We start from the raw sequence: 144179 nt of genomic DNA on the forward strand, positions 1-144179 counted from the left end.
GTGGATGGAAAGGCGTGTAAACATGTCTCTCTTTCAACAGTTTGTGCTTTAGTAAGGTTGGTCTCTTAGCAGTCATTACTATGGTTATTAACTGTACTGTACAGATTTACTGCAGAAGAGCTACAGGATGTTGAATAATTTTTTTGTTTGTCCCAAATGTGTAATCCACACTTATTTATTTATTTGCACCAAAGATAACAAGTGATAGACAACGACACAGATAAAAAACATATTTTAAAAAACGGTGTGCTGGTGTGGTTGGAAGCCCAAGGGCTTGTATGAAAACCACACCAAAAAAACAATATACAATACAAAAATGAAAAAGATAACAAAACCTACTAATTATAAATGTATAAATGAATTTATCAGTAATCACGAGAAAAATATATATATATATTTGTTTTGTTTAAATGTGTGTCTGCATGTGAGTGTGTGTGAGAGTTAGGTTATATGGAGGAGATTACTGAGTAGTTTGGTTCATCAGGCTGACCCGCAGTCTTCGCTTGAAGTTATTAAGGGATGATGAGAATGAGAAGGCCGATTGTGGATGAGGTGGCATCGATGATAATAACGAGAAATGGGTTTTAGTCTTTTTGTGTTTCTATGAAACAGAAGGAGCGTGCTTTGCGCATCAAAATGTTGGATTGGAATGTGTCGTGTGTGGATCTTCAAAGCAGGGTGTTATTTCTGGGGTGGCGCTTGAAGTAAATTCAAAGGATATACGTGAAGAATTGGATCAAGTGGTTGGTGCACAACGACTAACTCGCATGGTGGATAGAGTGTAGAAGCCCAGTCCATCCATTCTATTGTTTTTTTTTAATGAAGAGTCTCTCCTTTCTCACGTGTATTTGGGTTGGATGCCCAAACCCATGCAGTGTGATAAATGTCAATTATTTGGTCATGTGTCAAGTGTATGTAGACGGGAGGAATATTACATGCCAGCTGAGCCTAAATGCTGCAATTGTGGTGGTGAACATGCATCTGAATTTCTGAAGTGTCCTGTTAGGGTGAAGGAGATGGAGGTGGCAAGAATAAGAGCTGTCCAGAATGTCTCCTATCTGGAGGCGAGAAGAGCGGAAGAAAGGAGTGAAGTTAAAGAAGTAATGGTAGTTCCTTGTCAACAGAGGGATCCTGACATGTTGCATGTTAAAAAGGTGGAGTTTTGTATTATCTCTGGTCCCTCCCCCCCAATGGAATATATATATATATATTTATTTATTTATTTTTGTTTTTGTTTCAATACCCTGTACAGTAGGTGGCGGCAATACAAAAATAGGTTTAGTCTGCCATAAAACTTTAAAGAAGAAGAAGAACTCTTTGTTTTCCAGAGGATCACAGGCACCCATTCTCCAAATGCCCTAATGGGTTGTTGATGTGTGTAGCAGAAGTGGGACAACGAGGAAGAATTTTCTGGAAAGCTGGCAGAAGCGGATAATGAAGTGGGTTCTGAATCTAATGGTGGTAGAATCAAGAAGAATTGGAATATTGTCCAAAATAAAGGAAAACAGCGAAGTAGATACAGTGATGAGAATGTGACTTTGTATCTTGTAGGAGTATGGTTTGTAAATCAGGAGCAGCTGATCGAATTACCAATCTTGAGGAATCCATTTGAGATATCCAAATTGGTGGCGAGAGTGCTGGGTAGAGTGAAGGTTGTGAGGATCACGAGAGACGGGCTTGTTTAGATTTTTTTGTGTCTCTGAGGATCAGAATAAACGTGTGTTGCGTCTCACCCGATTTTACAAGTTTGAAGTGTCGTGTGTGTCTCTTAGGAACAGGGCACCCCTCAAGGGGGTTATATCTGGAGTCTCATAGGAAGTAGATGTTTAAGAGATGAAAAATATTCCTGGAATGATTGATGCACGTCGGATGAATCGTGTGGTGAATGAAGAAAAAGTGAAGAGTCTATCTGTTCTTTTGTTTTTTTTAATATGGAGTCTCTCCCTACTCAAGTGCAGTTAGGGTATATTAACTACAGAGTCGGAGTATTTATCCCAAGACCAATGGGATAAATGCGATCATTGTAATGGTTTTGGTCATGTTTCAAAAGTGTTTGCAGAAGGGAGAAGCCGAAATGTCCAAGTTGTGGAAAATATCATATGTGTTATACAAGTGTTGCAATTGTGGTGGGAACCATGAGGCCACGTCTTTCGAATGCCCAAAGTCAGGGCTATCCAGAGCATATCATATGCAGCAGCTGTTAAAAGGTTTGAGGGTGTGAATGGTGCACTTGAAGAGTCCATAGTGGTGGATAGGCCTTCACTGCAGGCTGCAGGGGTTGCCTTTCACCAGCTGGATCCTGACATTTTAAAGGTTAAGAAGGTGGACTTTGTGGCCTTTATAGATATGGTGATAAATGGCACTACCAAGGTGGAGAGAAAGTCCAGGAAGATAGAAATCATTGTGGAAGTGGCCGAGCGGTTCCTGGGGCTGAAAGATTTCTCGGCGAAGGAGTTGTATGGAATATTATCACAAGCCGTAGCACCCTCTCAGGCCCTAGAGCCTGGGAAGGGACATATAGAGAATTGAAAGAATATAGAAGTGGGAGTTTAATTTTGTTTTGTCAATGTACTATTTTTTTTATTTAGGTGGATTAAGTTAGTTTCCCATTCATGTATGGGGGCTCCCGAGTGGCGCAGTGGTCAAAGGCACTGCATCTCAGTGTCACTACAGACCCTGGTTCGATTCCATGCTGTATCACATCAGCCTAATTGGGAGTCCCATAGGGCAGCGCACAATTGGCCTAGCGTCGTCGTGGTGAAGGGTTTGGGCGGGGTAGGCCGTCATTGTAAATAAGAATTTGTTCTTAGTTGACTTGCCTAGTTAAATAAAGACAAATAAAATGTATGGATTTTCGTTGTACCTTGTTTTTGTTTCAAGCCGTCCAGTTGGTGGCGGCAATACACCTTTTTGGGTTGTAGTCCGCCATAAAACCCACAGAAGATCTCTGTGCGTCTCTGCTAGGAGTTCCACTATTTGTGACCTATAAAGGTAGAACCACTTGACAAAATGTTTCGAAGAAAACTGACAGCGTTGGATTATCATAACCCCTCTGGATTTGACTGCAACGGTAGCTATAACAGAACCACGACGAACAAGCTATCTGCTAGTGAATGACGTGCACTTTCAGAGCCACCCATGGCCATGCTCAAAATATGTAGCTGTAGCATCTAGCTAGCTAACGTTAGTTGTTACCATACTGTCTTTGACGTTACTCTAAGTTTAAAACATTTCGATACAGCCATGTCTGTAATATGTATGCATGTTTTGTTTATATTAGCTGTGTTAATAATACAAAATTATGAACCTGTGAGTCTTGTTAGGTGGTCAGGTTGTGTGCTTTTGCCCAGCTAACTAGCTTTTTGGGAGCTAGCTAAGCCACATAGTTGGCTAACTAGCATAGCTAGTTTACTAACAACAGTGCCAGCGAGGCAGTTGAGACGGAGAACGCAACTAGGTAATGTTAGATAATTAGCTAACTTTAGCTAGGCTAGGGGTGGCATCAAAGTGATAATCTCTCTATACCTTGTTGGTATATTATGAGTGAATTGTATTAGGAATTTTACATAATTTTCTTATGCGAATTTCTGCCGGTTCAATATAAATGTGGTCAGTGCTTTATATCTGTCCCATTATATTATTCCCACTGGCTACCCAGTTATTATAACACAGACCATAATTTAACACAGGAAATCTATTATTACCACTATTTGTGCATCTAGTTATTGTGTCACTGTCTTCATGTTCTGCTTTGCACAGATGAGACAGAGTTCAGGAATTTCATTGTGTGGCTGGAAGACCAGAAAATCAGACACTACAAAATTGAAGACCGGGTCAACCTGAGAAATATCCCCAGCTCGGAATGGCCCAAGTCCTTTGAGCAGGTGAGCAGCAAGGCTAGCTACAGGGTCAGTCAAAGGTTTTATCTGAACCTTCCAAAACCGTTGTCCTGCTGAACGCGCCCCAGGATTAGTCTGTAGGCCTAATCATTCTAGAATGCTGAAAGCAATCCGATTTACCGGCCTAATCACTGGTCTCCATAGCTGTGACGCTCTCTTTTTCATTGGAGAACCTCCATTGGGGTTGTGAAGTTACTATCCCGTTTTCTGTCCAGGAAGCACCCTCTCCACGAATCCTCTCGCTATCAACTGCCATTTTTGAGAAAGTGGTGAGGGGATTTTTGAGAAAGTGGTGAGGGGAGAACGGGATGAGGAAAGACTCTTGAGACAAAGCACATGTCAGCGCTTGCACCAGAAACCTTTGTGTCTCCAGGCTTGAATAGTTCCCCAGTGTGATGAGTCTGGACAGTAAAGGTTCCTCTGGGTAAGGCATGCTGCTCAAGGAGAAACTACCACTTTTTTTCAATTGTTCAGCCATGTCTCACCTGTGGTGTATTCAATAGGAACCAAACGGAAGCCAACAGGGAGGGACCTACGTGCATTTGTCCAATAAATGCTTCTTTTAGTTTTATGGTGAGCGCTGATGAATACACAAGCTCTGAATCAAAGAGCTACCTGGTGAGAGCTAGTAATGACACCACTCTGATAGAGGTAAACCATTTTGAAGAAGATTGTATCACGGTTATGGTCTCAGGAACCTTGTATTCACAGTACCCTGGGTCATGTTCTGTAAGGCACACTGTGGCAAGTTTTCTCCCGACTGAACATGATCTTGATTTTCTGTTTCCTACGTAGTATCTTCAAGATGTAAACTGCCCATTCAGTGTCCAAGAGAGACAGGAGTCGGTGGACTGGTTGCTGGGTCTAGCAGTTCGGTTCGAGTATGGAGATAATGGTACTGTACCATCCATTTACTCCTTGTAGCTCTTGATTTATTGAAGGGACTAGTGTTATGATTCGGTGCCCATTGTGTGTACTTGGGCCATATTACTACTTTGAATGTATTGTTGTGGTGTTCAGCCACTAGATGGTAGCATTGTATTAAGTGGCAACTTTGACTGTTCCACCATAAGGGATCATTTATTTGACCTTTATTTAACTAGGCAAGTCGGTTAAGAACAAATTCTTATTTTCAATGACAGCCTAGGAACAGTGGGTGGTTAACTGTCTTGTTCAGGGGCAGAACAACAGATTTTTACCTTGTCAGCTCAGGGATTCGATCTTGCAACCTTTCGGTTACTAGTCCAACGCTCTAACCACTAGGCTGCCTGCCTTGTGGTTAGAGGGATAATCTAATTGTGGTTCCACCCTCTGTTGCCATACACTATTGTTAGTGTCCAGGAATGTTAAATGACTGAGTTTACACACTATTAAAGCAAGTATTTTGTTGTAAAAGCAGTTAAGTAGTATGTAATAAGTGGGGGGCATCGACTAAGTGGTCACTTTCTGGATGTTGTATGTCCCACTGGCTCCCCAGTTGAGAAGTACAAGAACTGTCCGCCAGCCACGGCCACCAAGGCGGAGAAACCCTCGGATCCACTCATCCATCTGGACAGTGAGCTTAACCACTCTTTCATCTCTTCCTCTAAATGCCTATCCTCCTCTCTCCCCTTACCCCTCTACTCATCTCCCTCATCCTCTATTCACTCCTCTTCCTCTGTCCCTGATGTTTTGTGATACAATCATCATTGCACACAGCAACCTACCACTGCTATGGGAATGTAGAGGCTGACAGTGGCAACTAGACATGTTGGATACCTCAGGCTCATGTGGTGCCTTTCACTAGCTACTCTTCTAGCGTAGGCACCGTTCTTTTGCTTTATGCTCATTATTACCTACCTGGCCTGTTTAGGCTTGACTTCCCTTGAAGATGGTTTATTCCCAGTGATTACATATGGTTATCTTTTGTTTGATTACCATGCAAAAAAAGATGAGAATCAAACCAACAGGGACAGTTGTGGCTCCAGCTGATATTATGAATGTCAACAGGCCCATGCTGTATTGAAAATAAGTGTTTCAAGTTTTGTCACTTGCACAAATACAGTGAAATGCCTTTCTTGAAAGCTCTTTCCCAACAATGCAGTAATCAATATCTGTAGTACTATAAAGTAGAACAAGAACACGAGAAAGTAAGCTACTGAATGTACAGGGTCAGTGCCAATACCATATTTACAATGTGCAGGGATACTGGAGTGGTAGGGGTAGATATGTATAGTGTTAAGGTGACTGGGTGTGTTCCCTTCTTGCTCCTCAAGGCAACAACCCAGACTTTAAGGCTGGCGTGATGGGCCTGGCTAACATGCTGAAGATCCAGCGTCACGACGACTACCTGGTCATGCTGAAGGTGAGAACCAGCAGCCATCAAGCACCATGTCTATGAAATGGGACAAATGTACTAAGGCCCTTTTCACACTACTGAGCCAAGCTGTGCCTAGCGGTAGTGCGATGGCCTAGTTACGCACCCACCATAGTTACTGGAACCTTGCTGGAAAGGACAATGTAAAATGAAAATATCAGAGCCAGTTCGGATTGGCGCTATACTGTGAAAAGGGTGTTACTCAGTTCTTATGACCATGTTGTAAATGATGACCCTGTGCAGATTTCAGACTTATGCAGATTTGGTAGCAATGGTGTGATTATTCCACTTGTCCAACAGGCTATAAGGATCCTCATCCAAGAGAGGCTGACCCCAGAAGCCATAGCCAAGGCCAGGCAGTCTAAAGAGGTGAGATACTGAGGCAGATCCACCCTCCCGCTTACACATTTAGTAGACCTCATCAAAATGACAAAGGTTTTAAAACGTGATCTGAAAGAAAGCCAACAATACTTCAGAACTGGGTCCAAACAGGACTGGTTTTGTATTTTTGGGACCATTTGCACAAGGCAAGCACACTCAAGTGCACTCTGAACTCTCTGTACAAAACATCTGAGTACTGGTTTAGGATCAGTTTAGCCTTTATAAAATTCTATGGACAGGGGTGGGGGGACTCTGAGACACTTGACACAGTGGCTTGCGAAAGTATTCACACCCCTTGGCATTTTTCCAATTTTGTTGCCTTACAACCTGAAATAAAATAGTTTTTTGGGGGTTTGTGTCATTTGATTTAAACAACATGCCTACCACCTTGAAGATGCAAAATAAAAAATTGTGAAACAAATAAGACAAACTGAACTTGAGCATGCAAAACTATTCACCCCCCAAAGTCAATACTTTGTAGAGCCATCTTTTGCAGGAATTACAGCTGCTAGTCTCTTGGGGTATGTCTCTTTAAGCTTGGCACATCTAGCCACTGGGATTTTTTTTGCCAAAACTGCTCCAGCTCCTTCAAGTTGGATGGGTTCCACTGGTGTACAGCAATCTTTAAGTCATACCACAGATTCTCAATTGGATTGAGGTCTGTGCTTTGACTAGGCCATTCCAAGACATTTAAATGTTTCCCCTTAAACCACTTGAGTGTTGCTTTATCAGTATGCTTAGGATCATTGTCCTGCTGGAATATGAACCTCTGTCCCAGTCTCAAATCTCTGGAAGACTGAAACAGGTTTCCCTCAAGAATTTCCCTGTATTTAGCGCCATCCTTCAATTCTGACCAGCTTCCCAGTCCCTGCCGATGGGGGAAACATACCCACAGCATGTGCTGCCACCACCATGCTAAACTGTGGGGATGACGATCTCGGGGTGATGAGGTGTTGGGTTTGCGCTTTCCTTGATGGCAAAAAAGAGTACCTTCCATATGTTTGGGGAGTCTCCCACATGCCTTTTGGCTAACACCAAATGTGTTTGCTTACTATTTTTCTTTAAGCAATGGCTTTTTTTCTGGCCACTCTTCCGTAAAGCCGAGCACTGTGGCGTGTACGGTTTAACCTCTCTTGGGTAGGGGGCAGTATTTTCACGGCCGGATGTAAAACGTACCCAAATTAAACGGCCTACTACTCGGGCTCAGGAACTAGAATATGCATATTATTAATAGATTTGGATAGAAAACACTCTGAAGTTTCTAAAACTGTTTGAATGGTGTTTGTGAGTATAACAGAACTCATATGGCAGGCAGAAACCTGAGACAAATCTAACCAGGAAGTGGGAAGTCTGGTGCTTGTAGTCCTTTCAAGTCATTGCCTATCGAACACACAGTGACTTAGGGTTCATTTTGCACTTCCTAAGGCTTCCACTAGATGTCAGTCTTTAGCAAGTTGTTTGAGGCGTCTATGATGAACAGAGGAAGTTGGAAGTTGTTGACTCAGGAAAGCAAACGAGTTCATTGGCGCGCATTCATGTTGGCTGTGTTCCAAAATGTTTTTCAAGACACTGGAATTGTCCGGTTGGAATATTATTGAAGTTCTAAGTTAAAAAGGCCCTAAAGATTGATGCTATACAACGTTTGACATGTTTGAACGAACGTAAATATAACTTTTTTTTGACTTTTCGTCGTGACATTTTGGCCGCGCTTCCTACACTTGGTGTAGCTTACTGAACGCGGAAACAACAAGGAGTTATTTGGACATAAATTATGGACTTTATCGAACAAAATAACATTTATTGTGGACCTGGGATTCCTGGAAGTGCCTTCTGATGATCATCAAAGTAAGTTTATATTTCTAATGCTATTTATGATTTTAGATGACTCCAAAATGGCGGGTATCTGTATTGCCTAGTGTATTTTTCTGAGCGCAGTACTCAGATTGCAAAGTGTGCTTTCCCCGTGAAGCTTTTTTGAAATCTGTCACAGCGGTTGCATAAAGGAGATGTTCATCTATAATTCTTTGAATAACAGTTTAAGATTTTATCAACGTTTATGATGAGTATTTTTCTAAATTGTTGTGCTGATTCACCGGTAGTATTGGAGGCAAAATATTTTCTGAACATCACGCGCCAATGTAAAAGGCTGTTTATGGATATAAATATCAACTTGATCGAACAAAAAATGCATGTATTGTGTAACATGATGTCCTAGGAGTGTCATCTGATGAAGATCGTCAAAGGTTAGTGCATAATTTTAGCTGAATTTCTGGTATTTGTGACGCCTGTCCTTGCTAGGAAAATGGCTGTGGTTTTTCGTGTTGGAACTGTCCTAACTTTATGCTTTCGCCGTAAAGCCTTTTTGAAATCGGACAACGTGGTTACATTAAGGAGATGTGTATCTTTAAAATGGTGTAAAATAGTCGTATGTTTGAGAACTTTGAATTATGACATTTTGTGGTTTTGAATTTGGCGCTCTGATTTTTCACTGGCTGTTGAATAGTGTGAACCGTGGGTTGGATGCTAGCGTCCCACCTGCCCAAGAGAGGTTAAAGTGGTCCTATGGACAGATACTCCCATCTCCGCAGCTCCTTCAGGGTTATCTTTGGTCACTTTGTTGCCTCTCTGATTTAATGCCCTCCTTGCCTGGTCTGTGAGTTTTGGTGGGCGGCCCTCTGTTGGCAGGTTTGTGGTGGCATATTCTTTACATTTTTTTTAAAAATAATGGATTTAACGGTGCTCTGTGGGATGTTCAAAGTTTTGTTTATAACCCAACCCGGATCTATACTTCTCCACAACTTTGTCCCTGACCTGTTTGGAGAGCTCCTTGGTCTTCATGGTGCAGCTTGCTTGGTGGTGCCCCTTTCTTAGTGGCGTTGCAGACTCTGGGGCCTTTCAGAACAGGTGTATGTATATGAGATTGTGGTAGATCATGTGACATTTAGATTGCACACAGGTGGACTTGAACTAATTATGTGACTTCTGAAGGTAATTGGTTGCACCAGGTCTTATTTAAGGGCTTCATAACAAAGGGGGTGGATACATATGCACGCACCACTTTTCAGTTTTTTAAACAAGTTACTTTTTTAATTTCACTTTACCAATTTGGACGTTTTTGTATGTCCATTATATGAAATCCAATGAATACTTTTGCAAGGCACTGTACATAGAGCCTCAGAGTGTATGTGCAGTGGTATGTAAGACATCTCTGTAGCTACGCTATTTTAAGAGGACGGCTGTATATTGGCACTTCCTGTGTCCCCTAATTGCTGTGATGTCTCTTCCTGTTTTTGCCTCAAGGGTCTCCCCGTGGCCTTGGACAAGCACATCCTCGGCTTTGATACTGGAGGTGAGTGCTCGCAGTCGAGTATTTTAAGTAATGCACACAGGACACATTCAAACGGCAGTGTATTATCCTCAAAAAGGGACTAGTCCCTAAATTACATTTAAGTGCTTCTGTAACTGCAAATGTTTACGCTGTCAATTCCCTGGTGTGTCCAAGATGATTATTATGATGTTAATGGTCTCCACACATTTTTATTTGACAATTAAATGTGACAAACAATGCATTTAAGTAAAAAAAATGTATTTCCATTGGTCCTCTTCAAACATGTTACACAATCACAGCTAAAAGCTGAATTGCAGTAAATATCACATGGCCCAAATAATTAAATACTGCAAAGACCAAAACATAACACATTTGAATAGTCCTCCAGATAAGTGGTTGCTCTCCTTGGGAATAGCAGAACTAGCCAGCCAGCTTTCTTCACTGTCCAAACCACGTTGGTTGCGACCACTTAGGAGTAGCCTGGCTCTGCCTTGCAAATCTTTCCACTGTTTAGCCACCCTCGCTGAGTTGAATCGCATCCCGTAGCTCCTCAGCCCGAGTAATCTCCAGTGGTGTTCTCCAGGCTGAATTGTCTCCCAGTCCCAATGTAGCAGGCTTCCATTACAGCGCCACGATTCAGCACAGAGTCCAGTCTGTCCAAGCTGCCCGACACCTCGAGAGGAAATCCCCGGCATGAGCTCCCCAAATCAAAACTGCATTAACAAAGCTAGCTGTAAAGCAAGCTAGCAGTGCAATCAATCTAATAATCGATTTATTGTAGTATTGAAAATACGATTTCAGATCATGAGATTTGTGATCTCTATCTTCCTAAAACAACAGTTTGCAGAAAAATATAACAAAATTAACAATACATTTGCAGGAGCTAACAGCTAGGCTGCCCCCTAGGGCACAATGGCAAACCCGTTCTGTCCTCTTGATATGATTGACAGAACAGTAATGGAATTTATCTTGACTACTGTCGATGTAATACTTAGTAGGATTGCTTGGGTGGCTAGGGCCATCACATAGTCGAGATCTGATCCAGATCTGTTGGAGATGCATCCGGGCAAAGGAAAAGACATGGAATGTGTCATTGTGGAAACGAGTGACATTTCCCTGTGAACCACTGTTTGAAGTGGCCTGTCATGTCAACATAATATCATATCCCCTGTGTCAGTGCAAGAGTTGTACGTACTTGCCGAGAGGTATGTATACTACCGTTCAAACGTTCTGGGTCACTTAGAAATGTCCTTGTTTTTGAAAGTTATGCGCTTTTATTTTTTGGGGGGCTCCATTTTAAAAGATCAAATTGATCAGAAATACAGTAGACATTGTAAATGACTATTGTAGCTGGAAACGGCAGATTTTTCAGGACCCTGTCTTTCAAAGATAATTCGTAAAAATCCAAGTATCTTCATTGTAAAGGGTTTACTGTTTCCTATGCTTGTTCAAGGAACCTTAAACAATTAATGAACATGCACCTGTGGAACGGTCGTTAAGACACTAACAGCTTACAGACGGTAGGCAATTAAGGTCACAGTTATGAAAACTAAAGAGACCTTTCTACAGACTCAGGGTCCCTGCTCATCTGTGTGAACATGCCTTTCGTCATGCTGCAAGGAGGCATGAGGACTGCAGATGTGGTCAGGGCAATAAATAAATTGCAATGTCCGTACTGTGAGACGCCTAAGACAGCGCTACAGGGAGACAGGACGGACAGCTGATCGTCCTCGCAGTGGCAGACCACGCGTAACAACAAGCCTCCACTATGCACTATACATTCCACGAGCATTGCCTTTTTTTTCTCACTTTTAGCTGTTTTTAACAGGATCGGTACATCCAAACATCACACCTGCGGGACAGGTACAGGATGGCAACAACTGCCCAGTTACACCAGGAACGCACAATCCCTCCATCAGTGCTGAGAGAGCCTGTTAAGGCAGGCCCTCACCAGACATAACTGGCAACAACGTTGCCGACAGGCACAAACCCACCGTCGCTGGACCAGACAGGACTGGCAAAAAGTGCTCTTCACTGACGAGTTGTGGTTTTGTCTCACCAGGAGTGATGGTCAGATTTGCGTTTATTGTCGAAGGAATGAGCGTTACACCGAGGCCTGCACTCTGGAGCGGGATCGATTTTGAGGTGGAGGTTCTGTCATGGTCTGGGGCGGTGTGTCACAGCCTCATCGGACTGTGCCTGCAATGACGACAAGCTATCTCAACGCTGTGCGTTACAGGGAAGACATCCTCCTCCCTCATGTGGTACCCTTCCTGCAGGCTCATCCTGACATGATCCTCCAGCATATGCCACCAGCCATACTGCTCGTTCTGTGTGTGATTTCCTGCAAGACCGGAATGTCGGTGTTCTGCCATGGCCAGTGAAGAGCCCAGATCTCAATCCCATAGGGTACGTCTGTGACCAGCTGGATCGGAGGGTGAGGGCTAAGGCCATCTCTCCCCCCCCGTGAACTTGCAGGTGCCTTGGTGGAAGAGTGGGGTAACATCTCACAGCAAGAACTGACAAATCTGGTGCCGTCCATGAGGAGATGCACTGCAGTACTTAATGCAGCTGGTAGCCACACCAGATACTGACTGTTACTTTTGATTTTGACCCCCCCCTCCTTTGTTCAGGGACACATTATTCAATTTCTGTTAGTCACATGTCTGTGGAACTTGTTCAGTTTCTGTTGTTGAATCTTATGTTCATACATGTTAAGTTTGCTGAAAATAAATGCTGTTGACAGTGGATGTTTTTGCTGAGTTTATTTATTTTTTATGGATTATCTACATAGGTGTACAGAGGCCCATTATCAGCAACCATCACTCCTTTGTTCCAATGGCAAATTGTGTTCGCTAATCCAAGTTGATCATTAGAAAACCCCTTTTCCTATTATGTTAGCAGAGCTGAACTGTGGTGACTAAAGAAGAAATAAAACTGACCGCCTTTAAACTAGTTGAGTATCTGGAGCATGAGCATTGGTGGGTTCGATTACAGGCTCAAAATGGCCAGAAACAAAACTTTAGTTAACACAACCTGCCATTGGAACACAGGAGTGATGGTTGCTGATAATGTGCCTCTGTACACCTATGTAGAATTTCCATTAAATCTGCTTTTTCCAGCTACAATAGTAATTCACAACATGAACCATGTCTACACTTTATTTCTGATCAATTTGATGTTCTTTTAATGGTTTTAAAGAAAAGCACAGGGACATTTCTAAGTGACTTCAAGCTTTTGAACGGTAGTGCATGTGTGGAATTTTTATTTTTCGGGTCACTACAAATATGGCTTTTTTAACACCGCATTTAGAACCTAGGGAAAACAAAAGCGTGATTGCATGCATCCTTAATCCTGTCAACATGTGTTCCTACATTCATACAAGAATTCAACTATGACCTTAGTCACTGAGCATAATCTCATGTCCTGGAACACGGCCTCTTAACGGTGTGCTGCTCCTTTCTCTGCAGACGCTACCCTGAACGAGGCGGCTCAGATCCTGCGTCTGCTTCACATTGAGGAGCTGCGAGACCTGCAGACCCGGATCAACGAGGCTATCGTAGCTGTCCAGGCCATCATCGCAGACCCCAAGACAGACCACCGCCTGGGCAAGGTCGGCAGATGACCTGGCCTGCCTGATCCATTGACCTCTGCCCTATAACTCCCAACACACGCAGTCTGGAAAAGCAGTACCAGTCACAAACTATACATGGTCCAGGACCCTGTTCTTATTCTATTTTCGCCTCCCCCTAACAACCATGAAGAAGCCCTTTTGATTTGGATGTTTTTGATAAGGAGCTGGGAGGATTGGAATTAAATCGACTTGTTTTGGAGGGGGGGGGGGGGGGGGGAAATGTATGAAATACATTTTTTTATATATATGTAAGAAATGGTAAGTTCTCAGATTCTTTGCTGAAATGATCCATTTCTGTTTAAGTCCTGAATCACATTTTATTGTTATAAATATCACATCTTACAAAAAATAAAAAAGGATTTAAAAAAAATGGTAACAGATATTTGTGAAGACAAAGTTCCATGTGGTGAAATACAAAATTCTTATTAGTGCACAGAATACTCATACTGCATTGCTGTGTGTTCATTCAATACACATTGACAGTTATAACAGGACTTGTGGCTCAAAGATCTTATTTTAAAGCTATTTTCTTTGGCTTTCTTTAAAAAGTCACATACAAAAATACAGTAGAAAGTAAGAAATGAGGTATAAAACAAATGTACAAAACTTTTTTTGCGGGGGGGGGGTTGTCGCAGTTGATGTTTTGTAAATTTGCTGTGGTTGGTGGAATACTTGCTCCATCGCGTCTTCTTTCGCCGCCTCTGTAGCAGTGTACGACGGAAGGGTTCTCACGGGCAAGCACGTCAAGACTGCCAAAATAGCACCATAAAAACAATTGTCTCTATCATTGTCTCCCTGCAACAGATGACAACCACATTAGGGCCACAGGAAGGATGGCTACCCCACACTCAGCTAAAAAAAAAAGTAACGTCTGTCACAGAACAAACATTACTTTCCAAACTTGTAATTTTTTAAATCTCCATAAATACCCCTCTTTTTACATTTCAAGAGTGCTCCCACCAAACACAAGACTGTCATCTCATAGGGTTCTTGCCGCTAGATTTCCATGGCTTTGAAGTCTAAGCGAGGACCGGTCACATTTCGTCACCTAGGTCTGAAGTACAGTGATTTGGCAGCAGGTGCCTTCTACCCCCCCCCCCCCCCCGGAGGAACTTCTGAGTTGACAGGTTCTGTTTCAAGGCTGTTTGTAATGCTTCTGTTGTTTGGCATTTTATGGTCTTTTTTTTCTTTTTGCAGGTGTCAGCTCTGATACCGTCACATGAGAAAGCAGGGAGCCTCAACACTGGGGACCATACTTAATCTGCCGAGTTGCAAAAAGATAAACATTTCAGGCTACACAGACTGCTTTTATCTTACTGACACCCAAAAAGGCATAAGTGGAACAGTTCATCTGATTTTATTTCCACCAGATGTGTAAAACCACTGACAACAGTGAATGCTATCACTTTAACATGAGGGTAACATTGTTGGTTTTGCAGGCGCTGCACAGATTATCAGATCTCAATGTCTAAGGAAGTGTCTTGTTACCAATTCATATGATATAGCAATCTGAGATGCACAGCATGACTGCAAAACAGACAACCTGGAACGTCACCAATAACATGAGTCAAGATTTGTGCGCGAGCCCACATAATTATGTTTCTGTAGCATGAGGCAGCTTGATGTAAAAGTTCCACCCCATGGACAGGACGCTATAAAGATGTACACTATTACCTTATAGACAGTGGGTGGTAGCTATGGTGACGCCATACAGGTGAGACCTCTGGTCAGGTAGGTACTCGTCTGTGAACTGGCTGCTGTCCCGACTCAGAGCAATGACTCCGTCCCTACAAACACCACAGAAAGAGAAGAAAAAAAATACATATTCAAGTTTGAACAAAGTGCCCTAATGAAGAGCTAGATTTCATCTGTGGTGCTGAAGTTCGGCATTACAGTATGATTGAAATTTAAAGACAATGTTCCAGCATTTGCGGGAGTACATTCACGGTAAATGCTGCTTATGTCGGCTCAATTTGAAATGACTTACATTTCAATCAAGCAATCTGGAACACTGAAGCAGTACAAATTGAATCGAGCCCTAACTGTTTCTCCCTGGCTTTAACATCAATGCCCTCTGCTCAAGACAACAGCTAATGATGAACATTACTAGATACTTTCATTCATTGCGCTTGCTTGGACCGTATTGGTCTTTTGGTACACTATTTTTTTTAAATGTAAATTGTATTCGCAATTCAGCTGGTTGCTGCCAGTTGTGCAATGTGTTGCTGAAGATCAGTAAAAAAAAATCTCTCATACCATTACACTGAACCTAAAAAATAACACTACTTTAAATATTATTTACAGGGTTTGCATGCAACCGTTGCACCCATCGACCTCCAAGCACAGCTTAAGTATTTGACATAACTACTACTATTTAAACCCAGATATGTTCCTCTCTTACCGCCTCCAGTCTGTGAAATAGAAGTGGTTGGCATAGAACACCATACTGAATGGGTAGTTCAGGTTGCTGTGGATCACCCTTCTACCCGTCCCATCAGACGCAACGCACTCCAGACGCTTGGTCCCTGTGAGAGGGAAAGAGGGGAGGACACAGAGAGAAAAGATAAGAGATCGGGGATGGTAAGGGAGAGATTTTATAGGTTTCATCAGGTTGATAACAGTATAAGCCCCTTTCATAGTATATAGAGTAGTATACAGTCTGTATGCATCGGAACTGTGTATCACCTCTGACTCTGCTCCAAAACAGCTTGGCCCCATCCCCACTAACATGCAAACTCGAGAGTTGCAAAAAAATGTACATTATTCAATCGCCTCCCGATTTTGTGACAATGCAGAGGGCTCTGTATAGCTCCGCACTGACAAGATTGCTTGAGGGTAGGTGGGCGTGGGACCGTGGGAGGTCCTGTATAAACACAAACTCACTTCCTTGACAACAGCTCTGTTCTCCTCCGCGAAGTATGAATGCCCTGACTTCTGCAGAGGCCGCATAGCAGTAAATTCTGTACGGCCAATACAGAGCCAGATTGACCATAAATCGGCTTTTACATGCTGACCAAACCGGCTCCAGCCGTGCGTCTGCTAATTTTGTCTATCCCCACCAGACGAGTTCATGACAAGCAGGTTAAAATACCAAAATCAACTGTGAAACAACTACCGGTGGTGTATTGCTATCTGGTTTAAACGTCACAAAAGTTTTGAACAGGCTGTATTGCAGCAATTAGGTAACCAAGAAAGGCTAGTGCATCCCCAACAAATGACAGCAATAGGCTAATGATATGTATTTTACAACTGGTTTACTTATAACCTATTTTAAACTAAATACACGGAGCACACAATTAAAAAGACAGATCAAACTTAATTTTGCCAACAAAAATGTCTCAACACTATGAAACAAAACACACTTTGCATATATTAATAAATATGCCTACAATAATGACAATGACTTACAATGATAAAATACTGTAAATACGAAGAAAAAAAATAAAGTCCTAAAATTGCATCCTACCTGAATAGCGAGTTGCACGTGCCTGCATTTGGCCGCGCCAACGTTGTTTCCATCTTTGTTCAATACTATATTAATACTTGTCCAAATGGAGGACATTTCCCTTGTAGGATTTTCACTATAGGCACTCTTAACTTTTTCGTTTTACTTCAATCAAAAAGGCCTCCATCTTCACAATCAATAGTAGCCCAAGACTCCTCTCTATCGCTCTCCTCAGCAGCATGCATGTAGCCTCGATCACACCAACAGTGTCCTTGCATTTGGGTACACCAGAAGTGCATTCATATCCAAAGGAAAGAGCGTTGCAGTTGCAGTGCATTCTGTGTGGTGCATACGTTTGATTTATGGAGCGTATGCGTCAAACTGTATGCATAGACAGGTTGAACAGAAATGGTAGCAGAAGGTGAATGTTGAACTTTTGTTGCACACATATCCAGATGATGCTGCATAATAATTCACGCAAATAGAGCTGTTGGTGTGAGGCGTAATTTAGCTAGCTTGCTGTTGCTAGCTAATTTGTCCTGGGAGATAAACATTGGGTTGTTATTTTACCTAAAATGCATGCGGTCCTTTTTTTTAGAATGATCTTTGTAGAATTTGGACCCATTTTCAGTAATACAACATATTGTGTTCTCTACTCCGACAATTAATCCACAGATAAAAATGGGAAACATAGTTATTTGATCAATCTCTCCTTCGTCTTTCTTCTTCTTCTGTGGATTTTATATGGCGGTTGGCAACCAACTTTAAGGTGCATTACCGCCACCAACTGGACTGGAAAGTGGACCTCATTCATCTTTCATCGTCCACGTGGGTATATGCTCGTCAAAACCAATGAGTAATGGGAGAGGCGGGACTTGCAACGGGTCAAGCATCTAAAATAGAACCAAATTCTTATTTAGCGCCTGGCTACACAGACTCCACCACTGGTTTGGTCAGCATTTTACAGGCAAACCACACCGGCCACGTTACGAGCACAAGCATTGCAAAATGAATGTACATATACATATTATTCAATCATTTCACCCATAAGCTTGCGTGTGTGAACAAGCATACAACTCCATGTACTTATTTGAAAGATGAAATAGGAGAGATTAATCATAGATAACGAGCTAAAAACTCAGTGGGCATCATTTTGAGGTCATATGAATTTAACATTTGAATTACTCTGCAATTTTCCAAGTCATGTCCCCCCTTTGACTTTTTCTAAATAAGTCTATTCAACACACTGTGGTTAGAATGTCAATATCACAAACAGAGTTTGTGTTATAAGGAGTTTTAGGAGGACATGTCATTCCCCCCGCCCTTCCTTCACCACATGGCCCAACTGACAATGGCCCATCAAAACTACACTTAAACTATATCAAAACTAATTTCACACAGACCTATAATAATAGATATAGCCTAAAGACAATAGTCTTATGGGTGACAATATTATCAATTGCCTTGCGAATGAAGAGACTGCTGCACAGCGTGGGTAATTGAAAAAAAGGGAATGTTTTCAAATCGACATTCATGCAGGTAAAATGTTTGGATTTCATAATCGGAAAGAGCAGGTTCTAAGGTATCTAAAATCATACATTTACCAAACAACTTAAAATTAAGGCATGGGCTCTATTTCAAAATATCACTTTTTTTTGTAGAATATTACAGCTGTTATTCCATGTGTTCTACATGTGAGGACTTGAGGCAGCATAGGCTACTAAGCACAGACTAATAACATAATACAACTTAAATTATTATATTCAGTTTTTTTTTAATACAAGTTATTAGTGTTTTGTATGTTTTAAAGATCTGTCTTAATTAAATAATAATACATTTCTTTGTGACGTGTATAACACTTGAATTGTGGTGTTTTTGTGGTTTATCGTTTTTACATATAGCCTACAATAACAAAACTCATGAAAAAATATTTTTTTCATATTCTAATAGTAGGCCTACCTAAAACTTTCTTAAACACAACCAAATTAATTTTATTTTGCAATAGGATATATGAAATGTATTTGTAATTAGCAACAATACCAACTCAGTAGTCTATTACACTACTTATTAAGCATTGTGAAATAATTTATAATGACTTTATAAAATTATTACAAATGTTTCTATTGCGCGACCAAATCATAGGCTGGTGCCACCAGGTTAAAATGTCTGGAGCCCTGCCCTCCCAAGTGGCGCAGCAGTCTAAGGCACTGAATCTCTGTGCAAGAGGCATCACTAGAGCCCTGGTTCAAATCCAGGCTGTATCACATCCGGCCGTGATTGGGAGTTCCATAGGGCGGTGCACAATTGGCCCAGCGTCGTCCAGGTTTGGCCGGGGTAGGCCGTCATTCTAAATAAGAATTTGTTCTTAACTGACTTGCCTAGTTAAAAAAATCTAAAATAAATAAAAATCATGATCCAAGATCAGTTTAGCATTTTTTCCCCCCTCTTTATGATAGTGAGGATTTGGGAAAGTAAGCTGGTTCTAGTTATATGCCTTAGGTGTGGTTCTATATGCTCCAAGCTCCGAGAGGAGGCACGGGATTCTTACCTGCGTCCGCCCAGCACACCTGTCTCATGGCTGTGTCAAAGGTCAAGGCGTTGGGCAGGCCAATCCCGTCCTTCACCAGCACCTTCCTGCTGTGGCCATCCACTGAGGATCTCTCAATTTTCGGGGCCTCCCTGTTCCAGTCGGTCCAGTACAGGGTCCTAGAGCGACAACACACAGTTAGAAAGCACAATTATGGTGGTGTGGATGGTGGCTCATTTGGTTCATAAATGGTGTGTGCAAGGGTAACTGGTGGGATTGAACCCAGGTCACCCGCTCTCCAACCCAAGTCTTAACCAAGTCTTATCTTCCTCTAGATCCGAGGGGGGCATTTGGGGTTACAAGTCTCCCGGGAGGGAGTGATTCCAAATCAACTCCGCTACACATCAAGGTTGTGGGTTCAATTCCAGCATACACTGAATATGAAACCAGATAGGTATATACAGTGCCTTCAGAAGTGATTCACACCCTTTGACTTTTTCCAAATTTTGCTGTATTACAGCCTGAATGTTTTATTGATTAAATTGAGATTTTGTGCCATTGGACTACACACAATACCCCATAAGGTCAAAGTGGAATTATGTTTTTAGAAATGTTTACAAATTAATAATAATAATAATAATAATAATAAGCGGAAATGTATTGAGTCAAAAAGTATTAAACCCCTTTGTTATGGCAAGCCTACATAAGTTCAGGAGTAAAAATGTGCTTAAGTCACATAATAAGTTGCATGGACTCACTCTGTGTGCAATAATAGTGTTTAACATTTTAAAAAATATCACTACCTCATCTCTGTACCCCACGCATACAATTATCTGAAAGGTCCTTCAGTCGAGCAGTGAATTTCAAACACAGATTCAATCTCAAAGACCAGGGAGGTTATCCAATTCCTTGCAAAGAAGGGCACCTATTGGTAGAGGAAGGAAACCGCTCAGGGGTTTCACCATGAAAACTGAGGATGGATCAACAACATTGTAGATACTACACAATACTAACCTAAATCACAGAGTGAAAAGAAGGAAACCTGTACAGAATAAATATATTCCCAAACATGCATCCTGTTTGCAATAAGACACTAAAGTAAAACTGCTAAAAATTTGGCAAAGAACCGATCTCGATAGACCATTTCTTATGGACGTCACTCCCCCGTGCACAAAGTGATGAATTGGAATGCCGACTGTGAGCCAGGCCTAATTGCCCAACATCAGTGGGGGCAGGGCTCTCTGCAGGCCAGTCAAGTTCTTCCACACCGATCTCGATAGACCATTTCTTATGGACGTCACTTTGTACACGGGGGCATTGTCATGCTGAAACAGGAAAGGGCCTTCCCCAAACTGTTGCCACAAAATTGGAACCACAGAATCGTCTAGAATGTCATTGTATGCTGTAGCGTTAAGATTTCCCTTCACTGGAACTAACTCCAATGGCGGCGAGTTTTACACCACTCCAGCCGACACTTGGCATTGCGCATGGTGATCTTAGGCTTGCTCGGTCATGGAAACCCATTTCATAAAGCTCCCGACGAACAGTTCTTGTGCTAACGTTGCTTCCAAAGGCAGCCTGGAACTCGGTAGTGAGTGTTACAACCGAGGACAGACGATTTTTACGCGCTTCGCGCTTTAGCATTCGGATGTCCCGTTCTGTGAGCTTGTGTGGCCTACCACTTCGCGGCTGAGCCATTGTTGCTCTTAGACATTTACACTTCACAATAATAGTACTTATAGTTGACTGTGGCAGCTCTATCAGGGCAGAAATTTGACGAACTGACTTGTTGGAAAGGTGGCATCCTATGACGGTGCCATGTTGAAAGTCACTGAGCTCTTCAGTAAGGCCATTCTACTGCTAATATTTGTCTATGGAGATTGCTTAGCTGTGTGCTCAATTTTATACACCTGTCAGCAACGGGCGTGATTGAAACCGTCCAATCCACTCATTTGAAAGGGTGTCCACATACTTTTGTATATATAGTGCATACTTTCGTCATGCTAATAAAGCATTTAGAATTGAATTGCGATAGAGAAAGAAAAAGATTGGGAGAGACAGGGCCAGTTTAGATATCTTGATTTTTCCCTTCAGTTCCTATCTCAACTAATTTATCTACCTCCCTCTATTTCCCTGTTTCTGTCTCTGCTTCAATCTGTCTCTTTCTATCCCTCTTTTGCCTTCTCCTTCATCAGTTGTCTCCATCCGCTGTCAACCTTAGGGTACGTCCCCAATGGCACCCTATTCCCTATACACTGAGTGTACAAAACATTAAGGATACCTGTTCTTTCCATGACGTAAACTGACCAGGTGAATCCAGGTGAAAGCTATGATGCCTTATTGATGTCACTTGTTAAATCCACTTCAAATCAGTGTAGATGAAGGGGTGGATACAGGTTAAAGAAGGATATTTACGCCTTGAGACAATTGAGACATGGATTGTGTATGTGTGCCATTCAGAGGGTGAATGGGCAAGACAAAAGATTGAAGTGCCTTTGAACAGGGTATGAGAATAGGTGCGAGGCTCACCGGTTTGTGTCAAGAACCGCAACGCTGCTTGGTTTTTCACGCTCAACAGTTTCCCATGTGTATCAAGAATGGTCCACCACCCAAAGGACATCCAGACTATTGAAACAACTGTGGGAAGATTGAGTCAACATGGGCCAGCATCCCTGTGGAACGTTTCCGACACCTTGTAGAGGCCATGCCCTGATGAATTGAAGCTGTTCTGAGGTGTCATGACGTTGGCCTGTGGGTAAGGTTTATGACCCCCCATAAATACCTTTCTCCCTTCCCCTCTCTTTCTGACCCTACTGAAGGACTGCTGTCCTGAAGGACTGCTGTCCTGTTAAATATAGAGAGTCTGGGAACATCATACAAATGGGGAAAGGAACCACATTTTGGTAATAAAACCAGTTGGAAATATGCTTTGGAACGTAATGAGTATGGATGTCAGTTCGGTTGTCATCTGAGACATTATGACTGATGACAGGACGACATAAACTGTACCTGGGAAAGTATACACCCTCTAGTTATCAGAGTCACATGGAATTGTTATGCAATTGAAATGTTTGATATTGAAATTGTTTGTTAGGAGATTAAATGTAATTTTAGCTTCCAAATGAGAGAATTGGGTTTTCATAAGGAAAGTGCCCTGCTTGATCAGTGGCCCACCCCTGTGAAGAGACAGGGGTTATAAACGATGAAACACATCCTTCCCCCTCTCCACTATATAAGCCTTTGACGAAAAGATAACCACATGTTCCAGTACGTGAGGTCTGCAGCCTCTACGTTAGAAAGACACACGTCAAGTACAGAACTAAGCCAACCTCGGCGTGAGCTTTGGTGGCGAATGGTATGAACTTTGAGCTTATTCACGACAGAAGTGATACTTCCTAGCCGTTGAGTTAGCAGCGGCCGCTGTAGACGGGGGCTAGGAAAGGACGGACGACGGATCCAGTCTAACAGACAGACAAAGATACCACCACGTATCCAATTTACCACCAGAGACATTCTTCCGAGGACAGGAAGATCTGTTGGCCAACCCGGGCCAGCATCTACGACCAATCTACCGAAGCGCAGCTCAGAGTAAATATTTATTGCATTTTCCTTTTCCAAATGGGCGGTAATTTAGAATGCATAAGATAATGTATTTACGATAGCATAGCTGCTGTTTCTTTGTTCCTAAGTCTTCCCGCTCTTTCATTCAAGCCCAACCCCCTTTCCTTTGTGTAACCAGCCATCATGTATGACATCATTTGTATTCGGTGTATTTGTAATTCTGTGTGATTAGTTTAGGTATTTAGTAAATGAATTATTAAACCCAATTTTGTATTGCTGATTCAACTTGTTAGCCAGGGTTCGTGAAGATAGCCAAGAATTTACAACTTTCATTATGAGACTGAAAATAAGATAAGGGTTAATATTGACTGCTATCGATGTAAAATATTACTAAGTATTTTAAGAGTTTATTTGGAAGATAACGGCTCTATAAACGTTCTTCCGTGGTGCCCCGACTTTCTAGTTAATTACATTTACATGATTAGCTTAATCAGGTAATATTAATTACAGAGAAAGGATTTTATAGGTTAGCATGTCATATCACTTAATCCGGCATAGCCAAAGACACGACAGAGGGCAAAAGGGCATACTCAGAGTATAGTGCACTACATTTGACCAGAGCCCTATGGAACCTGGTCAACAGTAGTACACTATATGGTAAATAGGGTGCCATTTGGGACGCAACCCCAGCTTTCCTCTGCCCCCCCCACCCAGTGAGTGTTGATGTGCAGAGAGTGTATTGTCACAGTAAGCACATCACAGGAAGACAGCCGGGCCACAGGAAATGAAGCCTAATTAACGTGGCTATTAATTAAAGGAGAAGGGAAATGCCCTGACTCAAATGAAACACACACATGCTGATGCAAAGGCATACACATTAGTGCGAAGACACACACACACACACACACACACACACACACACACACACACACACACACACACACACACACACGCACGCACACGCACACACGTCAACAACAAAAAACACACACTCACTTAAAGACACCCCCACAACCTGGATCTGACAGGGTAGGGTAGCCTGCTCCTAAGGGACCACCTGAAGTACACTTCTTGCCTCAGAAGAGATATCTTAGTGAGGCTGGGTTTTGTTTGGAGCTGATGAGGTCAGAGTGAGATTACCCAGAAAAACCTGTGACCCTTGACCTTAGCGTCTCCCGAGGCCGCCCTTGTCTCACTAACGTGAATCAGTGTCCCAAATTGCACCCTATTCCCTACATAGTGCACTACTTTTCACAAGGACCCTAAACAACAGTAGTGTAATATATAGAGAATAGGGTGCCATTTGGGATGCAACTTAGATTAGTGTGGGAGTTCGAAAACATCCACCTCCAGTTCTGTTTTGATTTCTTCCAGTCACCCTAGCTTGTCAAACGCCTTTCCACGGAACAGTTTATGACTTTCGGAAAATCTACTTTTGGTCAGAGATGTTATGATGTTGTGAAAGCAGTGGTGCAGTAACTGAACTCAGAACATAAGACAGCCATGGCCGATAGTCACTGCTATGTAGAAAACCAACTGGTACATTTACTGTATGTTCTCAAAAAGTTATGTTTTATTCTAAAGTAAAAAAGTGAGTATAGTAGACATGCTGACTTGACTAATATACTGTAAAACCTAAACTATTGGGGGTGCACATTAATGTGCAAGTACGCTTTCTTTATTACATGATGTATTTTTGTGTTAATGTGCACACCACTGTGAGAGATTTTGACATAACCCACTTTAAACCTCAACCTACCCAGTGGAAGAGTCCACTATGATAGCACGGGGGTTGACCATGTCAGTGTCGAAGAGAGTCTGTCTCCCGCTGCCGTCCAGGTTAGCACGTTCGATCTTGTCTGGCGTGCTATCCACCCAGAACATGGCCCTGCGCACCACGTCCACCGCCAAGCCCTCTGGACTGGTTAGACCTACAGACAATGGACAGTCATAAAGGTTATTCAGTTGAACATACTGTAGTAAATACCTGAAATGTAAATGTAGTTGTCAGTTATCTGTGAAGGTGACTGCGGTAACTCTGGTTGCAGAGTGCGTGTTATCTGTGCTGGCTGTGTGATATGCCCTTGTTGTCTGTGTTACCGGTGGGTGTGAGTCAGTGTTTCCATTAGCCGGTAATAGTCGGCTTTTGGGCGTATAAAAAAAAAAGCTGATAAATAAAATTCGCAACGGCCAATTGTCAGAGAGAAGATAGAAAAACATTGCGAAATAATGCTTTTTAGCCTATTCATTGATGGAAATACCAGTTGATGTACATACATGCTTATCGGCCTATGGAATTAAATTGCTGCATATGTATATTCGTTATGTACTACCTTATCACAAGCGCACAGCATACAGATACAGAGCCTTTTAGCAAAACATTTCAGACAGCGCTTTTATAAGCCCAATCATTGCGCAACAATTCTAAATGCAACCCTGTTAAAATAATTTTTGGCCCACGATTAAAAAGAGCTACTATTTTTATTTCTCGTCTGGTAATTGAAACCCGCTTCCCATTTGCCATTCAAATGCTTAGGCAACGGAAGGCAGGCTTTATCAGCGGGTCACACACCACTTTGCAATGAGCTGGAGGTAGTATGCATTTTGAAAACATATAGCTGCTTTACTACATATTATGAGTCATGTTTTACCTTGCTTCAAAGTAGCCTAAGAAAAATCCGACCATATCCGTGGAGGCAATTATTTTAAAAAGAGCCTAATTCTCTCATGTTCTATTGGTTTTCAACTTTCTTTCATTGTCTGTTAGCCAAATACACATTTGCGCGTAGCCTACTGCCTTGTGTGCATTGCTGCGCTAATAATGTTACGAAATAATAGTTTATCAACATTTTAAGCTAAACTTTCTGATCTGTTGCATCAGATTCATAGCTTTAAAAAAATAAATACAAATTATGTAGCCTAGGCCTACTGGTTGTATGAATTTGGGATCTATTGCCCCACAAATGCCCCAGAGTCTGTTTTGGCTATTTCTTTCTCGACAAGCTGACCAATAGAATAGGTACATTTAGGGGATAGTAGATTGACATAGGCTCATAGGCAGCGTGTTTATAAGGCTAGGGGAAGCTAAGCTTTCCTAAGTAAATTGAATTAAATTGCCAAAATGATATAGCCTAATTAGCCTACTCCTGTCTATACAGAAAAAAATAGGCTACTAAAGCATGATTTTGGCCACAGAGCATTATTAGCCTTAAAAAAATACATTTGGAATTGTTTTAAAAATCGCATTACCTACAGTCAGAAGGAAAGGCAGTGTGCACAATTTAGACAGTGAGCGCACGCAGCAAATACCTAAAAGATTATTGTTGAGTTGCGACTGTCAGTGAAAAGTAGAGAGGCCCAGCCAGGCATAAAGCAATATTTCAAAATTAAATCGCAGAAAAACATAGTTTGGAAAGCAAATAGCTATTGCTATAAACACAATGAAAAGATGAATCTTAATTGAGCGAACAACAGTAGGCCATAGCCTATCTTATTGGCACCAGCGGAGAGCATCGGCCATATCCCTGGTGAGTGCACACTGCACATATTCACCCTCTATCATTGTTGGGTCAGTGCCTCTTAAAAGTTTTGTTGTTGGACAATCATTTCTTCCTCCAGCTGGACGTATTCTATTCGTGTCTCCCCTTCTCATAGGCCTATTATATGGACAACATCGTTTATATTGATCTCTCTAATTTTTCATATTAAAAAAGATTCTGCTAAATGTCTCCAGTCATATAAAGTAGAATTGCATGAAATGTGTTTTTCCCGTGCAATGAAAGAAGAAACACATCTGATATAGCCTATAGCCCAGGCCTCTACGCTATACGCAGCCATGCATTGAACAGTCTTTTTTACGAATAGTGATTGAGTTATATTATCAGCCTAAATAATAATGTAAAATGTTCGGTGCCACATTTTCATAATAGAAACCCTGGTGTAAGTGTACCTGTGTTGATGAGAGTCTCAGGCTCGGCCCCAGGCTCCAGTCTGGCTCTGTTGATGGTCCTGCCTGCCAGGTCGGTCCAGTACACCTTCTTCTCCCTGCAGTCATAGTCGATGCCCACCACAATGGAGCCCTGTGGAGAGAAACATACATTTTACACTTACACTTACAGTCTACCAGTTCAACACAGGTTGTACCTTAGCCACAATCAGAACACGTGACACAAAACTATATGAATCTACAAATACAGTGGTGAGTGCCGTGAACTTCACATAATGCCTAGAAAGAATACTGAGAAATTGTGAATGGCTGACATACAATGAGATATTCCTAGCTGTTCAATAGTACAAACTCTACATTAAGCTCTTGTAAGGACTAGTATGGAGTAGCCTAGTATTCTTCCTTACATGCAGAGCCAGTAGTGTAGAGGAGCGCTCCGAGTCCATGAGTGTGCCATTGAGAGGCAGTGCCCCAATCTGCTGTCCCTGGGCATACAGGAGGGAGGTGCCTGAGGGGGGCGGGGTCACATCAGGGCGAGGCAGAGGGTGCATGGTGGGAGGGGCTACAGTGGGGACACCTGTAGGGGGTGGGTGAGAAGAAGCAAGTAAGTCAGGATAAAACACTGACAGATATACTGTATTAGAAGTTGTTAATTAACCTACCTGTGTAGATAACTAATTAACTAAATGATACCTCACATTATCAAAATTCAAATGTTCCTCCCAAACCTCAAGTTAACATCAACAAATGTTTATACAGTTTAAGATACATGTCACAGATTAGCATTCAACATTTAATCCTACAGTACAAACTTGAAAATGTGAAAAGATGACCAGCAGCGTCAGTAACGTCACTCACAGGCAGGCTTGACCACGTCGTGCGAGCGCGTCCCGGCCACCTCACGGCCGTCCCGGTCCACACACCAACAGTAGCTGCTGTCGCCGTAGCACTGGATGGGGTTGAACTGCCCCTGGGGGTCGCACTGGGGAAGGTAGTGGTGGGGCTCGGGCAGGCCCCCGTAGTGGTCCACCAGGCTGGCCCGCCAACGCTCGCACACTGTCTCCGGCCGCTGGGTGGGGGGCACTACCGCTGAGGGAGAGAGGGGGGCAGAGGGAGAGGGCACATGGGTCATATACAGTACAGGGCTAGGAGAAACTCAGGTATTTTTTTCTTGAATTAATTAACTTTATTTGAATAATCCCAAATAGATGGTTTATAGATGTTCAGTAAGTGTTCAACTAACTACTACAAACCCTAACCTTAACCCTTAACCTAAACTTAACCCTAACTCTAACCCTGATCTTAACCTTTACCCTAACCTTAAACCTAACTGTAACCCTGGCAAGCAGTTGCATATCAACAGAGTTGCAGTTGATAGTTTGCTGATAGTGCGAGCATCTATGGATCGTCTTTAGGGGACTAGCCAAATAAAGTGTCACTGAAAGTAATTAGTTCTGTCGTCCTGCACCAAGGGTCCCGTGTGGCTCAGTTGGGAGAGCAAGGCGCTTGCAACCCCATGGTTGTGGATTCGATTCCCACAGGGGACCAGTATGAAAAAAGTCTGAAAATGTATGAACTCACTACTACTAAATGACTAAAATGTCAATCACCACATCAGGACACCAATTGATAATTGAATTATGACCAAAGCTTCAAAGTATGTGGATGGTTCATACACTCTTCTTTCACAGGGTCCTTTCTATGACTAAGTAAGCTGTCAACACTTGCAGTGAATCTGACTGCATGCACAGTCAACAGTTCCACTTCAAAATCGAAATAAACACCCTGACAACGAAAAGCAAACTAATAAGAAAAACAGACTAAGGTTTGACGCAATGTGAGCTCTAAAGACGATGAGCTCGATTCAATCAGATCCTCTTTAGCCAACACCACATAGCGGTTGTTTTGACAGCGTGAAGGTGAAACACCTCCATTAAGATGATAGGAATCCTCATTATTTTCTTTAATTCTTTTTCAATTTGAGCGTAATTATTTCTATATATCCTACACTTTCTCATTCTGAACTTCTAACGCCTGTGGCTTAGTGACAATAAACTCACCTGGTTCATCACAGTTAGGCTGGCCAGTGCTGGGTTCTTTCCTGGTCCCTGCTCTCTCCTGCCCCCTGCTGTCCACACACCAGCAATGTCTTGTAGAACCGTGGCACTGCAGGGCTCTGTATTGACCCTGCTCATCGCACTCAGGCACAAAGACTCCCGGGATAGGGTACCCCTCAGGACTGGTTGTCTGGACACTGTCTCTCTGGTGTTCACAATGAGTCTTGGGCCTCTCAGGACGATCTGAAGAGAGAGGTAAGGGGTTAAACCAGGTCACAGTTTAAACTATTGTTTTTAATGTATTTAGACTTTATTTTATTTTTTACAAAATGTGTATCTCCACATGCAATTCGTAACAAAAGTAATGCTGGAATAACCTATTTTTTTCCCGACTGGTCATGGCAAATAACTCAGTCTCACGGTAATTTACCGTTAATTAACAAACACATTAACATCTTCTAAAAAGCTTCTAAAAGTTGAATAAATCCGTTATTTATTTTAGACAGGGCTAAAGAAGCATGATATGAAGAAAATGTAGTCTATTTCAGAAGAGAAGAATAGCATACTCTGAGTTGTCCTTATGTTAGGTCCTGATGTAGCTATGCCAAATGACTGTGGGCTACACTAGTTAAACAAGATTTACTTATAATTCAGTGGCATTATTTTATATTATGAAGAATACAATTGAACAAAGCTGAATAAAATATAAATATGTTCTCCAAACGATTTGTGTGATTGCGCACATTCTGTGTTGAGCGGTTAACAAAGAAATAGGTACTCCTAAATGCTTAATTTAGAGTTATAAATGTAACCTTAGTTGTTCTACAAACATTGGGCTATATATTTAGATTTGTAAAACATTGTAACATGCTGACCACACCGCTGTGTCACGGGTGTCGTAGGGTGTAGACCAAAACGCAGCGGGAAAATGTATACTCATCTTCTTTTTATTTGTGAAGAAGGAAAAACAAACAACGTATACAAAAACAAACGAACTAGACAGTCTCGTCAGGCATACAGCAAAACAAGAAACAATCTCCCACAAACCCCAAAACAAACACAATCCTAAATATAGGACCTTCAATCAGAGGCAACGATAGACAGCTGCCTCCAATTGAAGGCCCCAATCCCCATTACCAAAACATAGAAATACAAACGCCTAGACAGAACATAGAAATAAACTAACATAGAACGATAACCCAAAAACCCCGGAATACATAAGTCAAATACACAAACACACCCAGAACCACATAAAACAAATACCCCCTGCCACGTCCTGACCAAACTATAAGAACAAATAACCCCTTTACTGGTCAGGACGTGACAGTACCCCCCCCCCCCCCCCCCAAAGGTGCAGACCCAGGATGCACCTGACAACAAAAATACCCCAAAAATAAACGGAGGGTGGCTGCCGTCACCGACAGCTCCTGTGCTACACCCCCCCCCCCCCTCCCCAAACCTCCTACAGTGGAGGTGGCTTAGGCTCAGGCCTTAATCCCCTACCTGACCAAACCACCCCCACTGCATACCTCTGCCTGAGGCCAGTCACTGAAGACCCTGGACTGTACTCTGGGAGCTCCGGGCCGTAGGACGACTCTGGGAGCTCCGGGCCGTAGGACGACTCTGGGAGTTCCGGGCCGTAGGACGACTCTCCTGGTTCCGGACACTCTGGACGAGGCACTGTTGCCGGACACTCTGGACGAGGCACTGTTGCCGGACACTCTGGACGAGGCACTGTTGCCAGAAGTTCGGGACTGGGCTGACGCACTGGAAGCCTGATGCGTGGGGCTGGTTGTGGAGGTATCAGACTGGAGACACGCACTTCAAGGCTAGTGCGAGGAGCGGGAACAGGACATACTGGACTGGGCTGATGCACTGGAAGCCTGGTGCGTGGTGCTGGTACTGGAGGTATCAGACTGGAGACACGCACTTCAAGGCTAGTGCGAGGAGCGGGAACAGGACATACTGGACTGGGCTGATGCACTGGAAGCCTGGTGCGTGGTGCTGGCTTAAGATGTGCCAGACTGGAGACACACACCTCACAGCTAGTGTGAGGAGCAGGATACACTGGACCGTAGAGGCGCACTGGCGGTCTCGAGCGCAAGACTGGCACCGCCCATACTGGCTGGGTGCCCACTTCCCCCTGGCAAATGCAGGGCGCTGGCACTGCACACACCGGCCTGAAAATACTTGGCCTCGCCACAGTACGCATTAACCCGAAGCACGGGACCTGTCCAGTCATAGGTTGCTTAACAAAAGCACGGGGATTTGGCTTGGGGCTTAATCCTCGCCCAGCCAAACTACCCGTGTGCACCCCCCAAAAACATTATTGGGGCTGCCTCTCCGGTTTGAACGCCAACCGTGTTCCCCTGTAACATTCCCGGTCCTCTTTCGCCTTCCTCCATGGGCCCACTCCGGCTTTAATCTCCTCCCAGGTCCATGACTCCCGACAGTCCATCTTTTGCTGCTCCCTCCTCCGCTGCTTGGTCCGTGTTTGGTGGGAGATTCTGTCACGGGTGTCGTAGGGTGTAGACCAAAACGCAGCGAGAAAATGTATACTCATCTTTTTATTAGTGAAGAAGGAAAAACAAACAACGTATACAAAAACAAACGAACTAGACAGTCTTGTCAGGCACACAGCAAAACAAGAAACAATCTCCCACAATTCCCAAAACAAAACACACTCCTAAATATAGGACCTTCAATCAGAGGCAACGATAGACAGCTGCCTCCAGTTGAAGGCCCCAATCCCCATTACCAAAACATAGAAATACAAATGCCTAGACAGAACATAGAAATAAACTAACATAGAACGATAACCCAAAAACCCCGGAATACATAAATCAAATACCCCTCTCTACATGAACACATACAAACACACCCAGAACCACATAAAACAAAATACCCCCTACCACGTCCTGACCAAACTATAAGAACAAATAACCCCTTTACTGGTCAGGACGTGACACGCTGGTGTCGCGTGCGCAAGCGTTGCAAAATAAATGTACACATACATGTTATTCAATCATTGCACCCACACTGCTCGCGTGCATCAACGAGCGTCTGTGTAGCCAGCTAGGCGCTAAAATAGGACTTGGTTCTATTTGTGATGCTTGACGCGCTGCAAGTCCCACCTCTCCCATCTCCTCGTTGGTTTTTAGGAGCATTTACCCACGTGGGTGATTGAAAGATGATCTGAGGTCCACAATCCAGCCCAGTTGGTGGTGGTAATGCACTTTAAAGTTGGTTGCGAACTGCCATATAAAGTCCAAAGAAGAAGAAGCCTACAGTAGGAGAGATTACTAGAAACAAACTCAGTTTACCCTTTTATCTGTGGATTCATTGTTGGAGTAGAGGAACTTGTACATTTCAGGTAAAATAACAACCCAATGTTTATATCCTAGGACAAATTAGCTAGCAACCGCATTTTAGCTGGCTAAATTGCCATAAATGTTTGATGCTTTTCGACCTGTCCCCAAATTAATAAAGTTGGTTCAGAATTTGTTTTTATACTTCAACCTGTGAGTCCTGATCACGTCTGGTGTGGGTGTTGTCCAGGGTCAAACTCAACATGTGTAAATATTTGTATGAACATAAGATTCAACAACTGAGACAAACTGAACAAGTTCCACAGACATGTGACTAACAGAAATGGAATAATGTGTCCCTGAACAAAAGGGGGGGGTCAAAATTAAAAGTAACAGTCAGTATCTGGTGTGGCCACCAGCTGAATTAAGTACTGCAGTGCATCTCCTCCTCATGGACTGCACAAGATTTGCCAGTTATTGCTGTGAGATGTTACCCCACTCTTCCAACAAGGCACCTGCAAGTTCCTGGACATTTCTGGGGGAAATGGCCCTAGCCCTCACCCTCCGACCCAACAGGTCCCAGATGTGCTCAATGGGATTGAGATCCGGGCTCTTCGCTGGCCATGGCAGAACACTGACATTCCTGTCTTGCAGGAAATCACGCACAGAACGAGCAGTATGGCTGGTGGCATTGTCATGCTGGAGGGTCATGTCAGGATGAGCCTGCAGGAAGGGTACCACATGAGGGAGGAGGATGTCTTCCCTGTAACGCACAGCGTTCAGATTGCCTGCAATGACGACAAGCTCAGTCCGATGATGCTGTGACACACCGCCCCAGACCATGACAGAGCCTCTACCTCCAAATCGATCGAGAGTACAGGCCTCAGTGTAACGCTCATTCCTTCGACGATAAACGCGAATCTGACCATCACCCCTGGTGAGACAAAACCGTGACTCGTTAGTGAAGAGCACTTTTTGCCAGTCCTGTCTGGTCCAGCGATGGTGGGTTTGTGCCCATAGGAGACGTTGTTGCCGGTGTTGTCTGGTGAGGACCTGCCTTACAACAGGCCTACAAGCCCTCAGTCCAGCCTCTCTCAGCCTATTACGGACAGTCTGAGCACTGATGGAGGGATTGTGCGTTCCTGGTGTAACTCGGGCAGTTGTTGTTGCCATCCTGTACCTGTCCCGCAGGTGTGATGTTCGGATGTACCGATCCGGTGCAGGTGTTGTTACACGTGGTCTGCCACTGCGAGTACGATCAGCTGTCCATCCTGTCTCCCTGTAGCACTGTCTTAGCCGTCTCACAGTACAGACATTGCAATTTATTGCCCTGGCCACATCTGCAGTCCTCATGCCTAAGGCACGTTCACGCAGATGAGCAGGGACCCTGGGCATCTTTCTTTTGGTGTTTTTCAGAGTCAGTAGAAAGGCCTCTTTAGTGTCCTAAGTTTTCATAACTGTGATCTTAATTGCCTACTTTCTGTAAGCTGTTAGTGTCTTAACGACCGTTCCACAGGTGCATGTTCATTAATTGTTTATGGTTCATTGAACAAGCATGGGAAACCCTGTGTTTAAACCCTTTACAATGAAGATCTGTGAAGTTATTTGGATTTTTACCAATTATCTTTTAAAGACAGGGTTCTGAAAAAGGGACGTCTTTTTTTTGCTGAGTTTAGTAGGCCTAGTCCAGTGGTCACCAACCTTTTCTGAGTCAAGATCACTTTCTGAGTCAAAATGCATGCCGAGATCTGCCGTTGTGATTTTTTATTAACATGACTTAAAAAATGTAAGCCTATGCAACAATAACCAATTAAAAACAGTACTGTAGCAATGAGGTTCAGTAAGCAGTGCAGTAAGCTATAGGCCCAATACATTATCACTGCATACTGGCTTTGCTTGAATTTACCTGCCAATTCATTGTTGTTCAGGACATTTTTTTTAATTATATTTCAAAATTTGAGGTAGGCTATATGATCACACCGGTAATAGATCCATTGTTGTAGATCCATTGTTGCACAGCTGAGTGAGCATATATTTAAATAATTTGCTTTTTATTTTACTGGGCTGATGGTGCTTGCTTCTGATGGTCAGTCTAAGCGGAGGGAGAGAGCAGCAGACTGAGGGTCCGTCTCTCAACATCCCTCCGCTCTCCCTTTCCTCCACTGACCAAAAAGGGACACAGTCTTCCAGCTGATGGTGAAACTAGAGTCGCACCGCATTATTTCTGCCTCATGCACAAATTCATGTTGTTACTCCTATGAACAGAGAATGTGAAATATTCCTTGATATTAAAAAGAACCAAGCCACTAATAATAACAACAACGCAAGCCTATAGCTACACTTTCCTACTCATTCATTACTGCTGCACTGCTTGTTGTAGCGCTGAGTGGAAATAGGAAGAACGCGCATTTAATGGCTTATAAAAGTGTTGAATACAAAGTGTTGACAGTGCTGAGTAAGAGCTTAAACATGAACTCACTCATAAAAACAGCAGCTCTTTGCTGAATTCGTTGACAGTCTCTCTCTAGTCATGGTTTTAAACGTTTTGAAATCTCACAGTATCAATTTTGCCGTAGCTTTCTTTTATGCCTGCTACATTAATGCAGACTCGGTCATCTGAGCAATCTGATTGGCCAGCAATGGCATAGTGCACTTGATTTCCTCTCCAGGCCCAGCGTGAAGGCAGAGTTTGTACCTTCAGACACATGAAATGGCAACAGTTTGCCTACCCGGCGTGCAGGGCAGCTGAATTGGCTGCACCTACCACCAACAGCCCGAGACGAATAAAAAAAATAGGAACACAAGGCTTTATCGTTGGGTTTTTTACAGAAATGTTTGGCGATCGATTAGAAATGCCTTGGAGATCGACAAGTTGATCGCGATCGACCGGTTGGTGACCACTGGCCTAGTCTATAGAAAGCTGATGGGATCCTCCTATTTTTAGTAGAAGCCATCACTCTGTTTTCTCACGCAATTGCATAGCCTATAGAAATGTTGCAAAACTTCAGCTCATGAAGTGTTTGATTAGATTCCCGATCACATTTGCATTGATGTCAGAGTGATAAGAGGGACAATAGCGTGCTGAGTATCACGCAGTTAGCAAGTTTGGTAGGCTACTAATGACCATCAGCAGCATCAGAGTTTGGAGAAGCCTAATTCCCATGACTAAACGGTACGTGGAATTTGACTGCCTTCATGGCTCGTGAACGCCATTGTGGCGGTAATACGGTCACCGCAACTGCCCTACTTAGTGTAATAACGTAGGTATTGGACTGACACGAGTTTGAGTCCCAGTCAGACTTTTCCCTGAATTTGCTGCATTGGTGTCAGTGTGGGATGCTACTCCTGTAAGGCCGTCAAAAGTGTGTCTGTGTGCAAGACACATAAAAATGAGTGGAGGGGGTCATTAAAGTTACAACTCCTACCTGGTTCATCACAGTTAGGCTGGCTAGTGCCGGGTCCTTTCCTGGTCCCTGCTCTCTCCTGCCCCCTGCTGTCCACACACCAGCAGTGTCCTGTGGAACCATGGCACTGCAGGGCTCTGTATTGACCCTGCTCATCGCACTCAGGCACAAAGACCACCAGGATACGGTACCCCTCAGAACTGATCGTCTGGACACTGTCTTTATGCTGCTCACAGCGAGTCTTGGCCCTCTCAGGAAGATCTGTAGAGACAGGTAAGGGGTTAAACTAGGGAACTGATCAACCCAATCATACATTGCAAAAAATTGGTTGTAGTGGTACTTCCGGTACAAAATACTAACTTGGTAAAACTAAATGTTAAAAAATGACCACATATGTCAAAGCAATGGATTATACCTTTCATTCTGGTAGTAAATGTCTATGCTCAAGCCTTGAGTCAAGGTGTTTGCTTTATTATCGTTTATTACATGTGGTAGCATGCTAGGTATTGTCTTTGGTAGCTAGCGCAAAAGCTAGCACAGTTGCGTAAACTGGAGCTCGCTAACTGGCTAGGTAAAATTGAAATGGAGATAGGGAGAACTTTTTACGTCACCCAAATGGCAACTTAATTATCTAGCTACTAAAAGATCCATAACTTGTGTTCAGCGACCAGTCAAAATCCAGTATTCCTTACCAAGCTTGCTAGCTTCAGTTAGCTTGTCAGCTAGCTACCGCTAGTACATTTAGTAACATTCGCTAATGTCTATGGGAAGGCTAGTGGAGATAGGGATTTGCAGTTTTTTGGCTTATGATTTTCCAGAAATCTACACTCTATGCACCACAGTTAATTATAACAAAGCAAACGGGCTCAAGGAATATATTGAGCTTGAACATATGCCATTGGAAATTAAAGGTATACAGTACAGTCTAAACCACTGTTTTTACATATTTTGGTATTTTTTGACATTTTACAAAATGTGCATCTCCACATGCAATTCATAACAAAAGTCATGCTGGAACAACCGATTTTGCGAGTGACCATGGGATTGGTCGAAATCTAGTATAGTGTATGGTCGTTAGTACAACACCAAGCGACCTTGTCAACAGGTTTGGGACACTTAGTGTAATAACTTAGGTATTGGACTGACATGAGTTTGAGTCCCAGTCCGACTTCTCCCTGAATTTTCTGCATTGGTGTCAGTGTGGGATGCTACTCCTGTAAGGCCATCAAAAGTGTGTCTGTGTGCAAGACACATAAAAATCAGCAGAGAGGGTCATTAAAGTTACAACTCCTACCTGGTTCATCACAGTTAGGCTGGCTAGTGCCAGGTCCTTTCCTGGTCCCTGCTCTCTCCTGCCCCTTGCTGTCCACACACCAGCAGTGTCCTGTGGAACCATGGCACTGCAGGGCTCTGTATTGACCCTGCTCATCGCACTCAGGCACAAAGACCCCCAGGATAGGGTACCCCTCAGGACTGATCGTCTGGACACTGTCTTTATGCTGCTCACAGTGAGTCTTGGCCCTCTCAGGAAGATCTGTAGAGACAGGTAAGGGGTTAAACTAGGGAACTGATACGGGAATTTTCGAATCCCAATGCTATTAATTACCAATCAATAAGCCATGACTAATCCCCAAGGTTTGTAAGACACTAGGTTAATAATAATAATTAGGCAAGGACTCAGCTTTCTGCAAAAGATCTGTACAGTTTATTCAGAGAACGTTCTGCCGTCCATTTTACAGAACATCATTATATACCAGACTCCTCATTTATGCACACACATTACACACTAGCATCAAGAGTTAATTGTCCTCTTCCTCAGAACTCTCAAAACCTTAACTCCTGATCCTGCCGACATTTTTAGAACTCTGAGATTAGGGAAACCTGGAGGGTTCAAGCTAGGTCAGGTCAGCCACAGTTTAACAGATCTTAATGTTTACTTAAACACACACCCCCCAATTCCTCTCTCATCCTAGTCAATCTCCTGAGACTTATGCTTAACCCTTTAGTTACTCATTCTACAGGCTATATAGACCATTTCCCTAAATTCAGGATAGAATTATTTAATAATTTACACTCAAGCAGAAATCTCCTGCAACAGGAACTGATCAACCCAATCATACATTGCAAAAAATTGGTTGTAGTGGTACTTCCGGTACAAAATACTAACTTGGTAAAACTAAATGTTAAAAAATGACCACATATGTCAAAGCAATGGATTATACCTTTCATTCTGGTAGTAAATGTCTATGCTCAAGCCTTGAGTCAAGGTGTTTGCTTTATTATCGTTTATTACATGTGGTAGCATGCTAGGTATTGTCTTTGGTAGCTAGCGCAAAAGCTAGCATAGTTGTGTTAACTGGAGCTCGCCAACAAGCTAACTGGCTAGGTAAAATTGAAATGGGGATAGGGACAACTTTTTGCGTCGCCCAAATGGCAACTTAATTAGCCTGCTACTAAAAGATCCATAACTTGTGTTCAACGACCAGTCAAAATCCAGTATTCCTTACCAAGCTTGCTAGCTTCAGTTAGCTTGTCAGCTAGCTACCGCTAGTACATTTAGTAACATTCGCTAATGTCTGTGGGAAGGCTAGAGGAGATAGGGATTTGCAGTTTTTTGGCTTATGATTTTCCAGAAATCTACACTATGCACCACAGTTAATTATAACAAAGCAAAAGGGCTCAAGGAATATATTGAGCTTGAACATATGCCATTGGAAATTAAAGGTATACAGTACAGTCTAAACCACTGTTTTTACATATTTTGGTATTTTTTTTACATTGTACAAAATGTGCATCTCCACATGCAATTCGTAACAAAAGTAATGCTGGAACAACCGATTTTGCGAGTTACCATGGGATTGGTCGAAATCTAGTATAGTGTATGGTCGTTAGTACAACACCTAGCGACCTTGTCAACAGGTTTGGGACACTTAGGTATTGGACTGACATGAGTTTGAGTCCCAGTCGGACTTTTCCCTGAATTTGCTGGATTGGTGTCAGTGTGGGAAGCTACTCCTGTAAGGCCATCAAAAGTGTGTCTGTGTGCAAGACACATACAAATCAGCAGAGAGGGTCATTAAAGTTACAACTCTTACCTGGTTCATCACAGTTAGGCTGGCCAGCACCGGGTGGTTTCCTGGTCCCTGCCCTCTCCTGCCCCCTGTTGTCCACACACCAGCAGTGTCCTGTAGAACCGTGACACTGCAGTGCTCTGTACTGACCCTGCTCATCGCACTGGGGTACAAAACCCTCCACGATGGAGTACCCCTCAGGACTGGTCGTCTGGACACTGTCTCTGTGGTGTTCACATTGAGTCTTAGGCCTCTCAGTGTGATCTGTAGAGACAGGTAAAGGGTGCTCAGACACACACACACACACACACACACACACACACACACACACACACACACACGCACACAGAGACACAGTAAGTTGAATTTAAAATGTTTATGTGGCACTGATTCAACTCAACGAGGAGTCAAACCAACTCTATTTTTTAAAGTTATGATAACAAATTAACCTTTCCCAGCATGCTCTACTTTTTTTTTTAAACTGTTTTTAATATCTGTGTTTATTCATGTACATTGAGTGTACATTGATTAATCTTATGCTACACAATTATCAATTACATATATTTTTCTAAACTAATCCAATCATTTAGTTTGAACTTTTGCATCCGTTGCTGAAATGGTTGTTCCAGTCTAAATGGCTTAGGTCTCCTCCCACTGTTCCTAACCCTGGCAGTCATAATGAATGCAGGTTGTGGGTGAATACAAATTTAAAAACTGTTGGATATCTTAACTCTGGCTGGATTCCAATAGAAATTACATTTCACGGCCTCCCGAGTTGGCGCAGCGGTCTAAGGCATGGCAGTGCTTGATGTGTCATTACAGATCCGGGTTCAATCCCGGGCTGTGTCGCAGCCAGCCGCGACCAGAAGACCCATGAGGCAACGCACAATTGGCCAATTGGCCCAGCGTCGTCCGTGTTAGGGGAGAATTTGGCCGGCTGGGATGTCTGTCCTTGTCGCATCGCGCTCTAGTGACTCCTGTGGTGGGCCGGGCGCATGCATGCTGACACGGTCGTTTCCTCCGACACATTGGTGCGGCTGGCTTCCGGGTTTATACAGCAGTGTGTCAAGAAGCAGTGTGGCTTTCGGAGGACGCATGGCTCTCGACCTTCGCTTCTCCCGAGTCCCTGTTAGGGAGTTTCAGCGATGGGAAAAGACTAAATACCAATTGAAAATCACAAAAATGGGGAGAAAAAGGGGTACAATAAATAAAACAAAAATTACAATTCACTTTGCAAGCCTGCATAATGTAGGGTAGGGTTGCAAAATAATGGCAATTTTCCAAGATGTTATAGAAATTGCGGTTGGAAAATTCCTGGAAATCCTTCAAACAGGATTTGTTTTTATATCTGGGAAAATTAACAGAATTTTGCAACCCTACTTGCAGACTTGATGTGGCCTGTAAATTATGAGTTTCAGGCCACTGTATTAGGGTAAAGCTAGGCCTCAAAATAAGGCCTTATGAGATATCTAATGTACAGTTGAAGACGGAAGTTTACATACACTTAGGTTGAGTCATTAAAACTCATTTTTCAACCACTCCACAAATTTCTTGTAACAAACTATAGTTTTGGCAAGTCGGGTAGGACATCTACTTTGTGCATGACAAGTCATTTTTCCAACAATTGTTTACAGACAGATTATTTCACTTATAATTCACTGTATCACAATTCCAGTGGGTCAGAAGTTTACATACACTAAGTTGACTGTGCCTTTAAACAGCTTGGAAAATTCCAGAAAATGATGTCATGGCTTTAGAAGCTTCTGATAGGCTAATTGACATAATTTGAGTAAATTGGAGGTGTACCTGTGGATGTATTTCAAGGCCTACCTGGATGCTCCCTACCTTGGGAGCAATTTCCAAATTCCTGAAGGTACCACACTCATCTGTACAAACAACAGTACGCAAGTATAAACACCATGGGACCAGGCAGCCATCATACCGCTCAGGAAGGAGACACGTTCAGTCTCCTAGAAATGAACGTACTTTGATGCGAAAAGTGCAAATCAATCCCAGAACAACAGCAAAGGACCTTGTGAAGATGCTGGAGGAAACAGGTACAAAAGTATCTATAGCCACAGTAAAACGAGTCCTATATCGACATAACCTGAAAGGCCGCTCAGCAAGGAAGAAGCCACAGCTCCAAAACCTCCATAAAAAAGCCAGACTACGTTTTGCAACTGCACATCGGGACAAAGATCGTACTTTTTGGAGAAAAGTCCTCTGGTCTGATGAAACAAAAACACCATCCCAACCGTGAAGCACGGGGGTGGCAACATCATGTTGTAGGGGTGCTTTGTTGCAGGAGGGACTGGTGCACTTCACAAAATAGATGGCTTCATGTGGAAGGAAAATTATGTGGATATATTGAAGCAACATCTCAAGACATCAGTCAGGAAGTTAAAGCTTGGTCGCAAATGGGTCTTCCAAATGGACAATGACCCCAAGCATACTTCCAATGTTGTGGCAAAATGGCTTAAGGACAACAAAGTCAAGGTAATGGAGTGGCCATCACAAAGCCCTGACCTCAATCCTATAGAAAATTTGTGGGCAGAACTGAAAAAGCGTGTGCGAGCAAGGAGGCCTACAAACCTGACTCAGTTACACCAGCTCTGTCAGGAGGAATGGGCCAAAATTCACCCAATTTATTCTGGGAAGCTTGTGGAAGCCTACCCGAAACGTTTGACCCAAGTTAAACAATTTAAAGGCAATGCTACCAAATACTAATTGAGTGTATGTAAACTTCTGACCCACTGGGAATGTGATGAATGAAAAAGAAAGCTGAAATAAATCATTCTCTCTACTATTTTTCTGACATTTCATATACTTAAAATAAAAGTGGTGATCCTAACTGACCTAAGACAGGGAATTTTTACTAGGATTAAATGTCAGGAATTGTGAAAAACTGAGTTTAAATGTATTTGGCTACGGTGTATGTAAACTTCCGACTTCAACTATATAGTCATAAAGAGTTTAATTATAATGATAATAGTCGCCTAGGAACTCACTTGGTGGAGGCCAAAGGACTGAAAATGTATGAATTTAACAACCATGTCTCTGTCTCTAAGAAATATAGTCATGTGTGGTAACTATCCAATTCACTCTAAAAGGCAAGGCACACTGGGAAATGATATTGCAGGCGTGCCTTAGTGGGGGCATTAATCAACATTTTCAAGTTGATACAACTTAAATGTGGACAAGCTACAGGGTCTGTCACGACTTCCACCGAAGGTGGCTCCTCTCCCTGTTCGGGCGGTGCTCGGCGGTCGTCGTCGCCGGCCTTCTAGCTGCCACCGATCCCATTTTCCTTTTCGTTTGTGTCTGTCTGTTTTTTCACACCTGTGTTCAGTTAGTTGATTTCGGTGGGTTTATCTACACCCCGCTGCATGCTAGGCTTTGTGCGGGATTATTTGTGTGTATTGCATGTTAGGGGTGCATGCCTGCACCACGGGGTTTCGATTTATTTCGGTAGTGTTACCGTGTGTTTGAGACTTTGTTTTTGGAATCGAGGTTTCTCCTCCGTGTGTGCAATTAGTTTCCCTGTGGGTGGCGACTACGTTTGTGCGTGTTTTTCCCTCTTGTTTTTACTGTGAGTTCGGGACCGCCTTATTAAACATTTTGTGCCACTGGAACTTCTTTGCTCTCCTGCTCCTGATTCCTACACCCTTCCTCCTACTAGGAGGCATTGTTACAGGGTCACAATGACTATTGGTTTGAGTAATAACTTCAAAATCACTTCATATAACTGTACTCAGATATATTTAGTGCAACAGTTTTAAAAAAATGGAGTAATGACAGCACATTGGGGTTTACAGTGAGGGAATAGGGGAGAGAGAGACGTGGACACTGCTGTCTTTGGCCGATCAACTACGTAAATGTGTCTCGTGTCTCAACCGCTCTCTGCTCTCTCTGAGCTCTAGGCTAAAGCCAATACAGAGGAAGACAGAACGCTTCTGAACTTTTGCTATTTGAGTGTAGTTAACTAACGGTTGTGTGTTTACTGATTATATTTGAGTTAAGGCTATTTGTTCAAATTAAGGTCATCAGTTTCCCACATTTTTTTTGTAAACTTAGTTACATTTGAGTAATGGTAAATTATTGTTTTTAAGTAAGGTGGTCTTTACTAAACTCAAGCATTTCAAGTACTTATACTTATACTTATTAAGTGACTGACTTAAAAGATTATGTCGTGTTCACTTCACCATATATATTTAATTTCACTAGTGTTTTTTATGTATAGAGAAATCAAAATACTAGTACTGCTCACTTCAGCTATTTAAGTTTCTTAACTTATTTTCTTTGAGGCAATCAGTTTCCTAAAAAATGTAGTAGCCAGAATTTATCCAGTGTGGAAATCGGCCCGATATTGCGGTTTACTTTGAGCACTGCTGTGTCTACCTTTAAACTACAAGTCATATTCTTCAAAAATAAATGGGGATATTACATTAGTTGAAATCACCAATGAGCCATCGGAAAGTGTAGATATAACATGGATTCCAGTAGGGAACACCATCTGCCGAGAGAGAAATTCCTCGACCTTTTGAAAAACCAGTTTCTAGGGGGTGTCAACAGTTAACTGGTGTTTCCTTGACACGAAGGCCTCTCACTCTCCTTGACAGCTTTGTGGATGAAAACCCCATCTGGTGAGTGGTCCCATCCACACTTCCCTCTCAGGGTAAAAAAAAAAAATTGTTTCTTTATTTTCCCAAGTCCTTCAAAAGCTGTGTTGAATCTGTCATGGCATCTGGAAGTTAGTACCACTGGTATAGTATGTTTAATGAGGCAATTACTGCTTCTCTCAGACAAATAAGCACTTACAGACAATGTGGACACATCGTATATGAGGTTCAAGAGAGAGGGAGATCGTCGCTGGATAGTTTTAATAAGTAGGATTATAATAGAAAGTGTCTAGATGAATATGTCAACAGGTTTCGCCAAAGAGTAAATGTGACTAGTTTCAGGAAACTAGGCGTATATTGCGCGTCACTACTTCACAAGAGCGGCATTTGAACGTAAACTTTTTTTAAAATCAAAAAGCGTTTCTAGTTGTTTAAGCCACGGAAAAAGACAGGAACCTACACGCTAGCCATGATTGGCTGAGATAATGGATGGGCTGGACATGCCGAGAGATGCGTTTGGATTGCTCTGCCATGTAGCACACTTAGGTCTATAACATGCGCTGGTCAGTATGTGTAAGTAATCCTTTCTAACGCAGCTTTTTTGAAATATATCACGTAGTAGAAAAGTGTTGGTCTCCACTTTCTGGAGGACCGAGTTTTGAAATCAGTGGAATGCCCGGTGGAATTAGAGTATGATAGCTAAGGAGATGGAGAACATTATGGCATTTGATTGCAAATATGCAGAGGGAGTCAAAGAGAACATACAGAAGTCTGTTTTATAAAACACCTGTCTCCGGATTACATCTTCAAACTAAGGGCAACCATGGCATCCATGACAGAGAAGGACTAAACTCTAAATTCCAAGCATCTGCCTCTAACCCTAGGAAGCTCTTTGCTACCTTCTCCTCCCTCCTGAATCCTCCTCCCCCTCCCCCCCCTCCTCCCTCTCTGCGGATGACTTCGTCAACCATTTTGAAAAGAAGGTTGACGATATCCGATCCTCGTTTGCTAAGTCAAACGACACCGCTGGTCCTGCTCACACTGCCCTACCCTGTGCTTTGACCTCTTTCTCCCCTCTCTCTCCAGATGAAATCTTGCGTCTTGTGACGGCCGGCCGCCCAACAACCTGCCCACTTGACCCTATCCCCTCCTCTCTTCTCCAGACCATTTCTGGAGACCTTCTCCCCTACCTCACCTCGCTCATCAACTCATCCTTGACCGCTGGCTACGTCCCTTCCGTCTTCAAGAGAGCGAGAGTTGCACCCCTTCTGAAAAAACCTACACTCGATCCCTCCGATGTCAACAACTACAGACCAGTATCCCTTCTTTCTTTTCTCTCCAAAACTCTTGAACGTGCCGTCCTTGGCCAGCTCTCTTGCTATCTCTCTCAGAATGACCTTCTTGATCCTAATCAGTCAGGTTTCAAGACTGGGCATTCAACTGAGACTGCTCTTCTCTGTGTCACGGAGGCTCTCCACACTGCTAAAGCTAACTCTCTCTCCTCTGCTCTCATCCTTCTAGACCTATCTGCTGCCTTTGATACTGTGAACCATCAGATCCTCCTCTCCACCCTCTCCGAGTTGGGCATCTCCGGCGCGGCCCACGCTTGGATTGCGTCCTACCTGACAGGTCGCTCCTACCAGGTGGCGTGGCGAGAATCTGTCTCCGCACCATGCGCTCTCACCACTGGCTCTGTTCTAGGCCCTCTCCTATTCTCGCTATACACCAAGTCATTTGGCTCTGTCATATCCTCACATGGTCTCTCCTATCATTGCTATGCAGACGACACACAATTAATCTTCTCCTTTCCCCCTTCTGATAACCAGGTGGCGAATCGCATCTCTGCATGTCTGTCAGACATATCAGTGTGGATGACGGATCACCACCTCAAGCTGAACCTCGGCAAGACGGAGCTGCTCTTCCTCCCGGGGAAGGACTGCCCGTTCCATGATCTCGCCATCACGGTTGACAACTCCCTTGTGTCCTCCTCCCAGAGTGCTAAGAACCTTGGCGTGACCCTGGACAACACCCTGTCGTTCTCCACTAACATCAAGGCGGTGACCCGATCCTGTAGGTTCATGCTCTACAACATTCGTAGAGTACGACCCTGCCTCACACAGGAAGCGGCGCAGGTCCTAATCCAGGCACTTGTCATCTCCCGTCTGGATTACTGCAACTCGCTGTTGGCTGGGCTCCCTGCCTGTGCCATTAAACCCCTACAACTCATCCAGAATGCCGCAGCCCGTCTGGTGTTCAACCTTCCCAAGTTCTCTCACGTCACCCCGCTCCTCCGCTCTCTCCACTGGCTTCCAGTTGAAGCTCGCATCCGCTACAAGACCATGGTGATTGCCTGCGGAGCTGTGAAGGGAACGGCACCTCCATACCTTCAGGCTCTGATCAGGCCCTACACCCAAACAAGGGCACTGCGTTCATCCACCTCTGGCCTGCTGGCCCCCCTACCTCTGAGGAAGCACAGTTCCCGCTCAGCCCAGTCAAAACTGTTCGCTGCTCTGGCACCCCAATGGTGGAACAAGCTCCCTCACGATGCCAGGACAGCGGAGTCAATCACCACCTTCCGGAGACACCTGAAACCCCACCTCTTTAAGGAATACCTAGGATAGGATAAAGTAATCCTTCTAACCCCCACCCCCCCCTTAAAAGATTTAGATGCACTATTGTAAAGTGGTTGTTCCACTGGATATCATAAGGTGAATGCACCAATTTGTAAGTCGCTCTGGATAAGAGCATCTGCTAAATGACTTAAATGTAAATGTAAATGTAAGGAGAAGCGTCCATCCATGTATATGGGTAAGATACACTGCGTGCACAATTATTAGGCAAATTGTATTCCTCGGGATTAATTTAATTGTTGAACAAACACAATGCTCTCAGTCAATCCAAAATGTTATTGAACCTCAAACCTGAATGTTTAACAAAGGAAAAGCGAGTTTTGTCTTTCTCAGGGAAATATATAAGTGTGCACAATTATTAGGCAACTATTAATGTGCAGAATTATTAGGCAACTAAATTACAAAAATAAAAATTACAACTCACTTATTTATTCTAGAGTAAGTGTAACAGATAAGTAACACAAAACAATTATATAACATTTTTGGCCTTTCAAAAATATTCAGTGATCAATATAGCCACCCTTATTTTCAATAACTGCCATGAGCCTTCCATCCATGGAGTCTGTCAGTTTCTTGATCTGTTCATGATCAATTTTTGCTGAAGCAGCAACCACAGCCTCCCAAATGCTGTTCAAAAATGTGTATTGTCTTCCATCACTGTAAATCTCACGTTTGAGAAGGGCCCACAAGTTCTCAATAGGATTTAAGTCAGGTGAGGAAGGGGGCCAGGTCATTATTCAGGCATCTTTGAGGCCCTTGCTGGCTAGCCAAGCAGTGGAGTACTTGGATGCATGTGATGGAGCATTGTCCTGCATAAAGATCATGGCCTTCTAGAATGCTGAGGACTTCTTCCTGTACCACTGTTTGATGAAAGAATCTTCCAGAAACTGGCAGTAGGTTTGGGAGTTGAGTTTTAGTCCATCTTCAACCCCAAAAGGTCCAACTACCTCATCCTCAATGATAGCAGCCCATACCAGTACCCCTCCTTCACCTTGCTGGCACCTGACTCAAAGTGGTGCCCTGTGTCCATTACTGATCCATCCACGGGCCCATCCATTTGGTCCATCAAGAGTCACTTTCATTTCATCTGTCCATAAAACCTTTCAAAAATCTGTCTTCAGGTATTTCTTTGCCCAATCTTGACGCTTCAACTTGTGAATCTTATTCAGTGGTGGTCTTGTTTCAGTTTTCTTGACCTTGGCCATGTCTCTGAGCACTTGACACCTCGTACTTCTGAACACTCCAGGTAGGTTGCAGTTCTGGAATACAGTGGCACTGGAGGATAATGGGTTCCTGGTAGTTTGACGTTTAAGTCTTCAAGTCTTTTGCAGTTAATTTGCGCCTTTTCTTCCCCATTATTTTTTTGCGCCCCAGTTGACTATTCGCAACAAAACGTTTGAATGTCCGGTGGTCACACCTCAATAGTTTAGCTATTTAAAGAATGTCGCATCCGTCTGAAAGGCATTTTACATTTTTGGCTTTTCAGTGTCAGTTAAATTTCTTTTTTGGCCCATTTTACCTGAGGTAATGAGGCTGCCTAATAATTATGCACACCTTGATATAAGGTGTTATTCACTTTCATTACACAAATACATATCACCTGAAAATGATTAAATCCAATAAGCATTCAAGTTTATATGGTTTGGAGTTTGAAAATGTGAATAGAAACAATGATAAGATCAGAATACTCACGTGCCTAATAATTGTGCACGCAGTGTAGTCTAGCTAGCTACATTTTCAGAAATTATACATTTCTTATTTTGTCAGAAAGTCGTTTTCATTTCAAGTTAAAGCGTACTGTTAGCTAGCTAACGTTAGCTGGCTGGCTGGCTCGCTAACGTTACATGTATGATCTGTGTAGTAATATTATTCGTATCTCAGAGCCATTTGCATTGCTAGTTATAGCCTAATGTTAGTTAGCTAGCGAACATTAAACCTGGTTGGTTAGCTACCTGCAGATTCATGCAGGGTAGTAACGTTATGAGTTGGGATTATGGTTCATTGTTTAGCTAGGGACATGTCTAAACAAAAGACTCCACTATGCAAGTAACCATTTTACTACACCTTCTGTATCCTGTGCATGTGACAAATAAACTTAGATTTTATTTGACATAGTATGTTTTTACCAGAGATGGTATTGTGAAGAACAAAATGACCTGCACCAAAGTCAAATTAGGATATAACGTTAGGCCAACGAGACAGTGTCCAAGTTCAAATATTCTCCGGTAGAATGCCCTGCTTCTATTTTGTCACACTCACAACGGTAAGCTATTTTCTATAATTGGCTCACTATTAACTTGTAAATAATGATCATGTTGTGAGTTTATTTTCCTGTAATAATGAAGACAAATGAGCTAAAGTGAAGATGTTGTCAGCTATATGATATGGTCATTATTTGAACTGGCTAGCCAGCTAACTTAACATTAGCTAACAAGCTAGAAATGAACCAAAACATTGTGTAGAAAGTTGCTTTTAGTTGCCTGGTTTGCTAAATTGATTAAACAGATTAGTTTATTGGTGTTAAAATACACTAGTTATGCTATTTTGGACCACCAGGCTGCTGATGTCATGCAGCCTGTAGTTCTTGTGTTTATAATTTTTCATAACGACAATGACAAGTTTGATGTCGGATGACAATAGAATGTTCATGATGTCACTGGGCCAACTGTCGAGAGATGTAATATAAACCAGCCTTTAGTCTTGAAATCTTTGGTTGTTTAGTACATGGCCTCACATGTGAATCCGTAACCTGTCTGGGCTAGGGGGCAGTAATTTCACGGCCGGATGAAAAACGTACCCAATTTAAACAGGTTACTACTCTGGCCCAGGAACTAGAATATGCATATTATTAGTAGATTTGGATAGAAAACACTCTGAAGTTTCTAAAACTGTGTCTGTGAGTATAACAGAACTCATATGGCAGGCAAAAACCTGAGACAAATCTAAGCAGGAAGTGGAAAGTCTGAGAATTGTAGTTCTTCTTTTGATTCTCTATCGAAGCTACAGTGTCTGTGGGGTGACGTTGCACTTCCTAAGGCTTCCATTGGCTGTCTAAAGCCTTCAGAAAGTGGTTTGAGCATTTTCCTGTCACTGGGCAGATTATAGGAGCTCAGTTACTGAGTGGTCTGCCTGGCAACAAAGGGATTGGACATGATCGGTCCCGCGAGCGCACCCCTCCTTCTTTTTTTTCTTGAATGAATACGCTATTGTCCGGTTGGAATATTATCGCAATTTTACGTTAAAAATACCATAAAGATTGATTTTAAACAGCGTTTGACATGCTTCTAAGTACGGTAATGGAACATTTAGACTTTTCGTCTCTCGTTCCGCGCTCGCGTGGTATGCCTTTGGATAAGTGATCTGTACGCACGAACAAAACGGAGGTATTTGTACATAAATATGGATTATTTCGAACAAAAACAACATTTATTGTGGAAGTAGCAGTCCTGAGAGTGCATTTTGACGAAGATCAGCAAAGGTAAGAGCATATTTCTAATACTAATTCTGAGTTTAGGTTGCCCCGAACCTGGCGGGTGTCTGAATAGCTCACCGTGATGGCTGAGCTATGTACTCAGAATATTGAAAAATGTGCTTTCTCCGTAAAGCTATTTTAAAATCTGACACAGTGGTTGCATCCAGGGGTAGTCTATCTATAATTCTTAAAATAATTGTTATATATTTTGTTATATATTTTGTCAACGTTTATGATGAGTATTTTTGTAAATTGATGTGCACATTCGCCGGACGTTTTGGTGGGAATACATTTTCTGAACATCACGCGCCAATGTAAAATGCTGTTTTTGGATATAAATATGAACTTTATCGAACAAAACATACATGTATTGTGTAACATAATGTCCTAGGAGTGTCATCTGATGAAGATCGTCAAAGGTTAGTGGTTCATTTAGCTGTGTTTTGGGTTTTATTGACACATGTCCTTGCTTGGAAAATGGCTGTGATTATTTTTGTCTATGTACTCTCCTAACATAATCTAATGTTTTGCTTTCGCTGTAAAGCCTTTTTGAAACTGGAAAATGTGGTTAGATTAACGAGAAGTTTATCTTTAAAATGGTGTAAAATAGTTGTATGTTTGAGAAAGTTGAATTATGACATTTTGTTGTTTTTGAATTTTCCGCCCTGATATTTCACTGGCTGTGTCCCTAGCCCATAGAAGTTAAAGAGATGGGTGGGGCTAAGGCTTAAGAGGGTGTGAACAATGCTGAATTGGTGTAGCCAAAGATGACCTCTCCAGTAGGTTTACAAAAACATTCAAGGGTCATTTTCTCAAAAGTGAGGCAGCAAGTTTATCAACTTTCATAGCATATTTACTTTCCCATTGTTCCTCAACTGTAGTGTATGATATACCATTTTCTAACTCTGAGGCTCTACTTTTATCCAACGTAAAACACACAATTTCAAATTTTGCTACATATACCTGAATCGAGATGGTCAGTTAGAAATATCAACAGTCAAAAGATGGGGGTCAGAAGAGTTTAGGTTTCACCAAAAGACAAACTTGATGGGATAATGTAAGAGTTTAACACAACAAATGGACCATGGATCATACTGCGGCCGTAAGGTAAGGCAGATCTTACTTCACATATTTCCTTAGTGTAAAAAGGCCCTTCGCTTCTTCTAGTCTCTACACACCACAGTGTTCCTCGCTTGATCATATCGCCTTTTTTCCTCAGAGAAATAATGTGAGGTTTGTCACCGGAGACAGGCAACACAAAAGTTGAACTATTTTCAACTTTGTGTGAAAAGCACATTTTCTCCACACCATTGAAGACATTACCTTTTTTTTTAAGTGCTGTCTCTTTGAAAAGTGTGTTCAGTAAGTGTGTGCATGTGATATGCTGTGTCTCTGAGCAGGTCTCACCTGGTCCGTCGCAGTTGGTGGGGGGAGTTCTGGGCAAAGTCCTGGTCCCTGCTCTCTCCTGCCCCCTACTGTCCACACACCAGCAGTGTCCTGTGGAGCTGTGGCACTGCAGGGCTCTGTACTGACCCTGCTCATCACACTGGGGGACAAAGGCCCCCGGAGCAAGGCCTCCAGGAACAGGCCGAGGCCCCCGGGGAGACAGCCCACCCTGCAGGCTGTCTCTGTGCAGCTCACACTGTGTCTTAGGGCGCTCCGGATGCCCTGAGGACCAAGACACATGGCAAACAAGACCTGAGACAAGATTCAGTACAACTAGCCTAAGTCCCATATCTATGGTGACTCAAAGCTTGTTGGAAGACAGTGCCACTAACTACTAGACCTAGTGCATGTTTTAAGATTTCGATATGAGACAGTGTGGCACATAAGCTAATCTAGTTTGCTATGAAGTCTAAGTTTTAATGAGCATCACCATTGCTAGGGACACACTGGAAGCCGTCTCCTTGGAAATTGTGTTGACACTGGCACTGGAAGGAGCCCAGAGTGTTGGAGCAGGTGGCCTGGGGATGGCAGGGCTGAGAGCGGCACTCGTCCAAGTCTGTGGCACAACAAGCATACTGTAGATTCAATCGCCAAACATCAGAAATGAGGCCAAGTGGACAATATCATAGAATTGGGATCTGGTGGGAGGGGTCTTTCACCCACTATAGAACCTTAACTTGAATGTCCATTCTAGTGATTCTAGTTCTATGGCCAACATCAGGAGAGGAGAAAGGGAGGAAGGGGTTAAATAAAAGATGGTGTTAAGCGGCCTGGAGGCAAATTCCCTAACTTAGTAGCCACGCTAGCCAGGCTTATAAAATGGTACATAACTACAAATTTACTCAAGTTACTTGCCTTACTTTTCCTCCTCTACTGCTACAATAATGATAACTAAACGGAATTAACATTGAACAAATAATAGTAATAATACATGGGACTAATACATGGGCGCATTGTCTGCCCCTTGTTTGCTAACTACTGTTGATCATTGTGATTTTTGCAATTATGTTAGCACAGCTGAAAACTGTTGTTCTGATTAAAGAAGCAATAAAAAAAAAACTGGCCTTCTTTAGACTAGTTGAGTATCTAGATCAGTGGTTCTCAATCCTGGTCCTGGGGACCCAAAGGGGGGGCACATTTTTGTTTTTGCCCTAGCACTACACACCTGATTCAAATCAACAACTCCTCATCAGGCTTTGATGATTTGAATCAGGTGTGTAGTGCTTGGGAAAAAACTAAAATGTGCACCCCTTTAGGTCTCCAGGACCAGGGTTGAGAACCACTGGTCTAGAGCATCAGCATTTGTGGGTTTGATTACAGGCTCAAAATGGCCAGAAACAAAGACCTTTCTTCTGAAACTCGTCAGTCTATTCTTGTTCTGAGAAATGAAGGCTATTCCATGCAAGAAATTGCCAAGAAACTGAAGATCTCGCACAACGCTGTGTACTACTCCCTTCACAGAACAGCGCAAACTAGCTCAACCAGAATAGAAGGAGGAGTGGGAGACCCCAGTGCAGAACTGAGCAAGAGGACAAGTACATTAGAGTGTTTAGTTTGAGAAACACCAGTCTCAACGTCAACAGTGAAGAAGCGACTCTGGGATGCTGGCCTTCTAGGCAGAGTTGCAAAGAAAAAGCCATATCTCAGACTGGCCAATAAAAAGAAAAGATTGAGACAGGCAAAATAATACAGACACTGGACAGAGGAACTCTGCCTAGAAGGCCAGCATCCTGGAGTCGCCTCTTCACTGTTGACGTTGAGACTGGTGTTTTGCAGGTACTATTTACTGACGCTGCCAGTTGAGGACTTGTGAGGTGTCTGTTTCTTAATCTAGACACTCTAATGTACTTGTCTTCTTGCTCAGTTGTACACCGGGACCTCCCACTCCTCTTTATATTCTGATTGGAGCCATTTCCACCTCTGTAACATCTCCCGACTCCGACCATCCCTCACGGACCCATTAGCGGAGCCCCTCATACATGCCTTTGTCACATCATATCTGGACTACTGCAATGGAATCCTATTCAAGTCGCCCAGCAAAGCCTTGGATAGGCTCCAGTACATCCAGAACTCCCCTGCAAGGGTCCTCACACACACAAACCCAGAACTCCACCCCCACTCTGCACCACCTTCATTGGCTTCCTGTCAACTTCCGCATCACATTCAAGATCCTACTCTTCACCTACAAGGCCCTCCATGGCTTTGCCCCCTCATACCTCTCCGACATCCTCCACACAAACATCCTCTCCAGCTGTCTCCGCTCCTCTGACTCTGGACTACTCACCATCCCAAAAATAAGACTGTACACCACAGTGGACTGGGCATTCAGCGCAGCTTCCCCTAAACTCCTAAACTCTCCCCCCAGCCACCACACAATTCTGACTTTATCACCACTTTCAAAAACAGACTTAACTCAGCTCTAGCAAAGCTAAGTATTTTTTAATTTTAACTTGTTTAATTTCTTTTGTTTTTTCTCTCTTTAAATCCAATGTATTATTATTATTTAAATGAATCAACACTGTTGATTTCCTAATCAATTGTAGGTGATAGTGTGGTTACAATTAATAATTTCCTCAGTAAAATGAAGACAATGACAAGATAGAGATCTTATCAAGGAAATGTACTGTGCAAGCATAATCTTTAAGGGGTTGCAGGCAGCAATGGTGAATTGCAAGCAATACCCAGATATACTGAACTGCAGACTAAGTTTGCAGTCCAGTCAGAATTCCAATAGTACAGATCAATCACCTATACAGGTACGCCCGTCAAAGCCAAACTCGTAGCCGCTCTGGCATTGGCAGCGATGGCTCCCTGGCAGGTTGACACAATGGGCGTGGGCACCGCACAGGCCAAGGCCCTCAACGCACTCATCCACATCTGAGGGAGAAGAGGGAGAGAACAGAACTGTTATGTCACAGTTATAGTATCATCAGACCATCAGTTTGAGTAGATTCTCTGTCTGTTTTCACTGCTGAGACCAGACTTGGGTTCAGTGGTGTCATTAGGCATGGGCTTCCGAGGCTTCAGCCCTGGATGTTTTTGATCAAACCCCAAACCTCTTTTTTTTTTTACATTTTAGTTTAATATGAGTTTCCATTACCACACATCACTTGTCCTATGCAGTATTAAAAACATTGTTTAACTGACACATTTTTAGGACAAAAATAAACAATACAATATACTGCGCTAGGCAGTACCAGGTACTGCAAGAAGCCCCTGGAGTGACGTGGTGCGTGCTGTGATTGGTCGAGATTTCACAACACAATGGATCCCTCACATCCCTTGACCCCTCCCCCACAACACCAGTTAGTTTGCTCTGCTGAACAGTATACTCACTCTCTCATTAACAAATCACTGCTGGTTCATGGTGCTATCATCGATAAAGATATTGACCTGATGTGCTTAACAGAAAACTGGCAGCAGCCAAATGACTTAACAGTGCTTAATCAAGCTAAACCACTAGGCTATGTGTAAATACAAAAACCTTGCTCTGTGGGGGGGGCTGTTGGAAGCCAAAGATGTAGAACGCGTTTCCCTATCGCTCCTGAGTTAGTGACCAAATTTATATATTTAACCTTGCAAAATTGTATATATTTCTGTTTGGCCAGGCGTCTGAAGAGACCCATAAACAATTCAGATCAAGTTTGAGAAATTTTTATTTGTAATGTCGTCGACCCGGCCAAAAACGGAGTCTGCAAGAGCAGGCCGAAGCAAGCCCGCGCCCTCTCCTGATTCACCCCCGCCACCGGACACTGCTAATGCCGGCCCCACAGAAACACTGACTTTGGAGATGCTACAATCCGTGATAGGCACCCTCAAAACCGATATTTTCAGCAAAATTTACTCTCTCTACCAATCTCAGGTCAAAGATATCAATGGTCAAAGACAAGCTTAAAAAATCTATCAAGAATATACAGAATAAGCTTGACGAACACGGAGTGGCCTTATCGGATATGGAAAGAGGTGCTACAGACCACAGCACTCGCATTAGCGAGCTAGAGGCTAACGTTGGCTCATTGACAACTAAGGTGGCATACCTCCACAATAGATGTGAAGATATAGAAAGTAGAATGCGGAGGAACAACATTCGTCACTGGGAATACCAGAGGGAGTGGAGGGCCCAAGACCCACGGAGTTCATGGCCCAGCTGCTTCAGGAGCTGCTCGGTCTGGTGGAGAAGCTACTGCTAGACCGGGCCCACCGTACTCTGCGAAGCCGACCCCGGGATGGAGAAACCCCGCGACCATTTGTCATCAGGGTGCATTTCTTTCACGTCCGCAATGACATACTGAGGAGATCGGGATAAGCATCCCCTCTCCTCTATAAGGGTAAAAGAGTTTCGATATTTGCGGACTACACCACAGCTGTGGCTAAGAAGCGGGCTAGCTTTGGAGCTGTGAAGCGCCAGCTACGCGCCTGCCCGGGCATGAAGTTCGGCCTCATCTACCCTGTGGTTCTGAGACTGACTTTACCGGACGGCTCCATGCACAGGTTCGAGGACCGGGCTTTAGCGGCAGATTTAATCAACAAGAACGTGAAAGCGGCTGGTCTTCTTAGCAGGCTAGTTAGCAGGCTAAATGGTTGGCTAGCGAAGCCGATTTAGCTGGGTTCATCGACATTTGAATGTCACTCTTTATTTTTTTCATTTCTAACCCAGGTTGCCGCCTCTAATGCCAATATCTGGCTGTTTTCATGGTTCAATCGTAGTTTTACCATCTGTAGTGCTGTTAACCGAGGTTAGATTTCCTTAGACTCTGTTGGGGGCCAATCTATGTATGTTTGGCTTACTCTAGTTAAATGGTCACAAATCTCAGGTAGCACAAAGTAAGAGTTATCATGCTTTGCTCTAAACCTTTTTTGTATTTAGGGTTTTGCTTGCATCTCAATTGAGGAGATGCTTCGGCAAGGGAGGTTGTGAGGGAAGGGGTTTTTCCCCTCTTTATTTGTATCTAGTTTTTATATGTTTTTGTGCCACGTCGCTTGTCTTTGTTTTTTAAATTTGCGCTTTTAGGTTCAACTAAGATCTTCAGTTTACATTGTACCTTGTCCTTTACACGTCCTCTCTCTCTTAAAACATGACTCAGCCTAGTGTAGCCCATCCTGCTGGAGGGAATGGCTTTAATTTTCTCACTTGGAACCGCAGGGGCATAAATAACCCAGTTAAACGTAGTAAGGTGCTACACCACCTTCATCATTTGAAAGCTCACATCTTTCTTCAAGAAACTCATCTGAAGGTATCACAACACTCAAGTCTTAGGTGCAGATGGGTGGGTCAGGTGTTCCATTCCTCATTTCAGAGTAATGCAAGTGGGGTGGCTATTTTACTTCACAGATCGGTACCTTTTACATGTTCTAATGTGATCGCAGATCCCCATGGTCGATACATAAATGTCAGTGTTAGGCTGCTCAATACAAATGTACTTCTTGTTAATATTTATGCTCCTAATTGGGACAATGGTGATTTTTTTCAAATCGGTTTTCTCTACACTCCCAGATATGTCTTCCCATATGTTGATCTTAGGTGGTGACTTTAACTGTTGGTTAGACCCACATTTGGATCGATCCTCCACTAAACCTACCACCTTATCAACCTCAGCTAGAGTTGTCCGAACATTTATGTCTGAATTCGCAGTTTCAGATCCTTGGAGAATGTTTAATCCAGCTGGAAAAGCATACTCTTTTTTCTCATCAGTTCACCACACTTTTACACGCATAGACTACTTCCTTGTAGATCCTCCATTCCAAATCTTCATGTACATATAATCCAATTGTTGTATCTGACCACGCCCCTGTTGCTATGGAAGTAGCCTTTCAAAATGTTGATGATCTGCGACCGCTAAATACTCAACTGCTCAGTAATGAACACTTTGTCAATTTTGTTTTGAGTCAAATCAACGTTTTTGATTACAAATAGAACCCCGGACATCTCTGGGTCTACTCTCTGGGAAACTTTGAAAGCTTATATCAGAGGTGAAATTATTTCCTACACCGCACATGAGAACAAACTGAAAAGGGATAGGCTATCTATGTTAACACGCTGTATTGCCCAATTAGGTGACATTTATGCCGTTTCACCATCCCCGGATATTTATACGGAACGTTTAACTCTGCAAGCAGAATTTGACACATTATTAACATACCAGGTTACTGAACTGCTTGTCAAGTCTAGGAGCACTTACTATGAACAAGGAGATAAAGCCAGTAAATTATTAGCTCACAAGTTACGTCAACTATCATCATCATTTCAGATTCCTAAAATTCGTACATCTGGGATATCATTAGATCCTAGATCAAGTAGTTTTTCTGCACCAACTTCATTGGCTCCCTGTCAAATTCCACATCACCTACAATATCCTACAAGGCCCTCCATGGCCTTGCCACCTCATACCTCTCCGACCTCCTCCACACACATATCCCCTCCAGCTGTCTCCGCTCCTCTGACTCTGGACTACTTACCATCCCCCCAAAAAGACTGCACCACGGGGGACCGAGCATTCAGCGCCGCTTCCCCTAAACGCTGGAACTCCCCAGCCTCCCGCAATTCTGACTTCATCACCACTTTCAAAAACAGACTTAATCACCACCTGTTTGGCCTGGTTTTCCAATAGTCCAGATCAATTACCTATACAGGTACGCCCATCAAAGCCAAACTCGTAGCCGCTCTGGCATTGGCAGCGATGGCTCCCTGGCAGGTTGACACACTGGGCGTGGGGACCGCACAGGCTAAGACCCTCAACGCACTCATCCACATCTGAGGGAGAAGAGAGAAAACAGAACTCTTATGTCACAGTTATAATATCATCAGACCATCAGTTTGAGTAGATTCTCTGTCCATTTCCACTGCTGAGACCAGACTTGTGTTCAGTGGTGTCATTAGGCCTGGGCTTCCGAGGCTTCAGCCCTGGATGTTTTTGATCAAGCCCCAAACCTTTATTTAATTTTTTACATTTCAGTCTGATATGAGCTTCCATAACCACACATCACTTGTCCTATGCAGTATAAAAACATTTTTATACTGAGCTGCTTGGAGCAAAATTTGTATGACAAAAATAAACAATACAATATTCTACGCTAGGCAGTACCAGGTACTGCAAGAAGCCCATGGAAAGACACAGTGCCTGCTGTGATTGGTCGAGATATCACAACGCAGTGGACCGCTCACGTCCCTTGAACCCTCCCCACCCTTACAGCACCGGTTAGATGTCAAGTTCATCACTCAGCAAAATGCCTGTCAGGCAATCAGAGGCTGCAGCATATTAAAGAGCAAATATGGATACTCAGAACTTCACCTGAAAGAGTTCAGGTTGAGCAGGTTGAAGTATCAGTGAATGAGATGGAGAGAAATTCATAGTGCAGTAGCAGCAGCAGAGTTAGCCAGAGGTTTGCGCAGGGTTGGTGGTAGCTAACTAGCTAGTCTCCCTCAGCATAAGGGTTGGCTAATGCTAATAAGCTAGAGCTAGCACTCAGGATCCTTAAGCTATTGGGTGTTCATATTTAATAGGAACATTTAGTGAATGGGTAAGCTAAGGATGTTGATATAAGTCATGATATTAGAAAAAGTGTTTATTTACAGCGAGTGTATTTAATGGGTTTCACTTCTTTAGCTAGCTTGGCTGGCTAGCCACTTCGGTAGCTGCTGGCTGGCTAGCTGAGACTGAATATATGAGAGAATGTTTTTCTGACTGAAGCACATATCTTCAGACAATGACACAGTGCCCACCTGTGGACTGAAGCTGAACTTTACTACAGAATTATATTTAACCCTGTTTAAAATTAGCACTGTTGACGTGGTAGAACTAACTAAATGAAATGAATCATAGAGGTCTTATAACATATGCCATTCTACAGGTAAGCATGCTTGGCTCATGTCTGTTATTTCAATATAGGCTATGTAACTATTTGCAACAAAAACAGGCCGTTTTTATATTGTTGAAATTATTTAATTGAGCTTTTTTTCTATTACTCTTTTTATTCACTTTGCTACTTACTTTTTCTATTGTGATTGCATTATCGAGAGGTTATCCTGCAAGTAACCATTTCAATGCACTGTGTACTCCATGTACAGTGCCTAGAGAAAGTATTCATTGACTTATTCCACACTTTCTTGTGTTACAAACTGAATTCAACATTTATGAAATATTTTTTTTTTCCTCAGCCATCTAAACACAATACATCATAATTACAAAGTGAAAACATGTTTTTAGAAATGTTTGCAAATTTATTGAAAATTAAATATTTAATTTACATAAATATTCTCACCTCCGAGTCAATACTTTGTAGAAGCACCTTTGGCAGTGATTACAGCTGTGAGTCTTATTGGTTAAGAGTCCACTGAATTTTCAAAATTCTTCAACCTCTGTGAAATTGGTTGTTGATCATTGTTAGACAACCATTTTCAGGTCTTGCCATAGACTTCAAGTAGATTTAAGTCAAAACTAACTTGGCCACTCAGTAACATTCTCTGTCTTCTTGGTAAGCAACTCCAGCAAATCCTTGTGTTATAGGTTATTGTCCTGTTGAAAGGTGAATTAATCTCCCAGTGTTTGGTGGAAAGCAGACTGAACCAGGTTTTCCTCTAAGATTTTTCCTGTGCTTAGCTCCATTCCGTAGAATTTTTATCCTGAAAAACTCCCCAGTCCTTAACGACAACAAGCATGCCCATAACATGATACAGCCACCACTATGCTTGAAAATATGGAGAATGTTACTTGCCATTGGCGATCCTAATAAAATCTGAAATCCAAATAGACAAAGGAGACAGCAACAAACAAGAACCTAATACAATGTTTTATAATGTGCTTGCATACAGTTTTACCCACTTCGTATGTATATAATGTATTCAGGTCAAGGCTCATCCTATTGCTGTATTCCAGTATGTAGCTTCTTATCTGTCATGTTTGGAGTTGTTGCGCTGTTATGCGGACACTTGAATTTTTCTTTACAGTTGAGTGCCCTGGTCCTGTCAGTATACAGTAACTTTAAAGAGCAAATGCCCCTAAAAACCAACCTCTCATTTAGAAAATATTGACATCAATATGAGTCAGAGACATTGAATCTACTGTCCAAATTTACTACAAAGTGTAAATAGGATAATTGTAATGCTTGCGGTAAATCTGGGTTGACTTTGGATAGCACTGCATAGCCTTAGGGATCATGGGTAAAACCTCAACCAACTATACATTGTAGAAATTCATATGCAAATATTGATAGCATTTAATGAGAAAACGAATAGGTGTGCAACATGAAATTATTGCTTAATTTACATTGTGTAATGTATTGACGATCCCTAACTAGCCCCGGAGATAGATTATCTAAAGTCAAAGTCAGGTCGCACACTAGTCGACTGAAGCTAATTGGCTAAATAAGTTTCGGCTAACTCTTCCCAGCTGCGAACACAAGACACCCACATCAAACCACAACCCGAAACCAACTCACGTTTGAATTCAGTCATGGCCGCTAGCATTTCTTAATGAACCAAATCTAAAATGATTCCAAATCCGGAAGTGCAGTCACTCTTTAAAACTAACTAATAACATGTTGCACCTCTACCTTTCTATCTTTCAGATGAGCCAAGGAGGAGGAGAGATGAGTAAAGGCCAGTGGAGCACTTAGAACAGCAGCAGCCAGGGGCAAATGGTAGAGAAGAGGATGATTTAGGTGACCCAGAAACAGGCCCAAAACTAGTTAAGCTACCCCAGTATCCCTTTGACCGTTTTGGATTGCAAAACTAAAGAGACCCAAGTGTAGAAGAAGAGTAGAGTAGATAATGGAGAGAGACACCAGACAAGACAGAGACAGCAACAGAAGAATAGGTGATGGAGAGAGACACACCAGGCAAGACACAGAGACAGCAACAGAAAAATAGGATATGATGACGAGAGACAACAGAAGAACAGAACAGGTCATAACAGAAGAGGATAGTCCCACACTACATGTTAATGTTTTAAACGTATGTAAAAAGTATTTTGTCTGTAATGTCTTTTTTGTCAGACACTGGCGATCCTAATAAAATCTGAAATCCAAATAGACAAAGGAGACAGCAACAAACAAGAACCTAAGACAATGTTTTATAATGTGCTTACATACAGTTTTACCCACTTCGTATGTATATACTGTATTCAGGTCAAGGCTCATCCTATTGCTGCTGTACACAACTTTCCTATTCATATAGTGTCTATACCCACCGTTATATACATATACACATGGGTGGGCATAGGCCAACACACTGGGGAGCCAGGCCCACCCACTGGGGAGCCAGGCTCAGCCAATCAGAATGAGTTTTTCCCCACAAAAGGGCTTTATTACAGACATAAATACTCAGTTTCATCAGCTGTCTGGGTGGCTGGTCTCAGACATTCCCACAGGTGAAGAACCCATCTGTAAATAGCCCACCAAATCTACCTACCTCATCCCCATATTGTTTTTATTTACTTTTCTGCTCTTTTGCACACCAGTATTTCTACTTGCACATCACCATCTGCTCATCTATCACTCCAGTGTTAATTTGCTAAATTATAATTACTTCGCTACTATGGCCTATTTAATGCCTTACCTCCTCATGCCATTTGCATACACTGTATATAGACTTTCTTTTTTTTCCTATTGTGTTATTGACTATATGCTTGTTTATTCCATGTGTAAATCTGTGTTGTTTGTGTCACACTGCTTTGCTTTATCTTGGCCAGGTCGCAGTTGTAAATGACAACTTGTTCTCAACTAGCTTACCTGGTTAAATAAAGGTGAAATAAAAATAAATAAAAATAAAAGATGTGGAGATCCTGGGCTGGCGTGGTTACAAGTGGTCTGCGGTTGTGAGGCCGGTTTTTCGTACTGCCAAAGTGAAAAAGCTATGATTCCTTATTGATGTCACCGCTTTTTTATGCTCAACAGTTTCCTGTGTGTATCAAGAATGGTCCACCACCCAAAGGACATCCAGCCAACTTGACCCTACTGTGGGAAACATTGGAGCCAACATCGGCCAGCATCCCTGTGGAACAACTTGACACCTTGTAGACACCTTGTAGTCCATGCCCGATGAATTGAGGCAGTTCTGAGTGCAAAAGGGTGTATTAGGAAGGTCTTCCTAATGTTTTGTACACTCAGTGTATTCAGGAATTTGACATTGCTCGTTCTGATATTTCTTTATTTTTGGGGATTTACTGTATGTGTATTGTTAGGTATACTGCTAGATAAATAAGCATTTCACTGCACATGCCATAACATCTGAAAAATATGTGTACGCGACCAATACAATTTTATTTTGACAGCAACAGACACAGACAGCAACAGACAAGACACAGAAAAGGTGACAGAAGAGAACAGGTGGAGAGAGAACAGAGGTGTGTTGAGCACAGTAGACTGTATCACTTCAAGCTCCGCTATATATTCTAATTAGTTTGATTTATTTGCACCAAAAAATGTAATTTACTGGTGAGGTGAAAAAGCCTGTGAAATTACTACTAAAACAATTGTTTACTTTTACACGTTTTACAACCAGGACAGGTCGAGAGAGGAGGGTAGACAAGAGACAGCAACACAGAATAATAAAAGACAGCAACAGATGGCAGACAAGACAGACAGCAACAGACAACACACAGAAAGCGATGGGGAGAGGCAGAGGAGGGGTAAGACTATCACTTAAAACTGCTCTATGGATTCTAATTACTGCACATTGTGTGTGTGTGTGTGTGTGTGTCAGAGATAGAGTGTGTTAGGGTACTGTGTAGAGGTCGACCGAATAATCGGAATGGCCGATTAATTAGGGCCGATTTCAAGTTTCATGACAATCGGAAATCTGTATTTTTGGACGCCGATTTGGCAGATTTTTTTTACAATTATTATTTTTATTTTTTTTACACCTTTATTTAACTAGGCAAGTCAGAATAAGAACACATTCTTATTTTCAATGACAGCCTAGGAACGGTGGGTTAACTGCCTTGTTCAGGGGCAGAACGACAGATTTGAACCTTGTCAGCTTGGGGATTCAATCTTGCAACCTTACGGTTAACTAGTCCGACGCTCTAACCACCTGCTTTACATTGCACTCCACGAGGAGCCTGCCTGTTATGTGAATGCAGTAATAAGCCAAGGTAAATTGCTAGCTAGCATTAAACTTATCTTATAAAAAACAATCAATCAATCATAATCACTAGTTAAACTAGTAATATCATCAACCATGTGTAGTTATCTAGCCTGTCCTGCGTTGCATATAATCGCTTAGGTACACGTTGCTCCTACATGTACCTAACCATAAACACCAATGCCTTTCTTAAAATCAATACACAAGTATATATTTTTAAACCTGCATATTTAGTTAATATTGCCTGCTAACATGAATTTATTTTAACTAGGGAAAATGTGTCACTTCTCTTGCAACAGAGTCAGGGCATATGCAGCCGTTTGGGCCACCTGGCTCGTTGCGAACTGTGAAGACTATTTCTTCGTAACAAAGACAGCCGACTTCGCCAAACGGGGGATGATTTAACAAAAGTGCATTTGCGAAAAAAAGCACAATCGTTGCACAACTGTACCTAACCATAAACATCAATGCCTTTCTTAAAATCAATACACAGAAGTATATATTTTTAAACCTGCATATTTAGCTAGAAGAAATCCAGGTTAGCAGGCAATATTAACCAGGTGAAATTGTGTCACTTCTCTTGCGTTCATTGCACGCAGAGTCAGGGTATATGCAACAGTTTGGGCCGCCTGGCTCGTTGCGAACTAATTTGCCAGAATTGTACGTAATTATGACATAACATTGAAGGTTGTGCAATGTAACAGGAATATTTAGACTTAGGGATGCCAACCGTTAGATAAAATACGGAATGGTTCCGTATTTCACTGAAAGGAAAAACGTTCTGTTTTCGAGATGATAGTTTCCGGATTCGACCATATTAAATGACCCAAGGCTCGTATTTCTGTGTGTTTATTATATTATAATTAAGTCCATGATTTGATGTGGTAGGCAGCAGCAGGCTCGTAAGCATTCATTCAAACAGCACTTTCGTGCATTTTGCCAGCAGCTCTTCGCTGTGCTTCAAGCATTGCGCTGTTTATAACTTCAAGCCTGTCAACTCCCAAGATTAGGCTGGTGTAACCGATGTGAAAGGGCTAGCTCGTTAGAGGGTGTGCGCTAATAGCATTTCAAACGTCACTCGCTCTGAGACTTGGAGTAGTTGTTCCCCTTGCTCTGCATGGGTAACGCTGCTTCGAGGGTGGCTGTTGTCGATGTGTTCCTGGTTCGAGCCCAGGTAGGAGCGAGGAGAGGGACGGAAGCTATACTGTTACACTGGCAATACTAAAATTATTATAAGAACATCCAATAGTCAAAGGTATATGAAATACAAATCGTATAGAGAGAAATAGTCCTATAATTCCTATAATAACTACAACCTAAAACTTCTTACCTGGGAATATTGAAGACTCATGTTAAAAGGAACCACAAGCTTTCATATGTTCTCATGTTCTGAGCAAGGAACTTAAACGTTAGCTTTCTTACATGGCACATATTGCACTTTTACTATCTTCTCCAACACTTTGTTTTTGCATTATTTAAACCAAATTGAACACGTTTCATTATTTATTTGAGGCTAAATCGATTTTATTGATGTATTATATTAAGATAAAATAAGTGTTCATTCAGTATAGTTGTAATTGTTATTATTACAAATAAATAGCGGGAAAAAAGTTTATTTTTTATTATTATTATTATTATTATTATTATTATTATTATTATTTTTTTTAAATCGGCCGATTAATCGGCAGCGGCCTTTTACGGCCCTCCAATAATCGGCATCGGCGTTGAAAAAAAATCATAAATCGGTCGACCTCTAGTACTGTGGGATTCTTTAATCAGTTTGAACGGGTCAGAGTCTGTTTTAAGTTGTTGAGTGGTTTTTGGCAATACACTGTAGATGTATGTGTTCCAGAGTAGAGAGACTCACAGGGAGCCTGGATCCCACCTTTGACACTAAACATGTAGCAGGTGGGAAGGTGCAAGTTACCTTAAAAAAGATCAAATCTAATGTTCGAATCGCTCTATGTTCATCTCAAAGTGCACCAAATTCATGCATTTAGCTGTTGAAATTTGGTCTGGGTTTTTTTGACTGGGGAGAATTCCCCTGGACCTCCCTACTGTTTTTGGGCTAAGCAAGCCCCATATGTCTTCAAATCTTAGAAACGAGCCTTTCTTAAAATAGCCTTTACTTTCTTTCTAAATACTTCAAAGTTTGATTGAGTCTGCCTGGATGGGCGGGGTTTGAAATTTTCACTTTTGGGGCTGTTCTATTGTTTCCATCACGCCAGGCACGCTCAATTAAGCAGTGATAGAGTATTTGAAAGAATACAGATCTTATTTGAACCCAGGTATCTGGTATCATCTGCTTACCCTAAGAAACACAGCGTAACCCAGCCCTATAAAGCTCCACTCCATGGGGGAGCCGGGATCCCACCGTTGACACTAAACATTAATTAGTCTGACGTTTCTTTAAGAGCCATTACTGGTGTCCTGGTGAATGTAAAGAAGGCTCTGTGCATGGCGCCTTGAGACATGGGATATAAACCATGCACTGCAATCACGGCAGTTTGTGATGACAGCGGGAGGCTGGTAGGTGAAGGCTCCGCACCACACCTCGTGAGAATGGGGCCTTGAAGCCCCAAGGGCAGCTGGGAGTCGATGAGGGTGGTCGTAGTGAATGCAGCGGGGGAGCTGGTTTTGATCATCCGGCTAATGACATTGGAGGCTGGACCCCCTGTTACCTGCCCTGGAGGGGAGGGGGAGGGATGGTGAAGAGGGGCATTCTAACAGGTGACAAAATTACACACTGTCAGATCCCCCCCTCACCCAACCAACATGAGAGGTGCCCTTCGGCAGCCAGGAAATCAGCTCCAGATTCCTCTGCAGTAGAGTTGAGTAGTGGGAATGGGTGAAGGTGAGGTGTGTGTGTGTGTGTGTGTGTGTGTGTGTGTGTGTGTGTGTGTGTGTGTGTGTGTGTGTGCATACATGCGTGTCAAGAGACAAACCAGAGAGAGTGGGGGGGAAAAGAGTTACCAAGATTGTTATAGAAACATGCACTCCCTTGCTGTCTAACTCGATTAATTTCAAATAAACTCTCTCCACTCCTGTCTCCTTCCTTCCTCTCCCTCCCTCCCTCCTCTCCCCTCCCCTCTTCTCTCGCCCTCCTCCACGCAGCCTTGAACTGGGGGGGCTTTGGAGAGAGCAGTGAGGAGAGGAGAGGCATAAGGAGGGAGTATCCAGGACACTCCACTGAGAGTAAACAGAGTGTCACAGCCCTGGCGCACTCTGTCTCCTCGCTGGATGGATGACTCAGAAGAGGAGAGCGAGCGAGACCGAGATACTTGGTGGGAGAGGGGGATGGAGGGCAATTCCTCTCCACTCCCTAAACAATGCCATCTCAAGTCCCACAGCCAACATTCCCTTCTCTACTGGCCAGAAACATTGTACCCCAATGCCTTATACTGTACATTTCATCTACTCTTATCCAACCCAATGTTGCCCCATCTCTTTCCACTGCACATGACCTCTCATGATAACTCCCTCATGTCAGCTCCTAGCTAGCCATGCAGCTCCTAGCTAGCCATGAGTTCTGCAAAGTCAGTAACTACAATGTGATTGTCGTAGAGCTTTTCGTGTCAATATGGCACCCATGAAAATGTGAATTATCAAACAGAGTCTGCCAAATGTTCAATAGAGGAACCAGATATTTTTTCTAACCTCTTTGGATTACAACAAAATGAAGTGTACTTGTATTACGTATTGGATCACAAAAAAATATAACTTTTACATTACTGTATAGTTTATCAATAAAATGGTTTGATGGTGATGTCGACATACTCAGTGTTCATATCCGAAAGAAAGAAATTCTCACTACAATACATTTTAATAGACAGTTAGCAAAAATAAATAAGATCTTGCTACCATGGAAAGGAAAATACCGGTCTATTTATGGAAAAATCACCTTGATTAACTCTTTAGTCATATCACAGTTGTCCTGTTTGCTTATGGCCTTGCCTACACCTAGCGACCTGTTTTTTTTAATTAAATGAGCAAAAAATATTTAATTTTATTTGGAATGGCAAGCCAGACAAAATTAAATGGGCCTATTTATATAATGAATATGAAATTGGAGGGCAGAAATGATTAAATATTAAAGCATTTTTAGACATCTCACTAAAGGTTTCAGTCAGACAAAATATATACTTAAATCCAATCTGGTTCTCGAGCAGATTCGTAAGAATATCTCACCCCATGTTGAAGAATGGCCTTTTCCCTTATATTCAGATTACAACCTCTCACTCCGGTTATTTGAAAATGAAATAATCTCTAAAATATCACTATTTTTAAATCAAGCCATAGATTTTTTATTTATTTAAAAAAAACAGACGCCTCACAAATCCTCAACTGGCAGCTTCATTAAATAGTGCCCGCAAAACACCAGTCTCAACATCAACAGTGAAGAGGCGACTCCGGGATGCTGGCCTTCAAGGCAGAGTTGCAAAGAAAAAGCCATATCTTGCAAAGAAAAAAACATCTCTCAGACTGGCCAATATAAAGACAAGATAAAGATGTACAAAAGAACACAGACACAGGCAGAGTTTCTCTGTCCAGTGTCTGTGTTCTTTTGCCCATCTTAATTTTAAATTTTTATTGGCCAGTCTGAGATATGGCTTCTTCTTTGCAACTCTGCCTAGAAGGCCAGCATCCCAGTCACCTCTTCACTGTTGACGTTGAGACTGGTGTTTTGCGGGTACTATTTAATTAAGCTGCCAGTTGAGGACTTGTAAGGCATCTGTTTCTTAAACTAGACACTCTAATGTACTTGTCTTCTTGCTCAGTTGTGCACCGGGGCCTCCCACTCCTCTTTCTAGTCTGGTTAGAGACAGTTTGCGCTGTTCTGTAAAGGGAGTAGTACAAGATCTTCAGTTTCTTGGCAATTTCTCATATGGAATAGCCTTAATTTCTCAGAACAAGAATAGACTGACGAGTTTCAGAAGAAAGGTATTTGTTTCTGGCCATTTTGAGCCTGTAATCGAACCCACAAATGCTGATGCTCCGGAAACTCAACTAGTCTAAAGAAGGCCAGTTTTATTGCTTCTTTAATCAGAACAGTTTTCAGCTGTGCCCAACATGCAAAAGGGTTTTCTAATGATCAATTAGCCTTTTAAAGTGATACATTTGGATTAACACAACGTGCCATTGGAACACAAGAGTAATGGTTGCTGATAATGGGCCTCTGTTCGCCTATGTAGATATTCCATAAAAGAACCTGCCGTTTCCAGCTACAATACTCATTTACAACATTAACAATGTCTACACTGTATTTCTGATCAATTTGATGTTATTTTAATGGACCAAAAAATGGGCTTTTATTTCATAAACAAGGACATTTTTAAGTAACCCCAAACCTTTAAATGGTAGTGTATATGCAAATTTGTTTATGGGGGATTGGAAATGATGCAGACAATTACAATGATGGAAGCTACAATCTGCAATATTAAAGCTGATCTACACCCCCAAAAAAGAAAACAAGTTTTCAAAAGCTCTGCTCCTTATAACACTTCCATCCCCCAAGACTCACCCCATCCACAGTACCCCTCTCTTACCATAACAGTTGCGCCCATCGCCCCTGTACCCAGTGGCACACTGGCACTTGTACTGCTGGCCCTCTCCGGGCAGACATTGGGCGGTGGTGTCACAGTCATGGGTTCCTGAGTAGCACGGGTTCACCTGGGCAGGTTCTGACGGTTCCACTGAGGAGACAAGGAGCACATCTTTAGTTACAAACCAAGAGAGTTGGGATTTACGGTACCACCTAAAACGAACATCTTTTGAAGCCTTAGTATGGCCTAGATTAAGAAAAAATTATCTATAAGCAAATTCATACTATGTAAAAAAGGCGTTATAAGAGGTACTTACAGCTGGCGCTTTGCCACGTGGCCTCTATTGGATGACGACTTATTGATTTGTGAAGCAACTATGAAGCCTTCAAGACTAAAAGTGTTAGTTTAACGTGGGACACACTTAAATGTGATTCAAAGATTCCAATAAGTGCCTTCACGTACCATTTGTTTGTGGTTAATACTGCTTGTTAAGAACAGAAAGGCCCGCACACTGAATATGCTTCCAATTTACCACCTTTAATGACAACGTTTAGATCCATCTGGTCAAGCAGACCGAGTGATACCATCTTCAAATATATACATATTTCACCCCACATGATCATTACGCACATGACGCATTGTTGGTGTAGATACAATACACGTAGGCAGGGCTCTAAATTAAACATTTGTGTTCCCAGCACTGGTGCTCCCAACTTAAAGTTAGGAGCACAACATAAAATCTAGGAGCACCAGAAGATATATATATTTTTTATTGATTGAGATAAAGCATATTGGGCCTATATGTCAAACCCTGACCGTAGAGATCCTTAGTATTCTCAATGTTTGGTTATGTCAGGGTGTGACTCGGGTGGAAAAGTCTATGTTTTCTGTTTCTTTGTTTTTGGGCCAAGTGTGGTTCCCAATCAGAGGCAGCTGTCTATCGTTGTCTCTGATTGGGAATCATACTTAGGCAGCCTGTTTTCCACCAGTGTTTGTGGGATGTTGCTTTCTGTTTAGCATTCTGTTGCCTGACAGAACTGTGCGCTTTCGTTTTTTCGCCTTCTTTATTTTGACAACACACTCAAACAAAATAACACAATCATGAACACTTACCACGCTGCGCCTTGGTCCACCTCTCCTTCTAACGAGAGCCGTTACACTATATGAATTAACTAACTACTTTTGAAGCACGTGCTCTAGAAACTAATATTTAACCATGTGAAGACATTTGTTTATTATAAAAAGCTAAAATGTTGATAGAAAAACCTGTCATTGAAATTACAAAGTCATTTGTGGAATATTAGATTTCTGCATTGTTTAAATGCACTACCTATTGTGATGCATTACATTGAAAATGTACACTGTCTCTTTAAGAGCATTCAAGTTTGAGTGATGACATACAAAAGATCAGTCATTCATTCACTGGTATAATAATTGCTCTTGTAAAGAAGCTATCCCTTTTCCTTTCTTTCTGTGCCCAGAAATGTTTAAATATACTGATAAAGTAACCAGGATGTTAGCTAGCTAGCTAACATGACTGAACAAGGTGTAAACAAATGCCCATGATTGGTTTTGGAATGACCCGGAACATGGTTTATGAACACAGCCTAAAAACAAACTTTTTGGTCAACCAGCCACTGTAGCAGGTAGATCAAAAATCTAACCAGCCACTCAGAATTCTTACCAGACAATAAATGTATTCGCCATTGTAATACAAAAAACCACAGAAAAACTCAATTTTTTCACAGAAAAATAACAGCATTGGATGTTCTTATTCCACAACAATGCTTAAACCACACCAGGAAACCACTTTTGAGGTATTGGGAAGAAAATATACAGTTGAAGTCGGAAGTTTACATACACCTTAGCCAAATACATTTAAACTCAGTTTTTCACAATTCCTGACAATTAAACCGAGTAAAAATTATTTGTTTTAGGTCAGTTAGGCTCACCACTTTATTTTAAAAATATTAAATGTCAGAATAATAGTTGAGAGAATGATTTATTTCAGCTTTTATTTCTTTCATCACATTCCCAGTGGGTCAGAAGTTTGCATACATTCAATTAGTATTTGGTAGCATTGCCTTTAAATTGTTTAACTTGGATCAAACGTTTCGGGTAGCCTTCCACAAGCTTCCCACAATAAGTTGGGTGAACTTTGGCCCATTCCTCTTGACAGAGCTGGTGTAACTGAGTCAGGTTTGCAGGCCTCCTTGCTTGCACACACTTTTTCAATTCTGCCCACACATTTTCTATGGGATTGAGGTCAGGGCTTTGCGATGGCCACTCCAATACCTTGACTTTATCGTCATTAAGCCATTTTGCCACAACTTTGGAAGTATGCTTGGGGTCATTGTCCATTTGGAGACCCATTTGCGACCAAGCTTTAACTTCCTTACTGATGTCTTGAGATTTTGGTTGCTTCAATATATGCACCAAATTTTCTTCCCTCATGATGCCATCTATTTTGTGAAGTGCACCAGACCCTCCTGCAGCAAAGCACCCCCACACCATGATGCTGCCACCCCCGTGGTTCACGGTTGGGATGGTGTTCTTCGGCTTGCAAGCCTCCCCCTTTTTCCTCCAAACATAATGATGGTTATTATGGCCAAACAGTTCTATTTTTGTTTCATCAGACCAGAGGACATTTTGCCTAAAAGTATGATTTTTGTCCCCATGTGCAGTTGCAAACCGTGGTCTGGCTTGTTTATGGCAGTTTTGGAGCAGTGGCTTCTTCCTTGCTGAGCGGCCTTTCAGGTTATGTCGATATAGGACTCGTTTTACTGTGGATATAGATACTTTTGTACCCGTTTCCTCCAGCATCTTCACAAAGTCCTTTGCGGTTGTTCAGGGATTGATTTGCACTTTTCGCACCAAAGTACGTTCATCTCTAGGAGACAGAACGCGTCTCCTTCCTGAGCGGTATGACGGCTGCGTGGTCCCATGGTGTTTATACTTGCGTACTATTGTTTGTACGCACCATTCTCTGGAAAGCCTAGACAATGTTGTGCGTGAAAAGCCCAGGAGGGCGGCCGTTTCTGAGATACTGGATCCGGCGCGCCTGGCACCGACGATCATGCCGCGTTAAAAAGTTGCATTCTAATGTTCAATCGAACAGTAACTGAATGCCTCGATGCCTGTCCGCCTGCTTTGTATAGCAAGCCACAGCCATGTGACTCACTGTCTGTTGGAGCAATCAATTTTCATGGACATGGCGGTGTACCTAATAAACTGGCCAGTGAGTGTATCTATCATATATGAAGATTGAAATCCGGAGTTGTGTCTTTAATCTATCCAATGGTGAATGGCAAATCGACTCGATTCCCTGGAAACCAGACAGAAACAAAAGCATTCCTGGCCTAGTTGTACGACCTCATGTACAATTATCCATGTAAGACAAGACACATTCACACACAGCCATGGACCACATGGCAGACAAGGCAAATAAATACCAGACTACCACAGACAGACAGAGAGAGAGAGAGAGAGCCAGACACTGAGTGAGTGAGAGAGAGCCAGACACTGAGTGAGTGAGAGAGACAAACACAGACAGAGAGAGAGACAAACACAGACAGAGAGAGAGACAAACACAGACAGAGACAAACACAGAGAGAGAGAGAGAGAGAGAGAGAGAGAGAGAGAGAGAGAGAGGAGAAAGCTGGATGAGAGAGAGACAGGGAGAAAAAGCTGGATGAGTAACCGGATAAGTGCAGGCCAGGGTCCCCCCCCCCAAAAAAAGAGAGCGAGACTGAGTGAGAGAGACAGAGACAAACACTGAGAGAAAGAGAGAGAGGGACTGAGCGAAAGAGAGAGATGGATGAGTAACCGGATGAGTGCAGGCCAGGGTTTCCCCAAAACCACAGATGACTCACAATCAACATTATATAGTCACAGAACACAGAAAAATCGAGTTGGAAATAGGAACGTGTATGGGAAGAATTTTGAAATGTCCAAATCGTATAGCCAAATAACCATATTCTTTACATGATTAAACCTACCATTATTGGATGTGACTATAAGAAATATGGAGGGTTGACATGGTATGATGATGCAGTGTATGTATACTGTGTTATGGTTGGAGTATGATGGTGTAAAGGAGATGGTTCAGTGAACCACACTCGCATGATGAGTTACCTGAGTTAAGGCTTAAGCTCAGCGGGCTAACGCAATGATATGGTGAGCAGGAGACCCAGGAGACCCAGTCAGTCACAATGGTTTCACATGAAACCAATGAGTGGTGAGTGTTCTAGCATAAAATGGCTTCTGAGCAACAGTATGGGGTGATGTGTACAATGTGAAAGCCCAATATAACAATTCCATTTGAAAACAACTTTTACTGTAGCTGCATTGGCTAACTGTGCCGATACTGGAGGCAAAGGATTTGAGCACAGCTGGTGCTCCACCACAGCCGCTCTGGGCGACCTTGAGGGTCAAAGCACTTGACCTGGCTCGCATGACACGCTTAAAATGGCAGTAAAACACAAATGCATCCCTCACTCTCTTCTCAGTGTTTACGAGAAGAGGGGTCCCTTGAACAAGCATCGTAAAAACACGCTAGGGGGGTTAACTACACTCGTTCTCTCTGATCTTCTGTTTTAAAGGGAGAAGACGGGACCCCATTGGGTTCAAAATAAGAGACTCTCCTGGGAAAGAGTCAAAGGGGCCCCAGTATTTAATACTGTTTTTCAAGGGACGACAAGAGGGAAGAACACTCGACCACCGTTTTCTGTACTGTCCTCGTTCCCTTCACTCCCCCCACTCTTCCCTCTTTACTGTCTCTTCGTAGTTTGTGCATATATTATGACAACATTTTGTGACGTTTTTGTTCGGGCACACAAAAAAATTTCTGCAGGCAAGCCGAAGTCTGAGCCCCTTCGTCGGTGATTGGTCAACAGTAGGGATTCTTCAATAAAGTCTGTTGTCATTCGAGAGATGACATGTTTTCATATTTTTTCAATGAGAAATACTGCAGCAAACATCTTAGTTAGATGTAAAATTGCGCGTCTAAGATCTCCTCGGCAAAAACATCAAAATGAATGACAAACTCATTCGGTTTGGCTAACCCTTACAAAAAATTATTGCAGTTAAAACTGTACAGTAACTGCAGTAGACTGTGGTATTGTGGACGCAGTAATTGCAGAATAACTGCAGTGTACAGAATTACTACAGACCCGGGTTCATTCCCAGGCTGTGCCACAACCGGCCGCAAATGGGAGTCCCATAGGAAGGCGCACACTTGGCCCAGCGTTGTCCGGGTTAGGGGAGGGTTTGGCCAGGGGGGCTTTACTTGGCTCATCGTGCCCTTGTGGTGGGCCAGGTGTCTGCGGGCTGACCCCGGTCGCCAGTTGAAATGTGTTTCCTCCGACACACTGGTGCGACTGGCTTCCGGGTTAAGCATGCCGGGTGTTAAGGAGCCTGGTTAGGTGGGTCATGTTTCGGAGGACGCATGACTCCACCTTTGCCTCTACCGAGCACGTTGGGAAGTTGCAGTGATGAGACAATATCGAAATTGGGGAGAAAAAGGGTAAAATACAACAACAAAAAATATATATACAAAGAAATAACTTATTTTGGACGCAGTATTTGCAGCGTACTGCAGTTATACTGCACTCTGACTGCAATCTTTTTTCGTAAGAAGCATGCTGATGCCTTTATTCCTCTCTTTCTCTGTCCTCTCCTTTTCATTTAACTTTTTTCTTCTCCTTAGTCCTCTTCACTTGCTTTTCTTCCCTCTTTCCGTGCCCCTCATTCTGCCTCTCTCTCCTCACAAATATATATATATATTTACGCACACACACACACACACACACACACACACACACACACACACACACACACACACACACACACACACACACACACACACACACACACACACACACACACACACACACACACACACACACACACACACACACACACACACACACACACACACACACTATGGATGTTAGAATAATACTGTGAAATTGTGAAAAAATGTAAGAACGGGAAAAGGAATTGAGAGGGGAGGAGAAAGGACAATGGCTGCATTTTACTTCAACAATTTCTGAATGATTTGAAGAGCACCATGGGCCCTGGCCAAAGGTAGTGCACTATATAAGGGTATAGGATGCCATTTGGGACTACAGTGCATCACAGCCATGACAGTCAGTTTGTCCCAATCCCCAATCATGACTCACTCAGCCAGAGTAATTACATGTATTTTACCCATGAACTCCCAGACAGCACCAGCTGGGCCCCCCCCACCCCACCCCCAACCCTAGACCCCCACACCCAACTGGTTTGGCCCCCATGTCCCCCAGGCCCAACCCCACCTCCCCCTCTCTCCTTCCCTGTGATCGGAGCTCTCTCCTGGGGCATCGGAAACATGGTATCGCTCCCGGGTCTCTGCTCTGGTTCCCATGACATCACTCCTCAGCTATTCCTCACGAACCACCCCCCCCCCCCTTCCTGTAAATCTGTCATTGGAAGGGATATTATTTCCCAGAGAGCAGCAGAGATTAACCCCCCCTTCCTCTAGCACTGACATCCCCCTCCGCATGACAGCTCATCGCAATACAGCTGGAGGAGCTTTCCACTGATGGGGTTGAGCTAAATACTAGTGTGTATGTGTGTATGTGTATGTGGGTGTGTGTGTGTGTATGTGTGTGTGCGTGGTGTAAGTGTGTGGGGATGTCCGTGCATCTGTGTGCGAGTGCATCTATGTGCAAGTGCATCTCCATCTTCCTCTGTCGGCCACACTGGAGGCCTGTCCTGTCAAACATTTCAGTGTAAGCTTCTTACAATATTGCTTACGACAAAGAAGACGAACGGCTGTTCAAAAGAGGGCAACATTACGGCAAAACACAACTCTTTCACAGATGCAGGTGCTGCCACAGCAAACCTCGTCCCCTCGGATTTCCTTATATCTTCCATACAAATATATCTCGTCAGCCTCAAGTGTGTGGGAAGGGAGGATAGGGGAGGAATGGAGGATAAGGAATAGTAGGATGGTGAGGTGAGGTGAAAGGGGTACAGGTTGTCTTTAAGGAACATATGAGCCCACGGCGTCAGATGGGACCTCAGCGGAGGCGCACGCTAACCTCGCACTCTCTTTGAGGGGGGATGGGAGAAAGATGCAAGGAGACATATCCCAGACTCACCCTGTCTCCAAAGACAGTTCCCGCTCAGCCCAGTCAAAACTGTTCGCTGCTCTGGCACCCCAATGGTGGAACAAGCTCCCTCACGAAGCCAGGACAGCGGAGTCAATCACCACCTTCCGGAGACACCTGAAACCCCACCTCTTTAAGGAATACCTAGGATAGGATAAAGTAATCCTTCTAACCCCCCCCCTTAAAAGATTTAGATGCACTATTGTAAAGTGGTTGTTCCACTGGATATTATAAGGTGAATGCACCAATTTGTAAGTCGCTCTGGATAAGAGCGTCTGCTAAATGACTTAAATGTAAATGTAAAGGGAGGGGGGGTGAACTCAGTGTGTATGAGTAACCTCATCTCTGGAACTTAAAAGCACTTTAACGAGGTTGACGTCATAACAAGCTCATTCCTGTTACAACCATGACCAAACCTTGACCCAAATAGGTACCATAAAGACATACATCTTTACTGACTCTAGCCTTACCGCTGCGGAGACCTAGCTTAAGAATGTAGCTATTTTATGGGGGAAGAAATCAAGTGAGAAATTAAGTGTGATACACATGTCTAAATGGGTCTTAGTGCTTGGATTTATCGCACATAGGGGAGTGATTTCCTAACTGATTTGTTACTTACACTGACAATGAGTCTGGCTCTGTACATGCTGGGCTGTATTATAGGCATGCAGCCATATCTGCCAAAGCCATAGTAGTCTGCATCACAAATCTGACCTTACTCCCTACGTAGTGCACCACTTTTGACCAGTAGTGTAGGAGTACTTTAAAATATTTTTACTTAAGTCGTTTTTGGTGGTATCTGTACTTTACTATTTATATTTTTGACAACTTCTACTTTTATTTCACTACATTCCTGAAGAACATAATGTACTTTTTACTCCATACATTTTCCCCTGACGCCCAAAAGTACTCCTAGCAGGACATGAAAATTGTCAAATTCATGCACTTATCAAGAGAACATCCCTGGTCATCCCTATTGCCTCTGATCTTGCGGACTTACTAAACACAAATGCTTCATTTGTAAATTATGTCTGAGTGTTGGATTGTGCCCCTCGCTATCTGTAAATAAAAAAAACAAGAAAATTGTGCTGTCAGGTTTGCTAAATATAAGACATTTGCATGTACTTTTGATACTTAAGTATATTTAAAACCAAATACTTTTAGACTTTTACTGAAGTAGTATTTTACTGGGTGACTTTCACTTGAGTCATTTTCTACTAAAGGTATCTTTACCTTTACTACAGTATGACATCTGGGTACTTTTTCCACCACTGCTTTTGACCAGAGTGGAAAGTAGTGCACTTTATAGGAAATAAAGTGCCATTTGCGATGCAAACCTACATATGCTTCACTGAATTATGGATCGTTGTCTAGTTTCTACTGGCTGTCGGAAACCTTAGGCTGGTGGCTTTCCTTTCTTTACAGTATCTGAACAGAAGCGACAGGTGGGCTGAGATCTATCTTGATATCATGGGATGTGGGAAATGAAAAAGTGAGATGGAGGGAGTGGGATAAGGAGTGAGAAAGAGAGAGAGAGCAACTCACGCCGGCACAGAGATCCAGTAAGAGGAGAGAAAGAGGGGGATTACTCAGTGTGTCATCTGTCAACGTGTTAATAAAGGAGCCATCCCAAAAATGAGGGGAAGGAGGAAGGGAGGTGGGGAGGGCCACTAGAGGCCGAGGGGGAGTACTGTTCATACTCAGCAGTGATTCAACAGCAGATACTGGACTTCTATGGCTAATGCTAGCGAAGACTTCATCCAAAAAAAGACATGTTCACAGTTGACATACGCCCACACTCAACTGACTCTACTTCATTTAATACTAGTTTAATAACAGGTTTATAATTACAATTGTATGCCAAAATTACCTGGAAACTTTACCTTTCTAATTGTCATCTTTCACAAACGACTGCACAACCAAACAAAACACATACCCAGCCCCATACCTTTTCCCATCACGCAACCTCACAGACAACACTACCAAGAAGAAAAATGGACAATAACTTCAGAACATAAACTTGAACTGACCTCCGACTGGGCTTATCTTGTTGGTGATGGCGTATCTCAAGATGTTCTCGTCCTTGACGTACATGACAAAGACACGCTCCGTGGTCAGCTGCAGCGTCTCAGGCCCCGCTCTAAGCCCGTGGCGGCAGTCGTGGTACGTGATGTTCTGATGCAGCTGAAAGGTGAATGTTTCCGAGCCGCGCTCCGCTGACACCACTGTGAACTCCCGCACCGATGTGGACCTCACCACTGAGAGTGGGGAGAGGAGAAGAGACTACATTACCCACTATGCAGCAGTTGAAGCCTGTAGAAAGACTACATTACCTACGATGTACAAGTTTAAATAATCTCGTGACAGAGTACATTATCAACAATATATCATATGAAATTGTCTGTTGTTGACGTATCTGTGTGTCACGTCCTGACCAGTAAAGGAGTTATTTGTTATTGTAGTTTGGTCAGGACGTGGCAGGGGGTGTTTGTTTTATGTGGTTCGGGGTTTGTTGGGCTATGTTATTATGTAAGAGGGGTATTTGTTTAGAGTGTTCCGGGGTTTTTGGTCTATGTTCTAGGTTAGTGTTTTTCTATGTTCAGTCTAGTCTTTCTATTTCTCTGTTTAGTTAATGGGGTTGACCTTCAATTGGAAGCAGCTGCTCCTCGTTGCTTCTAATTGAAGGTCTTATTTAAGAGGTGTTTTTTCTATGGGATTTGTGGGTAGTTGTTTCCTGTTTTGTGTCTGTGCACCTGACAGGACTGTTTTAGTGACGTTTGTTGTTTTGTATACGTGATTTGTTTGTTTCTCCTTCTTTTGATTTAATAAAGAAGATGAGTATACACGTTCCCGCTGCACCTTGGTCTAATCCTTACGACGCCCGTTACACTGTGCTGTAATAAAGATTTTATGTCATTTTATAGAGTCATGGCATATGAAACAACTTAGCATTTGTGTTACTGGGTGTCATGAACGCTCTTTAGATTTTTTTTTTTTACAAGCACCATTTGTCATAGTTTTTATAACTGATCATAGACACATTCTAGAAACAGCACAGTCCAAATAGTATTTATTTTCTTTCAAATACTTGAGCAGCACTCGATTGGAATTGCCTGGCGCAATAGAACCAATGGAATAGTCCCAAAAGTGCAATACCCACCCGTCTAGCACTCTAGGCAGGCTCAATCAAACGCACAAAGTATTCAAAAGAAAACAAGCACCATTTTGACTCAGGTCTGTGCGGCTCGCCTACTGGTCACAGACATCAGTTCAACATCTTTTTTAAAATTAACATTTGGTTGAGTTGGCAACTAATGTGAATTCAAAATGACCATGTCATTGGATTTAGGTTAAAAGTTGGGTGACAAAAATACGAAATTCCCTTACGTTGATGACTTTTTGCAAATCCAATCATTTTTCCAAGTTGATTCAACGTCCTCACATAGAATTGTTTTGTTGAAATGACGTGGAAATAATGTTGATGCAACCTGTTTTTTCCCGGGGGGCTGTTTCTAGAATGCTTATTATCTGTTACAGTTGAAGTCGGAAGTTTACATACACTTAGGTTGGAGTCATTGAAACTCGTTTTTCAACCACTCCACAAATTTCTTCTTAACAAACTATAGTTTTGGCAAGTCGGTTAGGACATCTACTTTGTGCAGGACACAAGTAATTTTTCCAACAATTGTTTACAGACAGATTATTTCACTTATAATTCACTGTATCACAATTCCAGTGGGTCACTAAGTGTCACGCCCTGACCATAGAGAGCCCTCGGGGTTCTCTATGGTGTTTTAGGTCAGGGCGTGACTAGGGGGATTTCTAGTTAGTTTATTTCTATGTTGGTGTATGTGTATGGTTCCCAATTAGAGGCCGCTGATAATCGTTACCTCTAATTGGGTATCATACTTAGTGTGTTCTATTTCCCACCTGCGATGTGGGATATTGTTTTGTTTAGTGCCTATGTGCGCTACGTACTGCACGTTCGTTAATTCTTTGTTGTTTTGAGGTTTCACTGTAATAAATATGTGGAACTCTACTCACGCTGCGCCTTGGTCCGATTATTTATATTACGATCGTGACACTAAGTTGATTGTGCCTTTAAACAGCTTGGAAAATTCCAGAAAATGATGTCATGGCTTTAGAAGCTTCTGATAGGCTAATTGACATCATTTGAGTCAATTGGAGGTGTACCTGTGGACGCATTACCTGGATGCTCCCTACGTTGGGAGCAATTTCCAAAGGCCTGAAGGTACCACGTTCATCTGTACAAACAATAGTACGCAAGTATAAACACCATGGGACCATGCCGCTGTCATACCGCTCTGGAAGAATACGCGTTCTGTCTCCTAGAGATGAACGTACTTTGGTGCAAAAAGTGCAAATCAATCCCAGAACAACAGTAAAGAACCTTGTGAAGATGCTGGAGGAAACAGGTACAAAAGTACCTTTATCCACAGTAAAACGAGTCCTATATCGACATAACCTGAAAGGCCGCTCAGCAAGGAAGAAGCCACAGCTCCAAAACTGCCATAAACAAGCCAGACTATGGTTTGCAACTGCACATGGGGACAAAAATCATACTTTTTGGAGAAATGTCCTCTGGTCTGATGAAACAAAAATAGAACTGTTTGGCCATAATGACCATCGTTGTGTTTGGAGGAAACGGGGAGGCTTGCAAGCTGAAGAACACCATCCCAACCGTGAAGCACGGGGGTGGCAGCATCATGTTGTTTGGGTGCTTTGCTGCAGGAGGGTCTGGTGCACTTCACAAAATAGATGGCATCATGAGGAGGAAAATTATGTGGATATATTGATGCAACATCTCAAGACATCAGTCAGGAAGTTAAAGCTTGGTCGCAAATGGGTCTTCCAAATGGACAATGATCCCAAGCATACCTACAAAGTTGTGGCAAAATGGCTTAAGGACAACAAAGTCAAATTATTGGAGTGGCCATCACAAAGCCCTGACCTCAATCCCATAGAAAATGTGTGGGCAGAACTGAAAAAGTGTGTGCGAGCAAGGAGGCCTACAGACCTGACTAAGTTACACCAGCTCTGTCAGGAGGAATGGGCCAAAATTCACCCAACTTATTGTGGGAAGCTTTGTGGAAGGCTACCCGAAACGTTTGACCCAAATTAAACAATTTAAAGGCTATGCTACCAAATACTAATTGAGTGTATGTAAACTTCTGACCCACTGGGAATGTGATGAAAGAAATAAAAGCAGAAATAAATCACTCTACTATTATTGTAACATTTCATATTCTTAAAATAAAGTGGTGATCCTAACTGATCTAAGACTGGGAATTTTTACTAGGATTAAATGTCAGGAATTGTGAAAAACTGAGTTGAAATGTATTTGGCTAAGGTTTATGTAAACTTCCAACTTCAACTGTATATGTACTACGGTTTGGTCTGGAGCAGTGCACCTTGAAATCACATTTTTACCAAGACCAGAAACCCCCCTTCTTTTTGATGACCCTAACGACCCTGGTCTATAATCAGCCCTGGCAGGATGAGTGGCTCTGCTAATTGAACACTTCCTCATCCAGTGGGCCTTTCAGATGAAACACAGTTTACATTCTGGGGAGCACATAAAAAAATCTGTCCCCGGCTTCCTCCAAAAGGAAGTGGAGGCAGTGAAGTCTCAGAGGTTGGTTCTTTTTATAGTCCCAACCATCCACTTGCGACTAGCCCCCTTCCGATCCTTATCTCCAAGCAACGAGAGATAGCTGAGACACTCAGGAAGGGGAGAGAGAGGCTAGTGGCGCCTTTGTTGCATCATGACATTAGATCAGATGGGGATCAGTTAAATGGTAGTGTAGGTTGGAAAAATTATTTGGTTTGGCTTATCAAGTTAGGATTCATTTGCGAGGAGATATAAGAGACATATCCGCTTTCCCACTGTGTATAAGTACTACCAACAACTTTTTCCTTTGAAATAGAGTCAGTGGAGTACAGGAAGAGAGGAAGTCATGACTCGGGCTAGGGAGAACCTCCTAAAACTACCACCTAATACTCAATCTAATACTCAAAGGTTTTCCTGATCAGGTTCTATAGTCAGTAAAACCACTGGGCTCCAGTTATGGCTATGCTCCAATGTCTATACTAGCTTACCACTTAAATGTATATATGCCCAAAAGGTGAACTTCATTCTAGGTGGTATGCAAGTGTGGATATTGGAACAAAGACATGGAAGGCCCAGAACGCCTGTGAGGTAAAGTGGGGTGGAGGTGGGCAACTAAAATTACAATTCGGTCAATTCAGGAAGCAAACTGAAATTCCAATACCAATTGACATTTTCCACACTGAAAAGCAATGAGGATAATTCAAATTTGAGTTACTTCCTGAACTGAAAGAATGTAAATGTAATTCTTCCCAACCCTGGTGGGCAGTGATTGGCTACTTATTGGCTAGCGCACCTGAAGGGTAGTACTGATAGGTGTCCTTGTAGGGCTCCATCTGCACGGTGGCGCCGGGGGCAATGAAGGGCACGTCGCCATGGAGACGAGTGTCAACACTGAGGTGGTTCTCGCTGTCCAATCCTTGGGCCATCTGGACGATGCTCAGCCGCTGGTTGCCGGGGTAAAAGGTAACCTCGGCGTGGCGTGTGAACTCAGCACCTGTGGGACAGGAAGTGACATCATAAGGAAGTGATATCGCTATATTAGCGACAGGAAGAGACGTCATAATGAATACATGGCTATGAGATTTAACCTTGGGTGGTTTGAACCTGATATGTTCATATTACAACTATAACAATTGAGTAAGGTCTTTGCTATTCGGCCTTCATTGAGTTAAAACGTATAAATAATTAACTTAGGTGAACTTAGCACATATTTGGCTTTCGTGAAAACTCTCACACAAGCCTGCTTGCTCTTCGCGAAGATCCTACACATCTTCCACAAGCCTCTTCTTCTTCTGTGACATAATGGCGATCCGCAAACAAACATTAAAAGGTGCATGACCCCACCTACTGTGCTCGAGTGTGTGGTCAATCACAGTTTACAACATTAGCTACCTAACTCAGTACTTCTGAGAAAATAAAAAAAAGAGCCCTACTAACTTCTAATAGACCCTCCCCATCCCCAAAACACTGTCCAACCTCAATGACCCTACACTTCAAGCTTTCCCTCTCTTCAACATAGTTACAAAAATATAACAACACATGCTCCACCATTTCATTGACTATACACTCCAGACACAAACCATTCACATGCTTGCCAACCAGATGTACAATGTCCTCTTCCTTCCTAATCTGACCTTTGAATCTTGGTCCACCAAACTTTCTTCAGAGGGCATATAAATGCCGGCCCTTGGGCTCCGAGTCCCATCTCTGCTGCCACATATCTATCAAAAAGGATCTGATTTTACATTTGGCCTCACCTCTAACTTGTTTTAAAGATATTTTGGCTATCTGGTGTACAATTTCATTCCCTTCCACACCCAAATGGGCTGGGAACCAGCAGAATCTCACTACTACACCCAGTCTCTCAATTCTCCATAATAACATTAATGCCTCCAATAGTAGGTCAATCTTATTAGATTTGCCAGATGATAAACTATTCAATACAGACAGGGAATCTGAGCATACTATAATTCTGACAGGTTGAATCCACAAGCCTCTTAGCTAATACAACGCGTCTAAACACACATCAACGGGAACACCTGACTCAAATTAGCCTGAGAGGGGTGGAGTAGGCATAACACCCCTCTGGAGACAACACAGATGTACGACTTTAAACTGACTTTACACAAACACACAGAGCGACCTGAAGTCTGCCAGCATGGGGGCAGCCTCATTCACACACACACACAAACGAAGCAAGCACGTACGTACGCACACACACACACACACGCACACGCACACGCACACGCACACGCACGCACGCACACAGAGCAATAAAGGCAGTGGTGACATCATGGAGAACAGGTTTTATGTAAAGATTAAAATATGTGGGCGGCAGGTAGCCTAGTGCATAGACCGTTGGACTTGTAACAGAAAGGTTGCAAGATCGAATCCCTGAGCTGACAAGGTAAAAATCTGTCCTTTTGCACCTGAACAAGGCAGTTAACCCACTGTTCCTAGGCCGTCATTGAAAATAAGAATTTGTTCTTAACTGACTTGCCTAGTTAAATAAAGGTAACATGTATGTAACACTGCCACACTAACTCTGAGGTGAGTGAGGTACTAGGACTCTGATGAGAATTGGGACCCTCCTATAGTGCCCAGTAGGCAAAATTGGTTGCAATGATGTCATGTTCAGGTTGAATACTGTTCGTAAAAGGATGTTTTGTTAACGTGGTGACAACTTCACTACGCGCCAGTAACATCATGACTCAGCTCACCTGTGATCTTGAAGCCAGCCTGGCTGTTGGGCAGCTCCAGGGCAAAAAGCCAGCCAAAGAGCTCTCCGATGGGTGCCACGGGCATTAGTGCCCATCCTACGGGCTCGGGCACCTCGCTGATGGCGGTGTATGCCCGCCCGTCGCTCACTACGATGTACGCATGCAGGTCCACGCTGTTAAGGTCCACAGGGGTGGAACCTACTGTCACTGTCCCGCTCACCTTGCCATTGACGCGATGGGGAGCACCTGAGAGAATAGAAGAGTCAGTCATGGTAACAAATGTATACTACACATAATGAATCAATGTATTGGGCATACATCATAAAAAGCTGATTGATGCTTAATCCGGTCAAAACGTTCATGCTTCTCGCATTTTTCAGAACGGGATACCAGAAACACTTTCCCCAGACGTCGCCTGTCAACCAATCAATGTATCCAACACAAAACATGTAGAGAACACCAATAACACAAACAGCACACATCTACACCAAATGCAACTCCATAGACATACAAAGTGACAAAACAGACGGCAATGGATTTTTTAAAATAATTCCTGTATTTTTAGCTTAAAAACAGGTCTTTGAAGTGTATGACTTAAGAAACAAACACACAGCTACAGAGGAAGCAGGAAGGGACACGAGGGTATTTTGGGGACATAGACTGGGCGTATAGGTACCAGAATTGGCATCAATTCCATTTCAATTCCATCAATTCTGTCACGGATCCCTCCGGAACTTTCATTACGCACACCCGGTCCCTATTCCCATTGATTAGTAATTGTATAAGTGTGCCCTGTCGATTATTGTTACAATGTCCGTTGGTGCGTGTGAGAACCTGTGCTGTGTGTTTTGGCTTTTGTGCCCTTGTGGATTGCGCAGATGATTACGGGTCTCGTCCCGTATGTTAATCATTGTGCGCTTGTGTTATTTATTCGAGGTACTCCTCGCTCTTTTGTTTGGGTTTCAATCCTGTGTGTTGTATACGTGTGTGTTTGGTCTTCGTCCCCGTGCCTTTACACGGCACGCAGTAATTGGGTGTAATAAAAAAAACTTTTACGCATTCCTGCGCCTGTCTCCCGATCCCTTTATACCGATGTGACAAATTCAAATAATTACAATTCAAGAATTGAGAAGTGACATTTATTCTTACCTATTTTGGTAATTGACTGAATTGATATGGAATTACTGTAGTAATTATCTCACTGTGAAAATATGTCTCTGGTCCCCACTTTGTTGTATTAACATGCCTTTATGTTCCTCTATTTACTACAAAGCACCCTGTGTGTGTTTGTGTTCCTGTTCCATCAAAGCACCCACAAGAACTTAGACTGAATACACCAACCCGCATGCATGTCTGTCAGTGTCTCCCACTGTCTCTCAAATCACAAAGCTTCACAAGTACCACGTTTGACAAGTCTTGACACTCCAACCCTGGAACAATATACACAAGTATGCCTTGACACTTCTACCTGGAACAATGTGTTCACATTTTGTTGTGAAACTTCAGCCTCCAACAAAACACCTCATTCCTGAGGATGAACCAACCCAGTGGAAAATCAGTCAGGGTGACATCATCCCCTCCAACTCTTTCAAGTAGTCGACTGACTGTATTTGTCAAAGCACTGACTGGCTGCCAAAACATCCGGTTATAAAGCTAACATTTAAATACTACCCCCATTACATGCCCTTCGACACACACACACACACACACACAGGTTAATAACAAGCAGCCAGACTAATAAAGGGAGTCGGTTGAGAGTGCAGAGGATGTGTGGGTGTGGGTGTGTGTGTGTGTGTGTGTGCGTGCGTGCATGCGTGAGAGAGAGCATTTACACTGCTCTCCAAATAGGAATGTCTGTCAAGCCACTTCCAGGTAATTAGCCAGCTAGTGAGGGGCTAGAGGAGCTTGCCATGGCCCAGTGACCAATAGGAGGATTGTTTGAGGAGCCCACCACTGCATCAGAGGTGTTGATCTGGCAGGAAATGGTTGCAGGGCCTAGAAACAAGATGATGCTGTCATGTGAGAGAGTGAGAGAGCAAGGGGTTTTTGGAGAGGGGGAGGTGGAGACCAGGTTTTTATGGGTCTGTGAGAGTTTGGGTGAGAATTGGTGTGTGTGTGTGTGTATTTAGGAGACGGAAAGAGTTGTAGTGTGTGAGTTTCTTTTCCCTCTATGCAGCACTAAGTACATACATATGACGCACACTACCGTTCAAAAGTTTGGGGTCACTTAGAAATATCCTTGTTTTTGAAAGAAAAGCACATTTTTTGTCCATTAAAATAACATCAAATTGATTAGAAATACAGTGTAGACATTCTTAATATTGTAAATGACTATTGTAGCTGGAAACAGCAGATTTTTTATGGAATATCTACATAGGCGTACAGAGGCCCATTATCAGCAACCATCACTCCTGTGTTCCAATGGCATGTTGTGTTAGCTAATCCAAGTTTAACATTTTAAAAGGCTAATTGATCATTAGAAAACCCTTTTGCAATTATGGTAGCTGAAAACTGTTGTGGTGATTAAAGAAGCAATAAATCTGGCCTTCTTTAGACTAGTTGAGTATCTGGAGCATCAGCATTTGTGGGTTCGATTACAGGCTCAAAATGGCAAGAAACAAATAACTTTCTTCTGAAACTTGTCAGTCTACTCTTGTCTGAGAAATTAAGGCTATTCCATGCGAGAAATTGCAAAGAAACTGAAGATCTCGTACAATGCTGTGTACTACTCCCGTCACAGAACAGCGTAAACTGGCTCTAACCAGAATAGAAAGAGGAGTGGGAGGCCGTGGTGCACAACTGAGTCCTCAACTGGCAGCTTCATTAAATAGTACCCGCAAAACACCAGTCTCAACGTCAACAATGAAGACGCGACTCCGGGATGCTGGCTTTCTAGGCAGAGTTGCAAAGAAAAAGCCATATCTCAGATTGGCCAATAAAAAGAAAAGATGGGCAAAAGAACAGACACTGGACAGAGGATCTCTGGGCTATACTCAGACTTGTCTCAGGGTAGTAAGTTGAAGATATCCTTCTAGTGGTGTGGGGCTGCGCTTTGGCAAAGTGGGTGGACAGAGAGAGCCTGCCTGCCTGCCTGCCTGCCAAAGTGAAATAAATATGAAGAGTAAACATTCCACTCACAGAAGTTCCAAAAGAATAAAAACATTATAAATGTCATATTATGTATATATAGTGTTGTAACGATTTACAAATGGTTAAAGTACAAAAGGGAAAATAAATAAGCATAAATATGTGTTGTATTTACAGTGGTGTTTGTTCTTCACTGGTTGACCTTTTCTTGTGGCAACAGGTAACAAATCTTGCTGCTGTGATGGCACACTGTGGTATTTCACCCAGTAGATATGGGAGTTTATCAAAATCGGGTCGGTTTTGCTCAGTTTCCACCTCATTTTGTGGGCAGTGTGCACATAGCCTGTCTTCTCTTGAGAGCCAGGTCTGCCTGGTCTGCTCACTGAGTCTGTACATAGTCAAAGCTTTCCTTAGGTTTGATTCAGTCACAGTGGTCAGGTATTCTGCCACTGTGTACTCTGTTTAGGGCCAAACAGCATTCTAGTTTGCTCTGTTTTAGCATTCTAGTTTGCTCTCTCTCGACCTGAGCCCTTGGACCACGCCTCAGGACTACTTGGCCTGATGACTCCTTGCTGTCCCCTGGTCATGCTGCTGCTCGACTTTCAACTGTTCTGCCTGCAGCTATGGAACCCTGATCTGTTCACTGGACGTGCTACCTTGTCCCGAACTTGCTGTTTTGGACCCTCTCTCTACCGCACCTGCTGTCTCTAACTATGAATGATTGGCTATGAAAAGCCAACTGACATTTACTCCTGAGGTGCTGACCTGTTGCACCCTCTACAACCACTGATTATTATTATCTGACCCTGCAGGTCATCTATGAACGTTTGAACATCTTGCCAGTGTTCTGTTATAATCTCCAGCTGGCACAGCCAGAAGAGGACTGACCACCCCTCAGAGCCTGGTTCCTCTCTAGGTTCTGGCCTTTCTAGGGATTTTTTCCTAGCCACCGTGCTTCTACATCTGCATTGTTTGCTGTTTGGGGTTTTAGGGTGGGTTTCTGTACAGCACTTTGTGACATCAGCTGATGTAAAAAGGGCTTTATAAATACATTTGATTGCTCAGTTGTGCACCGGGGCCTCCCACTCCTCTTTCTATTCGGATTAGAGCCAGGTTGCGCTGTTCTATTAAGGGAGTAGTTTCAGAAGAAAGGTCTTTGTTTCTGGCCATTTTGAGCCTGTAATCAAACCCACAAATGCTGATGCTCCAGATACTCAACTAGTCTAAAGAAGGCCAGTTTTATTGCTTCTTTAATCAGAACAGTTTTCAGCTGTGCAAACATAATGGGTTGGTTGCTGATAATGGGCCTCTGTACTAGAGGTCGACCGATTAATCGGAATGGCCGATTAATTAGGGCCGATTTCAAGTTTTCATATCAATCGGTAATCTGTATTTTTGGCCACCGATTTGTGGCCTGCTGGAGGTCATTTTGCAGGGCTCTGGCAGTGCTCCTCCGGCTCCTACTTGCACAAAGGTGGAGGTAGCGGTCCTGCTGCTGGGTTGTTGCCCTCCTACGGCCTCCTTCACATCTCCTGATGTACTGGCCTGTCTCCTAGTAGCGCCTCCATGCTCTGGACAGTACGCTGACAGACACAGCAAACCTTCTTGCCACAGCTCGCATTGATGTGCCATCCTGGATGAGCTGCACTACCTGAGCCACTTGTGTGGGTTGTAGACTCCGTCTCATGCTACCACTAGAGTGAAAGCACTGCCAGCATTCAAAAGTGACAAAAACATCAGCCAGGAAGCATAGGAACTGAGACGTGGTCTGGGGTCACCACCTGCACAACCACTCCTTTATTGGGGGTGTCTTGCTAATTGCCTATAATTTCCACCTGTTGTCTATTCCATTTGCACAACAGCATGTGAAATGTATTGTCAATCAGTGTTGCTTCCTAAGTGGACAGTTTGATTTCACAGAAGTGTGATTGACTTGGAGTTACATTGTGTTGTTTCAGTGTTCCCTTATTTTTTTTAGCAGTATATATACACACAAATACAAAAAAAAATCATAATAATCGTCCGATTAAATCGGTATCGGCTTTCTGGGCCTCAAATAATCGGTATTGGCGTTGAAAAATCATAATCGGTCGACCTCTACTCTGTACGCCTATGTAGATATTCCATTAAAAAAATCATCCGTTTCCAGCTACAATTGTCATTTACAACAATGTCTACACTGTATTTCTGATCAATTTTATGTTATTTTAATGGACAATTTTTTTTGCATTTCTTTCAAAAACAAGGATATTTCTAAGTGACCCCAAATTTTGGAGCGGTAGTTTACCTTTCCACTAAGGCAATGTGAACTGTGGAAACAGGAATACAGGTACGGATGACCATTTTCTCACCAATAACCCCAAATATTGTTCACAGATGTTGTATGACTGACAAAACCACACTAGTTCAAATCCATATATATAATTTTGTGGCATTTTGCGATATTATGACCCTGCCGGTGATCCTCGGAGCCTGTGTCACATCCAATACCGTCATCCCCAGGACTCACCGTCAGGGAGACAGTGACGACCGTTGCCGTAGAAACCGGAGCGACAGTGGCAGCAGAAGCCGGAAGAGTAGTCGGTGCAGTCAGCGTTCTGAGAACACTGCTGTTGGAAGCGAGCACACGTCTCCTTGGTCTCTGTGCTGTACTGGATCACTGCGCGAGAGAGAGAGAGAGAGAGAGATTATTTCCTAATAATCATTGATCTAATATGTTCCTCAGTGTTTGATTTGGCAAATGTTTTCATATTACTGGATGCCAATAGAGCTCATTGAATTAAATTGAAAGAAAAATAGGGGGAGTGAGAGAGGGGAGGGAGGACGAGAAAGAAAGAGGGGAGGACGAGAAGAGGAAACAGTCAGAATTTGAATCTGTCAATATACGCTGACTCTGCTGGATGTGATTGGGGGGAACCCTAGGGAGGGTCAGGGCATGTGAACCATTGCCAGTGGTATAGTGCTATGTTCTTTAGGTATTGGAAAATGTCATGACGTCATCATTTCTCAAAGTTCGTACCGACAGATGTACCCTATTAAATATCATTGTACAATAGGCCTATACATGAAATGCATCCTCCAATTGCAACGTCTGCCTATTATCTCATATTATCTCAAGAAAATGTTATATTTTTAATAACCTCAAACACTAAGTTAGGCATACCCAACTTCAAAATAGTCAATCGTGAATGATAATTCTTCATGTTTTACCGGTGAATATTCACCTTGCATGCCAATCATTTGATCTCCATCAGTTCCATGGGAATATGCATTTTGATCTTTTTGCTACATGTCTGTGGCTAAGGTACACATAAACACATGCAGGCACACACACTCATACAGATGAACACGAACACTTGTACACACACAACACTCACTCATAAACACTCCTGCCCCATCTCACAAAGGAAGACTGGGAACCTCAAATAGAGGACGCTAACAAACTTTTTCAATGCTGCAAGAGCTGTGTTTATTTTGCTTAATTCTGGGACAATGTGGACCGCCAAGACTTTCAATGTAGGACCTGTTTACTTGCTGAGGACTACAGGGGTGAAGTGTCTACTGTTAGCAAACCGGTAGTGAACCTACATAAACTACTAGGGAATCCACACCCGCCTACTTTTTCTTTCTTCTCCACCCCAGTAGCCGGACGCCGCTCTGGCCTGGTGGAAGTGTCGCCGCCGTGTCGGCTCTCCACAGCTGACAGGCTTGTTCTCTGCAGGGATCCCTCCAAGGATCCTCCGGGCTCTCCCCCTTCCCTGGAGAATGGAGTTGGTGGGATGCTCCTGGATGACTTGGTGGATGTTCTTGTTCTACAAGATCCTACCAACCAGCCATGGAGATATGTCACTCGCCGTGGAAACAGCTTCCTCTGGCAACGGGGGCCTTCTTGGAGATGTTAAGCCCAGACCAGAAACAGCTTCGCCGCCCTGGATCCAGCGGTTCTGGCGCATTTGTCCTCTGTTCCTTCTACGGTGGCTTCTACCTCGGGTTCAGATACTACAGCTGGCTCGGGTCCATCGGGCTCACCGCACTTCGGTCCTCGAGGGGTTTGCTAAACGACTCGAGGCGAAAGAACGGCCGGAACTCCTCAGCCATTGCACCAGCTGTCTTCATCGGCAGTTCTATGGTAAGAAACACCTTGGTTCCCGGGGGAAAAAACTCTTATCCTGGAGCACGAGTACAGGAAATCACAAGGCTGCTTCTGACCATTCTATAACAGCTGCCAGGAGCTGATGCCGTCGAAATCCATGTGGGGTCAAACGGCATTAGGAGGGCTAGCTCGGAACTTCTGAAAATGTATTTAAAATTCCTGATTCTAGCACTGATTGATTCCAAAAGCGGCCAATTTATTTCAGGTCCGGTACCATTGTTGAGCCACAGGTGTGAAAGATTCAGCAGGCTACTGGCATTACACACTTGGCTAAAGGATTACTGTAGCTCTGTTGGAGTCACTTTTATAGATAACTTTGACATCTTCTGGAGACAGAAGATGCTCTACAGAAATAATGGAGTCCATCCAAATCACCTTGGCTCCTGGACTCTGTCCACGCATTTTAAGGCTGCGTTGAGACAATGACTTATCAATGCGCCAAGCCCAGCTCAGTTAATCCCTACCATTGTGTCGCTGAGTTGTTATTATGCTGCAGCAAATGCATGTTTTCCCAGGGGCGTTGGCAGACACAATGTGAGTAACCTAATGCATGTCCCTCTAACTGCCCGGAATGCCTCTGTTGATCCTACAGCTATTGTATGCAGTAATCATGTGCCTATTTTTCCAGAGTTATACTATTCCCTTAGAGACGGTGTGCCCTAGCAGGAAGTCCACTGTGTAATATGTGCATTTATACTTCTGCTAAGCTTCCCAATAAAGCAATAAAAAACAATCAAGCATCCAAAAAAAGAGCTAAAAATATCCCACATGTACATATGTAGCATAAGAAACAAGGTTCATGAAATCAAAAACTTGCTAGTATCAGATCTCTGAAACTCACTTAGATAATACCTTGGATGATACAATGGTAGCAATACATGGTTATAACATTTACAGAAAATACAGAAATGCCAAAGGTGGAGGTGTTGCTGTTTATATTCAGAACCACATTCCTGTAAAGCTCAGAGAGGATCTCATGTTAAATACTGTTGAAGTAATATGGCTACAGGTTCATCTGCTTCACCAAAAGCCCCTTCTTGTGGGAAGCTGCTATCGACCAGCAAGTGCTAACAGTCAGTATCTGGATAATATGTGTGAAATGCTTGATAATGTATGTGATAAACAGAAAAGTATATTTTCAGGGTGATTTAAATATTGACTGGCTTTCATCAAGCTGCACACTCAAGAAAAAGCTTCACTGTAACCAGTGCCTGCAACCTGGTTCAGGTTATCAGTCAGCCTACCAGGGTAATTACAAACAGCACAGGAATTAAATAATCAACATGTATTGGTCACATCTTTTACAGACAACAGCACAAAGGGCAAGAAGGTAGAGACAACAATACATCACACAAAACAGCCACAACTGTCAGTAAGAGTGTCCATGATTGAGTCTTTGAATGAAGAGATGGAGATAAAACTGACCAGTTTGAGTGTTTGTTGCAGCTCGTTCCAGTCGCAGCGAACTGAAAAGAGGAGTGACCCAGGGATGTGTGTGCTTTGGGGACCTTTAACAGAATGTGACTGGCAGAACGGGTGTTGTATGTGGAGGATGGGGGCTGCAGTAGGTATCTCAGATACGGGGGAGTGAGGCCTAAGAGGGTTTTATGAATAAGCGTCGCCAGTGGCTCTTGCGACGGGTATACAGAGATGACCAGTTTACAGAGGAGTATAGAGTGCAATGATGTGTCATAAGAAGCATTGGTGGCAAATCTGATGGCCGAATGGTAAAGTACATCTAGTCGCTCGAGAGCACACTTACCTGCCGTTTTATAAATTATGTCTCTATAATAATCTAGCATGGGTAAGATGGTCATCTGAATCAGGGTTAGTTTGGCAGCTGGGGTGAAAGAGGAGTGAATACAATAGAGGAAACCAAGTCTAGATTTAACCTTATCAAAGCTGCAGGCGATGTACTGAGAGAACGACAGTATACCGTCTAGCCATAATCCCAAGTACTTGTATGAGGTGACTACCTCAAACTCTAAACCCTCATAGGTAGTAATCACACCTGTGGGGAGAGGGGCATTCTTCTTCTTTAACCCCTCCACTTAGTTTTTTTTTTTACATATTTTTTGCTACATATACAGTGCCTTGCGAAAGTATTCGGCCCCCTTGAACTTTGACCTTATGTCACATTTCAGGCTTCTAACATAAAGATATAAAACTGTAATTTTTTGTGAAGAATCAACAACAAGTGGGACACAATCATGAAGTGGAACGAAATTTATTGGATATTTCAAACTTTTTTAACAAATAAAAAAATGAAAAATTGGGCGTGTAAAATTATTCAGCCCCTTTACTTTCAGTGCAGCAAACTCTCTCCAGAAGTTCAGTGAGGATCTCTGAATGATCCAATGTTGACCTAAATGACTAATGATGATAAATAGAATCCACCTGTGTGTAATCAAGTCTCCGTATAAATGCACCTGCTCTGTGATAGTCTCAGAGGTCCGTTTAAAGCGCAGAGAGCATCATGAAGAACAAGGAACACACCAGGCAGGTCCGAGATGCTGTTGTGGAGAAGTTTAAAGCCGGATTTGGATACAAAAAGATTTCTCAAGCTTTAAACATCCCAAGGAGCACTGTGCAAGCGATAATATTGAAATGGAAGGAGTATCAGACCACTGCAAATCTACGAAGACCCGGCCGTCCCTCTAAACTTTCAGCTCATACAAGGAGAAGACTGATCAGAGATGCAGCCAAGAGGCCCATGATCACTCTGGATGAACTGCAGAGATCTACAGCTGAGGTGGGAGACTCTGTCCATAGGACAACAATCAGTCGTATACTGCACAAATCTGGCCTTTAAGGAAGAGTGGCAAGAAGAAAGCCATTTCTTAAAGATATCCATAAAAAGTGTCGTTTAAAGTTTGCCACTAGCCACCTGGGAGACACACCAAACATGTGGAAGAAGGTGCTCTGGTCAGATGAAACCAAAATCAAACTTTTTGCAACAATACAAAACATTATGTTTGGCGTAAAAGCAACACAGCTCATCACCCTGAACACACCATCCCCACTGTCAAACATGGTGGTGGCAGCATCATGGTTTGGGCCTGCTTTTCTTCAGCAGGGGCAGGGAAGATGGTTAAAATTGATGGGAAGATGGATGGAGCCAACTACAGGACCATTCTGGAAGAAAACCTGATGGAGTCTGCAAAAGACCTGAGACTGGGACGGAGATTTGTCTTCCAACAATACAATGATCCAAAACATAAAGCAAAATCTACAATGGAATGGTTCACAAATAAACATCCAGGTGTTAGAATGGCCAAGTCAAAGTCCAGACCTGAATCCAATCGAGAATCTGTGGAAAGAACTGAAAACTGCTGTTCACAAACGCTCTCCATCCAACCTCACTGAGCTCGAGCTGTTTTGCAAGGAGGAATGGGCAAAAATGTCAGTCTCTCGATGTGCAAAACTGATAGAGACATATCCCAAGCGACTTACAGCTGTAATCGCAGCAAAAGGTGCCGCTACAAAGTATTAACTTAACCTGTTATGTCTAGGGGGCAGTATTTTCACAGCCGGATAAAAAACGTACCCGATTTAATCTGATTATTACTCCTGCCCAGAAACTAGAATATGCATATAATTATTAGCTTTGGATAGAAAACACTCCACAGTTTCTAAAACTGTTTGAATGGTGTCTGTGAGTATAACAGAACTCATTTGGCAGGCCAAAACCTGAGAAGATTCCATGCAGGAAGTGGCCTGTCTGACAATTTCTTGCCCTTCTTGATTATCTCTATCCATTACAGAGGATCTCTGCTGTTACGTGACACTTCCTACAGCTCCCATGGGCTCTCAGAAGGTGGCAAAAAGCTGAATCGTGGCTTTGCAGGCTCTGGCTGAAAAAAAGTAGCGCGTTTGGGTAGTGGCTGGTTACAGTACTGTGAGACTCAGGCTCGTGCCCGTGTCGACAGAATGCTTTGTTTTCTTTCGTCTGTTTACCTAAACGCAGATTCCCGGTCAGAATATTATCGCTTTTTTACGAGAAAAATGGCATAAAAATTGATTTTAAACAGCGGTTGACATGCTTCGAAGTACGGTAATGGAATATTTAGAAATCTTTTGTCACGAATTGCGCCATGCTCGTGACCCTTATTTACACTTCGGATAGTGTCTTGAACGCACTAACAAAATGCCGCTATTTGGATATAACTATGGATTATTTGGAACCAAACCAACATTTGTTGTTGAAGTAGAAGTCCTGGGAGTGCATTCTGACGAAGAACAGCAAAGGTAATCCAATTTTTCTTATAGTAAATCTGAGTTTGGTGAGTACCAAACTTGGTGGGTGTCAAAATAGCTAGCCTGTGATGGCCGGGCTATCTACTCAGAATATTGCAAAATGTGCTTTCACCGAAAAGCTATTTTAAAATCGGACACCGCGATTGCATAAAGGAGTTCTGTATCTATAATTCTTTTAATAATTGTTATGTTTTTTGTGAACGTTTATCATGAGTAATTTAGTAAATTCACCGGAAGTGTTCGGTGGGAATGCTAGTTCTGAACGTCACATGCTAATGTGAAAAGCTGGTTTTTGATATAAATATGAACTTGATTGAACAAAACATGTATGTATTGTATAACATAATGTCCTAGGAGTGTCATCTGATGAAGATCAAAGGTTAGTGCTACATTTAGCTGTGGTTTTGGTTTTTGTGACATTTAATGCTAGCTTGAAAAAGGGGTGTCTGATTATTTCTGGCTGGGTACTCTCCTGACATAATCTAATGTTTTGCTTTCGTTGTAAAGTCTTTTTGAAATCGGACAGTGTGGTTAGATAAAGGAGAGTCTTTAAAATGGTGTAAAATAGTCATATGTTTGAAAAATGGAAGTTTTCGGATTTTCGAGGAGTTTGTATTTCGCGCCACGCCCTATCATTGGATATTGGAGCGGTGTTCCGCTAGCGGAACGTCTAGATGTAAGAATATAAATAGCTTATATTGAAATATATAATACACCTTTCCCTCGCTTAGAGAAGTGCTTCCATATGCCAATTATTGTATTAGTTCAACCGTTAACTTGAATCACTTTATCCTAGTGTTAACCAGCCCACACACACACACTAGAGACAACAACCCTGTTGACAATACCTAATCCATCCATTTGCCGGTGTGTATCGGAAGATATTTATTAAGTTTTATCTTAAAAGCTAATCATTCCCGATTCACATCGGCGAACAAGGGCCGCACTATATAACAGCTTTTAAGTCATAATATACCCGACCTCTACAATTAGGACATATATTAAACCAAAAAAACTACCTTGGTATTTCTAATGTACAATCTTCAAATTAAATACATAAAAAAATCATAAAGAAAAAAAAAAGGTCAGCCTTACCCTAAATCAAAACTTGATATTACGTCCATACAGTCCAAAGTAACATATTGCCTAAATAGAAAAAGGATAAGTTCATCATACCCATTCTGCATTACCATAAATCCAACCTTATTTTAAGTCCACGGTTCCATAATGCATGAATAATAATAAATGTAAAAAAGTTGTTCATGTAAAAAAGTTTTTGGAGAAAAAAAAAAACAATGAATCCATATTTGTACTGTGTAATGGGGTGCAAATATGTATCGGGGACTACTTCAACAGGAGGTAGCTACACTCACAGTCACGTTGTAATCTTCGAGTCCTTGAACATTTGATTATTTACATATAATTTATCGACCACTAGACAAACATTCTGCTTCTCTGCTTGGAGCCTTTTGAAAGTGGGGTACAGGGCACGTCGTCTCGCCACTATTTCATGAGGAAATTGTTCATTAAATAGAGAATGGGGTGTTCTTCAATTCTCCACCCTGTTGTAACAAGGCAATCTTCATTTTGTAGCGGGTCAGCATAGCTACGATCGGATGGGGGAAGGCTCTGCTCTGCCACCAAAATGGTGAGCTCTTTGAAAATCAATTGTTTCCACCTGTTCGTCCGTCATCTCGAGATTGCGTTTCATGAACACCTTGACTTTGTTCTCCGTTGACTGATATTTTTTGTTTTCATCATCCTTTATTCCCATTATAATATTATTTCTCATACTTCTGCACTTTAGATCAAGTAATTCGGCTTTCATTGTTTTATTATTATACCGTAGCCTCTCTGTAGTGTCTTTTGGGGAGTCCACGGTAGTTTTCAATATCTTTTAAGGCCTGAACCTCCCCCAGTAGCCCAGGCAATAGACCCAGTTTTTTTAACCGCTCGCTCATGCTTGTAAGCAATGCTCTATCTTCTGGAGACAGTTATAAAAACTTCCCCCTCCAATGTTAAATTTGGAATTTTAGACAGCAGCTTTCATCCCGTTTCGCTCACAGAACTCGAGGAAAGGTCTTCCCTTGTTCGCTTCGATGTATCTGTTTCTTTTCGAGCATATCAAAATGCTGATCAATAAATAGTTCCAGATTCTCTATATTATCCAGAATTTGTTTTGTAGTTATCAGCTAATCCTCCATTTTTGTCATTTAATTCATGAGACAAGCTATGCCAACCACGTCATCACCCCCCAGCTCGCACATAACATTCTGACTAAACGACATGACCTTTGTTTTAGAGTTGTTTAGGGCAGGGAAAGCTTGTTGGAGACTAAGAAAGCTTTGTTGTAGAGCATTTAACGAGTCCGACGAGAAGGATATACTGCTTCCCCGGGAACAGGCCCAAATCCCCGTAATTTGCGTGAAGAAAAGACGGAGGAAAAGAGGGCGCAGATCGGGCTGCCTTCTGAGAATCTGTAGGCAAGCGAGTAAACTCCCATCCGTTGTACTTACTAACATGCAATCATTGGAAAAAAATTGATGACCGATTACAATTATCCTACCAACGGGACATTGAAAACTGTAATATGTTATGTTTCACCGAGTCGTGGCTGAACAGCTTCTATCTTAAGGCCATCGGACTGTTAAACAGCCATCACTAACATTGAGTGGCTGCTGCCAACATACTGACTCAACAAGCCACTTTGATAATGGGAAAATTGATGAAATCAATTTATCAATTGCCACTTTATATTAGATAATGTTTACATAACCTACATTATTCATCTCATTTGTATATACTGTATGCCATACCATCTACTGCATCTTGTCATCTTGATGCAATTAGATGTATTACTAGCCACTTTAAACAATGCCACTTTATATAACGTTTTCATAACCTACATTACTCACCTCATATGTATATACTGTACTCTATACCATCTACTGCATCTTGCCATCCTGATGTAATGTATCACCAGCCACCTTAAACAATGCTGCTTTATATGTTTTCATACCCTACAATACTCATCTCATATGTATATACTGTACTCCATACCATCTATTACATCTTGCCTATGCCGTTCGGCCATCACTCATTTATATATTTTTATGTACATATTCGTATTCATTCCTTTACACTTGTGTGTACAAGGTAGTTGTTGTGGAATTGGTAGATTACTTGTTAGATATTACCGCATGGTCAGAACTAGAAGCACAAGCATTTCGCTACACTTGCATTAACACCTGCTAACCATGTGTATGTGACAAATAAATTTGATTTCATTTGAACGACACGGATAATATAGAGCTGGCGGGATTTTCCATGCACCAGCAGAACAGAGAAGAAGCTACGTCTGGTAAGACGAGAGGGTGGGGGTGTGTGTCTTTTTGTCAATAACAGCTGGTGCGCGATGTCTATAACAGCTGGTGCGCGATGTCTAACATCAAAGAAGTCTCGAGGTATTGCTCACCTGAGGTAGAGTACCTCATGATAAGCTGTAGACCATACCATCTACCAAGTTCTCATCTATATTATTCATAGCCGTCTATTTACCACCACAGACCAATGCTGGCACTAAGACCGCACTCAACCAACTCTATAAGGCCATAAGCAAACAAGAAAATGCTCTGCATACAAAGCTCTACCCCGCTCTCCATTTGGCAAATCTGACCATAATTCTATCCTCTTGATTCCTGCTTACAAGAAAAACCTAAAGCAGGAAGTACCAGTGACTCGCTCAATACAGAAGTGGTCAGGTGATGCGGATGCTATGCAATTGGGCTGTTTTGCTAGCACAGACTGGAATATGTTCTGGGATTCATCCAACCACCTCAGTTATCGCCTTCATCAATAAGTGCATCGACGACATTGCCCCCACGTACATATCCCAACCAAAATCCATGGATTACAGGCAACATCCGCATTGAGCTAAAGGCTAGAGCTGCCGCTTTCAAGGAGCGGGACACTAATCCACACGCTTATAAGAAATCCCGCTATGCCCCCAGACGAACCATCAAACAAGCAAAGCGTCAATACAGGATTAAGATTGAATCCTACTAGACCGGCTCTGATGCTCGTCGGATGTGGCAGGGCTTGAAAACTATTACGGACTACAAAGGGAAACCCAGACGCGAGCCTACCAGACGAGCTAAATGCCTTTTATGCTCGCTTTGAGGCAAGCAACACTGAAGCATGCACGAGAGCACCAGCTGTTCTGGACGACTGTGTGATAACGCTCTCGGTAGCCGATGTGAGCAAGACCTTTAAACCTGTTGGGGCTAGGGGGCAGTATTTTCACGGCCGGATAAAAAACGTACCCAATTTAAACAGGTTACTACTCCGGCCCAGAAAATAGAATATGCATATTATTAGTATATTTGGATAGAAAACACTCTGAAGTTTCTAAAACTGTTTGAATGGTGTCTCTAAGTATAACAGAACTCATATGGCAGGCAAAAACCTGAGAAAAAATACAAGCAGGAAATGGAAATTCTGTGGCTGTACTATTTTCAAGTCATTGCCAATAAAACACACAGTGACAAAGGATTCATTTTGCACTTCCTATGGCTTCCACTAGATGTCAACGATCTTTATAAAGTTGTTTGAAGCGTCTCTGATGAACAGAGACCGAATGAGAAGGAAGGGAAGTTGACGTCCCTGGGATGTCGTCACTTCATTATTGCGCGCACATGTGCGTTCATGTGAGGCGGGACCTTTTTCAAAACGTGTTTTAACCTGTTAGGGCTAGGGGGCAGTATTGACACGGCTGGATAAAAAACGTACCCGATTTAATCTGGTTACCACTCCTGCCCAGTAACTAGAATATGCATATAATTATTGGCTTTGGATAGAAAACACCCTAAAGTTTCTAAAACTGTTTGAATGGTGTCTGTGAGTATAACAGAACTCATATGGCAGGCAAAAACCTGAGAAGATTTCATGCAGGAAGTGGCCTGTCTGACAAGGTGTCGTTCTTCTTGTCTCTGTTTATTGAAGAGTGAGGATCTTAGCTGTACCGTGACACTTCCCACGGCTGCCATAGGCTCTCAGAAGGCGGCAAAATGCTGAATCGTGGCTTTGCAGGCTCTGGCTGAAACAAAGTAGCGCGTTTGGGTAGTGGCTGGTTACAGTACTGTGAGACTCAGGCTCGTGCCCGCGTCGACCGAAAGCTTTGTTTTCTTTCCTCTGTTTAGCTAAATGGACATTCCCGGTCGGAATATTATTGCTTTTTTACGAGAAAAATGGCATAAAAATTTATTTTAAACAGCGGTTGACATGCTTCGAAGTACGGTAATGGAATATTTAGATTTTTTTTGTCACGAATTGCGCCATGCGCACGACCCTGATTTACCATTTCGGATAGTTTCTGGAACGCACGAACAAAACGCCGCTATTCGGATATAACGATGGATTATTTTGGACCAAACCAACATTTGTTATTGAAGTAGCAGTCCTGGGAGTGCGTTCTGACGAAGACAACAAAAGGTAATCAAACTTTTGTAATAGTAAATCTGATATTGGTGAGTGCTAAACTTGCTGGGTGTCTAAATAGCTAGCCCGTGATGGCTGGGCTATGTACTTAGAATATTGCAAAATGTGCTTTCACCAAAAAGCTATTTTAAAATCTGACATATCGAGTGCATAGAGGAATTCTGTATCTATAATTCTTAAAATAATTGTTATGCTTTTTGTGAACGTTTATCGTGAGTAATTTAGTAAATTGTTAGTGAATTCGCCGGAAGTTTGCGGGGAATTTGCTAGTTCTGAACGTCACATGCTAATGTAAAAAGCTGGTTTTTGATATAAATATGAACTTGATTGAACAAAACATGCATGTATTGTATAACATAATGTCCTAGGGTTGTCATCTGATGAAGATCATCAAAGGTTAGTGCTGCATTTAGCTGTCTTCTGGGTTTTTGTGACATTATATGCTAGCTTGAAAAATGGGTGTCTGATTATTTCTGGCTTGGTACTCTGCTGACATAATCTAATGTTTTGCTTTCGTTGTAAAGCCTTTTTGAAATCGGACAGTGTGGTTAGATTAACGAGAGTCTTGTCTTTAAATAGCTGTAAAATAGTCATATGTTTGAGAAATTGAAGTAATAGCATTTCAAAGGTTTTGAAAATCACGCCACAGGATTCAACTGGCTGTTACGTAGGTGGGACGAATTCGTCCCGCCGGCCCTAGAGAGGTTAAGACACAGGAGAGGTCGGGTTGAAATATTGTTTGTGTTTCTCGTTAAAAATGGACCAAAAGATTGATGCTAAACAACGTTTGACATGTTTGAACGAACGTAAATAGATTTTTTTTTTTACTTTTCGTCGTGACTTTTCCCTCCCGCGCCCTACATTTTGAGTAGCCTACCGAACGCGCTAACAACACGGAACAGCATGGAGTTATTTGGACATAAATTATGAACATCATCGAAGAAAAAAAAAATGTGTTGTGGACCTGAGATTCCTGGAAGTGCCTTCTGATGAAGATTATTAAAGGTAAGGGAATATTGCTAATGTTATTTATGGTTTTAGATGATTCCAACATGGTGGCTATCTGTATAGCCTAGTGTATTTTTCTGACCAGAGTACTCAGATTATTGCAAAGTATGCTTTCCCAGTAAAGTTATTTTGAAATCTGTCAATGCGGTTGCATTCAGGAGAATGCAACCGTTATTCTTTGAATAACAGTTTAATACTTTAACCACGTTTTATAATGAGTATTTTTTGTAAATTCACTGGCAGTTTTGGGGAGACACATTTTCTCAACGACACGCGCCGATGTAAAATGCTGTTTTTGGATATAAATATGAACTTGATAGAACAGAAATGCATGTATTGTCTAACATAATGTCCTAGGAGTGTCATCTGATGAAGATTGTCAAAGGTTAGTGCATAATTTTAGCTGGTTTTCTGCTTTTGGTGACGCCTGTCCTTGAATTGAAAATGGATGTGTGTACTTTTTTGGCTATGTACTCTCCTAACATAATCTAACTTTATGCTTTCGCCGTAAAGCCTCTTTGAAAATCGGACAATGTGGTTCGATTAAGGAGATGTTTATCTTTTAAATGGTGTAAAATAGTTGATTGTTTGAGAAATTGAAATTATTAGATTTTTGATGTTTTGAATTTCCTGCCATGCTAGCAATCCCGTCAGTGGGATTAGGTTACCCTTGATCCCCAAGAGGTCAATGTTCACTAAGCCGCAGCGCCAGCTGGATTACCAGGACGTGTACTCAAAGCATGCACGGACCAGTGTCTTCACTGACATTTTCAAATAATTTTTTCATCCAAAAATTGTGTTTGACCAGATAAAATGCGATTTTACTGTAAACAAATTGACAACAGACTTTCAAATGGAAGGACATTCAACAAGCACGGCACTTGACAGAAATTTATGATAAAAAGATTGTCGGAACTGTTTTGTTAGACTTCAGTGCAGCTTTTGACATTATCGATCAAAGTCTGCTGCTGGAAAAACTTATGGCTTTACACTCCCTGCTATATTGTGGATAAAGAGCTACCTGTCTAACAGAACACAGAGGGTGTTCTTTAATGGAACTCTCTCCAGATAGAATCAGGAATTCCCCAGGGCATCTGTCTAGGCCCCTTACTTTTTTCAATCTTTATTAATGACATGCTACTGGCTTTGACTAAAGCCAGAGTGTCTATGTACGCAGATAACGTAACACTATACATGTCAGCTACTACAGCGAGTGAAATCACTGCAACACTTAATAAAGAGCTGCAGTTCATTTCAGAATGGGTGGCAAGGAATAAGTTAGTCCTAAATATTTCAAAAACTAAAAGCATTCTTTTTGGGACGAATCATTCACTAAACTAAATATTGTAATGAATCATGTGGAAATTGAACAAATTGAGGTGACTAAACTGCTGGAAGTAACTCTGGATTGTAAACTGTCATGATCAAAACATATTGATACAACAGTAGCTAAGATGGGGAGAAGTCTGTCCATAATAAAGCTTTGCTTTTCCTTCTTAGCAACACTATCAACAAGGCAGGTCCTACAGACCTTAGCTTTGTCGCACCTGGACTATTGTTGTTGGTCACGTGCCACAAAAAGGGACCTCGGAAAATTACAACTTGCTCAGAACAAGGCAGCACGGCTGGCCCTTAAATGTACACAGAGAGCTAATATTGTAAATCTCTCATGGTTCAAAGTGGGGGAGAGATTGACTTCATCACTAATTGTTTTTGTAAGAAATGTTGACATGCTGAATGCACCGAGATGTCTATTTAAATTACTAACACACAGCTCGGACACCCATGCATGCCCACAAGACATGCCACCGGAGGTCTCTTCACAATCCCCAAGGCAGCAACTACTCTTCCTGGGGTCCAAGCACATTAAGCTAATAAATACAAATACTGACCCTTGGATGGTGTCAGAGTGAGGAAAGGCTGTTTCAATTATAAACAGAAGTGACCAGCTTACAGGTCAAGAGTGTAGCAGAGATATAAACAATGAAACCAAGACATTATGGTGAATGAGAACAGGTCCTATCCAGCCTTGAATGCGAAGCTGGTTTACAGATGGACAGAGTGAAAGGCGGACAAAAACTAAAAAAGAGAAAGGTGATATACATGAGTATACAAGAGGAGGTCATGAGTTGCATCAGGTATGTTACTAGTACTGGGTTGGACTAAAAGCCTGCAAATCCACTGTGGGTTCTCAGGACCCCACAGTGAAGAACACTGACCGAATTAGCTAGCTTAAGAGAGAACTTCAGACTTGAACCCACCTCCTGTGTCAAAGTCCACGTCCTCCTCCTCCACCTCGCTAACAAAATGTCCGCCACGGGGGGCAAGCGGGGGATCGCTCTCCATACGAGGGCTGCTCTCTCCCCTGTTGTTGGGGAACACCTCCAGGACTGTGTGCTCCGGTTGAGGGACCACCTGGGGGGCTTGGGCCTGGGGCTGGAGCTGCTGCTGTTGTTTCACGTCCTCCAGAGGGGGCTGATGGGGCTGGTTCCAGGGCTCGGGCTCCAGGGCTGGGAACTTGGCCAGGTACTCCCCTGGACCCGACGGACCGGATGCTGGAGGTGGCTTGCCATGGTTGTCATGTTCACGATACTGGGGGTCAGAGGTTAAAGGAAGGTCACCTCCATAGGGCTGCAGGCGGGCTTGACCCGGGAGGGCGCCATGGTCCAAGTGTGAGGGCTGGAGGAACTCTGGGATAGTGGGGGATTGGAAGTCGGGGTCGGCGATGGGTGGATAGTCCTCGTCGGGTTCTTCTTCTTCGAAGGTTTCATGGTACTCTACTTCTGGGTACCCTGCAGTGGTGCTGTCATCGCCCTCCTGGCCTCTAGGAGGTGGCGTGGCGAGAGCACCACCCACAGCGGCGGGCACAACATTCTCGAAGGAGTAGCGGTTGCCGATGTGGAAGAGCCACACACCAGGTACGCCAGTATTGCCAAACCTGAGGAAAGGGAGAAAAGGAGAAGAAGCATCTTTCTGCATTTCAGGAGAAGGAAACTGCCTCCAGTATTTATCCTGCAGTAGTTTGTGTCGGGGGGCTAGGGTCAGTCTGTTATATCTGGAGTACTTCTCCTGTCTTATCCGGTGTCCTGTGTGAATTTAAGTATGCTCTCTCTAATGCTTTCTTTCTTTCTTTCTTTCTTTCTTTCTTTCTTTCTTTCTCTCTCGGAGGACCTGAGCCCTAGAACCATGCCTCAGGACTACCTGACATGATGACTCCTTGCTGTCCCCAGTCCACCTGGCCGTGCTGCTGCTCCAGTTTCAACTGTTCTGCCTGCGGCTATGGAACCCTGACCTGTTCACCGGACGTGCTACCTGTCCCAGACCTGCTGTTTTCAACTCTCTAGAGACAGCAGGAGCGGTAGAGACACTCTCAATGATCGGCTATGAAAAGCCAACTGACATTTACTCTTGAGGTGCTGACTTGTTGCACCCTCGACAACTGTGATTATTATTATTTGACCATGCTGGTCATTTATGAACATTTGAACATCTTGGCCATGTTCTGTTATAATCTCCACACGGCACAGCCAGAAGAGGACTGGCCACCCCTCATAGCCTGGTTCCTCTCTAGGTTTCTTCCTAGGTTTTGGCCTTTCTAGGGAGATTTTCCTAGCCACCATGCTTCTACACCTGCATTGCTTGCTGTTTGGGGTTTTAGGCTGCGTTTCTGTACAGCACTTTGAGATATCAGCTGATGTAAGAAGGGCTATATAAATACATTTGATTTGATTTGCATGTACTATCTATCTTGCTACGAAGTCCTTACATAAGGTCTCTGTAAAATAAGTGGCAAAACAGTTGGAACACTAAAAACCTTTCATTACAGATCCCAGCTTTATAACCTCAGGTAAGCTATTCAATATACAGTTGAAGTCGGAAGTTTACATACACCTTTGCCAAATACATTTAAACTCAGTTTCACAATTCCTGACATTTAATCCTAGTAAATATTCCCTGTCTTAGGTAAGTTAGCATCACCACTTTATTTTAAGAATGCGAAATGTCAGAATAATAGTAGAGAGAGATTAATTTCAGCTTTAATTTATTTCACCACATTCCCAGTGGGTCAGAAGTTTACATACACTCAATTAGTATTTGGTAGCATTGCCTTTAAATTGTTTAACTTGGGTCAAACGTTTCGGGTAGCTTTCCACAAGCTTCCCACAATAAGTTGGGTGAATTTTGGCCCATTCCTCCTGACAGAGCTGGTGTAACTGAGTCAGGTTTGTAGGCCTCCTTGCTCACACGCTTTTTCAGTTCTGCCCACAAATATGGGATTGAAGTCAGGGCTTTGTGATGGCCACTCCAATACCATGACTTTGTTGTCCTTAAGCCATTTTGCCACACCTTTGCTTGGGGTCACTGTCCATTTGGAAGACCCATTTGCAACCAAGCTTTAAATTCCTAACTGATGTCTTGAGATGTTGCTTCAATATATCCACATTATTTTCCTCCCTCATGATACCATCTATTTTGTGAAGTGCACCAGTCCCTCCTGCAACAAAGCAACCCCACAACATAATGCTGCCACCCCTGTGCTTCACAGTTGGGATGGTATTCTTCGGCTTACAAACCTCCCCCTTTTTAATCCAAACGTAACGATGGTTATTATGGCCAAACAGTTCTATTTTTGTTTCATCAGACCAGAGGACATTTCTCCAAGCAGTACGATCTTTGTCCCCATGTGCAGTTGCAAACCGTAGTCTGGATTTTTTTAATGGAGGTTTTGGAGCAGTGGCTTCTTCCTTGCTGAGTGGCCTTTCAGGTGATGTCGATATAGGACTCGTTTTACTGTGGATATTGTCACGGGTGTCGTAGGGTGTAGACCAAAACGCAGCGGGAAAATGTACACTCATCTTCTTTTTTTAACAGACAAAGAAGGAAAAACCAAAAACGTATACCAACAAACACAACGACAAAGAACAGGCCGGTAAGGCACAAAGCTATACACAGCAACAATCTCCAACAAAATCCCATGACAAAAACACTCCTAAATATAGGACCTTCAATCAGAGGCAACGATAGACAGCTGCCTCCAATTGAAGGCCCCAATCCCCATTACCAAAACATAGAAATACAAACACCTAGAAAGAACATAGAAAAACTAACAGAACAATAACCAAAACCCTGGACTAATAAATAAAATACCCCTCTACATACATAACCACCCCGAACCATATAAACCAAATACCCCCTCTACATGAACACATACACAAACACACCCTGAACCACATAAAACAAATACCCCTGCCACGTCCTGACCAAACTACAAGAACAAATAACCCCTTTACTGGTCAGGACGAGACAGATATAGATACTTTTGTACCTGTTTCCTCCAGCATCTTCACAAGGTGCTTTGCTGTTGTTCTGGGATTGATTTGCACTTCTCGCACAAAAATACGTTAATCTCTAGGAGACAGAACGCGTCTCCTTCCTGAGCGGTATGACGGCTGCATGGTTCCATGGTGTTTGTACTTGCGTACTACTGTTTGTACAGATGAATGTGGTACCTTCAGGCATTTGGAAATTGCTCCCAAGGATGAACCAGACTTGGAGGTCTGCAATATTTCTTCTGAGGTCTTGGCTGATTTCTTTTAATTTTCCCATGATGTCAAGCAAAGAGGCACTGAGTTTGAAGGTAGGCCTTAAAATACATCCACAGGTACACCTCCAATTGACTCAAATTATGTCAATTAGCCTACCAGAAGCTTCTAAAGCCATGATGTCATTTTATGGAATTTTCCAAGCTGGTGAAAGGCACAGTCAACTTAGTGTATGAAAACTTCTGACCCTCTGGAATTGTGATACAGTAAATTATAAGTGAAATAATCTGTCTGTAAACAATTGTTGGAAAAATTACTTGTGTCATGCACAAAGTAGATGTCCTAACCGACTTGCCAAAACGATAGTTTGTTTACAATACATTTGTGGAGTGGTTGAAAAACTAGTTTTAATGACTCCAACCTAAGTGTATGTAAACTTCCGACTTCAACTGTAACTAACTCTATGTTTGGGACTTATGCCATAAGAAGTAGTGATGTCCTGTACTTACTGGTAGAGGTTCTTTAGACTCTGCTCATTGCTGGTGACGCTATAGTAGGTTCCCTCCATCCGAGAAAATATAAAGGACACTTCTCCCCTGCTAAAGCCAACTCTAGCCGGCAGCTCAATTTCCACATTGTAGGACTCTTTAGGGCGCGTCCCAAAGAAATGCAGTCCGTCCTCGGGGTAGAGGAAGAGGGCATAGGAGTCATTCTCATCGTAGGCCACCACCGCCTGGAACGTGTTCAACTACAGAGGAGATAAGAGGGTGGAGTAAGTGCACTGTTCGCACAAAGCCCTTTTAGTTTGCAATCTTGCATTTTACCTCTACAGTTTCATTGGAAATGTTTTGCATGGCATGTACTGTACATGGAATTTGAAGATGCTTTTATTTCAAGTGACTAGCTAACAGCAGTGTTTTTCCTAAGTACATGGAGTAGCCAGCCAAATAGAAAATGTAGCCAGACAGAGTTCTCCGAGCTCGGGGTGTCCGGGGTGCCATGCCCCCCCACGTAATTTTTTTGCTGAACGAGCTCTATTTTGGTGACCTCTGGTACATTCTAATGCCTTGATTCCATCTGAAATACAAAGCTAAATTATTGAATAGTTTAACAATTTTACCTCCCAGATTGGTAAAATGAGTTGTGGTATTGAGTAGAAAGATGTGACTTCAGTGTATGTTTAATTGTTTTGGATATCGTCTAGGCCTATATGATCAGGACTATTTTCTAAGAGAACATTAAAGGGATACAAAATGACATATTGGTTTCCTTACCCTGTAAGCAGTCTATTGACAAGGTTTGACAGCAATCCATGTTTTAGTTTAGTTTCCCTGGCAGTGTTCCACATGATATGATTGCTTACTTTTAGCTTTCTTTTATTAGGCTTTTTCTCAGCTATCTGCAACTGTCACTGATTTGTTTCACTTGTGCTTGTCACCACCCCCTTCTAGGTGTCGCCCATTTCCCCCATTATCCCCTGGGTACTTATACCTGTGTTCTCGGTTTGTCTGTTGCCAGTTCGTCTTGTTTGTTCAAGTCAACCAGCATTTTGTCTCAGCTCCTGCTTTTCCCCAGTCTCTCTTTTTCTCATCTTCTTGTTTTTGACCCTTGCCTGTCTTGACTCTGAGCCTGCCTGCCGTCCTGTGCCTTTGCCCCTACTCTGGATTACCAACCTCTGCCTGACCTAACCCTGGGCCTGCTTGCCATCCTGTACCTTGACCCCACTACTCTGGATTATCGACCCCTGCCTGCCTTGACCTGTCATTTGCCTGCCGCTGTTGTTGCAATAAACATAGTTACTTCAACACAGTCTGCACTTGGGTCTTACCTGAAACCTGATAGCAACACATATGATGAAGCAGGTGTTTCTGCTACACAGAAAGCAGCAGTTGACTACTCCATTGTCCACACTTTCATTAAATTAGTAGGTCTATATCAATATCTTTAAAACATAGCATATAAGTATCATGGGCTTTTATAATAATTCAATCTTTCTTTTATCATATTTTGGACCAGAAAAAAGCTCTCTCCACTACCTATTGTTCCTGCAGTGAGGATTCACCATCTTCATCAAATGTTTTCATAATTTATCTGCAGATAATGGCCAAAAAGAAATACTAGCCTACCAGAATACAAATTAGGGAGCCACATGAATGGCTCTCTTACTGATGCGATTCGTAGAGCCCTATATTTGATTGTACGCTTGTTTATTCCATGTGTAACTCTGTGTTGTTGTTTGTGTCGCACTGCTTTGCTTTATCTTGGCCAGGTCGCAATTGTAAATGAGAACTTGTTCTCAACTAGGCTACTTCGTTTTTTCTCCAAATTACATTTAGTTTTTCCAGGTTTAAAATTGTTTCACTTTTTTTCAGGTTTTCGCTCTCAAAACCACATTTTTAATAGCAAAACAACCAAATTGAGGTCTGGGAAAAATATGATTTTGGTTATTTTCTTTATGTAGTTACCCTTTAATTCAAGTGTGAACCTACCAAGAGGCTGTTGTTTAGCTGTGTTTTTGTAGCGCACGTGATGGTAGAGTTTGCAAAACAAACACCCACTGGATTGATGCAAATAATCATGATATCATTCTGCCAGGTAAGCATAGGCTACTTTGTAGTTAACATTTAATTTAGGTTTTTGCGAAAGCCTTGTGTACCGTTAGCATCATGCTAACGGTACACAAAGTGGTTGATGCGCACCCCGCACACAGACAGACAGGGGCATTCTCATGGAAAAAGTAGCTGGCTGTTTAGCCAACGGCTGGCGCTTAGTGAAAACATTGGAACAGAATAAAAATGTGTATTTTGGACTCCCATTGACATCAATGTATGATTCACACAAAAGTTGACATTGTGTGTAAGTCTCAAGTAGGGATTTAACAGTGTAAACAAAAAACTGTGGTAAGCACAGTGGTAGCATTATCTGTTTAATAACAGAAGTGTTTAGAGTCCAGAATCAAAAAGCCACACTTCTTAAAGAGCCAACTGAAAGTGAACAGAGCTTCAATCAAACTCTGTAACAGCTCTTTCCAAGTACAGTATAGTACAGTGCACTGGATTCCATTTCTCATCCTCTGCCTATTAGTGCCCAGGGAACAGGCAGTCATCCTCTAACATTTTAACACTCACTCCCCATGTTTAAACTTCACACCACTCTCCCCCCTACCCCCCACTCCAAAATGTTGACCGAATATCATTCCTGTCCTCCAACTTTTACAGGAGCGTCACCGTTTTTACATGCCGGGGGTTCTCACCCCCCCCCCCCCCCCCTCCCCCGGAAACATTTCCCCCCATGCCCTTTATGGAGTTTTTTAAAGGCTGTCCTCTTCCCCCTCCAAGCTGGTTTTCACACCCTTTTTAAAGAGGTCCAGCACACCACTAAAAGGCTTAAAAGACCATAATTAAATGTGTAGCGGGCTTGTGAGGGGACCCGCTCTTGATGTCTTGTCTCGTGCAATTTGTTATTATTACAAGCAGTGTGGTTTTCTGAGCCGTTTAATTAAATGTGTGGGAAGTGTGGGAACACAAAAACTTCAAGAGAGCGGCTGAGTGGGGGTTACGTCTTAAACCGTTGAAGAGGAGAAGACGACTTCTCGATGGCCACACACAGTTTACAGACCTAGACTGATATAGTTTGGGTATGAGAGCAAATGGTGATAGAGGCCCATATCTCACCCAGCATGGTATTTTCAACTTTGAGGACAGAGATACCCCCCCAACCTCTCTTATCTCTCCCTAGACCTGTATGAAATCCCTCAACCCCCCCCCCCCCAGCTCTAGTAATCCAAGAAGCTATCCCAGAGCAGAGCTATCACCTTCATCACCACTGTCACATCAAAAACAACCCCCTCCTCCACCCTCATTCCCCCATTCCAGACCCCAGAGACAATCATGCATCTGGTTCAGAGAGAGAGGGAGCGAGAATAGAGAAAGGGAGAGAGAATAGAGAGAGAGATGTGAGAGAAAGAGAGAGAGAAAGACAGAGAAATAGTGAGAATAGCGAGAGACAGAAAAGACAAGAGACAGACAAGAGAGAAAGACCCTCAGGCTTACTAATTCCACAGCCCCCCCAACCTACTATCCCCCCGCCACAGAAAAGTTCCCTAATTACAAGACCACACTGCCTCGGAGAAGCTTTAGAAAACAAGCCCATATACAAGATTGTTTAAAGATGTTATTGTAAATTACTCTTCCCACGTGTGGCTATAGGACGGGGACAAGCTTAGATGGGGGGGTGGCAGGCATACATTTTGGGGAAGGGGGTGTTGGATTTGATGTGGAGGTAGGGGACTGGTAATGGAGACACTGTGCCAAGCCTGATGAGATGATAGCACCCAGACCCTCTCATTGTTGAGATTTGCTCCAAATACTCAAGGTTTAGAGCAGACTTCCACCACTGCATGTTTGCTCAAGGGCTAACACTTCAACAGACCTCCAACAATCTCCACCCCCCACACACCCACCACCAACCCCAACCCCAGCAGGGGAGGTAGGGAGGTGGGGAGATGGACATCTGGAGCTGGGGGTGGTTGCAGAGGCTTGGATGAGCTGGAGAGGTGGTAGGCTGGAGAGCTGTGTTGTTCCAAGAGATAAAGCCATTCCAATCCCAAAGGAAAACACAGAGGGATCATCCAGAGGTTTTTCCTTTCCCCTTGAAATGTCGCTTCCCCTCCTCCGAACAAAGTGAAACACACTGGCTGGCACACTCTCTTCTTCCCCTCCACGTTCGGTCAAGCGGAAACATAGTAAATAACCAAAAGCCAGAGGAAGAGCGTGTGCTTTTACTGTAGAGTCCAACTCCTACACACACATGCGCACGGAACACACGCACGCACAAACACACACAAAAACACACACACAAACTTCATTAATACTGTCTATCAAAGATGTTCAAGAAGTGTATTCTTGGTCATGTCACAGCAACACTTGCACTGGAGACTACCACAAGAATCTGTTGGGTGAGTCAGGGATGACTAGGGGCCAGTCTGGGATTGGAGCACACAAACACACAGAGACACAGACACACCAGACGTCTCCCAGACCCTCTTGAGGTGGGTGTGTGTGAGAGAGGAATGGCAAAAATGCCACAAGACAGATGCCGTTGTTTGTTTGTTGCCAGGTTTTGAGGCAGCGTCCGCAGCTGCAGACGAGCAGGCTGCCAACCAGTCCATTAGGCATTTCCAATGATATGGGAACTCACACACACGGACAGACGCGCGCACGCACACACACACACACACACACACACACACACACACACACACACACACACACACACACACACACACACACACACACACACACACACACACACACACACACACACACACACACACACACACACACACACACACACACACACAGGGTTGCAAGACAGGTCTGCTAATTTTACAGCCCGCTTTCATGTTCTCTTAGACCAATGTAATAAAATGTGGGGACAGATTGTGGTTTAGGGGGACAAAATCTGGTTTTGGCACCAATACCCCCTGAACATGATCCAACAGAAACAGAACAGTGAGGCCTCTAATCAACAAGCTGTACGGTTTTGATTGTTTGGTTTATCTGGTGTCTGGGGGAAAGAGAGGGTGGAACTCATGTTCCCTTGCACTTATAGACTTCAACAAGAAGGGAGGTGTTTCCAAGGAGGAATCTTGTTAAGGGCAAGAGCAGAGGCGTCCCCAGAACTAATAAATAACAAAAGACAATATTTCCAGTGTGCCTTCACAGCTGTCTGTTCTCTCTCACTGAGAGAGAAGGCGTGGGCCCTTGTCCAACAGAAAAGCCTATTCATTCGCGCGCATTAGAATCACTAGTCGACACTGAATATTATGGCTGTTCAGTTCAAGTCAGTGGGACTTTCCTCATTACACACACATGTGCACGCACGCATGTACGCACACACACAGAAATCTGAAGTCAATCCATTTCAACCCCCTCATAGCGAACAACCAGTCACTCTTAATACCCCAGGTTTGTTTGTAGCCTACCTGTGGGTAGTGACTGAACACACTAAGCTTTTCATGTTGGGATGGAACAAAAGCTGTACTGCCCCGGCTGGAATAGGGACCCTTTTAAAACGTCATTATCTGAGCCCCGGCTGAAAGAGAACGCGTAAATTTCTCCAGATTCCAAGAGTCCATGAATTAGCAGCTGAAGGGAAAATCTTGGTATTTTTCATGAAAGGTATTGCATTATTGGTGTACTGTGTCTAGGACAACACTTTCACAAACATTACCCTCATGCTTAGCAAACATGTTAGTTAATCCAATTGACCCTTTGCTAAACCCCGCCCCCATTCTAACCACTGGCAAAATCCCCTCACAATGATTTCATACTGTGTTTTTAATACACAATGCTTCACGGGAACCTGGTAAAATGATGTTTGTAGTGTGGATAGCCACTGAATGGCGCTGAATCAGCATGCAGTCAAAGCTATAACCACTTTTGGAGCTAACTAGTGCTCTCAAATTGTAACCTGATGTCGACAGCAGATGGGAGTTGTATTCAAAACTGCTAACTTTTTAGCTAATATACATTTAGCTAGCTAGCGTAAACAACGTTTGGTGGTCAATCAGACTGCAAGCTAGCTAACCAGCAGAGCTAGCAAACAATGTAACAAAAGTATAATTTCAGATTCGAAAAATACTCCATCAAGACACTGCATTTCAGGAATTAGAGTAGCAAGTACTACTTTTGCACTGTTCAATTATTTCGTTATTTTTTAAAGAAAAGTCTCAGTTTTGCTATAGCCCTCACTGTCTTTCATGCAATTTAAACATGAACGTGTGAGCTTTTCCGAGGCGTCGGACTCTACAACAGTTGCTATCCATTGGAGCGCTGCAATTGGTTGCCCAAAATCCCGGGGCAGGGATTAGCGAAGGTTCAATTATAAATGGGATAGGTGAAATCTAGGTTTGTATTCTGTGAATATGTCTATCCAGGACCTTATAGATTCTAGAACAAGCAACCCTAAGAGTTATCAGTGTGATGCATAAGTCACTATAGCCTGTCTGTGCGATTTGAATCCAATACATTTAATACATTAATTTATGAAGTAAAGCCCAAGCATTATGATAATGACTGTTAGCACTAGCAGCGGCAGTCTCACACTGCTCCCCTATTAGAAAGCACAAGCCCCTCCATTGAGCAGGGGGCAAGAGTATGGTTTCTCTGGTTTCTCCCCATAGACTTATATCAAGTGTTTTTATAGTGAAAGGTAACACTCCACAGAGGCTCTATAGAGAATAAGACTCCGACATATCTGATCGGATTCTAGGATCTTGGCACAGTCAGAGTAGAGGAGATGTTATCTGATTAAATCAAGCTGCTTTCTACGTTTTTGTCCTCATAATCTCTGCAATACCTCTTTAGTAGCTAGCCAGAAATATGCACTCTTAATGATAAGTTACATGCCTAATGGAGGGTTTGAGAGACTTTCACATAACATGTTTTTCTGTGAGTAATACATGAAGATGATACCATAGAAATATAATTACTTGAACATTGACTTGAATGGGAATGTCCATTCTAGTAGTTCTATTTCTATGGGTAATACATAATATGATCCCTAATAGACTGTGAGGGTGGGAGAGAGATGCCCAGTCGCCCTTGGGGGTAGGAGGGGGACGAAGGGTAGAGGGATGAAGGGGGGACGAGTTGAAGTGGACGGCTGATGACCTGGATTGATGACCTCTGCCCAGTGACCAAAGGTCAAGAGGCAGTTTAGGGATGAGAGAGACCCAAATCCCTAGGGGGAGGGAGGGGGGTAGTCATATATACTTAGTAACTCCATACAGGCTACAGACTCAGCTACAAAGAGACAGACAAACGGACCAATAGAAAGACAGGCAAACAAAATGATAGACAGACAGACCAAAGGACTGACCGACAGACAGTCAGGCGGCCAGCCAGCTGCACAGACAGACAGCTAGTCATACAGGCAGACTCACCCTATCGGATGGCCCGGTGGCACGCGTCACCTCCTCATAGGCGGCAACGTTCTCCCAGGTGGCGATGACGGCGTGCGTGGGTGTGAAGTGGCCACCGGGAAAGCCCCGGTGCACCTCCTGCGCCACCCGGTTGAGAAGGGTGGGCGACTCGGTGACTCGGTAGTAGATGGCGCCCTTCCCCTTGCTGGTGTCGATGTCTGCCAGGAAGGGGGCGATGACGGGGAAGTCAGTGGGGAAGCCATCGTCCACGTACTGCTTCTCCATAGGCAGGTCCTGGGCTGAGATGATGCCATTGGTTGCCACCTGGAGAAGAAAGAATGGGGAAAGAGTGCAGTGTGGGAAATAGGAATGAGTGCTGAATAGCAAATCGACCCCTAATTTAACCAGGGAGGTCACATTGAGATTGACATCTATTTTTATCAAGTGAGCCCTGGCCCCTAGGCACTCCTGTAGATCTGAAACTGTTTACTGAATGGATACAATACAGCAAAAAATGTCATCCAGCCTATCATAAGGCGAGCTGAAGTAATTACAGATAGCTTATCCAATCCTTCTGAGCTACAGGATGCCTTAGGGGTTTGGAGTTAGGGATGAGGGGCAATTTGGAATTCAACATTTATTTCTCCAATGGCCAAAGGGAAGACCTCTCAAGAAGTGTGTTAGACTTGGTGATATTACAGCTGTTGTAAGGGTTACCAGATCCTACAAAGGACTTTTTTTTCACCTTGGTGTCAAAAACATGCACTTTAACTCAGCGATTCTCAACTGGTGGGTGTCAGTAAAAAATACAAAATAATGATAATAATGTTTCTTTAAAAGAAAGAAATACTCCAGTCTGAACTCAAACCTGGTACAAATTGTGTAGAAATTATAATGAACTTACATATTTTTTGTAATAATTGAATCTCTGAACAATTTTTCTTAAATCACAGTGTTTTCAATATAGGGCTATTTGCAGCACTATTTTGGTTGATTTTGTGGTCTCGCAGTGAATTTATTAACATTCTTCATCAAGAATATGGGCAAAAACGTATTATTGGCAATGAAAGAGATGGGAGTGTTGTCATATAATAGCTACACTTACTATTAATATAGCATTAAAAATAGTTTTCCCGGTTGTATTTTGTCGATTCTTTTTCGCGATGCGAAAATTGGGTTGTGGCTGAGACAACCTGGTTCCCGAGACAAAACCAGTTGAAAACCACTGCTAACTGATAATTGCTTTCAAAAGGGACATATATATTTGAGTCGAGTTGTCTAGCGAATTGTGTCTTGATATTTCCATGCTCTGATGCCCTGAGAAAAGTTACAATGTGTAAAATACATTTCCTCAGATAATGTATTTAGTTGAAAACAAGTTTACTCTGACATTCAGCACTAAATATTGACTTTGTTGTACTACGTTTACTACGTTTAAATGTTCGTTTTACAACTCTTTCGCTGACCCCGAATGGATTCTAACAAGTGATCTATTGATATGAGTAAATGGGTGATTTTCCCAAGTGAGTTAAACTCTGACAACCTAGCGACTCAATGGTCACAGATTCCTAACAGTCATTTAAAGTAAAGATACACCCATTTTGAATGTCATAACGTGTTTGTGCATCTCTGAGCGATGTTTCATCGATTCCTGGGATCATTTCAGTTGTTCGTGTGTATATCTGAGATATTCGCCATTTAAGAAAGCAATAATATAGCCAGTATGACGCATTATGCAAAACGTTTTCATACCGGCTAAATTTCTGCCTGCTTAAACGGCGAATAGCCCAGATACACATAAAATCATGAAATGACCATGGGAATCGACAGAATATGGCTCAGAGATGCACAAATACGATATAACATTCAAATGATTGAATCTTTCCTTTAATAAACTCATGTAACAGATGCAAAGAAAGCAAGTGTTTCATGATTGGTACATAGAACCAAAATACTTAATTGAATGAATAATAATAATTATTAACATTTCCTTATAGATCAGCATATTTTCCTAGTCCATCATGTCCAAAATCGACACATTGACAATGACACAGTCGTATTTAGAAACAGTAGGCTATGCTTACGAGTAATGAGATGTGTATTAATTTGATAATTTCATTACCCTGAATTTGCCTAGTTAAACTCCATGTTCACATGCAATGTACCTCGATAGATCCCAATTTGCCACGTTTTAAAAGATTACTAAAAGTGTTATTTCTTCAGTGACCGTACTAGGACATTCCTCTTGACATATTAATTATCGTGTTCATATATGTGCAATGACCAAGAACCCCAAATGTACCCGGAATGCTTAGTGTGCAAGACAAATATTAGTCATAGTTCATACTCACGTATAGCTCATTGAACTGCGACTCATAGAAATAGAGAGGTCTCTTCAACGCGAGTACTTTGGACGTCTCGTCGTCCCCCTCCTGTAGAGTGAAATCGCCGCTCAGTGTCCCATAAGGAAATATATCTTTCCTCTGAATGGCTGTTACAAGATGAACAGTCCACGACAACTGAAGTAGAAATATCGTTAATTTTCCCATCGCCATTATAAATGTTTTAAAAGCTCTGCATTGATCTAGCAGAAGTTGATAGGAATTCAGCCGGCGGCTCTTGCAGCTAGATAAGAAGAAGCGGACCGGGCGACAGAGCGTTCTATAGGAATTTCAACCCACATCAACTTCTACGTCTGACCCAAGCGTTCCCGAAGTTAAGCGGGAGGGATTTAAAAGTTTAGGGACTGTTGATTGGTTCCACTTGTCTTGACTGGCAAGATCCTGGACACCATCTGGTTTCCATTGAGAAAGAAAAATAGCATTTTTAAATCCACACGACCTTTTCGCAACTATTATCCACAACAATGAATGGGAATATTAGATACATCATTTTGTCAGGATTTTCATTGCTGAACTTTAGTTATAACAATGTAATTCATATAATTATTTCTCTCGGCTTATAATTATAAACATTTTATATCAGTTCTCGTGGGTTCATGTGTCTTTTTTTGTTCAGGGCTAGCCATTGATATATGAGAGAGAGAGAGAGAGAGAGAGAGAGAGAGAGAGAGATATTATTGTATATGGAGAGAGAGATATTATTGTATATTATCTACTTCACTTGCTTTGACAATGTTAACATATGTTTCCCATGCCAATAAAGCCCCTTGAATTGAATTGCGAGAGAGACCAGGGCCTCGTTTTGCAGTTGAGATGTAATTTAAGCATTCCCAATGGGCACACACTGATTGAATCAACATTGCTTCCACATCATTTTAATGAAATGACGTTGAAACAACGTGGAATAGACGTTGAATTTACGTCTGTCTCCAGTGGGTTACGATGATCATACTAGATGCATCTTTATTTACTAGCCAACTTAAAGGACAATTCCGCCACTTTTCAACCTCATATTCATCATCTCCAGCACCAAACCAGTGTCTACATACGTGAAAACAGCGCATTTCTATGATCTGTGGTTAAAAAGGTCCTTCTCTGTGATTATGTTTACATGCACACTAATAATTCATTATGTTTACATGCACACTAATAATTCAATATTTAACTGATTATGGCAGTAGGCCAAGTATGGCAATGGTCATGTAAACACTTTACTCTGCTTACCTTAATCAACGTAAATAAAAAAAAATTGAAGTAAGCATAAGCTGATAAAAACCACTGGTTTTCTGACCAATCTTTTGATGTATTATTACGAACTGGCAATGACTGACCCAGCAGACTCGGATCAGCTCCGCAACGTTATCTCCTCCCAAGGAGCCACCATTGGAAGACACAAGGAGTTACTTCTAAACCTTATGGAAGACTCCAGAACTCGGCAGTATGCCACGACCGCACTTGCAATGCATTACTGGAGCAATTCCGTGGATATTCTACTAGGCAGCAAGCCTTTACGGTAACCCACCAGACTCTCAGTAACCCGCTACCTGGAGCCAGCAACTCATGTGGGTGGAATACGCCCGTAAGACCCTTTCCTGCTCGGCCACTGGCCTCTCGCCCTTCAAGTATTCCTTGGGATATCAGCCCCTGCTCTTCCCTGCGCAAGAGGAAAAAGTCAGCATACCCTCTGCCCAGATGTTTGTCCACAGATGTCTCCATACCTGGAAGAGAGCCTGGGCCATTCTCCTGAAGACCACATCCAGGTATCGGCGATAGGCGGATCACCACCGGACCCCTGCTATCAGCTCGGGCAGAGGGTACGGCTTTCCACTCGGGACCTAGCCCTCCTGATGGAGTCCTGTAAACTTTACCCCCGTTTCATCGGCCCTTTCCCCATCTCTAAAATCCTTAGCCCCTCTGCTGTTTGTCTTCTGTTGCCGCGCTCACTCAGCATACATCAGACTTTTCATGTGTCTAGAATTAAACCTCTGTCTCGCAGCCCTTTGTATCCTGTTTTTCCTAGTCTTCCCAGTTCGGACCTTTCTGCCTGTCCTGACCCTGATCCTGCCTGCCGTCCTGTACTTGCCTGTCCTCAGCCAGAGAGTTTGATTCTGTTTGAGGAAATGGATGATGATGAGACAAAAATGGAGGGGCAAGTTCACAAATATAATGCACTTTTATCATACTATTCAGACATTACCTGCTTAAGGTGGGAGCATGTATTTACTTCAGCTTGGCATTCCTATGCTGTTATCCTCAACTTCCAAGTCCACCACAGGGACCATGCTCCCTCTGTCATTCGAGGTATTAACCTGAGTGATTACAATGTCAGTTAGCCCACACTTCTATCTCAAAATCAAAACCTCTCCCTGTGTTGATATTTGTCCTTACCTGTGTGTAGGAGATAGTCCAGGAGTCACCCCCAGAGAAATTCCTTCCCTCTGCCCTCAGAGAGTAAGTACTCTGTCAGGAAATTAAATATGTCAAATCTTATGCTGATGATAATGTGTTTGTAATAGTTTGTTTGTGTACTCACATCTTTGTGGTAAGTTGTGCTGTTGTTTTTGTCCACAGAATTAAAGAGAAAGGTTCTCTTCCTCCTGACTGAAATCAGGGCAAAGATGAAGAACTGTGAGCGACGAGTCGCAAGTGCTGGAAAACCCCTCATCCAGACTTCAAAGCTGAATTGTAGCTGTAAAGATGATTTTTCAATGGGGATTCATTGACATGCATTAAGAAAGAGTTCTAAATAGTAACATCCCTACACTGATTACTTTCTCTCTATCCAAACTCCCTCCCACTGCCACTGTCTACGTAATTTGTTTTATAAAAACAGAAACACAAAAACAACACAACCACCACACCCGATACACAGCAAAACATGCACACACCTGTCCTTGAACGTATCAAATATACATTGCCTTCAGAAAGTATTCATAGCCCTTGACTTTTTCCAAATTTTGTTGTCACAGCCTTAATATAAATGGATTCAATTTCATTTTTTTGTCACCGGCCCCCATTAAATACCCCATTCTCCCTATAGGCTGTCTCGTCGTTGTCTGTGATCAGGCCTACCACTGTTGTGTCATCTGAAAACGTAATGATGGTGTTGGAGTCGTGCCTGGTCATGCAGTCGTGGGTGAACAGGGAGTACAGGAGGGGACTGAGCACGCACCCCTGGGGGTCTCCAGTGTTGAGGATCAGCGTAGCAGATGTGTTGCTACCTACCCTCACCACCTGGGGGCGGCACATCAGGAAGTCCAGGATCCAGTTGCAGAGGGAGGTGTTTTGTCCCAGGATCCTTAGCTTAGTGATGAGCTTTGAGGGCACTATGGTGTTGAACGCTAAGCTGTAGTCAATGAATAGCATTCTCACGTAAGTGTTCCTTTTGTCCAGATGGGAAAGGGCAGTGTGGAGTGCAATAGAGATTGCATCATCTGTGGATCTGTTTGGGCGGTATGCAAATTGGAGTGGGTCTAGGGTTTCTGGGATAATGGTGTTGATGTGAGCCATTACCAGCCATTCAAAGCACTTCATAGCTACAGACGTGAGTGCTACGGGTCTGTAGTCATTTAGGCAGGTTGCCTTTGTGTTCTTGGGCACAGGGACTATGGTGGTCTGCTTGAAACATGTTGGTATTACAGACTCAGACTGGGACATGTTGAAAATGTCAGTGAAGACACTTGCCAGTTGGTCAGCATATGCCCGGAGCACACATCCTGGTAATCCGTCTGGTCCTGCAGCCTTGTGTATGTTGACCTGTTTAAAGGTCTTACTCACATCGGCTACGGAGAGTGTGATCACACAGTCGTCCGGAACATCTGATGCTCTCATGCATGAGTCAGTTGTGCTTGCCTCGAAGCGAGCATAGAAGTGATTAACCTCATCTGGTAGGCTCGTGTCTCTGGGCAGCTCGCGGCTGTGCTTCCCTTTGTAGTCTGTAATAGTTTGCAGGCTCTGCCACATAGGACGAGCGTCGGAGCCGGTGTAGTACGATTCAATCTTAGTCCTGTATTGACGCTTTGCCTGTTTGATGGTTCATCGCAGGGCATAGCAGGTTTTCTTGTAAGCTTCCGGGTTAGTGTCCGCACCTTGAAAGCGGCAGCTCTAGCCTTCAGCTCAGTGAGAATGTTGCCTGTAATCCATGGCTTCTGGTTGGGGTATGTACGTACAGTCACTGTGGGGACGAAGTCCTCGATGCACTTATTGATAAAGCCAGTGACTGATGTGGTGTACTCCTCAATGCCATCGGAAGAAGCCCGGAACATGTTCCAGTCTGTGATAGCAAAACAATCCTGTAGTTTAGCATCTGCTTCATCTGACCACTTTTTTTATAGACCGAGTCACTGGTGATTCCTGCTTTAATTTTAGCTTGTAAGCAGGAATCAGGAGGACAGAGTTGTGGTCGGATTTACCAAATGGAGGGCGAGGGAGAGCTTTGTATGCGTCTCTGTGTGTGGAGTACAAGTGATCTAGAATGTTTTCCCTCTGGTTGCACAGAGGGAAAAAAGATTACTTGTGTCATCCACAAAGTAGATGTCCTAACCGACTTGCCAAAACTATTGTTTGTTAAGACACTCTAGTCCCCCTGAGGGGGAGTAGGAGAGGTGAATGGAGGGGTGAGGAAAAGTTGAATGAATGAATCAAAAAAGAGTTTAGAGAGTTGAAAAGTGATTCGCTTACTAAAACAAATCTCTCTTGATTGGTAATAGATATTTCTGTTCTGATATCAGATTTAAATAGAGAAGTAGACAAAGATTTCATAATACCATTTTTTACTGAAATTGCAGTTGATGCGGTTACTAAAACAACTAATGTTTGATTAGAAGAATACAATTTTGTTCCGATTTCCGATTTAAAAAGCAGAGAGGTAGAGGAAGATTTCATACATTAACTTTTTGTCTAACTTGTTGGGAAAGTGGTCAAAGTAGCTGATTTGGGTCTGCCAAAAGTTTAAAGTGCATAAAATGTTAGAAGTCATGATTTCACAACTGGAATTTTAAACAATGGGAGGTGTAAAATAATGAAAACGTCCTGTTAAGGTGGCTGAAGTTTAATAAAAGTTTAATAGTTTAAAAAGTATAAACTATATAAAAAAATATGTATGCAAGCAACTTAATCCAGATCAGTCTACACATTTTCGGATGCAATGCTGTTCTCTATTAGCAGCTCTCTATTTAGCATATGATAGCATCCCCCAATCCTGGACCCAGGGACCCAGAGCGGCGCCCACCCCCGCCCCAGCACCCAACTCCAATCAAGGGCTTGATAATGAGTTGGTAAGTTGAGTCGAGTGCGCCAGCATCAGGGCAAGAATAAAGATGCGTACCCGCCCAGGACCAAACATGAGCACGGAATAAGACGATGGTTGACTTGGCAAAATAAGACGAACTGGCAACAGACAAGCAGGGAACACAGGAATAATTACCCAGGGACTAATGAAGAAAACAGGTGACACCTGGAGGTGGGTGGAGACAATCACAAAGACAGGTAAAACATATCAGGGCATGACAATTTGGGTGAAAACTAAACCAAAAATCTTGTTTTACCATTGGAATTTGGTGCTTTTAGATGGTTGAAAGTATAGTGAAAACACACTGGAAATGCAACTAACTTTTGGCTGTCTTTTGAGTGGGTGAAAATAAGTTGTAATCTCTTTGATCGGCGTGTCAACCAAATATTACCCAATTATCCACTTTGATGACGTGGGGGAAGAGTGAGCGCTCATGTCTGGCATACACACACACACACAGACACACACATTCTCCAGTTTACCCATGATTTGACACCTGCCATCTTCACATGTGTGTTCACTTCGCAGTTTCTCTTTATGCTTGTGTGTGCATGTGTGGGTGTCACCACTCACGGCCGCCTATAGCCTTTTGGGGGCCCTAAGCGAGATTGGGATGGGGGGCCCCCCACCTTGCGGCAAAACATTTTAGTTGTCCCCCTCTTGATGGTGGAGACATTTTTTTTATTTTTTTAAGTACATTTCATGCAATTCTACACTTTTCCATTGGGTGTAGAGAAATGTTGCAGGTTTTAAAGCATGTTTTCTACAAGTCTATACATTTTGTTTTGATTTATGCCATGTTATTATGATATCTGAGTAAGAATGACTAACAAAATCAATGGGAGCCTCCTGGATGTCAGAGACCCTGGGCACGTGCCCGGTCGGTATTCAGCCATGATTACTACAAGTTTAGAAAGCTGGCTAGACTAACTACCCAAAAAAATCCCCCCAAAAATGGTATTCATGAATATAGACAGTTTTGACTTTGCAGTTGGCCCATCCAGCGGAAAATGCTCAGTTCTGCCTCAAGAACAAGTCTCATCCCAATGAACGTCAATCTGTGGTTATGATACTGTGATCATACGGTTTACAGGAATGCATTACCTTACCTTCTTGGGTGATGACGAGTCCTGTAAGAGAATATATTAGAGTCAGCCAGCCAGTTAAAAATGTAAACCATACCACTGTACTTTTTTTATTAGTCATGGTATTAAGACCAATTTAAAATAAATTGTGTTTGTTGGTGCCCTTTGCTCACGATTGATGCAGAGATGAGATGAGAGAATATGTCTTACCTCTGTGGTCCCTCCCAGGTGTACCTGTTTTTTTCTGGGGGCTTATTGTAGGCTACCTAATGTTAAATGTAAGAGATTATAATTAAGTAAAAACCTGCCTACATTATGAATAATTTAGCAAATTGCATGCATCAACTAACATATTAGTCTACACCAGGCCCACGTATAGACTCCACCAGTGGTTTTCAACTGGTGTGCCCTGAGGAACTCTCAGGTGTGCAGTGAAACTTTTCCTAATCTTGATTATTTTTTGGAACACTCACTTATAAACATAACCTGTGGAATGCACATTACATTTTTACTTGGGAGCACCAGTGCCACTCAGATAATACGTTGAATGGCACATGGTTACATCTGTATCGTTGTTTCAAGTCTGGTGCTCTCAGGCTGTTGGTTGTTATACTTAAGCAATAAGGCCCGAGGGGTTGTGGTATTTGGCCAATATACCATGGCTAAAGGCTGTACTTAAGCACAACGCATCGCGGAGTGGCTGGATACAGCCCTTAGCTGTGGTACATTGACCATAAACCACAAACCCCCGAAGTGCATTATTGCTATTATAAACTGGTCACCAACGCAATTATACCAGTAAAAATAAATGTTTTGTCATAACCGTGGCATATGGTCTGATGTACCATGGCCTTAAGCCAATCAGCATTCGGGGCTCGAACCACCCATTTTATAATATCATAATATAATATCATTATTGAGTGGCAAGCATTACGAGCAAAGTAATTTAGAAGTCTGAATGGCTTTGTATCTGTGGTTGAAGCATGCCTTTGTTTTCTTGGTTGTACCTTTACATTGCAGAAAACCACTCGTCTCTTGCCCAAACCATTCAAAACAAAATACCTATTTACTGGAGCTAAATAATACATGTTTTTAGTAGGGATTCGCAGGATGCTCTTAAAGGGGTACACAAATGAATCATTATGAGTAAGGAACTATGATAAATGTTCAAATAAAGCCTATTTAATCTATAAAAAAACGTTTGTCAAAATAGATGATTTGCAGTATGGATCAAATGAGATGGAGGTTATTACCACAAAATAAATGAATAGGGAAATTTCAGGTGTGCAGCAGAATTTTTTATCCCATCAAGGTATGCCACTTTTAAAAAAAGTTTAAGAACCACTGGACTACTACTCCCCCTCTCACTACTCCATGTGGTTGTTGTCATCTGATCAAGATGATCCGATCACTATCTGATCGAGATTTGTTGTGTCTACACATGGTAATAAAATGTGTCTCTTATCTGCCCAGATTTGCTGGTCCCTCCTTGTATTCAAATTAATCCAACCTGCCTTGGACCTCCCGTTATGATACAAGATGTATAAATCGACAGAAAACAGCACGCTTTTATAGTCAATCGTTTTTTTACTTTCATCAAAACAGCCTACTTTTGTTATCCAACAATTTAAGACTAGGCGTAATAAGCTACTGTCCTGATAACCTCGACCTGAGTGTCCACAGTCATACAAAGGAATATTCTGAGAATCTCAACCATCTGTAAAACAAATCTGAATGTGTGTACCTAATACAATTATTGCACAGTATACAGTGACTTCAGAAAGTATTCACCCCCCTTGACTTGCTCTACATTCTGTTGTGTTACAGCCTGAACTTAAAATTGATGAAATTGAGGTTTTGTGTCACTGGCCTACACACAATAAGATAAGTATTCAATCCCTTTGTTATGGCAAGACTAAATAACTCCAGGAGTTAAACTTTGCTTAAAAGTTGCATGGACTCACTCTGTGTGAAATAATTCTGTTTAACATGATTTTGTAATGACTACTCCATCACTGTACCCCACACATACAATTATATGTAAGGTCCCTAAGTCGAACAGTGAATTTCAAACAGATTCAATCACAAAGACTAGGATTTTCCAATGCCTGCATGGGTAAACATTTTTTAAAAAGCAGACAGTGAATATCCTTTTGAGCACAGTGAAGTTCTTAATTACACTTTGGATGGTTTATCAATGCACCCAGTCCCTACAAAGATACAGGCGTCCTTCCTAACTCAGTTGCCGGAGAGGAAGGAAACCACTCAGGGATTTCACCATGAGGCCAATGATGACTTTAAAGGTCTAAGCCGTTGGAGGGGCAAGGGGTTATACTAAGCCAACATACTGAATTGTTTTAAGACGGTCATACCATGGATCATTTAGCTATTTGATTTTGAATTTTAGGAGCCCTTTATGTATTTATTTTATACATTTACAAATTATTTGATAAAATATTGAATTTGGCCTTTGCTAATATAGTCCATTGAAATGCGCTGAATAATACATTCATAAATGGCATAAAAGACAGGCAAAAAATAAGGAATAAGGTTTTGAAGTTTCTGTCCTACATCTTGGAGATATAAGAGAGCTCAGGCAATATATCTTTTTTTATCCCTTATTTTTGTTGGAACAAAACTACCTCCATACTTCTATTATTTTGTATGGGTTACCGTCAGACAAGTTCTGTGACACTTGTGTCTTCATGAGAAGAACGATTTTTGGGATGTCTCATGGTCTGACAAACACAGCTGTAGCTCGGCCACCTTGGAGATGCGCAAGGGCAAAATAGGCAGATGTGATGGTTCTCGCTCAGACTGGTCTGACTCCTCACGGAGGCTGGGGTGGGGCACGTGCCTCCCGAGACACGTGCTCACCACCGGTGCAGAAAAGGGCTACTACAAGTTCTGTGAGCTCCTCATGAACAGGTAATTACTGCTACAGTCTACTTACAGTATGAGAGTGAGAATGTAATTGCAGTCAGAATATCATTCCTCTCCAGTCTCATTGCCCAGACCTGCAGTCACGTTCGTCGTAATAATTGGACCAAGGTGCAGCACGATATGGTTTCCACATATTTAATATTAGAAACGCACAAAACAACAAAGAAAGAACGAAACAAACAACGAACCGTAACTAAGAGGTGCTACGTGCACTAACTCAAAACAATATCCCATCAAACACAGGTGGAAAAAATGCGTCTTAAATATGATCCCCAATTAGAGACAACGATAACCAGCTGCCTCTAATTGGGAACCATATCAAGCACACCAACCTAGAAATATGAAAACTAGAATACCCACATAGAAATAATAAACTAGAATACAACATAGACATCCATATACTAAATCACCCCTAATCACGCCCTGACCTACTATACCATAGAGAAACAATGGTTCTCTATGGTCAGGGTATGACAGTACCCCCCCCCCCCCCCCCCAAAGGTGCGGACTCTTTGGTGGCGGCTCTGGTGCGGGGCCAAAGAACCCGCTCATCTCGTGGATCCAGCCATGGACCCGGGCTGAACACTGTGCCTTGACCGGACCTCGGTATCAAGGAAGGCTCGTGCCATGGAGTGTGACTGGACACCAGATCTGGACATCAGTGGAGAGGAAGGCTCCTGCCATGGAGCAGGACTGGACGCCGTATCGGGACTAAGCACCGGCGCAGGAAAATGCTCCGGCCTTGGAGCTGGACTGGACGCCGTGCCTGGACTGGGCATCGGCGCAGGGGAAGGCTCCCGCCATGGAGCAGGACTGGACGCCGTGCCTGGACTGGGCACCAATGCAGTAGAAGACTCTGGCCTTGGAGCTGGACTGTGGACCGTCGTTGGAGGTTCCGGACTGTGGACCGTGGACCGTCGTTGGAGGTTCCGGACTGTGAAACGTTGTTGGAGGTTTCGGACTGTGAAACGTTGCCGGAAGCTCTGGACTGGATACTGTCGCCGGAAGCTCTGGACTGGAAACTGTCACCGGAAGCTCTAGACTGGAAACTGTCGCCGGAAGCTCTGGACTGGGGAACTGTCGCCGGAAGCTCTGGACTGGGGAACTGTCGCCGGAAGCTCTGGACTGGGAACCATCGCCGGAAGCTCTGGACTGGGAACTGTCGCCGGAAGCTCTGGACTGTGAAGGTGCACTGGAGGCCTGGTGCGTAGAACCGGCATCAATGGTACAGGTTCGATGACACACCTCGCAGCATATCAAGCACACCATATCAACCATATCAAGCACACCAACCTAGAAATATGAAAACTAGAATACCCACATAGAAATAATAAACTAGAATACAACATAGACATCCATATACTAAATCACCCCCTAGTCACACCCTGACCTACTATACCATAGAGAAACAATGGTTAGTCCCGTTGTTCTCAGAGCTGTGACCAACCCTCATCTCCCAGGCCTAGTACTACGACTCCTCTCTGAGTGAATATGTGTGCTGTTGTGGATGGAACTCTGCTCCCGACTCCCTACCCTGTGATTTGTTATATGAATTGCTTTGATCTGAGACCGTAGTTGATATTTGTTTTATTGTGTGTGTATGTGTATAAGGACACTGCTGTTGTGTAGGTGTGGCACAGGCCTCTGCTCAAGACTCTCTACCTTGTATTTTGTTGTATGAATTGTGATAATATTTTTCCTGTTTTTTCAAAAGTATTTAAAATAAAATATGATTGAGCAATTAGTAAATGTCTACTTACTAATTGTTTAAAGTTGTTATTTACAGCTGTTTGTAGTTTTATATAGTATAATGCAACTGAATTGAAAACTATCAGGGAGGTGGCTAGGTAATATTAATATGAATTTGCATCGGGCCACTTCTGGGGGGATTCTGGCAAGACACAGGCAGTGTCGGCTTACTTCTGGCAGACGGGATGGGCCGATTCTGGGCAGTCATTCAATATGACATTGAATCGAGCCTGGCACCCGGATTCGGGTCGATTAAATCAGTTCCGGACTGAGATTGGGCTGAGTCCTCATTGCTAGCTGGGGTGTAATTTACTGTAGATGAAACAGTCCCATTAGCCTCGAGGGAACAAATAAATATTGGATGCAGCTATGGTGGTACAAGCTAACTCATATCTGACTACAACATTGTACTAACTAGCAGCAACAAACCCAAGCCAACCCAAGGCTATAGCAAAACATGTCACAGTTGGTTAGATTGTGTAACGGCTTCATCGGCCTGAACTCAATCTGGAACAAGTCAATCTACATCTGTAAAGCATAGAATTACCTTCCAAATTAGATTACGTTATATCTCGAGCTATGGTACACTACCAGAAAGAGGAGGAAGGGAAGCGCTACTAAGGTACACAATAGTAAATGTTGGTAGACAGATGGTGCTCTTTGGTAAAAGGGGTGAATTGGTCATCAAAAAGAAAGGAGGACCAAGGCACTCTTCATATAATTAATTAAAATGCCTTTATTTGTATGGCATGTTCAATAGAAACAAGGTTTTAAAAATCCAACGCGTTTCAGCTGCATGGCCTTCGTCAGGGAGTACAAAGAAATAATACAATGTCCTCTTTTGAACAGCTTTTCCAATTAGCCCTAATTTGAAGAGGGAGTGGTTACAAAATTGATTGGACACACCTAGTAAGCAATACTATACACATTAACAAGTGAAATACTCTAGCTATGTTATCATAAAAATACAACTCCAAGCTAGAAGTATCAGAACACTTAGAAAGGTAGATCTAACCTTAAATATGACTGGGAGAAGTGTCAAGAATAAGAAAGCAATATATTCCATAGTACACTAGAACACAGCAAAACATGAACAACAACAGTCTAAACATAGCTGAGGGCAATTGAGCAAACTGTCCACTAGATGACAGCAAAAGGACCTATCACAACCCTACAGGAAGGGTGCGAAATCCATATCTTCATTTAAACCAGGGTATTTAGTGGCCTGTAGTTTCTAAATCCAAAAACTTTCCCTTTGGTTTAACTGTTTAAGACGGTCCCCTTTTCTAATAGAGGCCAGAATATGATCAATACACATAGCTTGTAGGGAGGCAGGGTTGCCATGGTGTAAGGACTAGTAGTGCCTTGGCATGGGGTAGTCTTCATTGCCTACCCGTATGGCGTACTTGTGTCCGTCCAATGTAGAACACCTTGCACTGTGGACATTCCAATCTATAGATGACATGAGTGGTTTTGCAGTTAATGAAATGCTTGACCTAATACTCCATTTTGGAAGCTGTGTCAACAAAATACTTTTTCTGTGCAATATTTCTGCAATGGTTGCACTGGTTACATTTAAAAGAGCCCTTGGGTTTGTGGTCAAGCCAAGTTTTTTGAGAGTCACCCGGAAGATAACTGTGGAATAATTTGTCATTTAGGGTAGCACATCTCTTAAAGCTTATGACTGGTGGCTCAGAAAAGACTTGGCGTAGTAGTGTATCATTTTGGATGATTTCCCAATTATTTTTAATGATTCTCCAATTCAGCAGATTTGACACTGTAGGCTGTTTCCTGATCGCGAATTCTGCGGACTCTTTGGAATTGGCCATATGGAATATTCTCTTTTAGCCTTTTGGTGTGAAAGCTGTCTGCCCTCAGAATGGTATTCCCATCTGTAGGCTTCCTAAAGATAGATGTGTGCAAACAACCTTTGTCATTTTTACTAATGTCAAGGTCCAAAAAATGAATGTTATCCTTGCTGTACTCCATAGTTAGTTTGATGTTAGGGTTAATGCTGTTAAGGTTTTGGTGGAAGGAAATAAGTTCATCTTCTGAGCCGGACCAAAACAGGCAAACATCATCAATATAGCGTCCCCACCATATAATCCGGTCAAAGAAATGGTTATTAGAAGGATCCAAAATGAAGTAATTTTCCCATTTACCCAAGTACAAACCAGCGTAGGAAGGGCTGTAGCAAGCTCCCATGGCACATCCTTTGACCTGTTTAAAAATACGGTCCTGAGAGATAAAGATGTTATGATTAAGAGTCCATTCAGTCAGTGAGACAATTAATTCTGTAGGAGGCATATCAGTTTCAGGTCGGGTACTCAAGAAATGGTGCATAGCTGCCAAACCTTGTTCATGTTCAATGGTGGTGTATAGAGACTCCACATCCATGGTGACTAAAAAGGAAGCTGTACCTATATTATTCAATTCCTTAATTTTGTTCAACACATCTGTGGTATCTTGAAGATAGGTTGGAAGTGACGTTAGAAAAGACTTAATAAAGTAATCAATGTACTTAGAGATGGGTTCTGTCAGACTTTCATTACCGCTAATGACTGGCTTGCCTGGGGGATTTTCAAGATTTTTGTGGACTTTTGGAAGAAGGTAAAAAGAAGCCATACGCGGACTGCCATTGAAAAGAAATTTGAACTCATTGTCTGAAATGGAGCCATTCTCCTTAGCTTCTGTGAGGATCCCTTTCAATTCAGTTTTTAGGTCCTCTGTAGGGTTGAAGGTAAGAGATTGGTAGAATTCATCATTGTCTAATTGACGGTTGGCTTCTGTCACATATTTGTCTTTACTCCACACTACTGTAGCACCACCTTTGTCTGCTTTTTGAACCACAATCCATTCATTTTTGGACAATGATTCAACAGCATCCCTCTCTGTCTTAGAAAGGTTACGTTGTGTTTGGTTGGAGTCAATTTTAACCTTAAACAGATTCTCCACATCAAAATTCACTTCTTGGCAAATGTATTTAGTGTGGCATTCTGGACGATGGGACAAGAGGTGGACTTGGGCTTAAAAGGTGTTTTTGAGGGAGCAGAAACTGCCTGACCTGAGACACTGGCGTCTGTAGTTGGAGAGATGTTTTGCTTGTACCAGGCCTTCAGATGTAGATTCCTGTAGAAACTAAATAGGTCAATCTTTGTATTAAATTCATTAGTTGAGTATGTGGGGGCAAAGGACAGTCCTTTAGACAATACCCTTACGCAATCATCAGAAAGGGGTTCTCCAGAAATGTTGATCACAGCCTTGTTCTGGTCCTGCTCCATGTGGATGGATAGTCTTGATTTCTTCCTCCACCTCCGTGTTGGCCTCTTCTGCATCCTCTCCCTCTCTTGTTGAGGTACCTGCGTGACCCCTCTTCCTGATCTAAAAAATCTTGGGAGGAGCTGGCCTCTGAGTGTCTGGGGTGATCCCGTTCAAAAGTTTGGGGACACTTAAAAATGTCCTTGTTTTTGAAAGGAAAGCAAAATAAATTGTCCATTAAAATAACATCAAATTGATCAGAAATACAGTGTAGACATTGTTAATGTTGTAAATTACTATTGTAGCTGGAAACAGCAGATTTTTTATGGAATATCTGCACAGGCGTACAGAGGCCCATTATCAGCAACTGTCACTCCTGTGCTCCAATGGCATGTTGTGTTAGCTAATCCAAGTTTATTATTTATAAAGGCTAATTGATCATTAGAAAACCATTTTGCAATTATGTTAGCACAGCTGAAAACTGTTGTGGTGACTAAAGAAGAAATAAAACTGGCCTTCCTTAGACTAGTTGAGTATCTGGAGCATCAGCATTTGTGGGTTCGATTACAGGCTCAAAATGGCAAGAAACAAATAACTTTCTTCTGAAACTCGTTCTTGTTCTGAGAAATGAAGGCTATTCCATGCGAGAAATTGCTAAGAAACTGAAGATCTCGTACAACGCTGTGAACTATTCCCTTCACAGAACAGTGCAAACTGGCTCTAAACAGAATTAAAAAAGGAGTGGGAGGCCCCGGTGCACAACTGAGCAGGAGGACAAGTACATTAGAGTGTCTAGTTTGAGAAACAGACGTCTCACAAGTCCTCAACTTCAATAAATAGTACCTGCAAAACACCAGTCTCAATTTCAACAGTGAAAGAGGCGACTCCAGCGACTTCATGATGACAGAAGTGAGTGCTACGGGGCAAAAGTCATTTAGTTCAGTTACCTTTGCCTTCTTGGGTACAGGAACAATGGTGGCCATCTTGAAGCATGTGGGGACAGCAGACTGGGATAGGGAGAGATTGAATATGTCCGTAAACACACCAGCCAGTTGGTCTGCGCATGCTCTGAGGACGCGGCTAGGGATGCCGTCTGCGCCAGCAATCTTGCAAGGGTTAAATGTCTTACTCACATCGGCGATGGAGAAGGAGAGGGAGGGCCCGCAGTCTTTGGTAGCGGGCCGCGTCGTTGGTACTGTATTATCTTCAAAGTGGGCAAAGAAGGTGTTTAGTTTGTCTGGAATCAAGAAGTTGGTGTCCATGACGTGGCTGGTCTTCTTTTTGTAGTCCGTGATTGCCTGTAGACCCTGACACATACGTCTCGTATCTGAGCCGTTGAATTGCGACTCCACATTGTCCCTATACCTACATTTTGCTTGTTTGATTGCCTTGCGGAGGGAATAACTGCACTGTTTGTATTCGGCCATATTTCCAGTCATCTTTCCATTGGTTAAATGTGGTGGTTCACGCTTTCAGTTTAGTGCGAATGCAGCCACCTATCCATGGTTTCTGGTTAGGGTAGGTTTTAATAGTCACAGTGGGTACAACATCTCCAATGCACTTCCTTATAAACTCACTCACCGAATCAGCATATAAATCAATATTATTCTCTGAGGCTGCCCGGAACATTTCCCAGTCTGCATGATCAAAACAATCTTGAAGTGTGGATTCCGATTGGTCAGACCAGCATTAAATTATTTTTGTATTTTGTTTATGGATTATGTATGCTTCACCAACAACAACAGGTAATGTGTGTTACAGTATGGGAAAAGTTGTATTAACCTCTCTAGCGTCGGCGGGACGAAATCGTCCCACCTACTCAACAGCCAGTTGAATCCCGTGGCACGTTATAAGGATGCCCGTATCTGCATCATGCAGACATGCCCTCGCTGTGAGCATTCCTATGAATGGAACAGTCAGCCACATGTTGGCAAGTATCTGGCCAGCAACCTTCACCTGTCAGTGGCAATGGCTTTCACAGGCTCATCATTTCTACAAATACAGAAGGTAACCCACTTCATTGCTTTGATACATAGATAACTGAAGTGAAATAGAACAGTGAACATAGTGATCAAGTTGGTTCCACCAGTCTAATCATAACCACCATTGATAATGTAATCAGTGCTCTCTCTGTGTGTGTGTGTGTGTGTGTGTGTGTGTGTGTGTGTGTGTGTGTGTGTGTGTGTGTGTGTGTGTGTGTGTGTGTGTGTGTGTGTGTGACCGACCAGTATCTTTGATGAGGACCCAAGAGCTGATCTATACTGCTATGGGGCTCTGGCAAAGACCTCACCTCTTGTCAGCTCACCAACGGTTTGTTGATGGGGAGAACAGAATTAGGTTGGTGACTTCTTCAAACTTCAACATAGTATCTGTTTGTGTGTCAGATATCACCTATTCAGACTGCCATTGGTAATAGAACAGTGGCTATGTGTGTACAGTGCCTTTAGAAAGTATTCATACCCCTTGATTTATTCCACTTTTTTTAGGAAATAGATTAGTATTAAAAATGAAATACAGACAAATAAATCTCAGTTACATAAGTATTCACACCCCAGAGTCAATACATTATGGAAGCAACTTTGGCAGTGATTACATCTGTGAGTCTTTCTGGGTAAGTCTCTAAGAGCTTTCCACACCTGGATTGTGCAACCTTTGCCCATTATTCTTTTCACAATTCTTTCAACTCTGTCAAATTGGTTGTTGATCATTGCTAAACAACAATTTTCAGGTCTTGCCATAGATTTTGAAGTAGATTTAAGTCAAAACTGTAACTCGGCCACTCAGGAACATTCACTGACTTCTTGGTAAGCAACTGCAGTGTAGATTTGGCCTTGTGTTTTAGGTTATTGTCCTTGTACAAAACCACTCCCACTCCCAACTTACCTGGAGGGGAGCCATCCCCTCATTGGTCGCCACACACCTCCATCAAAGCTAGTTAAGAACAATCATGTCCATCTGAAAGAGGTGGGACTACCCCTTTAAATACCCCACTTGGGTTGCATTTCAAACTCATAAAAGACACACCCTTGTCTACTTACCCTCGCCTTATGCCCTTGGGGGAATCCCCGCGGTCATATTTGTCGTCGGTCCAAATGATTACCCAAGCAAGGGAAGTTTGCAACGTAAGTCCCTTAGCCCTCATTTTTAATGGAGTTTGCTGTACAATTATGTTCATTTCTGGGCCTGAAAAGCCCCATAATTCAATTCGAGATGATTGTACATCCGCTAAGAAAAGTCAGCCAAAATGTAAAACCTAAACGTCAATATGGAGTCAACGTACAAGTATAAGTAAAAATAAATGTAAATAAGTTAGAAATTGTGCTACTAATGCACAAACACTTCTCCTAAAAGTAATGATGTTTTTGTTTGGTTAGCTTTTGGAAATTGTAGAAATAAAACATTTCCCTTCTTCAGAAGTTCCAGCTAGGCAGGCTAACATTAGTTAGCTATCAGCAGGCATATACAGTGAGGGAAAAAAGTATTTGATTCCCTGCTGATTTTGTATGTTTGCCATTTTAATGGTAGGTTTATTTGAACAGTGAGAGACAGAATAACAACAAAATAATCCAGAAAAACGCATGTCAAAAATGTTATAAATTGATTTGCATTTTAATGAGGGAAATAAGTATTTGACCCCCTCTCAATCAGAAAGATTTCTGGCTCCCAGGTGTCTTTTATACAGGTAACGAGCTGAGATTAGGAGCACACTCTTAAAGGGAGTGCTCCTAATCTCAGTTTGTTACCTGTATAAAAGACACCTGTCCACAGAAGCAATCAATCAGATTCCAAACTCTCCACCATGGCCAAGACCAAAGAGCTCTCCAAGGATGTCAGGGACAAGATTGTAGACCTACACAAGGCTGGAATGGGCTACAAGACCATCACCAAGCAGCTTGGTGAGAAGGTGACAACAGTTGGTGCGATTATTCGCAAATGGAAGAAACACAAACGAACTGTCAATCTCCCTCGGGCTGGGGCTCCATGCAAGATCTCACCTCGTGGAGTTGCAATGATTATGAGAACGGTGAGGAATCAGCCCAGAACTACATGGGAGGATCTTGTCAATAATCTCAAGGCAGCTTGGACCATAGTCACCAAGAAAACAATTGGTAACACACTACGCCGTGAAGGACTGAAATCCTGCAGCGCCCGCAAGGTCCCCCTGCTCAAGAAAGCACATATACATGCCCGTCTGAAGTTTGCCAGAGGACAACTGGGTGAAAGTGTTGTGGTCAGATGAGACCAAAATGGAGCTCTTTGGCATCAAGTCAACTCGCCGTGTTTGGAGGAGGAGGAATGCTGCCTATGACCCCAAGAACACCATCCCCACCATCAAACATGGAGGTGGAAACATTATGCTTTGGAGGTGTTTTTCTGCTAAGGGGACAAGACAACTTCACCGCATCAAAGGGACGATGGACGGGGCCATGTACTGTCAAATCTTGGGTGAGAACCTCCTTCCCTCAGCCAGGGCATTGAAAATGGGTTGTGGATGGGTATTCCAGCATGACAATGACCCAAAACACACGGCCAAGGCAACAAAGGAGTGGCTCAAGAAGAAGCACATTAAGGTCCTGGAGTGGCCTAGCCAGTCTCCAGACCTTAATCCCATATAAAATCTGTGGAGGGAGCTGAAGGTTCGAGTTGCCAAACGGCAGCCTCGAAACCTTAATGACTTGGAGAAGATCTACAAAGAGGAGTGGGACAAAATTCCTCCTGAGATGTGTGCAAACCTGGTGGCCAACTACAAGAAACGTCTGACCTCTGTGACTGCCAACAAGGGTTTTGCCAACAAGGGTTTTTTTCCACCAAGTACTAAATCATGTTTTGCAGAGGGGTCAAATACTTATTTCCCTCATTAAAATGCTAATCATTTTATAACATATTTGACATGCGTTTTTCTGGATTTTTTTGTTGTTATTCTGTCTCTCATTGTTCAAATAAACCTACCATTAAAATTATAGACTGATCATTTCTTTGTCAGTGGACAAACGTACAAAATCAGCAGGGGATCAAATACTTTTTTCCCTCACTGTATTAATAATGACATATTTAAAATAGGTAGACATGCAATCATGATTGACTGTAGTGCGTATAAAGCACCAACAATCTACCGGTAGCTGAAAACACAATCGTCGAGAGACGAACGAGTGACGATTTTCCTGCAAGTGTAAACTCATCAGACGTCATGATTCGTCATCAGAAGTGTCCACTTAATTTAAGGGCTGAGGGGAGAGGGTGTGTCTGCTAAGTGTTTGGAATGCAGCCCTAGAGTCATTTAGTCCTCTTTCAACCTAACTAGCACAGACCACTATAGGCACATTATTGATTGTGAGTAATGCATGAGTACGGTGGCCAAGATATTTAGTTTGTATTGTTATGTAGATATATATTGTTTGCTGTTTGATTATTGTGCATATAAGTGCACTTCCCTTATTTTCCAATTGTGTAACACTGTAGTGTTTGCAGTATTTATTTTCGGTATGTTTGCCCTTTATTTACCATGTGCCACTCGTTTACATTAACATTATGTTTCTGTCTGTACCTAGACCTCACCATCATCTTTCATCACCTGTCAGCTGTGACATTTCTCATAATTTGAAGCCTACAAAATACCAACAACAAAAAATACCAACAATAAAAGGTAAATGGGCTACCCTGTCCTTGTGTTCTTGCAGACATACCAATTACGTTACCTCCCACCCAGTGCTTAATTTGTCAATCGGGACGTGCCAGAACAAAAAGTGAGCCCGAGAGGGGGGTGACCTGGGGGGCTGTGAGGTACCAAAAGCCATGATGGAAATCACTTTTATAATAAAGCATTGCATACATTATTGCTTTTGCGTCCCGGCATAGAGCAGTGGAGAAGAGGCGCTTGCAGAAATTGCACACAAGGGGAACATTTTTAGTAGCCTAGGGCCCGGGAAAGAATTGGCCTTTATAAATGCATTTCATGTAATTCTACATTATTTTAGATAACTGGAGACTTCAGCAGAATCTTTTTTTGATAACTCACAAATGATCAAAATGACTTTGACTTTGACACTGACAAACTGAGAATCTGAGATTAATAAAAACGACCTTGTCTTGAATCCATCAATAGCCTGGGTGTGTGGAGACACTTATTGTACAATATGAGGAAGAAATTATAGTCCTAAAAAGGCTTTCCAGTTGCACTGACTCAACCAACTCGTACCAAAAGTTTATCTCCCTGTCATGACTGTCATGTGAGGATCAGAATGGGTCAGATTAGCTTGGTGAGGGGGGTGACAGTAACTAGGTCCTCTCTCACCCACAGAGGAGGGAGGGAGCTGCTGGATGGTCGACAGTTCACACCCTGTTGTAAATTACAGGAGAAGGGGACTCTTTATCCCCCTCCAGTATGAGCGAAAGGAATGTCTTTGTTAACACGGTTTTCCTGCCGAAACTCTAACACGCTCAAGAGTGAATATTGGAACAATATTTCTAACATAAGAATGTGGGGAATGGTCAGTGGGGAGCTATAGAAATACTGTAACTTGGAAAGTATATCCCCTTTATCGGTCAAGTTTCCATCCAATACTTTGTGCATTTGATATGAAAAACAATGAAAGTATTTTTGTTAAGATATGACTGTGATTTTAGGAGTCATAAGAGATATTGTGCAAAGGATATGATTGCAAGTTAAGTAGCCACTCCCCGAGTGAGGTCAGAAGAGCGTGTCAGCCTGATGTAACCGTCCTTTTCGACCAGAATGCATAAAAGGACTGGCTAAGAATGAACATTTCAGACCAGAACATTGCCAGGTTGCAGCTGTGCGTGTAAAGTGGTCTGAATCCTGAATCACTGGTATGGCTGATTAGCTGTCCTAAGTGAGATATCGAGAGAAGAGAATCTGAGGGACCATCCTACGACTCTTCAAACCATCCCATCCTACTACGAGTCTCAAATCACCGTATTATCCTACCATCATCACCATTGAGAACCGTCGACATGGCTGGCTATCTTCCAGAGTGAACAACAGTAGAAGAGACAGGTCCGGACCCTTTCGGACAAGAAGAGCCTTACAAGCATGCCGCTGAAAGGCCAACCCACATCCTTCCTAAGAAGGCCTGGTTCCGACAGAGATAAACGGCGAACAAAGGAGCTCACATGTAAATACATTCATGATTCCTTATTCCAAATGGGCGGCGGTTTGTGTGCAAAGTATATGATTAATGTGAGAATAGTTCTAAAATGTATCCACGATAAGTGTCCCTTTCTCTCTCTCCCCCTTCATCTCTGTTGTAACAAGCCGTCATATTGTCAGTCCACTAGGGGCCCTCTTCTCATGTATTAAGTATGTATGTTATCCTGTTTTCTCATTTAGTTAGCTAGTAAATAAATAATTAAACCAATTGGTGTAGTACTGAATCATGAGTAAGAATGGGGTTTTTGCAGATGCATAAGGTTATGACTGTTCAGAATTGTGATAAGAGGTTATGATTAATGAGTTGACTGTTTTATGGATGTTATAGGTAAAGACCTTATAGAGTTTAATTCGGGTGATGGTAACTCTTTAGATTAAACAACCTCTTCTGTGGCGCCCCAAATTCCTAATGAGTTAATTGTTACATGATTAATTTAAATCGGGTAACAATTAAACATAGTGGATTAAATAAATATGTCATCAGATTAATGAAAGTAAAGTGACGACATCTCTCTTATTTGACTTTGTATAAGAATGCTGTTTGCTCAATAGGTCTATTTTGAAGTTGATAACTTTGTAGCCTACAGACAGATTAGGCCTGATTTGGCTGACAGCAGTAATTCTATAACTTTGACAAATGTATTCAAATTTATCAGGGGTGCTGCGTCACCTCCAGCACCTTCCCGCGGCTTTGAATCCATAAGGCAATAAATGATTAAGTGCAACGCTGTCACGCCCTGACCTGAGAGAGACGTTTTTCTCTGTTTAGTTAGGTCAGGGTGTGATATGGGGTGGGCATTCCATGTATTTTATTTCTATGTTTTGGCCGGGTATGGTTTCCAATCAGAGGCAGCTGTCTATCGTTGTCTCTGATTGGGAGCCATACTTAGGCAGCCTTTTCCCACCTGGTTTTTGTGGATAGTTATTTTCTGTTTTGTTATTCTGTGACCTGACGGAACTGTTTGGCTGTTTTTGGTTTGTTTCTTTGTTATAGTGTTTTCATTGTCTAAATAAATATAATGAACACTCTCCACGCTGCGCTTTGGTCCCCTCCTTCCGACAGCCGTAACAAACGCTGGGGAGATGAGACTTGCATACTCATGTCAATCAGAGCAGGGAGAGAGATCATAGAAAGTGAATCTCATTTTAGTTCTGTGAGATACAGGTGTGTTTTGACCATGACAGTTTACAATCCAGGGTTACTGCAAGCAATTTAGTTACCTCAACTTGCTAAGTTTCCACATTATTTCTTACAAGATTTAGTTAGGGTTTAGTGAATGATTTGTCCCATGTACAGTACTTTTAGTTTAAAATATTTAACTAACTTATTACTTGCCACCCATTCTGAAGCTAACTGCAGCTCTTTGTTAAGTGTTGCAGTTATTTCAGTTACTGTAGTAGCTGAAGTGTATAGTGTTGATTCATCAGTAATGATTGAAAAAAGTAAGGGGCCTAGACAGCTGCCCTGCCCCGCCCTGCCCTGGATTATGTTGGAAGCCAGCAGCAGATCATGATCGATAATGTCAAAAGCTACACTGAAGTTTAACAAAACAGCCCGACAATCTTTTCCTCATCAATTTCTCTCAGCCAATCATCAGTCATTTGTGTACGTGCTTGTTGAATGACCTTCCCTATAACGTGCTGAAAGTTTATTGTCAATTTGTTTACTGTAAAATAGAACTGTATCTGGTCAAACACAACTTTTCCAAAACTTTAAGGGCCAGTAAAGGGGGCTTTACAATTCTTAGGAAAGAGTAATGAATTCTGCTTCCCTCCAGGCCTGATGGCACACACTTTTTAGTAGGCTAAATTGAAGCCTCCAGCCCCTGGTCTACCCATACCAGCCTCCAGCTCCTGGTCCAGCCATACCAGCCTCCAGCACAGACCCCCGCTCAGCCCTACCAGCCCCTTTTCCAGCCATAGCAGCGCCTAGCTCAGCAACCAGCTCATCCCCATCAGTCTTGGCCCGGCCATGCCAGCCCCCGGCCCAGCCCTACCAGCCCCTGGCCCAGCCATACCAGACTCCAGCCCAGGCCCCAGCTCAGCCCTACCAGCCTCTGGACCAGCCATACCAGGTTCCAGCCCAGGCCCTAGCTCAGCAACCAGCTCATCCCCATCAGCCTCGTCCTGGCCATGCCAGGCCCTGGCCCAGTCCTACCAGGCCCCAGCTCAGCAACCACCTCATCCCCATCAGACTTGGCCATGCCAGGCTCCAGCTCAGCCCTACCAGCTCCTGGCCCAGCCATAACAGGCCTCAACTCAGCCCTACCAGCCCCTGGCACAGCCATAACAGGCCCCAGGTCAGCCCTACCAGTCGCCGACCCTACAACACCCCAGCTCAGCTTCTACTCCAGCCCTACCAGGTCCCACCTCTGCTACCAGCTCAGCCCTACCATGCCCCGGCTCAGCTACCAGCCCAACTTTACCTAGAGAAAAGCCCAGTGGCTCCAGCTCAGCAATGAGTTCAGCCTTACCAGGCCCAAGTCCAGCAACCAGCTCAGCCTTACCAGGCTCCCTATGCCTACCCTGAGCAGACAGCCAGCTACCCCCATCTCCAGCCAAGTTGGGATGGATACCAGGCACCTAGTCACAAATCCAAAGTGCCATCCTTCCAGAGTGTTTCCTCTCCAGTGGCCAGTGCCAAGAGCCCTCCCTGCCTCCAATGGACCAAACCCACAGAACGCTTCCCCTTCAGTGGTCAGTGCGACACCACCCCAGAGCACTCCCCCTAAAACAGGGGTGTCAAACTCATTCCAATGTTTTTTAACTTCCAATTAAGACCTAGACAACCAGGTGAGGGCAGTTCCTTACTAATTAGTAACCTTAATTCATCAATCAAGTACAAGGGTGGGGAAAACAGGCAGACACTCAGCCCTCCGTGGAATGAGTTTTACACATCTGCCCTACAGTGACCAGTGTGTCATGCTCCCCGAAAGGGTGGCATTCCATGGGGTGGCCAAATTGAGCCATGTCACCACCTACACCCCACTATCAGGCGGCCATTGCCTCCTCTACCCGCTAAGACACACCACCATCTGCAGCCCACATTCACCACAGAATATTCAAATGTGCATGCTCATTTTTGAAAGGCGGCTGTACAAAACCCCTCCCACTCCCTTTCTACCTGGAAGGGAGCCCTCCCCTCATTGGTTGCCACACACCTCCATCAAGCTCATTAAGAACAATCATGTCCACCTGAAAGAGGCGGGGCTACCCCTTTAAACCAAACCAGCATGGACAACTAGAGACGTGTTATTGACTGTGTATTGGATGAGTATGGGGTGTGGCGACCAAAGTATTTTTCCTTTGTTCAGCTTTATTAATTTCTTTCATTCTTCAAAGCGCCACACTGGTGAATGTCACAAGACCCTGTGAGTCATCAGGGTCTGTTTTGAATTCCAACAATTTTTTATGTGACCCTTTTCTGCTGCTCCTGCTCGGGGTGAGCTCCCTCACTTGTTGAATAAAGGCCTGTGAAAAGTGCAAACACAAGGGATAGAGTGAGCGGGAGAAAGATATGTATTAAAATGACAAATTATGACACAGCTTATGTCAATGTGTATCCAAATGTGTACAGGTCTGATACAGTTCGTATGAAGACTAAGAACTGGGCATAACAGTGGGTTAAATAATCTGGGATACTACAGTGGTTGAGGTGGATGGTGCTCAGTGGCGACCTGTCATTCAGGGCAGAGCCCCACCTGTTTTGAGCCCCACATTTTTTTGCCCAAAAAATATAAAAAATGTATTTAAAAATGGTTTAGTTTATTAAAATATATATATATAGTTTGGCAATACATACGTGTCACCTATCAGTTTGCAAACTATGTAAAAAAATAAAAATTAATTAATAAAGCCGTATACAAACATGGTCTCTTTTGTTTTCTTGAGTAAGGCAGCTCCAAAATGCAGGTGGTGGGGCAAGCCAGCAGAAAATAGGAGCATTGCGCCTGATTGGCTCAGTGTTCTGTTACTCATGAGGACAGGTCAAGTCTAAGTCCTTAGTAAGAGTAGACATCAAAAATGTCAGCCCTTTGGGTCCTGCCATAGAGTTCTTTATAAGTGTCCTTCCAACATTTACATTTAAGTCATTTAGCAGACGCTCTTATCCAGAGCGACTTACAAATTGGTGCATTCACCTTATGATATCCAGTGGAACAACCACTTTACAATAGTACATCTAAATCTTTTAGGGGGGGGGGGTAGAAGGATTACTATATCCTATCCTCGGTATTCCTTAAAGAGGTGGGGTTTCAGGTGTCTCCGGAAGGTGGTGATTAAGTCCGCTGTCCTGGCGTCGTGAGGGAGCTTGTTCCACCATTGGGGTGCCAGAGCAGCGAACAGTTTTGACTGGGCTGAGCGGGAACTGTGCTTCCTCAGAGGTAGGGAGGCGAGCAGGCCAGAGGTGGATGAATGCAGTGCCCTTGTTTGGGTGTAGGGCCTGATCAGAGCCTGAAGGTACAGAGGTGCCGTTCCCCTCACAGCTCCGTAGGCAAGCACCATGGTCTTGTAGCGGATGTGAGCTTCAACTGGAAGCCAGTGGAGAGAGCGGAGGAGCGGGGTGACGTGAGAGAACTTGGGAAGGTTGAACACCAGACGGG

The 144179-nt window shown here is 42.8% G+C and overlaps 2 protein-coding genes across 4 annotated transcripts; one reads left to right on the plus strand and one right to left on the minus strand.

Moving 5' to 3' along the window:
- Positions 1 to 2777: 2777 nt before the first annotated feature.
- LOC106610620 (tRNA-splicing ligase complex subunit RTRAF) lies at positions 2778 to 14092 on the plus strand. 2 transcript variants are annotated; one of them, XM_082955600.1, is made up of 8 exons: positions 2778 to 3070; positions 3760 to 3884; positions 4695 to 4792; positions 5366 to 5454; positions 6155 to 6243; positions 6556 to 6624; positions 9937 to 9985; positions 13435 to 14092. In XM_082955600.1, the coding sequence occupies exons 1-8, from the start codon at positions 3010 to 3012 to the stop codon at positions 13587 to 13589; spliced, it is 735 nt and encodes a 244-aa protein (XP_082811726.1). In that variant the 5' UTR covers positions 2778 to 3009; the 3' UTR covers positions 13590 to 14092. The 2 variants fall into 2 exon arrangements, with proteins under 2 accessions (XP_082811726.1, XP_014065509.1); XM_014210034.3 differs by having other exon boundaries at positions 2781 to 3070; positions 4695 to 4794; positions 5377 to 5454.
- Positions 13805 to 118375, minus strand: nid2a (nidogen 2a (osteonidogen)). Of its 2 annotated transcripts, none has more exons than XM_014210029.3 (25): positions 118035 to 118375; positions 115705 to 116007; positions 108266 to 108504; positions 104475 to 105151; positions 89809 to 89958; positions 84213 to 84458; positions 82286 to 82486; positions 77891 to 78118; positions 68710 to 68856; positions 57707 to 57835; positions 53833 to 53961; positions 51515 to 51640; positions 51046 to 51306; positions 38942 to 39181; positions 37141 to 37380; positions 35868 to 36107; positions 29138 to 29377; positions 27936 to 28166; positions 27485 to 27654; positions 27081 to 27210; positions 24891 to 25062; positions 19592 to 19749; positions 16000 to 16123; positions 15273 to 15385; positions 13805 to 14347 (listed from the first exon to the last, which is right to left on the minus strand). In XM_014210029.3, the coding sequence occupies exons 1-24, from the start codon at positions 118236 to 118238 to the stop codon at positions 15274 to 15276; spliced, it is 5097 nt and encodes a 1698-aa protein (XP_014065504.3). In that variant the 5' UTR covers positions 118239 to 118375; the 3' UTR covers positions 13805 to 14347; position 15273. The 2 variants fall into 2 exon arrangements, with proteins under 2 accessions (XP_014065504.3, XP_014065503.3); XM_014210028.3 differs by having other exon boundaries at positions 13805 to 14393.
- Positions 118376 to 144179: the final 25804 nt, after the last annotated feature.

Source organism: Salmo salar, chromosome 09 (assembly GCF_965601325.2).
Source record: "Salmo salar chromosome 09, fSalSal1, whole genome shotgun sequence".
In the NCBI taxonomy this organism is placed as follows: domain Eukaryota; kingdom Metazoa; phylum Chordata; class Actinopteri; order Salmoniformes; family Salmonidae; genus Salmo; species Salmo salar.

Excerpts from the sequence above, each read along its gene's own strand:
- LOC106610620 (XM_082955600.1), top strand. The coding sequence starts at position 3,010 with ATGTTTCGAAGAAAACTGACAGCGTTGGATTATCATAACCCCTCTGGA. Across the intron at positions 3,071-3,759 it reads CTCTGGATTTGACTGCAACG|ATGAGACAGAGTTCAGGAAT; the intron begins GTAGCTATAACA and ends TGCTTTGCACAG. Across the intron at positions 5,455-6,154 it reads TCCACTCATCCATCTGGACA|GCAACAACCCAGACTTTAAG; the intron begins GTGAGCTTAACC and ends TTGCTCCTCAAG.
- nid2a (XM_014210029.3), bottom strand. The coding sequence starts at position 118,238 with ATGGCGATGGGAAAATTAACGATATTTCTACTTCAGTTGTCGTGGACT. Across the intron at positions 116,008-118,034 it reads CGCAGTTCAATGAGCTATAC|GTGGCAACCAATGGCATCAT; the intron begins GTGAGTATGAAC and ends TTTCTTCTCCAG. Across the intron at positions 82,487-84,212 it reads GGCTGGCTTCAAGATCACAG|GTGCTGAGTTCACACGCCAC; the intron begins GTGAGCTGAGTC and ends CCTGTCCCACAG.